Source organism: Trachypithecus francoisi, unplaced genomic scaffold, assembly GCF_009764315.1.
Source record: "Trachypithecus francoisi isolate TF-2019V2 unplaced genomic scaffold, Tfra_2.0 Lachesis_group3, whole genome shotgun sequence".
In the NCBI taxonomy this organism is placed as follows: domain Eukaryota; kingdom Metazoa; phylum Chordata; class Mammalia; order Primates; family Cercopithecidae; genus Trachypithecus; species Trachypithecus francoisi.
The window spans coordinates 96418061-96561556 of NW_022681468.1; the positions used below are offsets into that span (position 1 = coordinate 96418061).

Genomic DNA, 143496 nt, shown 5'->3' on the forward strand with positions numbered 1-143496 from the left:
TTTGGTACAATGTGATTTAAAAAAACATTTTATGTAAATAATTTAAAAAATATTACGGGCACATCACATTCATGTATATATTCATGGGGTACATGTGATGTTCTGATTGCATGTGTAACAATCACATCAGAGTAATTGGGGTGAAATTTCCTTTTTTATTTAAATCAGCTCAAGTTGAATTTTCTGTTTTTTTATAGCAGAAAGTATCCTAATTGGTTTGCTTGTTTGGTTTTGTTTTGTCTCCCTAAGCTTGTTCCTCTGAAGTTGGCATTTCTTAGAGAACTTTTTGGTCTCAAGAATCTTTTCCATTCTAAGAAATATTGAGGACCTCGAAGAGCTTATTTTGTTTTATATCAATATACATATTGATATTTGCTGCATTATAAATTAAAATGAAGTCTAAAATATTTTAAAATTCATTTAAAAACAAAAATAACACATTAATATGTTAACATCAATAAGATATTTTTTGGCTGGGTGCAGTGGCTCATGCCTGTAACCCCAGTGCTTTGCGGGGGGGTTTGAAGCCAAAGGATGGCTTAAGGCCAGGAATCCAAGACCAGCCTGGGCAACATAGCAAGACCCTATCTCTACCAAAAAAAAATGAGAGAGATTTTAATGAAAAATAAGTAATTTTCTAAAACAAAAATATTAGAGAGAAGCATGCCTTTCTTTAACTTTTTTTTGCAAATCTCTCTAATGTCTGGCTTAATAGAAAATAGCTGGATTCTCATACCTGCTTTTGCATTCAATCTGTTGCAGTTTGTTGTTTTGGTTGAAGAACATGAAGAAAATCCAGCCTCACCTAGATATTTAGTCAGAAAAGAGAGGAAAATTTTAGTAGCCTTTTCAGGTAGTTGTGGAGATTCTTCTTTGATACTATACCAAAATTTGCAGGTAGTAGTTTCTTAAAGATTATTTGCAATGTGGAATATGAAACCATGCAATGAATATTTTATATTTGGTTTCATCAGAATCTATTGGTCTGTCTTATACTTTGAGTGGATCATTTACTCAGAAATGATTTTGTAACACTGTGCATTGGCCATTTGGAAAAATTTATGCAGATCTTTCAAATTTTGATATGTTTCATTATATAATATAAAAAACCCATACTTTTTAATATCACCACCAAGATCATCAGAAAAATTTTGAAGCATTGGGAAGCTATCAAGTTCATAGCAAAAACATCCTAATTGACAAGTTTTCTTAAAAATTCTAATTTTCACCTGAAGGCTTGCATTTTGTCATTGGCTACAATACTGTCAGTGGGTGTCCTTGAAGTGACAGCCTCATTTTGCTCATTTTTGAGAAAATGCCTGCCAAAGACCAAGTGTAAACTTTGTCAGTCACTCTCTTAATTAAAAATGGTGTCCCATGAAAAAAGTGGCTAGTTCAGTTTGCAACTCTAGGAATTGTAAACATGCTTTTTCTTGAGTCAATCATTATGCATAAGTGTACAGCAGAAGTGATTTATTCCTATTTCCCATTTCATCATGTATAATATTAAAAGGGTCTCGAGGGTCAAGATTTAATAATTTCATAGCTCCCTCAAGGGCATTCTAAAGTGAAACTGATTTTTTTTCCTATAGTGTATAGTTGTGAAGAATACAATGACTATGAATATTGTTTACCTTGATTTGTGCTAAGGCACCATCAGTTTTCCTCACTGTTGTTTTTGCACTATTAGTGCAAATGTCAACATAGTGAAAAAGACACATAACATCTTATCATTATGGAATTAGTTTTCACTTCGAAGATTCCCTGAAAGGATCTCAGAGACCCCAGGAGTCCACAAATCCCACTGTTAGAATTTCTGCTTTAGCTTACAGTCAATTCTGGAAGCAACATGACATGCTTCCAATAATCTCCCCTTCTTTGAAATCAACCAGATTTGGTTTTGTTGCCCATTTACCATGTTAAAAATGTCATTGTTTATGATTATTTGAATTAAAATGTTTTTAAGGAACTCTAATTGAGGACAATTATTAAGTAAGCAAATGAATAGAAGGAAAGATTCTAAAGTTTCACTTTATGAAAAAAGTCTAACATTTATGCTTTCTACATTCTTGAGGTTAACATTAAACAATCAAGCATTGTTTAATGACTGATGTAGACCATCAGTCCACAAATTGTGGCAAAATAAGGAAAACAGCACTGATATTTTCTCTGTTCTGTGGAAGCTCCCAGTGGCCTTGAGCTGGGTACTATTTGTCCCTACTTTAGATTTTTTTTTTTTTTTTTTGAGATGGAGTTTTGCTTTTGTTGTCCAGATTGGAGTGCAATGGTGTGATCTCAGTTCACTGCAACCTCTGCCTCCTGGGTTCAAGCGATTCTCCTGCCTCAGCCTCCTGAATAGCTGGGAACACAGGCATGTACCACCACACCCGGCTAACTTTTTATTTTTAGTAGAGATGGGGATTTCACCATGTTGGTCAGGCTGGTCTCGAACTCCTGACCTCAGTTGATCCACCCACCTTGGCCTCCCAAAGTGCTGGGATTACAGGCATGAGCCACCGCACCCAGCCTGTTTCAGATATTAGAAACCTGGTATTCAGTGGTTAAATACTTGGCCAAGGCCATTCAGTGGTCAAACCTTTCATCCCGGCTAAGAGGCTCAAAGCTCAGGACCTCTTTGGTGTATCGTGCAGGAATTTCTGATAAGTACAAAAATAAGAGGCTGTGGTGGCTGAGGTTTATGCCCTGGAGAACAGTGCTCCAAAATCATGGACTCAGAGGTATTTCTTTAAAAATTTTCTTTTGTATCTTCTATCATACTGATATGATGATGTTGACTTTTTACTAATGCAACATTTTTAACATACCAGAAGGTACGTTTCAGAGTTAGAAGAGACCTAGGCCAGGTGTGGTGGCTCACGCCTGTAATCTCAGCACTTTGGGAGACCGAGGCGGGGGGATCACAAGGTCAGGAGATCGAGACCATCCTGGCTAACATGGTGAAACCCCATCTCTACTAAAAAAAATACAGAAAAATTAGCTGGGCGTGGTGGCAGGCACCTGTAGTCCCAGCTACTCGGGAGGCTGAGGCAGGAGAATGGCGTGAACCTGGGAGGCGGAGCTTGCAGTGAGCTGAGATCTGGCCACTGTACTCCAGCCTGGGCGACAGAGCGAGACTCGTCTTAAAAAAAAAAAAAAAAAGACCTAAATTATGTGATCTATCCATATCTCTTATCACTGGGGCATATTTAACATGAAATGCATATTTAACATGCATTTCAAAAGTACCTTCTGGATGATGGCTTCTGATAATCTGATTGTTGCCCATCCCCCCAAATCAAAATGAATTACACTGTATGTGGCAGGCAGCTTCTAGGATGGCCCCAATGATCCCTGCTTCCTGATATTCATGCCATTGTGTAATTCTTTCTGCTTGTGTGTGGATGAAACCTGTGACTTGCTTTTAACCAACAGAATATGACAAAGGTGTGAGAATGTCACTTCTGTGATGAGGTTTCATAAGACAGTGACTTCTGTCTTGCTAGGTGACTCTTTCTATTGCTATCTTCACTTGCACACTTTGATGAAGCAAGCTGCTATGTTGGAAGGGCCCCATGCCAAGGAACTGAGGGCAGCCTTTGGCCAATGCCCCAGGGGAACTGAGGCTCCAGTTTAACAGCCAGTGCAGGGCTGAATCTGGCCAAAAAATGCTGATTGAGCTTGGAAGCAGATCCTTCCCCAGCTGAGCCTTCAGAGGAGACCCCAGCCCCAGCGGACACCTTGATTCCACCTTTGGGAGAGGCCCTGAAGCAGAGGACCCAGATAACCTATGGTCAGTTTCCTGACCCACAGACTGTGAGATATTAAATGCATGTTGTTTTAAGCTGCTATGTTTTAGGGCAATTTGTTATGCTGCAATGGACAACTAATACACTGTATTATATTTGTCTCTTTTTCCAGCAGGACCGGAAATGGGCCGTTTAAGGTCCCTGGGACCTTGTCATGTGTGTTTAACTGTTTACCCACCACTGAAAAGCTTCCTGCCAGGACCCATCTGCAGTGTAAAAGGGGAACCCTGAAGCCCTGGGAACGGCTTCTAGTACTTCAGGTAGGGGGCTCTGTGCCCCCATCAATTCCCACCTTTGGACCTCCCACTAGAACCTCCTTAATTGTCTTTCTTCACCTAAGCATCATTTAGCTTTGTTACAAACCAGAGGCAGCAAGCCAACTATTCTCCGGAGAAACTTCAGCCAGGCAGGAGGGCATTAACCACACCAACTGGTGTTCCACAGCAAAGGTATGAATGCAGAGATTCACATCCCAGTCCGGTTCATAAGCAGAGGCGCAGGAAATAAGAAACTCCTTTTGAGAAAGAGGGAAATTAGGGGAGATCCTGAAATTGTGTCGCATAGGACATCAGGCAACCACTTCACTGTCAGCTTCAGTTTTTGATCTGCAAAATGGAAGTCTACTTCTAGGTCCCATAGTCTTTGATTCTTAGTCTGATACAATCGGGGTTACTGTGAGCTGGCTCTTTGGGTACTAAGTCGACTATCAAATGTGGATAACAGAATACCTGTCTTCAAAGGGGGTTGTAGAATTAAATGAAATAAATAAAACACGTGAAACGTGCAGCACAGGGCCAGCACGAGCGTCATCGTGGCAGTTGCTGCCTCACCATGGGGTCTCAAGTCCCGAGGAATTGGGGTCGCGGGCTGGCGGAGCGCAGCCGGGACCCAGGCTGGGCGGCCTGCCCCGCCCACGTGGGGCCGCGGCCCGTCGAATGACTCCTCGCAACGTGTTGGTGGTGGTGGCGGCGGCGGTGGCGCGGGCTCTTCCGGGCGCCGCAGCTTCCTGCCAAGCACCGCGCAGCCGCCTCCGCCGCAGGATACCCCGGTGCAGGCCTCCGTGCTGGTGCGGATCCTGGGGCTCAGCCGCACGCGCCCTGCCGGATCCTGTGCCGACCCACCGCACTATGCGCGCGGTGCTGCCGGCCGCTCCGCTCCTGCGGCTGCTGCTGCTCGCGCTCCTGGCAGCTCCTGCCGCCCGCGCCAGCAGAGCCGAGTCCGTCTCCGCGCCGCGGCCCGAACCCGAGCGCGAGTCGCGGCCACCTCCCGGCCCGGGGCCCGGGAACACCACCCGGATTGGGTCTGGGGCGGTGGGCGGCAGCGGCAGCTCCAACAGCAGCGGCGACGCCTTGGTGACCCGCATTTCCACCCTCCTCCGCGACCTACCCACCCTCAAGGCGGCCGTGATCGTGGCGTTCGCCTTCACCACCCTCCTCATCGCCTGCCTGCTGCTGCGCGTCTTCAGGTGGGCCTCCCGCCCTCTTCCTTCCCCCGCCGGCCGACAGGGCGGCATCGCCAACCTGCTGTTGCCGCGCGCCCGCCCCACCTGCACGCACAGGTGCCCTGGTGCGCCCCAGCCAGACCTGTGCCTCCTGCCCTGCCCGGGAGGGTGGGTGGGGGGCCGGGGTGTGCTCGTCTGGATTTTCCTGGTACACGTTTTAGGAATTTTCTTTCCTCTCTTTAACTATATATATAAAATAAATATTTGATTCCATTTGTTGGCTTTCTGCTAATGCTGAACACTATCAATAGTGCTCCGAATTCTGACAGCTTTTTCCATAATTTATTTTTATAATCATTTCACAGATGAGGAAAACATTTTCAGAGAGGCAAAATGGCTTATCTAAGTAAACTCAGTGGTGGAGGTAGAATATGAACCCGGACCTGTGTAACTTTAATCTCGCTACTCCTTCTCCCTTCTACCATCTGCAGCTCCCTCACGCCGCGCCTACCTTTTCTTTCTCTTTCTTCTTTCTTCTTCTCCTTCTCCTTCTCCTTTCTTCTTCTTCTTTTTTTGCTACTGAAAGCAGCAGTTTCTAGCGTGGGGGGTGGGAGAATTGCCTCCAGGATTACACTGGAGGGGTGTTTTGCACCAGGGGTTGGAGCTGGGCTTCAGGATTCTTGGTGACCCTTGGTGGCCTCCCTTTCTGTTAGTGGGGTACGCAGACGACTTTCCTAGGCTCCTGCCTAAGTTGCATTAGATGAACATTCACAGGGGCACGAGGGATCTTGGAGAGCCTTTTGTAGGTTGCTCACGTTCAGGGATAAAATGTCTGGTAAATTAGGAAGGATGTCCCAGGTCCTTGATCCCTGTCCATCCTGGTGGACAGGGGTAAGAGGAATGCAAGGACATTTCCTTTAATGCCTGGGAAATCCTGTTTTTGCAGGAAATGAACCAAACCTGTCCTGTTACTGAGGCCCGCCCGCTTGGAAGTCTGGGTGTGTGTGTCAGCTGTTCAATGCTGCCTCCCTCTGCTTCCAAGCCTACACACTGTGCTTTGGTGTTTGATCAGCTGTGGAAGTTGGGCTTCAGGGCTTGCTCTCCTGGGAAGCATTTTCAATGCAGGAGCAGAAACCAGACCAGGAAAGGGCAGAGTTGGGAGCTGTCTATGTATTGAGCTTTGCTGTCAGTTGTGTGTGACTTTGGGTCCAGGTGTTTCCTTCTATGTAGAATTAGATGCCAGTGGTCTGAGAAAATGGAGAAAGGGGAAGTACGGTCCCACGCTCACCTCACCGTTCCCTGCCTTGTCTCAGGCCACATCGTTCCTCACTCTGCTGGTCTCCTTGATGTACTCTGGGTTGAAATACTCCTGTCTTCTTCCCACTCTACCCCCTGGCCTCAATCCTCTGTTTACAAACTCTAGCAGCTCCCTGTGGTACCTACCTAGGTATGACAATACCTGGGTGTGGCATTCGGGGCCCTTGCAAGCTGGCCCCAGTCCACAATGCAGACATCAACTAGCGCTTCTGAGCCTAGTCCCTTGTCACTTGCTCCTTATGCTCTGTGGTTTCCCACTTTTAGCCTAACTATATTCTACAAGTGCATGCAGCCACCAAGGCCCAGCTCCCATCTCCTTCCTCTGTATAGTTTTCCCGGACATTTGAATGAGGTCACTATTTTCTGACCTCCTCATCCCTAATCTGTGCATCCTTCAGTCCAACCGTGCCATACTGGCTTCTGCACTCAGCAGAGAGCCCTGGAGGTTGGGAAGTCCAGTTCATCTTTGTGTCTCCATGCCTGATGCGGGCCTGCCATCCAGCAGAGGTGCCATTGTCATTTACGTACTTCCTGATTGTTCAGTTGGAGTGAAGGTTAATGCCTAGAGCAGCTCTGAGTCTGGAGATTTGAAACATTTAGCTCAAAATAGGCCATGGAGTCCACAAGGCTGTGTATTTTTTTTTAGAAGGTATTTGAACTATTTTGCTAGTCTGCTGTTTATTACTCAGGAGTAGGGGAGAAAAGAAGGCAGCATGCACCCAGATGTGAGGGGTGTGAACCTCATGTTGGAGTGGATAAGCCAGCACTCTGGCCTGGAAGAGATGGATCTTTAGTGGCTTGGGTGTGGAGTGTTGAAAGAAGTTTACGACTTCATAGGAGAAGCTGGTTATGGACGTGATCTGTGTCTTCCCAGGAAGGCAATCTTATTAGGGTGAGTTTTCAGGTGGACAGCTGCCACCCTGGATTCTGATCTAGAGGAGACTTTGTAACATTTTACAGCTTGGAAGGGCCCTGATGTTGCACAGTGCCCATGTGTTTCTTTGCAGATGAGAAAGTTGTATCCCAGGAAGTGGAATAAGTCATTGCTAGATTCTAGAACACTCTGCAAGTCTGTGTAGCCAAGGCAGGGCCAGCACCTCATCTGTGTTATTCGATCTGTACTGTGGCCTTTCCCTTGTCCCAAGCTCCCCTGTAACCTTGGTTAGTCAGTTCACCAAATGCCTCCTGTGCTAGCTGGGGGCCCTCCTTCCTTTCTCCCTCTGCAACTCCTTAGCATGCAGGCACTGAGTCCTGGAAATTCCACCACCTGAATCTCCTAGAGACTGTCTCACCTCTACCCACACCAACTTCCCTGGTGAAGCTTCTCCATCTGCCACTGTTTCTACCTGAATTGCAATAATATCTCTTCAGCTGGGGTTCCTGCCTCCAACCTTGTCTCTCTCCAGTCCATCCTCTCTCGTCTGCAGGAATGCCTGTCTCATCCTTCTTCCACCCCTCCCTGCCAATTCTCCCTGCATACAAACTCCTTAATGTGTGGGCAAGGCTGACTCTTTAGACCAGGGTGCTGCTTCACTCTTGAGCCCCCATCTCAGCTCTGCTCAGTGCGCCTCCTGCTTTGCTGGACTTCCGGGGATTCTCCGGAGGCATTGCGTGGCCTGAGCATCTTGTCCCACTCTAACCCTCTGCCTGGAGTCCCCTCTGTCACTAAGACTGTATGGTCAGTTCGGTGCCGTTTGACCTCATTGCCATCGCCTCCTCTGAGAAGCCTCCGCAGCTAGGGCCCCTCTGTGCTTCCAAAGCACACTCGATTTTTGAATTCCATCTCTTCAGAGTCAAGTGTCACTGAACTTCTTCTGAGCAGGACTAGGCATTAATCTTCTGTGTTTCCCTAATACCTAGTGTGGTTCCAGGCACAAGCTGGCATTTAATAAAGATATTTTTAGCAAAAGAATGTTGAGCTCTCAAGGATTTTACATTGCTGATGTCTCTCAAAATGTGCCAGACTAGCTGCATGATTGATGCTGGATACCTGCGAGGTAGGAATTTGTACGGTGTAGACAAAAGGGAGTGTAGTAAGTATGATTGGTTATAAAATGGCAGTCCTAGCCTATTTGTCTGTTTTCGCTGAAGGAGTCACCTTACCAGACAACAGAAAAAATTTGGATCCAAGGAAATTAGAAGCAAAGAATATGTATTTTAATGAAAAAGATGTATACTTTTAATCAAGTGATTCCATTCTTAAAGTATGTACATTTTCCACTGCACTGTATATTCTTTGCTTCTAATGTTAATGATTAGAAGAGAAAGCCAAGATGCAACTGCAATGATATTCAGAGAAGTTCTGTTTGACAGTGAAAAGGTTTAAATAATCTAAGTATCCAACAATGGGGCGTTGGTTAAGCAAATTATGATAATCTTTATGGCAGGATATTATGCAGCTGTTAAAAATGATGACATTGAGATAATACTTGCTATATATTTTTGAGTGTGAAACAGGTCACAAAGTGACATGTATAGTATCAGCTCATTTAAATAAATTATAAACATGTATAGATGAATGTGCAAATAAATCTGTGTGATTGTGGATGATTATAATTTTTTTATTATTCATGATACGTTTCTGCATAGTTTGAATTCTTTTACAATCCAGAAGCATGTAGTTATGATGTGTGTATGCTGAGTATCCCTATGTGTATACTCACCTCCTGGCTGCATTCTTGGATGTGTCTTTCTAAGGATCAGTATGAGAGCATCTGGGGTGTACACCTGGGAGTGGGGCTTCTGGATCCTGGGGGGTGCTCATTCTTGATTTCCTTGAGTAGGCACCAGTGTAGGTTTCCATCTGCAGAGCCTGAGGGTTCTCAGATTCTCACATCATATCCAACACTTAGTATTGTCTGACTTTCTAATGCTTTCCAATCTGATGGGTATAATTTGGTATTAATTGTTTTGTATTTCTTCATTTTCTACCAAAGTTGAGCCTCTGTCTCTTCCAAATGTTCTCCTTAATCAATCCGATTTCCGCATCTGTAGAATCATGTCCACCTTTTAAAATGTATTTCATCATTAAGGCAAACCGTTTTTAGACAGGAGACAAAATCGGAAGGAGGGAAAGCTGGTTGGAGACTGAGTGCCCTCTGCCAGGTACCTTCACATGTGTGAGAGCAGTCCTGTAGGCACCTGGTGTGGTGGACCCCCTGGGTCTGCTACTTGGCAGGTTTATGGGAGCTGAAAGGGAATCAGCAAAGAGGCTGTCTCTAGGAAGTAGAAAGCTGTGTTTCTCCTAATTTTTTGATATTGGGAAACATCTGGTGATGTTGCATGGATTCAGGACAACACACATAAGCCAAGGACTGCTCGTATCAGTATCTTTTGGCACCTACATTCACTCAGAACACTTTATTGTCTGAGTTCTGGAAGGAATCTGACTTTACGCTCTGGTGTCTAATGAGCAGAGTGGGGGCAAGTCAGGAAAACCCTGCCACCTTGAAACCACAATGTTCCTTTCATTCTGGGGATCCTTTCCCAGTCTTGGAGAGTCTTCCATCTCCACAATGCAGGCTCCACTTCTCCCAGATCTCTGTTGGCTGCGTGCCCAGCCACTTCTTATTTCAAAATCTCTGTAAAATCCTCTTATCTGAAAGGAGGGTTCTTTTTGGTGCTTCCCGAGGGATTGGGAGGTTGAATTCTAAACGGTCTGACATTGCCCAGCTGTCAGTGGAAAAGGTGCACACTGCCATGCCCTGAAGACATTGGAACCACAGATGCTTAGTTAATTTTACTAAGCCTGGTCTTTGAAAAGGACGAGAACTGTCCTACTTATCTTGTATTTCCTAAATTTTTTGTTGTGTGTGTATTTACATTTGTAATAACAGTTATTTAAAAGAAAATATAAAAGCTTAATACTTTTAGCATTTAGGGAAATTTACCATTAAAAATTTTTTTTGTCATTGCTTATTACTTAAGAGTACATCAATGTTATTTTAATAAATTGGAATTTTGGGTGGAGCCATGGTTAGAAGGTCCGGCCCCATTTTCAGATTTGAGAAAGGATGTGGGACTTGTTTAGCATCAGTCAGTCATTTCTCATTGCTTGCCCAAGGCTTTGAATTGAAGGAAAAAAACTATAGAAGTGACAAATGTTCATCTTCTTTCATGTTTGATATTATATGCCACAGTGAAGAAGTGTTAAGCAAATTGGATACAGCCAAAATCCAGATTCTTTCAATAAGAGTAGAGAGCAAGCCCTTGATTCAATTCTCCAAAACATCATGGTATGGGGAGAGAACAAGATCGCTCAAATGGTTCTTAACTGGGGAGGATTTTGCCCCCTGGTGTTATTTGGTCATATCTGGAGACATTTTTGGTTGTCAGGGTGGGGAGCGGCTGTAGGGATAGGGAGAATTTACTACTGGCATTACTAGTGGGTAGAGGCCAAGATGCTGCTAAACATACTACAGTACACAGAACAGCACCTCCACCCCCACCCAAAGAATTATCCAGCCCCGAATTTCAAGGGTGCCAGGGTTGAGAGATGCCGAGAATCTCAGCTTCAAGGCCTGCTGGTTGTCTGATATGGGCAGTTTATTGAACCTTTCTGGGCGCCATTTCTCATCATTAATTAGAGTACATGCTTCCAAGGGCTATTGGATGTTTAGAATGAGAGTGTGTCAACTAAGTCTGTGGCTCTCCTTTAAGCAGCCAAGTGTCCTGTTGTATTGAAAAATGCGATTCTGAAAACAGATGTAATTTACACCCAAACTTTTGGTCTTGCTTCTGTCCATAAATGAGGATGCAGCCATATGACCACAATTATCAGGCAGGTGCATCTGTTTCTGAGGCTCTTTCAAATGAAATTGCTGACTCTTTAGCCTAAGTGAGCCTCCTTGACTACTCAATTCCCTGATGAAGGAGCTGCCTCATGGCTGCCCCCATTAACAGGCCTGTGAGGACCTGGCACCTGACGTGGATTCCTTCTATCAAATTGGAAAGGGAAGAAAATCCCTCTTTAATTTAAGCCTGAGCCTTCTGACTTATTTGGCATTACCCATAGACTTTCATGACCATGTAGGCTTTGCGTATGGGTGTCTTTGCAAATGCAGGTTCTTCTTGAGACACCAGGCACATCTAGGGGTAAGCAGTGGGGATTAGGGGAACTCCAATGTCAGTATCTGTAGAGCATCCTGTAGAGCGAGTGTCAAGAGAGGGAAACGCCCCTGGATTTAAGCAAAGAAGGCTTCATGGGTTGTGTTAGTACTTTAGTTTTATGGCTGAGGTTTTGGGTCTAACCATTTGCAAAGGGAAATCCTGGAACCGTGAATTTAAGATCATGTTATTATGGTTTCACTTAAAAAATAAACTATAATTAATCTAAGGGCAATCTGCCAGGAATCTAGACTTGCTATTTATTTTCCTGAGGGTGCAGGGAGGAGGAAACTCTTTCTCATGGGCAGGTGTGGCACAGAGGAGGGGCCATGGCAAAGTGCTTGGGCAGGGCTCTTGCAGACCTGGCAGAGCCCTTCCAGAGGCAGGGGTTTCTTTGCATTCAGAGCTCCTTCTACCTATTGCTCTACACTCATTGTATAGATGAGAAAACTGAGGCCCAGAGTGGGGAGGGTTGCTTGAGGTCACTGAGTGAGTTTGTAGGAAAAACAGGACTTAAGTCTAGGGGCTTAGATGCTCAGCTTGGCCCTTTCTGGGCCTCCAAGATGTGGTAGGCTGAGTTTGGCCCTGTCCAGCCAGGTCTCCCCAACACCGAACCCAGCACCTAGGAGAAAACATGGCTGAGTAGACAGTGTTCTTCCCAGGGTGTTTAATTAGCACCCACTGTGAACATAGGGGTACCATGGGGCACATCAGAGGTCAAGGACCATCCAGCTCAATCTAGGGGATAGGATAATGCCCTTTGTTGACAAAAACCCCAAACTCTATATGAGTGACCATATTGGCTTGGGGAACGATATCAAGAGGTCCTGAGAACGTGGGCCTGAGGTGGTCAGGTTTCAGCCTGGCTTTATACATTTTAGGGAGATAGAAGTTACAGGCAAAGACATGAATCAATATATGGACGATTTACTTTGGTTCAGCCTGGAAAGGTAGGGCATCTTGAAGTGGGGCCTATAAGCCTACAGGCCATAGGCAGATTCAAAGAGGTTTTGATTGGCAGTTGGTTGAAAGAGTTAAGCTTTGTCTAAAGACTTGAAGTCAATAGAAAGAAATGCTTGAGTTCAGATAAGGGGGGTTGTGGAGACCAAGGTTCTTGTTATGTAGATGAAGCCTCTAGGTAGCAGGCTTCAGAGAGAATAGATGGTAAATGTCTCTTTTCAGACCTTAAAAGGTGTCAGATTTTTAGTTAATCTCTCCTAGATCCACCAAAGGCCTAGCTGCATTAATGAAGATTCTCTACAGATGCAAAATTTTCCCCATAAAAGATGGCTTTGCAGGGCCATTTCAAACTATGTCACAGATATTTTTGGATAAAATTTCATTTCCTTCAGGGCCTGCTATCTGTCATGTGATGCTACACAGAATCAGGTTGGAATTTGGTATCTTATTGCCACAAAGAGCCTTGTTTTGCCAGTCTTATGATCTCTATTTCATTATTGATGCTGGTCATTTGTGCCTAAACTCCAAAAGGGAGGGGTATAATGCAGCATGTGTGACCTTCTTTCTTGTCTAGGCCTGGAATTTAGTTTTTCAGGTTTGAACAGCCAGGTCTGTTCAACTGGCTGGGGGGCTTAGAATTTTATTTTTGACTTATGCCTTGAATGATTCTACTTGGCAGATAAGGAGTCTTCCAGTCCCACAGGGGAGCCATGTATTAAAAGCAGTGCTAGGTAAACTGAGAAAGGATGGGTACAGTGGCTTTGGTCAGGGACCAGAATGGTCTGGGAAGGCATGGTGGGGGAGGAGGACTATTAGCACTTGGCAGGATGGGAGGAAGAAGAGGTTCTTCCAGGACCAGATGGGTGAAGCAAGCTTTGCCGAGGGTAGGGTTTGTGAAAAATGATCACTTGGAAATATGTGATGATGATGACAATAATGGCAACTAATATTTATTAAGCCCTTACTGTGTAATGGACTCTGTAATTTTATATGTTTTCCTCGTGCCTATGAGTGGTGCATAGGTCAGTCCTGTCAACAAAAAGAGTCAAGCTCTGTAAAATATTTAAAGAGATTTATTCTGAGCCAAATATGAGTGGCCACTGGCCCATGACTCAGCCCTCAGGAGATCCTGAGAACATGTGCCCAAGGTGGTTGGGGTACAGCTTAGTTTTATACATATTAGGGAGACATGAGACATCAAATACATGTAAGATGTACATTGGTTTGGTCCAGAAAAGGCAGGACAACTGGAAGTGGGGACGGCTTCCAAGCCATAGGTGGATTCAAAGATTTTCTGATTGGCAATTGGTTGGAAGAGTTAAGTTATTGTCTAAAGACTTAGAAATGTCTGGGTTAAGATAAGTGGTTGTGGAGACCAAGGTTTTATTATGCAGGTGAAGCCTCCAGGTAGCAGGTTTTGGAGAAAATAGATTATAAATGTTTCTTGTCAGACTTAAAGGGTCTATCAATAATTCCAAAGGGGAGGAGGGTAGAATCAGGTATGTCCAGCCCCCTACCCTTCCCATCATGGCCAGAATTAGTTTTTCAGGTTAACTTTGGCACTGCTGAGATTCCAAATTGCCATCAGTAGCCTTCCTGAGAGGACGGGTTCATTCAGGTGGTCGGGGGGCTTAGGATTTTAATTTTGGTTTATCATCCCCATTTCACAGATGAGAAAACTTCACCACCAAGGCTCAAGTGGTGAAGTGTCTTGCCTGAGGATGAGCAGCTAGGGAAGGGGAGGAGTCTGGTTCACCCTTCCCATTGCAGCTGGATTTTGGAAGTCAATTCTAGCTGGAGGATTTGGGGATTTGTAGTGGGTGAGAGGAGCAAATGGAGGATTTGAACACAGGAGTGAAGTAATCACAGGGTTTCTGTAGAAATGTTGGTCCAGATTAGATTGTATCAAGGATTTACCAAGAATGCATGAATAGTTATGTGGCTGGTGTGGGGGGTGCAGGATGGCTGAGGAGACCTGTGGAAGGTGCTGGAAGGACCACGTGGGAGGACTGGAGGCCTGAGTGGATGAAGAGGAGAAAGAGGAACGTGTTAGACTGTCCTGAAGGGCCCAGAGAAGAGGGGCATTGTGAAGGACGTGGCCAGAAAGGGAAGGGTGTAGGTTTGGTGAGGAAGAAGAGGACTCACAGGTGAAACTTACTCATGAAAACTCCAGCCATGCAACTGGGTCTTGGGGCTGGATGGAGGGGGCATTGGGAGCATCTGCCTAGAAGGAGTGGGTGGTGAGGACTGACATTCCCATGCCTCCCCTACCTAGGCTGCAGGGATAAGTGGTACTGAAAGGGCCCCTTATGACATGTGTCCCAAAGTACTGTGACCTCGGAGTTTCCAGGCGGTGGTCAGGTCCCCTGGGTCCACCAAGGGCCCCTCTGAGTCATCTTGCCACTGTCCTTGACTCCATGGAGCTGCCCCTAGAGGCTACCTTCTCTGCTTTAAACCTCACTTCCCCCCCCGGCACCTTATATAAAAGCAAAGCAGAACCAACCCTTTGCAAACACACCTGAGAGCTGGAGGAACAGGTCTTGGGGCATTTGCTGTTGCCAGATTTAATGCGTACTGCTTTTGTCTTGGAAGAGTAAGCATTGGATCTGTCGCTCAGGGACTGAGAGAGGAAAAGAGAAACAAGGTGGGGAGCAGATGGAGGGTAAACACTTTACTGTAATGAAGAAAACCTGAAGACTTGTCATTGAGCTCTTCAGGCTTGTCTGGACCATGCTGGATGATCCTCTATGAAGCATAAGCCCCCAGGGGCACAATCTGTGCAGTGTGCTGCATGCCCATCCTGGGGTCAATCAACAGTGCTAACACTTGGTTAACCCCAATGGGATGGTGCCCAGGAGGGAGAGGAAGCAGCTAGGTTATATAAATAATGGTCAACACTCCTTAGTCATGGTTGAACTGTTGGTGAACAGAGATGAGGAAGGATTTGGTGGAACGTGCATATCATTACATCTCTCTGGACTCATGATTTTGAGCCAAATTACTAAATATCACTCATGCTTGGCACATAGGACCTAATGAACCATGGTCAGGGAACCAAGTCAGAGATGGTAAACTGATGGCCTGGGGCCGAAAAATCTGGCCCACAGACATTTGTTTTGTTTTTTGGTCTGCACGGTGTTTTAAAAACTAAGATAGTTGAGAACACTTACAAGTTAGGAGCCTTTATATAAAAATCTAGATTTCTTGCTTCTTTTGGCAGAAGGGGATACGTGGAAATGCAAGACCTCTGTTCCAGGGGCAGCCGGACAGGAACTGGGTGGCTGCCACTCCACCTAGGCCGGGCAGGATGCCCCTATTTGTGCCTTTTTGACTTGAAGACAGAGCATTGTCCACCACTTGTCACTGTTGTTTGTTCCCTTGTTTAGGTCTCAGCCATCCTGCTGCTCTGGTTTCTTTTGTCTACAAGGCCTTGGGGCATTTGAGTTATTGACCTGGTATGTTGAGCCATGGTGCTTGACTGGGTGACTGGGTGCTGGGTGCTGGAACAGAGGGGCTACAGTGTGGTGGGAGGGGGTGCCCCAGGACAGGGGTGAGGTGAGGGTGCATCCAAGGTCTCCCCAGCCTCTGTGTTGGGGAGGGATCTGCCGGAGCTGGATTGTGTTGGAGCTTGGCTGCTGGAGATCTGGAGGCTCTTGCTGCACTATAGGAAAATACTTTTGCCTCGTGTGACTTATTGTTTGTCTGAAGTGGCCCATCTGCAGTGGAATAAGATGAGATTTCTATCACACTGGTGTTTGGCTCTTAGTGGCTTGTCAAAAATGCTCTAGGTGGAAGGTGTCGGGTGGCACTCAGAGGGCTGTGCCCAGGGCAGAAAGGGAGGTAGGCTGGTTATTGGGAATGTGTTTTGGTGGCAGGCCATGGTGGCAAGACCCTGGCTAGCCTGTTGATTGTCCAGGGGCCTCCAACACCTGCTTCCTTAGAGGGTGGGGCAGAGGCTAGGGCTGAAGAGTGGGTTCTGAGTCATGTTCTTTATTTCTTCAAGTGTAGCTGATTTTCTAAGGGAAGCTCTGTTACTTCTTGTGTCCTGAGGAGGAGGTACAGCGTAGAGCTCAGAGGGTAAAAGCGAGGCAGGTCTGTGTCCTCAGAGCATCAGAGGGACTGCCTGGCTCAGGGTCGCCTGCTAGTCCTCCTGTCTACACTGGCAGCACCTATGTGCTTCAGTCTTCCTCTCCCACGATCCATTTTTATTTTCTTGATTGCTTTTTCCAAATGTCAGAGTTCACATTTGCTGTTTGTTGACAAGTAATATAGTTTTGGGATGCTGGTCCTTGGGCTACAGAACTACTTCAGTGGGCTTAAAAATGGAAACAGCCAAGGTGGAGGAAAGGTTTGAGTCACTGAGTTTGGGTTCTGAAGTCACCAGTAGAGCCGGGTAAAGCCACACGGAGGTGGCCATGGGTGGGCTCTGGGGAAAGGGTTGCCTGCCAGAGGGGCAGCTGACATAGACTTAGTCCATTTTAAATTTATTTTAATCATTTATATTGAATTTTATTTATTTACTTGGTTTTAAAATAGGTCATATGTTCACATGGTTCAAAATACACAAAGAACAAAAGAGGATATAGCAAAAAGCATTCTACTCTTTAGCCACACAATTTTCTTCACTTTATGTTGTCAATTTCTTGTCAAATCTTTCCAGGGAGATTTTATAAATGTAGAAGCAAGTGAATGTAATATATACATACACACACACACACACACACACACACACACACACACACATTCCTTCCCTATTTCTTATAATGACTTTAGTGAGATATAACTTATACACCATATTCACTCATTTAAAGTGTCCAACCCGGCCAGGCATGGTGGTTCATGCCTATAATCCTAGCACTTTGGGGGCCAAGATGGGAGGATTGCTTGATGCCAGGAGTTTGGACCAGCCTGGTCAGCATAGCCAGACCCCATCTCCCTAAAAAAAATAAAGTGTCCAACTCAATGGTTTTTAGTATATTTACAAAGTTGTGCATCTATCACTGAAATCAATTTTAGAATACATTCATCACTCCAGACTGAAACCGTGAATCCATAGTAGTTACTCCCTATGCATCTCTGAATTTTCTTTATGTGTATAGATTTCCCTATTCTGGTCTTTCATATACATGGGGCCATACAATGTGTGGTCTTTTGTGAATAGCTTCTTTTATTTAGTATGATGTTTTCAGGGTTCATCTATGTGTAGCATGTATCATTTCTTTTTATTGCCATATAGTATTCCATCAAATGGGTATACCATCTTTTATTTACCCATCCATCAATAAATAGATATTGTACTAGCCTGTTCTCAGGAGCTGCTATAAAGAACTGCCTGAGACTGGGTAATTTAAGAAGGAAAGAGGTTTGATTGCCTCACAGTTCTGCATGGCAGGGGAGGCCTCAGGAAACTTATAATCATGGCAGAAGGGGAAGCAAACATGTCCTCTCATGGTGGCAGGAGAGAGGTGTAGAGCGGAGTGGGGAAAATCCCCTTATAAAAACCATCAAATCTCATGTGAACTCACTATCATGGGAACAGCATGGGGGAACCACCCCCATAATCTAATCACCTCCCACAAGGTCCCTCTCATAACACATGGGGATTATGGAAACTATAATTCAAGATGAGCTTTGGGTGGGGACACAGCCAAACCATATCAGATATTTAAGTTATTTCCTTTTTGGGGCTATTGTGAATAATGCTGCTCTGAACAAGTGTATGAGTTTTTGTGTGGACATATATTTTGATGGCTCTTGGGAATATACCTAGGAGTGGAATTTCTGGGTCGTGTGATAACTCCATGTTTAACCTTTTGACAAACTGCCAAATGGTTTTCCAAATTACTGTACTAGTTTACATCTCACTAGAAGTGTATAAGGGTTATGATTTCTTATATCCTCACCAACATTTGTTATTGTCTGTCTTTTTGCTTATAGCCATCCTAGGGGGTGTAAAGTGGTATCTTTTTTTTTTTTTTTTATTATACTTTAAGTTCTAGGGTACATGTGCATGACGTTTATATCATGTATAACTCCCCAATGCAATCCCTCCCTCCTCCCCCCTCCCCATGATAGGCCCCAGTGTGTGATGTTCCCCTTCCCGAGTCCAAGTGATCTCATTGTTCAGTTCCCACCTATGAGTGAGAACATGCGGTGTTTGGTTTTCTCTTCTTGTGATAGTTTGCTAAGAATGATGGTTTCCAGCTGCATCCATGTCCCTACAAAGGACGCAAACTCATCCTTTTTGATGGCTACATAGTATTCCATGGTGTATATGTGCCACATTTTCTTAATCCAGTCTGTCACAGATGGACATTGGGTTGATTCCAAGTCTTTGCTATTGTGAATAGTGCCGCAATAAACATACGTGTGCATGTGTCTTTGTAGTAGAGTAATTTATAATCCTTTGGGTATATACCCAGTAGTGGGATGGCTGGGTCATATGGTACATCTAGTTCTAGATCCTTGAGGAATCGCCATACTGTTTTCCATAATGGTTGAACTAGTTTACAATCCCACCAACAGTGTAAGTGTTCCTATTTCTCCACATCCTCTCCAACACCTGTTGTTTCCTGACTTCTTAATGATTGCCATTCTAACTGGTGTGAGATGGTATCTCATTGTGGTTTTGATTTGCATTTCTCTGATGGCGAGTGATGATGAGCATTTTTTCATGTGTCTGTTGGCTGTATGGATGTCTTCTTTTGAGAAATGTCTGTTCATATCCTTTCCCCACTTTTTGATAGGGTTGTTTGTTTTTTTCTTGTATATTTGTTTGAGTTCTTTGTAGATTCTGGATATTAGCCCTTTGTCAGATGAGTAGATTGCAAAAATTTTTTCCCATTCTGTAGGTTGCCTGTTCACTCTGATGGTAGTTTCTTTAGCTGTGCAAAAGCTCTTTAGTTTAATTAGATCCCATGTGTCAATTTTTGCTTTTGCTGCCGTTGCTTTTGGTGTTTTAGACATGAAGTCCTTGCCCATGCCTATGTCCTGAATGGTACTACCTAGATTTTCTTCTAGGGTTTTTATGGTATTAGGTCTAACATTTAAGTCTCTAATCCATCTTGAATTAATTTTCGTATAAGGGGTAAGGAAAGGATCCAGTTTCAGCTTTCTACTTATGGCTAGCCAATTTTCCCAGCACCATTTATTAAATAGGGAATCCTTTCCCCATTTCTTGTTTCTCTCAGGTTTGTCACAGATCAGATGGCTGTAGATGTGTGGTATTATTTCTGAGGACTCTGTTCTGTTCCATTGGTCTATATCTCTGTTGTGGTACCAGTACCATGCTGTTTTGGTTACTGTAGCCTTGTAGTATAGTTTGAAGTCAGGTAGCGTGACGCCTCCAGCTTTGTCCTTTTGACTTAGGATTGTCTTGGCAATGCGGGCTCTTTTTTGGTTCCATATGAACTTTAAAGCCGTTTTTTCCAATTCTGTGAAGAAAGTCATTGGTAGCTTGATGGGGATGGCATTGAATCTATAAATAACCTTGGGCAGTATGGCCATTTTCACGATATTGATTCTTCCTATCCATGAGCATGGTATGTTCTTCCATTTGTTTTTTTTTTTTTTTTTTTTTTTTTTTTATTATACTTTAAGTTCTAGGGTACATGTGCATGACGTTTATATCATGTATAACTCCCCATTGCAATCCCTCCCTCCTCCCCCCTCCCCATGATAGGCCCCAGTGTGTGATGTTCCCCTCCCGAGTCCAAGTGATCTCATTGTTCAGTTCCCACCTATGAGTGAGAACATGCGGTGTTTGGTTTTCTCTTCTTGTGATAGTTTGCTAAGAATGATGGATTCCAGCTGCATCCATGTCCCTACAAAGGACGCAAACTCATTCTTTTTTATGGCTGCATAGTATTCCATGGTGTATATGTGCCACATTTTCTTAATCCAGTCTGTCACAGATGGACATTTGGGTTGATTCCAAGTCTTTGCTATTGTGAATAGTGCCGCAATAAACATACGTGTGCATGTGTCTTTGTAGTAGAGTAATTTAAAATCCTTTGGGTATATACCCAGTAGTGGGATGGCTGGGTCATATGGTACATCTAGTTCTAGATCCTTGAGGAATCGCCATACTGTTTTCCATAATGGTTGAACTAGTTTACAATCCCACCAACAGTGTAAAAGTGTTCCTATTTCTCCACATCCTCTCCAACACCTGTTGTTTCCTGACTTCTTAATGATTGCCATTCTAACTGGTGTGAGATGGTATCTCATTGTGGTTTTAATTTGCATTTCTCTGATGGCGAGTGATGATGAGCATTTTTTCATGTGTCTGTTGGCTGTATGGATGTCTTCTTTTGAGAAATGTCTGTTCATATCCTTTCCCCACTTTTTGATGGGGTTGTTTGTTTTTTTCTTGTATATTTGTTTGAGTTCTTTGTAGATTCTGGATATTAGCCCTTTGTCAGATGAGTAGGTTGCAAAAATTTTCTCCCATTCTGTAGGTTGCCTGTTCACTCTGATGGTAGTTTCTTTTGCTGTGCAAAAGCTCTTTAGTTTAATTAGATCCCAAGTGTCATTTTTGCTTTTGCTGCCGTTGCTTTTGGTGTTTTAGACATGAAGTCCTTGCCCATGCCTATGTCCTGAATGGTACTACCTAGATTTTCTTCTAGGGTTTTTATGGTATTAGGTCTAACATTTAAGTCTCTGATCCATCTTGAATTAATTTTCGTATAAGGGGTAAGGAAAGGATCCAGTTTCAGCTTTCTACTTATGGCTAGCCAATTTTCCCAGCACCATTTATTAAATAGGGAATCCTTTCCCCATTTCTTGTTTTTGTCAGGTTTGTCAAAGATCAGATGGCTGTAGATGTGTGGTATTATTTCTGAGGACTCTGTTCTGTTCCATTGGTCTATATCTCTGTTGTGGTACCAGTACCATGCTGTTTTGGTTACTGTAGCCTTGTAGTATAGTTTGAAGTCAGGTAGCGTGACGCCTCCAGCTTTGTCCTTTTGACTTAGGATTGTCTTGGCAATGCGGGCTCTTTTTTGGTTCCATATGAACTTTAAAGCCGTTTTTTCCAATTCTGTGAAGAAAGTCATTGGTAGCTTGATGGGGATGGCATTGAATCTATAAATCACCTTGGGCAGTATGGCCATTTTCACGATATTGATTCTTCCTATCCATGAGCATGGTATGTTCTTCCATTTGTTTGTGTCCTCTTTGATTTCACTGAGCAGTGGTTTGTAGTTCTCCTTGAAGAGGTCCTTTACATCCCTTGTAAGCTGGATTCCTAGGTATTTTATTCTCTTTGAAGCAATTGTGAATGGAAGTTCATTCCTGATTTGGCTCTCTGCTTGTCTGTTACTGGTGTATAAGAATGCTTGTGATTTTTGCACATTAATTTTGTATCCTGAGACTTTGCTGAAGTTGCTTATCAGCTTAAGGAGATTTTGGGCTGAGACAATGGGGTTTTCTAAATATACAATCATGTCATCTGCAAACAGGGACAATTTGACTTCTTCTTTTCCTAACTGGATACCCTTGATTTCTTTCTCTTGCCTGATTGCCCTAGCCAGAACTTCCAACACGATGTTGAATAGGAGTGGTGAGAGAGGGCATCCCTGTCTTGTGCCAGTTTTCAAAGGGAATTTTTCCACTTTTTGCCCATTCAGTATGATATTAGCTGTGGGTTTGTCATAAATAGCTCTTATTATTTTGAGGTACGTTCCATCAATACCGAATTTATTGAGCGTTTTTAGCATAAAGGGCTGTTGAATTTTGTCAGAAGCCTTTTCTGCATCTATTGAGATAATTATGTGGTTCTTGTCTTTGGTTCTGTTTTTATGCTGGATTATGTTTATTGATTTGCGAATGTTGAACCAGCCTTGCATCCCAGGGATGAAGCCCACTTGATCATGGTGGATAAGCTTTTTGATGTGCTGCTGAATCCGGTTTGCCAGTATTTTATTGAGGATTTTTGCATCAATGTTCATCAGGGATATTGGTCTAAAATTCTCTTTTTTTGTTGTGTCTCTGCCAGGCTTTGGTATCAGGATGATGTTGGCCTCATAAAAAGAGTTAGGGAGGATTCCCTCTTTTTCTATTGATTGGAATAGTTTCAGAAGGAATGGTACCAGCTCCTCCTTGTACCTCTGGTAGAATTCAGCTGTGAATCCATCTGGTCCTGGACTTTTTTGATGGGTAGGCTATTAATTGTTGCCTCAATTTCAGAGCCTGCTATTGGTCTATTCAGGGATTCAACTTCTTCCTGGTTTAGTCTTGGAAGAGTGTAAGTGTCCAGGAAATTATCCATTTCTTCTAGATTTTCTAGTTGATTTGCGTAGAGGCATTTATAGTATTCTCTGATGGTGTTTGTATTTCTGTGGGGTCGGTGGTGATATCCCCTTTATCATTTTTTATTGCGTCTATTTGATTCCTCTCTCTTTTCTTCTTTATTAGTCTAGCTAGCGGTCTGTCAATTTTGTTGATCTTTTCAAAAAACCAACTCCTGGATTCATTGATTTTTTGGAGGGTTTTTTGTGTCTCTCTCTCCTTCAGTTCTGCTCTGATCTTAGTTATTTCTTGCCTTCTGCTAGCTTTTGAATGTGTTTGCTCTTGCCTCTCTAGTTCTTTTAATTGTGATGTTAGAGTGTCAATTTTAGATCTCTCCTGCTTTCTCTTGTGGGCATTTAGTGCTATAAATTTCCCTCTACACACTGCTTTAAATGTGTCCCAGAGATTCTGGTATGTTGTATCTTTGTTCTCATTGGTTTCAAAGAACATCTTTATTTCTGCTTTCATTTCGTTATGTACCCAGTAGTCATTCAGGAGCAGGTTGTTCAGTTTCCATGTAGTTGAGCGGTTTTGATTGAGTTTCTTAGTCCTGAGTTCTAGTTTGATTGCACTGTGGTCTGAGAGACAGTTTGTTATAATTTCTGTTCTTGTACATTTGCTGAGGAGTGCTTTACTTCCAATTATGTGGTCAATTTTGGAATAAGTGCGATGTGGTGCTGAGAAGAATGTATATTCGGTTGATTTGGGGTGGAGAGTTCTATAGATGTCTATTAGGTCCGCTTGGTGCAGAGATGAGTTCAATTCCTGGATATCCTTGTTAACTTTCTGTCTCGTTGATCTGTCTAATGTTGACAGTGGAGTGTTGAAGTCTCCCATTATTATTGTATGGGAGTCTAAGTCTCTTTGTAGGTCTCTAAGGACTTGCTTTATGAATGTGGGTGTTCCTGTATTGGGTGCATATATATTTAGGAGAGTTAGCTCTTCCTGTTGAATTGATCCCTTTACCATTATGTAATGGCCTTCTTTGTCTCTTTTGATCTTTGATGGTTTAAAGTCTGTTTTATCAGAGACTAGGATTGCAACCCCTGCTTTTTTTTGTTCTCCATTTGCTTGGTAGATCTTCCTCCATCCCTTTATTTTGAGCCTATGTATGTCTCTGCATGTGAGATGGGTCTCCTGAATACAGCAGACTGATGGGTCTTGACTCTTTATCCAGTTTGCCAGTCTGTGTCTTTTAATTGGAGCATTTAGTCCATTTACATTTAAGGTTAATATTGTTATGTGTGAACTTGATCCTGTCATTATGATATTAACTGGTTATTTTGCTCGTTAGTTGATGCAGTTTCTTCCTAGCCTCGATGGTCTTTACATTTTGGCATGTTTTTGCAATGGCTGGTACCGGTTGTTCCTTTCCATGTTTAGGGCTTCCTTCAGGGTCTCTTGTAAGGCAGGCCTGGTGGTGACAAAATCTCTAAGCATTTGCTTATCTGTAAAGGATTTTATTTCTCCTTCACTGATGAAACTTAGTTTGGCTGGATATGAAATTCTGGGTTGAAAATTCTTTTCTTTAAGAACGTTGAATATTGGCCCCCACTCTTTTCTGGCTTGTAGAGTTTCTGCCGAGAGGTCTGCTGTTATTCTGATGGGCTTCCCTTGTGGGTAACCCGACCTTTCTCTCTGGCTGCCCTTAAGATTTTTTCCTTCATTTCCACTTTGGTGAATCTGGCAATTATGTGTCTTGGAGTTGCTCTTCTGGAGGAGTATCTTTGTGGCGTTCTCTGTATTTCCTGAATTTGAATGTTGGCCTGCCCTACTAGGTTGGGGAAGTTCTCCTGGATGATATCCTGAAGAGTGTTTTCCAACTTGGTTCCATTTTCCCCCTCACTTTCAGGCACCCCAATCAGACGTAGATTTGGTCTTTTTACATAATCCCATACTTCTTGCAGGCTTTGTTCATTTCTTTTTCTTCTTTTTTCTTTTGGTTTCTCTTCTCGCTTCATTTCATTCATTTGATCCTCAATCGCTGATACTCTTTCTTCCAGTTGATCGAGTCGGTTACTGAAGCTTGTGCATTTGTCACGTATTTCTCGTGTCATGGTTTTCATCTCTGTCATTTCGTTTATGATCTTCTCTGCATTAATTAGTCTAGCTGTCAATTCTTCCACTTTTTTTTCAAGATTTTTAGTTTCTTTGCGCTGGGTACGTAATTCCTTCTTTAGCTCTGAGAGTTTGATGGACTGAAGCCTTCTTCTCTCATCTTGTCAAAGTCATTCTCTGACCAGCTTTGATCCGTTGCTGGCGATGGGCTGCGCTCCTTTGCAGGGGGGATGCGCTCTTATTTTTTGAATTTCCAGCTTTTCTGCCCTGCTTCTTCCCCATCTTTGTGGTTTTATCTGTCTCTGGACTTTGATGATGGTGACGTACTGATGGGGTTTTGGTATAGGTGTCCTTCCTGTTTGATAGTTTTCCGTCTGACAGTCAGAAGGACTGTCTGTTGGTCTGTTGGAGATTGCTTGAGGTCCACTCCAGACCCTGTTTGCCTGGGTATCAGCAGCAGAGGTTGCCAAAGATAGAATATTACTGAACAGCGAGTGTACCTGTCTGATTCTTTCTTTGGAAGTTTCCTCTCAGGGGTGACGCCACCGTGTGAGGTGTGGGGTGTCAGACTGCCCCTAGTGGGGGATGTCTCCCAGCTAGGCTACTCAGGGGTCAGGGACCCACCTGAGCAGGCAGTCTGTCCGTTCTCAGATCTCAACCTCCGCGTTAGGAGATCCACGGCTCTCCCCAAAGCTGTCAGACAGAGTCGTTCGCATCTGCACCGCCCCTGCTCTTTCCCCTAATGGACTGCAGCTGTGCGCTGTCCACAGAGGTAGAGTCTACAGAGACAGGCAGGCTTCCTTGAGCTGCTGTGAGCTCCACCCAGTTCGAGCTTCCCAGCGGCTTTGTTTACCTACTTAAGCCTCAGCAATGGCGGGCGCCCCTCCCCCAGCCTCGCTGCTGCCTTGCGGATAGATCGCCGCAGACGGCTGTGTTAGCAGTGAGGGAGGCTCCGTGGGCGTGGGACCCTCCCGGCCAGGTGTGGGATATATTCTCCTGGTGTGCCTGTTTCCTTAAAGCGCAGTATTGGGGTGGGAGTTACCCGATTTTCCAGGTGTTGTGTGTCTCAGTTCCCCTGGCTAGGAAAAGGGATTCCCTTCCCCCTTGCGCTTCCAGGTGAGGCGATGCCTCGCCCTGCTTCAGCTCACGCTGGTCAGGCTGCAGCAGCTGACCAGCACCGATTGTCCGGCACTCCCTAGAGAGATGACCCCAGTACCTCAGTTGAAAATGCAGAAATCACCGGTCTTCTGTGTCGCTCGCGCTGGGAGTTGGAGACTGGAGCTGTTCCTATTCGGCCATCTTGCTCCGCCCCCTGTAAAGTGGTATCTTGTTGTGGTTTAATTTGCAATACACTGATGGCTAGTGATGTTGACCTTGTTTGCATTTGTGTATTGTGCATTTGTAAATCTTCTTTCAAGAACTGTCTTTTCAGGTCTTTTGCCCATTTTACATTGCGTTATTTGTCTTTTTATTATTGATGGGTAAGAGTTCTTTATATATTCTACATACAAATACTTTGATCAGATGTATAGTTTGCAAGTGATTCCTCCCATTCTATGGGGGTGTCTTTTCACTTTCTTGATTATATCTTTTGAAGCACAAAAGTTTTAAATTTTGATGAGTCCAATTTATGTAGTTTTTCCTTTGTTGCTTTTGCTTCTGGTGTCATATTTAATAAGCCATTGTCTAATCCAGTGTCACAAAGGTTTATGCTATTTTTTCTTTTTTTTTTTTTTTTGAGATGGAGTCTGGCTCTGTCGCCCAGGCTGGAGTGCAGTGGCCGGATCTCAGCTCACTGCAAGCTCCGCCTCCCGGGTTTACGCCATTCTCCTGCCTCTGCCTCCCGAGTAGCTGGGACTACAGGCGCCCGCCACCTCGCCCAGCTAGTTTTTTGTATTTTTTAGTGGAGACGGGGTTTCACAGTGTTAGCCAGGATGGTCTCAATCTCCTGACCTCGTGATCCGCCCGTCTCGGCCTCCCAAAGTGCTGGGATTACAGGTTTGAGCCACCGCACCCAGCCTATGCTATTTTTTTCTATAAATTTAGCTCTTACATATAAGTCTTACGTACTTTTATGGAAACTCCATTTTGAGGTAATTTTTGTATATGGTGTGAGTTAATTTTTTTACATGATTTGTAGGGGTCCAACTTTATTCTTTTGCATGTGGATATCTTTTCTATCTCTTACACATACACTATGCTTGTCATCTTGCTTTATAAAAACATCTTGTGTGTCTGGATGGTTATTCCTTGTCAGGCTATAAAAAGCTCTTCATTCGTTTATATAGGTGCTTAGTGTTCATTATATGGATGTAACATAATTTGTTTAATCAATCTCCTGTTAATGGACATGTAGGTGTCATTTCACACATGTGGAAACATACCTGTAGGACTATCTGGGGAAACCCCACCCCCGATATTCAACGTGGGTTCTTTTCTATTTCCCTAAGCATCAGCTGGTCTGAGAAATAAAGGGAAAGAGTACAAAAGAGAGAGATTTTAAAGCTGGGTGTCTGGGGGAGACATCACATGTCAGCAGGTTCTGTGATGCTCCCTGAGCCATAAAACCAGCAAGTTTGTATTAGCGATTTTCAAAAGGGAAGGGAGTGTACAAATAGGGTGTGGGTCACAGAGATCACATGCTTCGCAAGGTAATAAAATATCACAGAGCAAATGGAGGCAGGGTGAGATCACAGGACCACAGGACGACGGGGCAAAATTAAAATTGCTAATGAAGTTTTGGGCACGCATTGTCTTTGATAACATCTTATCAGGAGACAGGGTTTGAGAGCAGACAACCAGTCTGACCAAAATTTATTAGGTGGGAATTTCCTCGTCCTAATAAGCCTGGGAGTGCTATAGGAAACCAGGGTTATTTCATCCCTTTGGCTTCGACCATAAAAGACAGCCACCCCGCAAAGTGGCCATTTCAGAGGCCTCCCCTCAGGGACGCATTCTGTTTCTCAGGGATGTCCCTTGCTGAGAAAAAGAATTCAGCGATATTTCTCCTATTTGCTTTTGAAAGAAGAGAAATACGGCTCTATGCCACCCGGCTCACCAGCAGTTAGAGTTTAAGGTTATCTCCCTTGTTCCCCGAACATTGCTGTTATCCTGTTCTTTTTTCAAGGTGCCCAGATTTCATATTGTTCAAACACACATGCTCTACAAACGATTTGTGTAGTTAACGCAATCATCACAGGGTCCTGAGGCGACGTACATCCTCCTCAGCTTACGAAGATCATGGGATTAAGAGATTAAAGTAAAGACAGGCATAGGAAATCACAAGGGTATTGATTGGGGAAGTGATAAGTGTCCATGAAATCTTCACAATTTATGTTCAGAGATTGCAGTAAAGACAGGCGTCAGAAATTATAAAAGTATTAATTTGGGGAACTAATAAATGTCCATGAAATCTTCACAATTTATGTTCTTCTGCCGTGGCTTCAGCCGTCCCTCTGTTCAGGGTCCCTGACTTCCCACCACATAGGACAAATTCCTAGAAATGGAATTGCTGGTTAAGGGCTATATCTTTTGTAACTGATGGATATTGTCACACTGCTCTCTGTATGTGTTGTAACAATTTACATGTCCACAAACAAGTAATGAGAGAGTGTTTCTCTACATCCTTGCCAACAGTGTGTTTTCAGACAGTTCTATTTTTGCTAAATTAATAGGTGAAAAACTGAATCTCTGTGAAAATCAAAATTACATTTCTCTTATTGAAAGTGAGATTGGACATTTTTTCATAGTTAAGAATGCAGAACCATTTGGGTTTGTGTGTATGTGTCTGTGTGTGTGTGTCTGTGTGTGTGTGAACTGCCTGTGTTATGTTCTTTACCAATTTTTCAATTAGATTATTGATCTTTTTTATTGGTTTGTAGGGACTATATATATATTAAGGAGATTAAATTTTAAAACATTTATAGTGAGTTAGCCAGGTGCCGTGGCTCATGCCTGTAATCCCAGCACTTTGGGAGGCTGAGGTGGGTGGATCACTTGAGGTCTGGAGTCAAAACCAGCCTGGCCAACATGGTGAAACCCCATCTCTACTAAAAATACAAAACTTAGCTGAGTGTGATGGTGCATGCCTGTAATCCCAGCTACTTGGGAGGCTGAGGCAGGAGAATCACTTTAACCTTGGTGGCAGAGGTTGCAGTGAGCCAAAATCGTGCCACTGTACTCCTGCCTGGGTAACAGAGTTAGACTCTGTCTTAAAAAAAAAAAAAAAAAACCCCACCAAAAACCAAAAAACAAAAACCAAAATTTGTAATGAGTTGAAATAGTTCTCCCAGTATATCATTTACTTTGACTTTTGTTTGTTGTTTGAGATGGAGTCTCACTGTGTCACCCAGGCTGGTGTGCAGTGGCATAGTCTCCACTCACTGCAACCTCTGCCTCCTGTGCCCAAGCAATTCTCTTGCCTCAGCCTTTGAAGTAGCTGGGATTACAGCCACCCACCACCATGCCTGGCTAATTTTTGTATTTTTAGTAGAGATGGGGTTTTACCGTGTTAGCTGGGCTGGTCTCGAACTCCTGACCTCAGGTGATCTGCCCACCTTGGCCTCCCAAAGTGCTGGGATTACAAGTGTGAGCCACTGCTCCCGGCCTATTTGCTTTGACTTTAAGACATTTTTATGTGTTTACATTTATCATCCTTTTTAAAAAACGGATTTTGGAGTTCTCCCATGTTTTCTTCTAGTACTTTTACGGTTTTATTTTCTACATTTAAGTCTGATCCATCTAATTTATTCTGATATAAAGCATGAGGTATGGGTGGTTATCAACAAAGTATTGAATGAATTACCTTTTTCTCACTCATTTGAAATGCCATCTTTATCCTATACTAGATTCCAGCGTGTATTTGGGTGTATTTCTGGACTTCCTATTCTGCTATAGCATCTGATTGTTAATGTGGGAAGCCACTGTGTATTAATCTGTTCTTGCACTGCTATAAAGAAATACTTGAGACTGGGTAATTTATAAAGAAAAGAGTTTTAATTGTCTAATAGTTCTGCATGCTGTACAGGAAGCATGGCAGCTTCTGCTTCTGGGGAGGCCTCAGGAAGCTTCCAATCATGGTGGAAGGCAAAGGGGGAGTAGACACTCACGTGGTGGGAGCAGGAGCAAGACAAAGAGCAAGGTGGGAGGTATCACCCACTTTTAAACCACCAGATCTCTCAGGCACTCACTCACTATCATAAGAACAACACGAAGAGAATGGTGCTAAACCATTAATGCCCACCCCCATGACCCAGTCACCTTCCACCAGGCCCCACTTCCAGCACTGGGGATTAGAGTTCAACATAAGATTTGGATGGGGACACAGTTTCATACCATATCACGCTGTGTTCAGTGTGTTTAGTTATTGTAGTTTTACAGCATGTTTTACTATCTAACTCCTTTACAGAATTTTCCTGGCTATTCCATTCTTGCTGCTTCTCCCATCCCCATGAATTTTGGAATCAGCTCATATAGATCCTCAGCAGAAATTCGTTGGTATCTTACTGCATTTCACTAAGCTTGCAGATTAATTTAGATGGCTTGAAATCTTCATGAGACTGAAACTTCCTAGTCGGAGGCACAGCGTGCCCTCCTTCTGTTGACTCAAGCTTGTTTTGGTTGCTTTTGGTCATCACAGGAGCTGGCTGGCAACCAAAAGAACTTGCAGGGACACCTCTGGGTCCTGAGAAGTGTCTGTTGAGTGCTGAGTCGTAGGGTTGGGGCACATCCAGAGGTCCGAGGTGAGTTCCTATCCTCTTGCTGGAGTGTGAAGGGCTCACGTTGTGGAGTGTGATGGACCTGGATTTGAGCCCTGCTTGCTCCCTGGGGCAGGTCACTCAGTGCCTTTTGGCCTTGGTTTCCTTGCTTTGATAATGGGAGCTCTCCTTGCCTCACTGGCTGGAGGCTGTGATGAGATCACATGTGCATTACCTGGCGCTCAGGGTTGCCGTCTCACAGTGCCTGCTGGTACATCCACAGTGCTATGGATGACGCAGGAGGGGCCTGCGTGCCTGGAGGTCATGTGTAGATGGTGCCCAGTGGCAGGGATGTGCCTATGAAGAGGGGCTGCAGGATTCAGAAGAAGGAGAAAACCCAGCCTGGTTGGGATGTCCTGGAATGGCCTCAGGAGAAGTGAGAAAGCCTGTGGCCTCTTGGAGTAAGTAGAACAAGAGGTGTTAGAGGCTCTGTCATCGGAATCTGGACCACACCTGCTAGGAAGTAGAAATGAAGAAATTCGGGTTCATGATGAGAGGCTTGTTCAGAAGCACACCAGCAAGGGAATTGCAGGGCTGAGCACTGAACCTCAGTCTCTGCACTTTGAGTCGGTGGCTCTGACTGTCACACTCAAAACTGAATTGAGTTTAAAGGGTTTAGTCCTGTTTTGTTTTCTTTGTGGGGAAGGGCGAGGAAGGCAGGCCTCGCCCCCTGTGGCCTGCTGGGGGCTGGTGTCCTCCCTGGGCCTCCTTGTTTGTATAAGTGGGATGTATGAGCACTCACACGAAACCTGTTTCTGAGCAGCTGGTGAACAGTCCGTTGAGTAAACAAACCCTCTGGCTTCAGGATTATATTTCAGACTAAAGTAGTTTTGAACCTCTCCTCTCTCTTGTTAGAAATGAGTTTTGGTTTGGATGGAACAGTGCTTTATCTCTTCTAGAAATTATCTGGCCTTGCCTGTTCCTGTGAAGACAGTGTGGACATTTATTTATTAATAAAATGACTTTACATCTCAACCAGGTTGAAGCCTCCTGGTTAATAATAGCCTGTCTCAGAAAAGAAAGATTCCCGCTGTGGAAGATGGGCCAGCAGTGTCTTTTCACTTCTTTATTTCCCGAAGTTCCTTTTTCGATGGGGAGTGCTAGCTGGGCTACCCTCGTAGGCTGCCGTCTCACTGGCCCCCAACACCACCCAGTACACAGCTGAGGGGACAGGCTCTGGACATGGGGGCACCAGGCTGCAAACCCAAGTCTGATTGCAAACCTGGGCTCTTTCTAGAACCAGGCGCTTTGTCCTTGAGCTGCGTGTGTCTCTGGGTAAGATGAGGGTCCTGTTCCCACGGTTGGCCCACTGCCCACAAAGGGACCCAGGGGACTTCAGCTTCATCACAGCCATGTAGTCTCTGCCTTCGCCTCAGGCTCATGGCAGTTCTGGGAGGTGCGGTCGCCGGATGTTTGTCCTCATTGAAAGCCTGCTCTTAGGTAGCCCTAAGCAAAAAAATCACTCTGCTTCTGTGTGTATGGTTCATTGTTTCTATAAGGGGCAGAGTCCTGGGGCTTAAACAGGCTTGAGGATATAGGAAAATTATACTTACATGTGGAAGGCTAACTATTAAAATATGGAAAAAGCCCCAAGAAGGTGTTGTGATTACAGTGGTGGTTTCCCTTCATGCAGTGCCTTCCCTGAGACCTCGAGGCAGTTAAAGTTTGCTAGGTTATGTGTGACAGAAAACCCGGCCCCAGCTGGCTTTGGTGAAAAAGAGAGTTTGTAGTTTTTAAGGAGAGCTGGCTTAGTAGTCAATTTAGGACTTGGTCTCTCTCCTTCCAATCTGCCTTCCACCATATTGCCTTTATTTTCTGTTTCTAGGTGGTGGCATGATGGCTTATGTCATCTGGGCCTCAAGGCTAGTGGGAGGGGCACCCACCTCCCCTGTTCCAGCCTTCACAGCAGAGGGTCATTGGCTCGGGTTGGTCGTGCCTTCCCCTCCCCACTGCCCTGCTCCCCTGCCATTGCCATGGCCTGGGGATGGCAATACCTGGATTGGCTCAGGCTCCAGGCTCACGTCCACTCCTGGAACTGGCGGTGTGGCCAGGCCCATGTGGGAGGGGGCTTCACCCAGGGCACAGAGGATATAGATGCCAAAAGGAGGGAGGAAGTGGTTGTGGGCTGGCTGCAAACCAGCACACCTCCTGCGGGAGTCACAGTTTAGAAAGGGTTTATTAGAAGTGTGTCCAGATCCGTGTGGAATATGAAAATGTGAGCTGTGCAAAGTGACATGTTCCAGAAAGTGTGATGAGGGAGGGCAAAGAGTTTTCTAGTGCTGAAGTCAAGTGGCCGCGAAGTCTGGTGTCACGTGGAGGGGGGCTCTTGTATAAGTGAGTGGGAGTGACAGAGCAGGGCATGCCAGGGATGGCTCAAGGTGACCTATTGGGGAGGTCTGAGCTGGAGCACCCCCTGGCCCTCTAAAGGGTCATATGTGCTCACTATGCCCTGTGATTTTCCTGAGTTGCTTCCATAGTCTATACTCTCAAGCCCCATGCAGCCTATCTCCGCAGCACATTTCAGACCATGGGTAGTTGTGTGGCACTTTCACTCACCCATGTGGGAAGGAGGCCCCACTGCAAATCTTCTGGTCACTGGACTGCCTGCTTCAAACCCTGGCTCTGCCACTAATTAGCTACAAGGCTATGGGTAAGTCGACTTCCCTGAGCCTCAGTCTCCTCAGTTGTAAGACAGGGATACCAGCAGCACGTGCCTTGCAGGGTGCTTTAGATGTTTTGCATTTGATCACAAATTTAAATTGCTTGGCTGGCACCCAGGAAAAATTCAACTTTTAGGGACTATCATTATTATTTTGAGTCAGGCTCTCACTCTGTCACCCAGGCTGGAGTGTGGTGGCGAGATCTCGACTTGCTGCAACCTCCGTCTACTGGGTTCAAGTGATTCTTCTGCCTCAGCCTCCCAAGTAGCAGGGACTACAGGCGTGAGCCACTGTGTCCAGCCTTATGGACTATTATTTAAAAAGACATGTTAAAGAATCTACACTTAGAAAAGAAGAGCCAGACTTGATTAGGTTTTTTAGGCTTCGAATGCACTTTATTTTCCCATTTTCTCACGTTCTCTCTCTCTGAGGCAGAACTGCACTGTTCTATGAGCCCACTGTTCAGACAGGCTTGTGGATCTCAAGGTATGTGGAAAATGCTGATTGGCTCTGTTCCTAAATTTCCCGGCTTCTGACTGGTGCACAGGTAGTAAAGGAAGAGTTCTTTTTTTTTTTTTTTTTTTTTTTTGAGACGGAGTCTTGCTCTGTCACCCGGGCTGGAGTGCAGTGGCCGGATCTCAGCTCACTGCAAGCTCCGCCTCCCGGGTTTACGCCATTCTCCTGCCTCAGCCTCCCGAGTAGCTGGGACTACAGGCGCCAGCCACCTCGCCCGGCTAGCTTTTTGTATTTTTTAGTAGAGACGGGGTTTCACCATGTTAGCCAGGATGGTCTCAAACTCCTGACCTCGTGATCCGCCCGTCTCGGCCTCCCAAAGTGCTGGGATTACAGGCTTGAGCCACCGCGCCCGGCCGGAAGAGTTCTTTTAATTTGAGAAATGTGCTGGGCATGGTGGCTCATGCCTGTAATCCCAGCACTTTGGGAGGCCGAGGCAGCAGATCACCTGAGGTCAGGAGTTTCAGACCAGTTTGGCCTACATGGCGAAATCCCATCTCTACTAAAAACCCAAACATTAGCCGGGCATGGTGTCAGGTGCCTGTAATCCCAGCTGCTCCAGAGGCTGAGGCAGGGAGAATTGCTTGAACCTCGGAGGTGGAGGTTGCAGTTAGCCAAGATTGTGCCACTGTACTCCAGCCTGTGCTACAGAGTGAGACTCTGTCTCAAAAAAAAAAAAAAAAAAGGTGTGAAGATTTCCCGCACCCCCACTCCCACTGCCCTGTCCCTGTCCCCCCAACTCCATTTATACGCTGTGAGGTTTCCTGCCCACCATCCACAGAGACCCTTGTCAACACAGCCGGTGCACCTCAGCTGGGAATGTGTCTCAATGTCTTTAAACTTCTCAGAAGTCTCAGTTTTATCCCTATTAACACACCCAGCAGTGGAAACAGCAGAAATTGCTCTTCTTTTGTAAAAAGAGTTGTGTTTCAGAGAGTTGTTTGTTTGAAATGTAATTTCTTCAGCTCATTATGTCAAAACTGGCATTTGAAGCATACATGAGGACTCTTGCTAATAGCCTTTTGTATTTGGATTCTTCAGGGAAACAGAATCAATAGGGGGTGTGTGTGTGTATGTGTGTGTGTGTGTGTGTGTGTGTGTGTGTGGAGAGATAGAGAGAGGAGGGAGGGAAAGAGAGAGAGAGAGAGACAGAGAGAGAGCGAGAGAGAGAGAGAGAGCGAGAGAGAGGCTTATTGTAAGGAATCAACTGATGTGATTATGGAGGCTGACAGGTCCCGGGATCTGCCATCTGTAAGCTGGAGACCCAGGAGGGCTGGTGGTATAAGGTCCAGCCTAAATGCAGACAAGCCGCAGAATCACAAAGAGCCGATGTTTCAGTTTGTGTCCCAAGGCAGGAAAAAACTGATGTCCGAATTGGAAGGCAGTTAGACAGGAGGTGTTCTCCTACTCCCTGAGGGAAGGCTCTGTTTTTTTATACTATTCAAGCCTTCAACTGTGTGGATGGGGCCCACCTCCACATTAGGGAGGGCCATCTGCTGTACTCAGAGCCCGTTGATTCCACTGTTAATCTCATCTAGGGCCATCCTCGCAGACAGTGTGACCAAACGTCTGGGCACCCTGTGGCCCACTCAAGTTGTCATAGAGCATTAGCCATCACACCTTTGTTATATAATCTTGGGATTTTTTATTTTCTGGGGTTGCTTGGCTGCAGAGGCTGGCATTAAAGCATCATGGGCCACAGTGATCTAGATGCTAGTGTAGTTTTCTTCCTTCTCCCATGGGTTGGTGTTCAAGGGCCTTATTTTAGCTCAGCAGGCTAATGTTCTTATTGTAAGACTCTATACATGAACAATAAGATTATAGAGAAGGAAGGTGATTTTATAGGTTCCGGGGATTCACTCCCACAAGGCAGGGCCAGGGCTGAAGTCAGAGCCTCCAGAGCCTTCTCCCAGGGTCAGCCATCAGTCCTGCCCCAGGGCCAATGACTACATGAGGCATCAAGTTCCAAGTATGCAATGAGGTTTGCAAATCCGATTTTGCATTTTCTGGGCTTTGCGATGCCTGAAAAAAGAGTCACAAACATGACTATGACTCCTTAGCCTGAAGCCATCTGGGTGTGTTCTTTTTTTTTTTTTTTTTTTTTTTTGAGGCGGAGTCTCGCTCTGTCGCCCGGGCTGGAGTGCAGTGGCCGGCTCTCAGCTCACTGCAAGCTCCGCCTCCCGGGTTCATGCCATTCTCCTGCCTCAGCCTCCCGAGTAGCTGGGACTACAGGCGCCCGCCACCTCGCCCGGCTAGTTTTTTTTTTGTGTATTTTTAGTAGAGACGGGGTTTCACTGTGTTAGCCAGGATGGTCTCGATCTCCTGACCTCGTGATCCGCCCATCTCGGCCTCCCAAAGTGCTGGGATTACAGGCTTGAGCCACCGCGCCCGGCCTAGGGTGTGTTCTTTTGGAGGTCCACAGGGGACTTTCTCATGTCCTTGGGTTTGCAGGACATTTCCTTTTCTACTGTTCCAGATGCTTGTTCAGCAGCGTGTCAGAAATGGACAGTCCAGCCTTGCCTCTTTGCAGAAGCCAAGCTTTCCTGCCAGATAGCCGCAACTTGTCTGGACAGAGATTTAGGGCTGTCTTCCTAAGAAAGGCGTGTAGATAGGGAGTTTGACCCTAGACTCAGAGGTTTGAGGATGGGTGGTTTTTCTTGTGGTTTTGTCTTGGATTGCTTGTGGCATTTGGATCCACTTCTGGGCTTAAATTTCCCCCTTCCAGTGTTGAGATGGAATTGGTCCGGGATCATAAGTCATCCAGGGCAGAATGCAGAGATTTATTTTACTCCTTTGGAGGGAGGTGGAGAGAAGAATCTCTTGGGGGAGAGAATGTGAATCCAACTGTTTATAAAGTTAGCATTTAAGTCCCACACAAAGCTTGCTTCCTAAATACTGTTGTCCCAAGGCTACTGGCAAGGTGACTGGCTGTATGCCCCTTTGGTTTATCCTCTTACCACCAGGCTTGGCATTTGCACCATGCTTTATCCTGTGTTCAGAATCCAGGTAGATTCACACCCATGCTTGTGTGTGTGTGTGTGTGTGTGTGTGTGTGTGTGTGTGCACCTGTGATGAAAGCAGAGAGGAAAAATGCTGTGTGATGAGGCTTGGGTGTCATCAGACTTTACAGCTGATTTTTCCCCCTCTTCCAAAATCCTACTCCTTTTCTTTACGTAAGGAAACATGAGAAGTGGGTGCTATGGGTTGTGTAGGTTGCTTTATGCCAAAGACATGATGTGACACTTTGGTAAACCATGTTTTTGGTAAATCGTATCAGTTAAGACAAGACCAAGTTGCTGTTGCTAAGAAATTTTTAGAAAACGTGAAAGTGAAGTTCTGTTTTCATTCATTTTGCCAACTTACTGGAGAGTTTCTCTGTGCTGAAGACAAAGAGATCTCGCATGTGTCTTTGATGTGGTCTCCACTCAGGAATAGCTTACAGTCAGCAAGAAGAATGTGTAGGGAACCTGATTCTTCAGTGCCCCGTTCATGACTTTCTGGGTTGGCTGGTTTCTCATAGACAGTATTAAATATTCTGAAAAAGGAGGGACATCAGTGAATACAAAGCAATTAGGAAAAAGTTCAAGAGAGTGGAGGAACAAACACAAAGAACGTTAGTCATCACACTAATAGTGTTATTCCCAGTGGCATCCTAGACCTTCCAGCCATGTTCTGATACATATCCCAGCCTTTGTGCAGAGAGTCTTAGGCTAGAGGCTGAAGTGGCTTGTGTCAGTGCTTTCCCTGCAGCCCACGGTGACTCTCTACCATCCTAAAGGTAAAAACATAGTGTTAGGTCTGGCCTGGTGGCCCATGCCTGTCATCCCAGCACTCTGAGAGGCTGAGGCAGGAGGATCACTTGAGTTCAGGAGTTCGAGACCAGCCTGGGCAACATAACAAGACCTCATTTCTGCTACAGATAGAAACAAAAATCCAGCCAGGTTTGGAGACATGCACCTGTAGTCCCAGCTTCTCAGGAAGCTGAGGTGAAAGGATTGCTTAAGCCTGGGAGGTTGAGGCTGTAGTGAACTATGATTGCACCACTGCACTCCAGCCTAGGTGATAGAATACGACCTTGTCTTTATTTTACTTTATTTTATTTTGAGACGGAGTCTCATTCTGTCGCCGACTGCAGTGCAGTGGTGCGATCTCAGCTCACTGCAACCTCTGCCTCCCGGCTCAAGCGATTCTCCTGCCGTGCCTCCTGAGTAGCTGGGACTGCAGGCGCTTGCCACCATGACCAGCTAATTTTTGTATTTTTAGTAGAGACGGGGTTTCACCATATTAGCCAGGATGGTCTCAATCTCCTGACCTCGTGATCCGCCTCCCAAAGTGCTAGGATTACAGGTGTGAGCCACCCCACCCAGCCGAGAGCCTGTCTTTAAAACACAAAACAAAACAAGGAAGCAAAACCCGAACACTGTAGTGTTGTAACCATTTTCCTTATGAATCCTCATGATGGAAACAAAATTGCCTCATTTTCACAAGCGCTTGACCTAGGAGAAATGATGTAGTGTATTTAACTCCTCTTTATCATCCCTAATAGTGACTTTTGCCAGGAGCCTGCTGTGTGCAGGCATAACTGCATCATCTCATGCAGTTCTCCCTCACCTGTGAGGAAGACTTTTCCTATCCAATGTGGTTTGTGAGGGAATGGAAGCTCAGGGAGGTGAACTGACTTGCCCCTGATCACACAAGCACAGAGCAGCCCGTTTCTGACCCAGCTCTCCCCTGGCTGGCCTGTAGGGCGGCACCCTCAAGCATCAGGCTGTGACAAACCTGGTCCTCATTGGACATCTTGATCTTTGGGGTTTTTTTTAAAAGCATGAATTTTGCCTTCTTAAAATACTGCGTTTGTGGCTGGGCACCGTGGCTCACGCCTGTAATCCTAGCACTTTGGGAGGGCGAGGCGGGTGGATCACGAGGTCAGGAGATCGAGACCATCCTGGCTAACACAGCGAAACTCCTTCTCTATGAAAAATACAAAAAAAAAATTAGCTGGGTATGGTGGCGGGTGCCTGGGACTTGGGACGCCGAGGAAGGAGAATGGCGTGAACCTGGGAGGCGGAACTTGCAGTGAGCCGAGATCGTGCCACTGCACTCAAGCCTGGGAGACAGAGTGAGACTCCGTCTCAAAAAAAAAAAAAAAAAAAAATATATATATATAATTTGTGTATTCTTTATCTTGCTTACTGAGTTTTTAGTGCTCAGGCCAGGGACCTCTGCTTTAAGGGTTAGCAAGGCCAGTCACTCACTTGAGGTCCCATGATCGTAAGTGGGTTAGCAGGGCGTTCACCGAATCTGCTGGGAGTGGTCTCAGCAGCCAGGCTGGAGGCAGCAGCGTGGTTTGCCTTCTGTCAGATCTTCATGCTCTCAGACAGAGGAAGGAAACCTGACTTAACACCAGCTGCAAAGTTGCTGTCAGGTCCTCTGGGGCTTGGGCCCAGTGACTCTTTCTCTCCCAGCTGTGTTCTCATGAATGTGCTGCTTCTCCTGCAGGTCAGGAAAGAGGTTAAAGAAGACCCGCAAGTATGATATCATCACCACTCCAGCTGAGCGAGTGGAAATGGCGCCACTAAATGAAGAGGATGATGAGGATGAAGACTCCACAGTATTCGACATCAAATACAGGTACAGGGTGGAGACAGAGGCTTCCTCCTGGGATTGGGGCAGTGGGTTGGTGGGACCTCAAGGTCAGGCATGATGTCCATGTGTTCTTGTTTTTTGGTTAAGTGTTGGGTCCTGGGGTGTTCTGCACATGGAGAGACCTGCTCTGATCTTGTATTAGTCCATTTTCGTGCTGCTAATAAAGACATACCTGGGACTAGGTAATTTATAAGGAGAAGTTTAATTGACTCAGATTTCCACATGGCTGCAGAGGCCTCACAATCATGGTGGAAGGCAAGGAGTAGCAAAGTCGCATCTTACATGGATGATGGCAGGCAAGAGAGCTTGTGAAGGGGAATTCCCCCTTATAAAACCATCAGATCTTTTGAGACTTATGCACTGTCAGGACTAGAGCAGCACGGGAAGACCCACCCCCATGATTCAATTACCTACCAGGTCCCTCCCACAACACGTGGGAGTTGTGGGAGCTACAATTCCAGATGAGATTTGGGTGGAGACACAGCCAAACCATATCAGATCCCTTCCTAGAACACACTGCACCTGGAAACCCAGCAGAGAATTGCTTATTTATTGCTTTTCCCAAATGAGAACACAAAGTCACCTTTAAAGAAGGAAAAGGAGGATTGTGCTTCAGACAACAAGCTAGATGTCCACTGGCTGTGGGGGTCCGGCCCAAGCAGCCATGTGTGCCACACACCAGGCACCCAAACAGAAACTTATCTTTCAGCCTCACTTACGTCAGTAGCTGAGGATGTGGGTGACTGGGTGGGTGGCATTCCTGCTTGGATGGAGTTTACTGATGAGCTCCAAAGGCAGGTGACTTTGTGACTTTAGGATTGTAGTGTGGGTTTTCAGATCATTTTGAGGTGTACTTTGAATATGTGAGCTTCTTAATGGAAGAGGTGAGGATGAGCATAGTTTTGAGACGAGGGCTTGAAGATCCAGAGAAGGGGCACTGCTTGACCAAAGTCCCAATTAGTAGTAAAAGTGGAATAGAAATGCAGGCTGGTCCCTGTCTGGGCTCCCCAGATTCCGTGGCTTCTGCATGTCCGGGAAGGCGAGCCTTCCACACCTGTGTGCCTCAGCACAGCCTTGGCAGTCCTTGGCCCTTCTGCATAAATCAGTTGTCAGATTCAACAAGACAAATGTTTGGGATTTTGATTGGAACTGCATTGCCTGTAGATCAATTTAGGGAGAATCAGCACTTTTACGTTGACTTTTCCAATCCATGAATAGGGAATGGATTTTCCATTTATTAGGTATTTAAAAAAATGTTATTCAGTACTTTCAAAAATTTATGTATAAATGTTTTATACATTTTTATTAGATATATTCTTACAGGTGTTTTACATTTTGATATGTAAAGTTTTACTTTAAAGTACTATTTTATTTATACTCATATCTGGAAAAAAGACTATTATCATGTTTACATACATACTGGGTTTGGAAGCTGAGTTTGTTAGTGAATCACACCTAAATCTTATGAAGAACTTGAAAACATTAAAACGGATTGGTTATGGATAGCAGAATGGGAGAAAAATCCCCTTAGCTGTAATTTGCATGTTAGGTAAAGGGCAGCACCCTTTGAAAATAATCAAATCAGTTGGTAATATTTATCCATACCACAAAATAATGCACAGTTAGCCCTCTGTACCTGAGGGTTCCACATCTGCAGGCTCAACCAACCACAAATTGAAAATACTTGGCATCGGGCATGGTGGCTCATGCTTGTAGTCTCAGTACTTTGAGAGGCCGAGGAGTGCAGATCTCTTGAGCTCTGGAGTTTGAGACCAGCCTGGACCACATAGTGAAACCCCACCTCTACACAAAAAAAATAATGCAAAAATTAGCCAGGCATCGTGGTGCATGCCTGTAGTCCCAGCTACTTGGGAGACTGAGGTGGGAGGATCACTGGAGCCTGGGAGGTCAAGGCTGCAGTGAGCCGTGAGCATGCCACTGCACTCCAGCCTGGGCAACAGAGCAAGAAGACCCTGTCTTAAAAAAAAAAGAAAAAAGAAAATTTTGGGAAAAAAACAATACAACAGTGAAAATAATGCAAATCCAAAAAACAATATAGTAACAACTATTTACCTTGTGTTTACATTGTATTAGGTATTAGGAATAATCTAGAGATGATTTAAAGTATACTAGAGAATGTGCATAGGATACATGCAAATACTATACCATTTTATATAAAAGACTTGAGCATCTGTGGATTTTGGTCTTTGCAGGAGGTCTTGGAACCAATTCTCTTGAGGATACCAAGGGATGACTGTGTACATAGGAAAGTTAGTGACTCTATTGATTTTATTGCTAAGCCATTTTATCTGTCTCACACTCAATACAAAGAAGTAAAATATAATGTGAAGAAAACCATGTCCTCATCACTATTCACAGTCAAGAGTACACTTCCTCCTGCAGGGCTGGGAATATTGTACAATAGGGAGCATTTAATGGTTCAAGTGGATCAATGTAGTGTTTTGATTCTGAGCCACTGAACAGCATCTCATCAATCTTTGGTGACTGAGCTAACTCCATGGGAACCATGATAGACGGAACGATTTTTGTGGTATCTCCACATCCCACTAAATAAGAGAAGACCCTAAACAAAGAAATATAACAATCAATCTGCTCAGAAATTCTCTTTATAGACTGTTTCCTAGAAGGTGGGAAGAGGGGCCTTTCCCTGAGGGCATAGACATCTGTATTATTGTGGCCTGGTTGCTGGATTGACATTGTGTCTGGTATGATGAAGATAAGGCACACATTGAAACCAGTGTCAGATTAAGAAACTTCCACAGCTTGTCTCAGTTCTTCAAACAATGGAGCGAGTTCCTTTTCTAGGCTGACAATGAGTGCCATATGCTGGCTGTGAAACAAACTAACTACTAAAGGTAAACTACTAAAGGTAAACCACCTGGTGGGTATTAAAGTTAACAGACAAGTCCAAGCTTGTGTTTTGAAAGTCCAGGTTGGCTTGCTGGCTGGCGTGTTGCAAGGGCAAAAGTAAGTGAGACCCCTGGTCTCCAGGCATGCTCTGGGTCATTTTTGTTGGCCACTTTAAAGATGTGCATTGCATCTCTATCTGACACAGCAATAGGCGGGACCTGTCAACACTTGGTGGTTTTGTTTTTTTTTTTTTTTGAGATGGAATCTTTCTCTGTCGCCCAGGCCAGAGTGCAGTGGCACTGTCTTGGCTCACCGCAACCTCCGCCTCTTGGGTTCAAGCAATTCTCCTGCCTCAGCCTCCTGAGTAGCTGTGACTACAGGCATGTGCCACCATGCCCAGCTAATTTTTTGTATTTTTAGTGGTGATGGGGTTTTACCATGTTGGCCAAGATGGTCTCAATCTCTTCACCTCGTGATCCACCCACCTTGGCCTCTCAAAGTGCTGGGATTACAGGTGTGAGCCATGGCACCTGGCCAACACTTGGTGGTTTTCAATACAGGAAGTGTTAGCTCCCTGAAGCACCTTAGTGGTGTCTCCTCTGCCCCTATTCTAGGCAGAAACTCCGGACCCTGCAGATCCCTTTGTATTAGTTTCCCGCTCCAGACCATCAGCCTTAAAGAACCCCTTTGCCCCACTGATCAATCTCCATGCCTGGATTTCTGCTTCTGGGGCTGCCAGGTTCTCTCTGCTGTCATTCTGGGGACAGTGTCAAAAGCAGATTTCTCTGCAAGCCGCCACCTCATGATTCATGACTTTGTCTCTGACATCTCTTAAAAAATATTATCTTTAAACTTTTTGTTTATTGCAGTTATTTTTAAAAGATACTGATGTTTTAACAAAAATCCAGCAACCTTGCTAAACTTTTATTAATTCTTGTAGGATAAATGTGGAATCTTTGGGTTTTCTGTGTAGATATGTCATCTGGGACTAAGAAGAGTCCCTGTCCCTGCTCCCAAGTCCTTAAACGTTTTATCTCTTCTTTTGCCTTTTCTGCTTTCCTTCCTTGGAAAGTTTGTGCTGTTTGTGGTTGAAATAAAATCAGAATGTGAGTGAACTTGGAGGTGAGTCACTAGACACAAGCCCACTGCAGTCCTCAGGCCTAAAGATGACTGACTGTTTAGAAAGACTAAGTAGTGCTGGCTTTTCTTATTACAGAGGTAATGTTAAGCTGTAGAAAATACAGATAATAAACAGGAAAGATACAATTACCTATCATCTCACTACTTACCAGTAACCACTAGAGTGTGTGTGAGGACATATATGTGGAACTTTCTTTTTTGTAGAAATAAGACTGTATTATACACGCTGTTTTGGCATGTTTTTCTACCCAAACAATGAATCATGAGCAACTTTTCAGGTCAATAGGTGTGAAAGAACAAAGAGTTTAGGACGTTGCATGTTTGGTTTAATGTTTTTGTGAACTTCTTTGTCTCCACATTGCTAATCTGTTCACAGGTTCTTGTTTTTCCCATTTAGACATAACTCAACCAAATGTTTCAGTTCTCTCTAGGAAACAGACTACATTTAAATCAGATGAATCATGACTTTGGGTTATTTTATGATTGAGTGGAAAGAGGAAAATCATGTTTTTGGCACCAGGGCAGTAAGGCAGAATAACCTGCTTCTTATTCTTTCCCAGGTAACTCTCTGATAACATCTTGTGACCTAGAGCCTTTACCTATCAGCCAGGATTTTTTTTTTTTTTCTCGAAGTTTTCAGCCAGGTAGGAAATGAAGGAGAAATAAGAATACAGGCAGGGTAGGAGATAAGACCTCAAGTGTGTAGGGCCAGAGTTTGGGGAGGGAGGGAGGAGTTCTATAGAAATGAGTCTCTAACTCTGTACTTAAAAAGGCTAATTAGAAGGGAGAAATGATAGCTAACTGAGTATAAGAGTGCCCTGGGGTTTTGAAATGGTTCTATCTTTCAAGAGGCATTTAGGTTTCCGCTGCATGTGTTTTGAGCTTTGTTGCATAGTGTGCAGTTGTGTGGATGCTCTGGGCCTCTTTGCATTCCCGGTTTATTACAGGAGACTTTGTTATCCCCCAGGACGAGAGAGATGTGGGCTCTTCCTCCCGTGTGTATGGCAGGTGGCCCAGCAGCTGTGACAGGCGCAGCCCAAAGGCACACTGCTGGGAGAACGCGCTGCTCCTGCCAGCCCTGCCTCCCTGCCAAGAGGGAGGTCCCTGTCCCCGCTTCTTATATGTGGAAAAGGTGTGGCCCCGTGGGGTGTGTGGACGTGCATTCTAGAAATCCCTGCTTCCCACCCTCTTGTGGGTAGGGCTTCCTTCGGGAGTATAATTAGAAACCCATGAGATTTCCGCTGTAATGCTGAGGGCTTTGGCTGGTGTCTTGTCTTGGAAACCAAGGGCATTTTTGTGTGGTTTGCAGCATGAGGCCTCTGCAGGGTAGGCAGGGAGTATGGGAAAACAGACCTGGCTTGCTACCTGGGAGCTCTGAGTCCCCATGGATGCCCTCATGGCAGTTGTTAAACACACTCAAGGCAGTGACTTCCTGCAGCTGCTTCTACTTACTGAGGACCTTTGAATGGCTGGGCACCCCATGCTTCCTCGTGGTCTTCTGAGGGTGAACTGTTAGGAGCATCGACAGATGGACAGCTGCCTGGGCGGTGGGTATGGAAACAATGGGCATCATGAGCTTCTGAGGCCTGGAAGGAACCGGAGAGGAGCCAGTGACTTGCAGGGTAACTATCTGAAACAGCATCGGAAGCCATCCCCAGACCAGTTTGAATAAACCTCTGCCAGTCCTCTTCCTTGCAGAATGCAGAGCGTATGTGTTAAAAATGGCCATTGCATGGAGAATTTTTGTTTCTTTGGAAAGCACTATTGGCAGCCTGCGGGCAGTTTTCATTTAAGGTGTCTTGCTCAAAGCCAGGGCACCTTAAAAATTCTTATGTCTTATGTCTATAAGGATGGAGCCTATGTGAACAGGAATGTGATCAAACAAACAAAGAGGAAAGGGAAAGAAAGAAAAAGAAAGGAGGGAACCAAGGAAGGAAGGAACGAAGGAAGGAAGGAAGGAAGGAAGGAAGACACAAATCATCCTAAGTATCAATGCTTTTGCAAAAGCAAGCCATGTTTTTCAGATGTTCTTTTCTTGTGTGTCCCTGGATGGAAGCAGTAGAACTGCCAAAGGCGTCCCTGACACATGGTGGTGGTGTCCCTATGTCTCTCTGTCTCAGACATACTCACAGACAGGCCAGGCCTCCTCCCTCCGGCTTCTCCGTTGTTCACTCATGGGGCTGCTGCGTCCTCTTCCCAGGGTGTCCTTGCCGGCTGCACAGAGAGGTTAGCTGGACCACTGCCGGACACCACTGACAGGTGCTGCAACAAGTGCTCCTGTGTTGACAGCTATTTCACCTGTCAGACAAGCTTCTTATAAAACATGGGCCAGATGCAAGTTGGGACATGTCAGTCTCCTTGTGTGGGATGGTTGTAACCCAGTGTCATCCTATAGCACAGTGGGAAATCTGAACAAGCCTGGGCCGTGGCAGCTAAATATACCTTCACTTCCTAGAGATTTTGGTGGGGGTGGTGGTCGGCATTGACTCTTTCTGACTTACCTTAATGATGAAATGTCACTAGCAGTTTGGCAGTTCTGGGGAATGAGAAGTGGGGCTGAGAGAGGCCTTTTGGAATCTCTGCTTGTCATCTAGAGCGTGTCTAGTTGGTGAGCCTAATAATTCCCTTCACCATGAGTACAGGCTAGGTAAGCCTGGCCTTGCCCTCAAAGGGCCTGTGTTGAGAGTGGGAGACAGCAGGAGCATGGCCACTTTTTTTTTTTTTTTTTTGAGACTGAGTCTCACTCTTGTTGCCCAGGCTGGAGTGCAGTGGCACGATCTTGGCTCATTGCAACCTCTGCCTCCCGGGCTCAAGCGATTCTCCTGCCTCAGCCTCCTGAATAGCTGGGATTATAGGCTCCCGCTACCACGCCCAGCTAATTTTTGTATTTTTAATAGAAATGGGGTATCACCATGTTGGTCAGGCTGGTCTCGAACTCCTAACATCAAGTGATCTACCCGCCTTGGCCTCCTGAAATGCTGGGATTACAGGTGTGAGCCACTGCGCCTGGCTGAGCATGGCCACTTCTAAGACCACCTGGCTCTCACAGAGGAAGGAACAGGTGCTGTGGGCAGCCAGGAAGGGGGCAATAAGTTCTTCCCAGAGGAGGTGAAACTTACGAGTTTGAGAGGACCAGGAAGTGAGCCCAAGGTGGCTCAACATGCAGGGAGTAGTGAAGGCATTCCAGGGAGAAGTAACAGCAGGTGCAGGCACAGGGACGTTTGAGCCAGCATAGGGATGTTGGGTGAGTGGCAGCTTTGAGCCTCTGCCCCCCAAGCCACTCCTCGGGGGAGCCCCAAAGCTTCTGGTCCATAGATGGCCACAGGGAAACAGCTAGATGACATTGAGAGAGCCAGGACTACAACCAGCCTCCTCTGGAGACAGCTTGTTCCCTCCACTATCCCTGGAGTATTGTTCCTGAGTCCTAGTCACCCCAGAGAGCCTGAAGGCCCAGCCAACTACATGGCTGAAACTTGGGGTATGGCTCTACCATCTCCTGGAGAGACCCAGAGAGCCAGTGGCCAGGCCTGACCTGGGCAGGCGTTGCATGTGCGGGTGGACTTCTCCCCATGGAGGAGCGTGAAGGATTCTGCGATGAGCAGTGTGGCTCCCTACCTTGTGTACGTGTGGGCGTTTCTTAAGTACATGGATAGAGACAGCAACCTGAGGGTGAGGCGAGGGCAAACAGCCTGATAGGGGATCCCCATAAGATTCAGAGCAGTTCCGTGGGATGCCCAGACACTCACGGAGGTGAATTTCACAATGGCAGTGGTACAGAGTTTGCATCTGCGTTGATTGTGCCGGCTGCTTTCTCCAGAGCCCATAGGCCTGCTGTGGCCAGATCTGCTCTGGCACAGCTATGGTGATCAGGTCCCTGCCCTCTGCTCTGATTCTTGGTCTTTAAAATCTTCACTGCTCCTCCTCAGTTCCTGTGCCCCCACCCCTCATCCTCGACTTTGACCTTGCAGCAAGAGGCAGTGGAAGGCCTGATGGTGGAGTCAGACCTGGTAGGAGCCTTAACATTGGGGGTCCTTAGTCCCTTCCTCTTTGCAGTGGGGGGTATGAGTGCTTGGGCTTCAAGTTGTTGATTTGAGAGGATAGCTCCCCCGACTCCCCAACCTACAGAAGGGGCCAGGGGATCAGTGTAAGAAAGCCAGCCTCCTGTACAACTTGGACATGGCTTGCTGGAGATTTCTCTCTTTCTCTAGTATGTTGAGTAGGGTATTTTTTAAAGATGATCTTGCTCTGTCACCCAGGCTGGAGTGCAGTGGCAAGATATTGGCTCACTGTAGCCTCAACCTCCTGGGTTCAAGTGATCGTCCCACTCAACCTCTTGGGTGGCTAGGACTACAGACACACGCCACCATGTCCAGCTAATTTTTGTAGTTTTTGTAGAGACAAGCTCTCATTATGTTGCCCAGTCTGGTCTTTAATTACTGGGTTCAAGTGATTCTCCTAACTGGACCTCCCCAAGTGCTGGGATTACGGGCATGACCCACCGTGCCTGGCTTATGTTTTTTCTTTAAACAACTTATGTGGAAAAAAAATTAAATTTCACGCAAAAATAAAAATAGTGTAGGGAACTCCCTTGTACTTTTAACTCATATTTTCCTGTTAACATTTTTTGCCTGTTTGCTTTCTGATTCATCCATGTATATATGTGTGTGTGTGCACATAAACGGTTTTTACTAAACCATTGGAGGGTAAGTTATATATATCATGGCCCTTTCCTACAAATAATTATGTATTTCCTAAAATAGGATGTTTACATCTTCTAGTAAATAGCTACCTGATATGGTAATATATTTGGCATTATGTAATATTATGACAGGCAGTTCATTATTTTGTAAATTCTGTTAAATCCTTGTTATTTTTGCTCATGTAATTATAAAATGCCCATAATCAAACATCAAGAGGTGATGGTGGCAGCTTTAACTGGTCAAATTTTCCCTCCTTTTCTAAAGTCCCTTTAGATGATGTCTTGAGCAGATTCAGTTTTTTTTTTTTTTGAGACAGTCTTTCTCTGTCACCCAGGCTGGAGTACAGTGGTGCCATCTCAGCTCACTGCAACCTCTGCCTCCCGGGTTCAAGTGAGTCTCATGCCTTAGCCTCCTAAGTAGCTGGGATTACAGGCGTGTGGCACCACACCTGGCTAATTTTTGTATTTTTAGTAGAGACAGGGTTTCACCATGTTGGCCAGGCTGGTCTCAAACCCCTGACCTCAAGTGATCCACCCGCTGTGGCCTCTCAAAGTGCTAGAATCGATTACAGGCCTGAGACACCACGCCTGGCCGCAGATTCAGTTTTTAAACTTATTTTTTGAGACGGAGTCTCGCTCTGTCGCCCAGGCTGGAGTGCAGTGGCGCAATCTCGGCCCACTGCAAGCTCTGCCTCCCGGGTTCACACCATTCTCCTGCCTCAGCCTCCTGAGTAGCTGGGACTACAGGTGCCCACCATCACGCCTGGCTAATTTTTTGTATTTTTAGTAGAGACGCGGTTTCACTGTGTTAGCCAGAATGTGATCCACCCGCCTCAGCCTCGCAAAGTGCTAGGATTACAGGCTTGAGCCACCATGTCTGGCCTAAACTTATTTATTGTACTTCTTATGTTGTCTGACACTGTGGTGTGGGCCTGGGGTTTAAAGGTAAGGAAGCTTAGACGCGGCTTTTGTCTCAAGCTCCCAGTCTAAGCAATAAGCAAACTATGGCCCAGGGGCCAAATCCAGCACGCTGTCTGTTTTTGTACAGCTCAGGAGCCATGAATGATTTTCACATTTTAATGGTTGAAAAAGAACCAAAGGAAAAATACTATTTTATGACAAGAGAAAGTAATATGCAATTCAAATTTCAGTGTCTATAAATAAGATTTTACTGGAACACAGTCATGGCCAAGCATTTCTTGCTGTGGCTGCTGTTCCACCACCACAGCAGGGTTGAGGAGTTATCACCGTGATTGCGGGACTTGCAGAGTTTACAGTATTTCCTCTCTGGATTGTTACAGAAGAAGTTTTCCAACCCCTAGTGTAAACACCCTGGAAGTGCTGGCAAGGAGGGATAGATATAAGGAGAAAGAGGTTATGTTCTAGGGAGTCTGTGTGGGGAGCTGGGGGAGGGATCCTTAGTTGGGAGCTGAGGGGAGGGAGGGGGTTTGCTGGAAGAGTGGATTGTGCCTTCCAGACAGCACCCTCAAAGGTCCTGTGGCTGGAGACTGTGACCTTTTCAATGGCTGAGAGGGTGAGGGATAGAGATGTTCAGGAGGGGTCAGAATGGGTGTGGGGCTCTGCCGTAAGGGGCTGACTCTTGTCCTTCCCTTTCTTTTAGGTAAAACCTGTTTCCCAGTCTGTTGGCATCCTGTGGAAAGTTGGTCAGCTGCAACCTGGGGTGTGAAGACCTGGAAGCCCTCTCGCGTCAGAGGTGTTGAAACCAAAACGAATGTTATGTATAAAACTCCAGCTCCATCGTGGGTGTCAGGCGTCTGCTCAGAGTGTCACTGGCAAGCTCGTTTCCACATCACCACAACGGAGTTGCTTCTGCCACCCTTTGGGCGCCCCTTTAAAGTATCCCCCATTTCTACTCCCCGTGTAAGAGGCTTTGTGCCTTGCTACGGAGCAAAGGGTAGAAACATGTTGATTTTAAAAAAGTGTTTTTAAGACAATTGTTGACAATAGTAAAAGAGATCAGGAGGATCAAGAATCTAAAACAAGCCTGAAGGATGTCCAACTGTGTATTTAGAATTTCTGACATTCTTCTCTACTGGATCTACACATTGGACCCCATCTGATCCTTTGCTGTTTTTTTGGCTTGATCAGGTCCTGGCCTCATTTTGGCATTACCTGTGTCAGAGTTCAAGGTGGATGTGCTTAGAGCTGGTCAGCCCCTTCCAGACCTGGACATGTCTGTGGTTCCTTTCCCTCCCTCCCTCCCTCCCTCCCTCCCTTCTCTCTCTCTCTCTCTCTCCCCTTCCTTCCCTCCCTCCCTCCTCCTTCCTTCCTTCCTTCCTTCCTCCTTCCTTCCTTCCTTCCTCTTTCTTTCTTAAAAAAAGAGGTTCAGCAGAAATCAGCATGGCTACTTCACAAAGAATTTCTAGTATCAGGGAGAAACTGTGTCTGTGTGCACTTGTGCTCACATGCACATGTGTGATAAAAGTTTCTCCTTCTCTGAAGGGAAAGGAAAGTGCTAGGCAGCTTGTGATTAGCAGCATTCTTTGTGTTTTGTTGTCCCTCTGCTCTGTCACAGTTCTACATTGTTTGCATTAGAAATGTAATTTTTAAAAACCATTTTAAAAATGAACGGTGATTCAGCTGGCTGGAAAAAAGCACACTGTCAGGGGACTATATTTGAAGTCAGTCTAGACTGGGCTGGACTAGAAACCCACCTGGACCCAGGAGACCCAACAGGACCCAGGAGGTCCCTGCAGGAAGGCAGAGGTTCAGGTGAGAGTGGCTCACCTCTGAACGGGTGAAGTGAGGACTCGCTGGTGATGTGACCCAGAGATCTGCTGCTGGCTTCTGAAGACAGGGCCTTGGGCTGACTTCTCAGGTTGATTGAGGCCTCCCGACTAGCGGTGTTCCCAGGCTAGAGGTGATTGGCTGCAACAAAGATGCTTCTATTAGTCTATTAGCAGTGCCTTTGGGACCCTGGGATTTTGCTGTCTCTAGAAATGTGTTTTTAATTTTTTTATTTTTTATTTCCCCCTCTTTTCCTGGCATTGCTCCAGGGTTTGTGTATTTGCCTGTTTGTTGTCCTACTCTCTTTTTTTGGATGAAAACTCCAGCCTTTCCTGACTCACCTCCATCTTCAGGTTCTTCAGTTTTCTGAGAAGAGTGGGGATATGTGGGAAGGGGCATGGGAGCTCGGCAGCCTCCACCTGCCAGGAAGGCAGTCTGGCCTCTGCAGGAAAGAGCAGAGCCCGTGGGAAGCCCTGTGTGAGGATGGCGCAGCCGGCCCACCACGCATGGCATTGCCAGCCACGGGGGGCCTGTGTGTAGTCTCTGCTCCCTGCATTTCACCTTCTTTGTTGACTTTCCTTCTCTATTTTCCCCCATCTGTTTGCCAGAGGGGTGGAACTGGCAACAGAACAGCCGTGGCTGCTTTATCTCTCCTGTCCACGGTATACTCAGGCCTGAGTGGTGACTCACAGGAGCCCAGCCACCTCGCAGCTGTTCGCCCCCTCAACCTTTGAACTGGAACTGCTGGCTCATACAGGGTTTTCGACAACTGCAGCTGAATCTCATGGAAAAGCCGGATTCCTCTGCCTTACGCGGAAATACCTGGGCTCCATCTGCCAGGGGCTTGCCACTGGTCCTGGTAGAAGTGGCAGCTGCTGAGAGTGACCTTCCAAATCCTTGGTGGCACTTCAGCACTACAGGCTCTCCAATAAAAACCCTTTAGACACAAACCATGTGTACCTTGGGCTTGGATGTTTTCTGTGGTGCAGGCCAGTGAGGCGCCTTTTGTGAAGACAGATGTGGGCCCAAGGCTGAGGAGGAGGGCAGGGATGGGAGCTGGGTGGGAGGTATTTGGATCCTGGTGATTTAGAGAAAAGCTTGGAAATGAAAAAGGCTTGGGGGTGGAGGGGCGTGCATGCTGTTTTTACATCTACGTACACAATTTACATTTACATATACAATTGGAGGCTCACTTGCTCATTTCCTGGAAGTTTACTCCTTGGCTAGGAAATACTGAGCCCTAATTGTTTCCAGAGAATCCTGGGGCATCTCCAGAGAAGATAGAATCAATCACATAAAAAATTGCTAGCTTGTAACTGCCTCATACCCAGCTTGCTTTACTCTTTCTATGAGTAAGTGTGGAATGTATCTGGGCTGGGTGCACAGCGAGGTGAGCAAAAGCCAGAGGAAAAGCCCATTTGCTGCCGTTCCAACTGGTTCCCTTGGAGGTCACCAAGAAGCTGGGGTGTGGTCTGTGTCCCTCCTCTGCGAGGAGCTACTCCTGTGCTCGGTCTTCTCTCTAACTACAGCGGTGACTAAGGTTCTCCAGGGTAGCTCTTTCTCCAAACAGCTGCGTGGGAAGCCAGCCCTGGAGAGTGGGTTTCCCCACCATCTCAGTCTTCTCAGAGAGTGTCCTCCACTGAGTACCCATCCTGTCAGGCTGGCTTGTTCAGACGCCCGGGGACAAGCCAGCCTGACAGGGAGGAGGGTGTTTCAGCGTCCGCAGCGGTCTCTGCGTGGCGGAGGGTCAGCGGGTACTGCAACTTGCCTTTTGGTTTTGAAGATTCTGTTGAGGCTTCATCCTCACCTTGACCTCTTCTACAAAATCTGTTTCCCCTGCTGTGCCGTGGAACACCTGCGGGAAGCCAGTAAGTTAAAGTCCTAACATCAAAGCCTCTCCCTCTACTGCTTGCATCTCCTGTTAGGAAAGCCTGAATTGTATGGTTATTCTTACACCATGTGGGGATGGGGGATGCTTTATAAGGACATGCCACATTAGCCTCAAAGGGCCCTTGATGCAGTAGTAAGTTTGTGTCCCATGCTTGCCCCATTTGGTGAAATTCTTGGGTGTTGGTATCATTTTAAGGGAATCAGGGGAAATTACCCAGAAGAGCAGAGTCTATAGGAGAAGAGGGGTAGGCATCAGCGACCCAAACTTGCTGGTGAGATTTGGCAGCTGAAGCTATTTAAAGAGATTGGCGGCTGGGTGTGGTGGCTTATGCCTGTAATCCAGCACTTTGGGAAGCGGGTGGATCACCTGAGGTCAGGATTCGAGACCAGCCTGGCCAACATGGTGAAACCCCGTCTCTACTAAAAATATAAAAATTAGCCTGGTGCGGTGGCAGGTGCCTGTAATCTCAGCTGCTCGGGGAACTGAGGCAGAAGAATCACTTGAACCTGGGAGGCAAAGGTTGCAGTGAGCTGAGATAACGCCACTGCATTCCACCCTGGGCAACAAGAGCGAAACTCTGTCTCAAAAAAAAAAAAAAAAAAAGAGATTGGCACCTTGATGTTGCCAGTTGCTGAAGAGGGGAGAGGAGGGTTATGTTACAAGCATCACCAACAAAGAGCATTGTGACTCATCAGAGGGGAGAGCAGTAGTAAAGACTTTGGGGATGATGCTGGGCTGCCTCCCCAGCCACCCACCTTCCCTGCACGCACTTCTTGTAGCAGCATCATGAGTTTGCAGGTCCAGATGTTGCTTGTATTGTAACCACAGCTCCCTGTGTCCGCCTGTGCCTCCTGTATTTGGGTTAGATATTTTCTTATGCAAATAAATGATTTAATCTTTTCAGGGTGAGGGGCGAGCCCTGGGGACCTGGAAGGTGTTCACTCCAGCACCACTAGTTCAGGAAAAGGGTCTGCCCCATAAGGCCCCCAGGCTGCTCCTAATGACAGGTGCGAGCCAGTGCTTCCCTCCAGCCTGGTGGTGCCACAATTGCTTGTGGTTTTTATTTATCAGAGAATTCAAGAACACCTGATGTGGACTCAGTGTACACAGCATACCACTTGTGAAAACCGAGTTTGTTTTCCATTATTTTCGAGAACCAAATAGAAGTGACTGTTCGGGTGGCTGTCGTGAGCCACTCCCTGCCTTGCTACATGAGTCTTCTTGGGTCCAACAAGTACTTGGGTGTGACTTTCCTTGTAAAGTGCCTCAAAGTTTGCTGGTATTTCTTGTTACGCTTAGTTGGTTTATCAGCAAGCTCATTTTCCCTGGGATGGGTTTTTTGATGAGCCGAGTTGATGTGGACGGGAACACAAGGAGCTCTTGTGTGTCTGTTGGCAAAGCAGGTGGCCCACCGTCTCTAGTATAAATGTCTCAATGCTGATCTGGCCTGGGGTGCTGTGAACAGGCTTCCTATTGTGAGCAGGTAAGAGTGTTGTGAATGAATTATCCCCAGAGTCTGCAAGACAGCCAATCAGGTGGTGCTGAGTGTGGTGGGAAGAGGAATCGGATGCAGAAGAGGAATCGGATGCAGAAGAGGAATCGGATGCAGGCATGTGTTTCTGGCCTCACTCTTCACTCACGAACCCTGTGATCTTGGCCCCACTTTTTCCATCTGCACTATAGGAACACACCTCTTTGGTTATTGTGATCATTAAAATATGTAATTGAGCCAAATATCTGCAGGTGCCTGGCACCACCAGCACCACCAGCAATGGTCGTCACCAGCACCACCACCTCCACCATGAATAGTTTTTGAGTTCTTCCTGTGTGCCAGGTGCCTTTGCACACACACGTATTCAGTCCTAACAGCATCCTTTAGGTAGGTATTATTCCTGGAGCAGACTGATCATTTCCATAGGCCCAGGGCTGTTTCCCCTGAATCATATTCACCTCCCTGGCTATCCATAAGAAAACATTGATTTGCTTGGCACTTTGTCATTCTTTGAGTCCTGCCAACACGGTGGTGAGGTAGGTGTTTGTCTTCATTTTGTACACACAGGGCTGGGTCTAGGAAGGTCAGTCACGGCACAGGGTCACATGGTTTCTAAGGGGTAGATCTCAAACCACCAGTGTCCTGCCCTCTTCAGCACTTTTCCCTGAAGGGAAGAGGAGGGGACTTTTCTTTTGAGACCAAAACCGCTTACACTTGGGATAGCATAAGACGTCAGCTCTGGGCCAAAGAGACAAGGTCATATGTTCCAAGAGGCTCCCACTCTGGCTGCAGCTCCCCAATGGGGAAAGAGGTCTGCAGGGCAAAAGGGACATTTTGGGACATCCCCTGGACCCCCAGATCCTTCCTTTTCTGTAATTCTCTGCTCAAATGCCCCTTTGCTAGCTCCCAGGGCCTGCACTGGGTTTATCTTCCCTAGGGCCACTTGTATGCCCATGCGTTGGCTGAGAATGGCCAGCTGTGACTGAGACGTGGACATGGCTGGAGCTCACACATGCAGCCCGGGGTGTCCACATTCATGTGCAAGGCCCCTTGCTACAATGCCTGGATGGGGATGGCAGGAGAAGGGGAATGGGCTGCAGACCAGGGGCCTCCACTGATATCCTGGCCTGAGCCTAGCAGACCTTAGGAGCAGGTCAGCTAACCTGGGACCTGACTTAGGCTGTGTGTTTGATTTCCATTTCCATTTTCAGTTCTGCTCTCATCACCAAAGAGCCCACTCTGGTGCCTGTGATGTTATGACAGACCACAGGCCAAATTGGAGTCTGGTTCTGGTGGATTTTCTATGTCTCCTCTGTTTTCTTATCAAGATGTAGAGATGTGCTTTGAGGTCGCCACTGTTCCAAGATCACATTGTTTTTCTTTGTGATGATTCTGTTTCCTACATTGTAAGGTTTTGAGACCGTTTCTTGATTCGGCCAGCCTTTACATCAGCTCTCATTATGTGATGCTGTCACTTTCCCTCTTAGTCCCCTCAAGGTCTTGGTCAGCGTCAGCGCACTTTTCTCTCTTTCCTTTAGTTGGAATCACCATCCATGGAAAATAAATACTGGAAATGTTTTGGAATAGAAAGTGAAGAAGAGCAGAGTTGTGTAAGCACTACATAAAGTAACCAATGACATGGAATAAATAATCTCTGTTTCATTTGAAGTCTACTCCAGGGCAGTCTACTGCCTGGCAAATCAATCGCTTTCTATCCACTGTTCACCCCACACTGGTGGAGGGGTGGTGTCCCTTTGCCAAGATGCTGCAATGCCCAGCTTGCCCATGAGGCAGTGGGAGGGTTGAATGAGATAAGGCACACACAGTGGGTGCTTGATAAATGGGTGTCATCTTATGCATCCAGCAGGTCTTCAGAGAGCCACAGGCATGATGCTGGGGCCTGCTGGAATGCAAAGGTGGACAAGACAGGCACACTCCTGACTCATAAGGCTGTTGGTGTAGGAGGGAGATGAGGTTTGTACACAGAGCACAGGGTGGCCGCCATCTGCTTTACTGAGGCATCCCAGCAGCCAAGAGCATCAGTTACTATTTATTTAGCTTTTTTTTTTTCATGGTTCAGGCTTTACTGGGCATCACACAGAGCTAGGGACCTAGCAAAGGAAGCAGGGCATGCAGATGGTCTTTGAGGAGAGTGTTAGGGAGCTCAGAGATCAGTCTGGCTTCTCAAAGAAGAGACAAGCACTGACAGGAAAAGCAGTCAGGTTGGCGTTAGTGCAGGAAAAGAAAGATGTTAGGAGGGGGACTTTGATGGAAGACAGTGGGGAGCTGAAGCTTTAAAGAGCCTTGATGCAGGGAGGGATGATGTTAGAAGAAAGGAAGCCAATGAGGCCTTGGGGAAGAGAAGAGAGTAGAAAGAAGGAGAAAGAAAAAAGGTGGGTCCAGGGAGTCGGGCTGTTCTCCAGGGTCACAGGCAGCAGGGCCGGCTCTTCCCTCCCATCTTCCGGCATCACGGGGCCCTATGTGCTGTTCCACGTGGCTGTCGTTCCGAACAAAAGACCTCGGTGGAATCGGCTGGACTTCATGTAGGCAGAGATCTTCTTCAAACCCTCAAAGCGGGAGATGAAGTTCTTCAGGTTTGGAAAGGCATCCAGGCAGCTGGGCTCAAATATACGCTTCATGTCAAGGACATCATAGGCGAGGAAATCCACAAAGGTGATCTTGTCTCCTGCAAACCATGGCCGCTTCCCCAGAAACTGTGAGTAGAGCTTTAGCTTTTCAGGGAGTTGCTCTAAGTACTTTGGCTTCAGTTTCTCAAAATTTGGGTCAAAGCAGAGTCTGGCCAGCTCCATGCGGTTGTCCATAAGCTGGTTCTCCAAAATGTCCACACGAATCTTCTCCTCTTCTGTCTCCCCACACAGGTTGTGCTTACGGGCAATGTAGCGCATGATGGCGTTGCTCTGGGTGATCTTGTGAGTCCCATCAATCAAGTAGGGCAGATTGGGAAAGTCCAGGCCCAGCTTGAATTTTTCATTCAGCCACTGGCTTCTGTCATAGTCAGGAGCATGTCCCATGAGGTACTTCTTTTCCTCGTAGTTTGAGTCTGTGTATTCCAGGAGCAGGCGGATGGCGTGGGCCAGCCTGCGGATGTCCCAGTACCCCAGGATCATGGGCATGGTGCCTGTTGGTGCGGATTCTGCAGACAGGCCTATTTATTGAGCTTTTAATATGTTCCTGGCATTGCATTGAAGACTTTACATGCATTGTAAAGACACTCATTTGCATAGTAAGACTAGCTTGGACTCTGGAGCCAGACTTCCTGGGCTGGAATCCTGGTTCTAACATTTGCCACAAAAGGCCTTAGGCACATCTCTTAACCTCTCTTCGATACCCTCTCTTTGTCTGTAAGAGGGAAACAACAGCAGTACCTACTTCATCTGGATATTATGAATTGGATATTTTGATGTCTTTAAAGCACTACCAGGCACATAGCACTAATTCATTAATGTGTCCAGCAACACTACAAAGTAGTTTCTCTGTTGGGATGTTTACTTGTCAAGCTAGGAAACCAAGGCTTTGGTAATAAACGCACCCAGATCCCTTGCTAGCAGTGGTGTGTCTGCTGCTTGGAGGCCTGGATGCTACCCACAGTGCTACATTGCCACCCAGTGCTGGGACTTGGCCTAAGGTCAGGGTCAGCCCTGCAGAAGGGTGGGCCCTGATCCCAATCAGGTCCCTCGGCTCTCCGCCTTGCGAAAGCTACGGAGTTGTGTGAGACCGCAGAGGCCCAGAGAGAGTGCTGAGGTGGTGGTGGGGGGGGTCCCCTGAGGCTGTTCTCTTTCTTGGAGGTAAGAAGTTGGTGGTGACTGGTGCTTGGGGGATTGGGGCCCATGGATGTATCTCTGGCTAGAGGAGGAGGATGAAGGTGGAGAGGAGGCCACAGAAGGGCTTGTTTGTTCACCTGCATAATCCAGCCCCTCCATTTCTTTTCTTTTCTTTTTCTTTTTCTTTTTTAATTTGGAGAAAAGGTCTTGCTCTGTCACCCAGTGGCATAATCATGGCTCACTACAGCCTCAACCTGCCAGGCTCAAGTGATCCTCCCACCTCAGCCTCCCAAGTAGCTGGGGCTACAGTCTCGTGTCACTACACCCAGCTAGTTTTTAATTTTTTGTAGAGACAGGATCTTACTGTTACCCAGGCAGGCCTCACAGTCCTGGGCTCAAGTGATCCTCTCTCTTGCCTCGGCCTCCCAAAGTGTTGGGGTTATAGGTGTGAGCCCCCGGGCTGGCGACAATATCCATTTCTTAAAAGCAGAGTGAATTCAGCTTCAGGGAAGCAAAGTCGGGCAGGATGGAATATTATACCCAGTAGAATGAGATCTCCCTCTTGTCACCTTTATTATGGGCATTTCAGAGGTGGCAACTTTGGGTGACACAGGCCCACCATCTTAAGGGTTACTGTCCATGTCCCCAATTGCTGTTATCTTCCCTAAGGGGAGCACCTGTGCTCCCCTTTATCCTTAGATGTGGGGTTCTTATTTAGATTTGTGGGGCACCTTGATTCCAAATAGTCCCATTTCTTTTTTTTTTTTTTTTTTGAGACGGAGTCTCACTCTGTCGCCCGGGCTGGAGTGCAGTGGCCGGATCTCAGCTCACTGCAAGCTCCGCCTCCCGGGTTCATGCCATTCTCCTGCCTCAGCCTCCCGAGTAGCTGGGACTACAGGCGCCCGCCACCTCGCCCGGCTAGTTTTTTGTATTTTTTAGTAGAGACGGGGTTTCACAGTGTTAGCCAGGATGGTCTCGATCTCCTGACCTCGTGATCTGCCCGTCTCAGCCTCCCAAAGTGCTGGGATTACAGGCTTGAGCCACCGCGCCCGGCCCAGTCCCATTTCTTTAATGAGCATTTAGGAAACTGTCAGATCATGTGTCCTAATGTTGGTTCAAGACTTGACCACTTTGATAGACATGAACTAATTCCAGTGTCTTCTAGATTCATTAGTTAAAAATAGGACTTGGAGTTATAAGAAACCATTTCAGATGGATTTAAATCAAATAGCTGAGTTTTGATAAAAAGTATATTTATTATAAGTGATCTTTGGTGAAAATTTGGAAGACTGGTAATTATAAAGAAGATAAAATAAGGTATCTAGATCATAACCCTGATCAGCATTTTGGTAGATTTCTTTCCGAACTTTTCCCCTCCCTGCCTCCCTCCCTTCCTCCCTCCCTCTGTCTCTTCCTCTCTTCCTTCCCTCCCTGCCTTCCTCCCCTTCCCTCCTTTCTTCCTTCTCCCCTTTCCCCACTTCCCTCCCTCACTCTCTCCCTCCCCCTTCCCTCCCTCCCTTCCTTCCTTCTTCCCTCTCCTCACCTTCCCTCCCTCTTTCCCTTCCTCCCTCCTTCCTTCCTTCTCCCCTCTTTCTCTTTCTCTCCCTCCCTCTCCTCTCCCTCCCTCCCTCCTTCCCACCCATCCATCCATCCTTCACTCACTCATTTGCAAACATGTATTGAACTCCTACTTGTGCTAGGCACTGTGCTAATTGGAAGGCTCAATAAAGTGAATCTGGGGAGGACCAGGACACATCACTGCCAGAGATGACAGAGAATAAAGTGCTGTGACAGGGACATGGGGCATCCGATGCCTGACAAGAGAGGGACCGACTACCTGGACAAAGAGTGACCTCTGGCGTTGTGTGTGCCTTGCCATTGTTTCCTCTACAAAAGTGGGTCATCTGACCCGATTTTTTCAGTTAATTTTATGAGCATTGCCCCATGACCATTAATATTTGAAACGGCCTTTTAAGAGACAACCTTCCCATTGTCTTTTGTGGGATTGCACTACTGAGCGACCCATCTCCAACCTGTATTGGCAAAAGCTATGAACGAGAGAGGCCTCATGGAAAAGTACAAAGGGAGAGGCCTTGGGGTCTGACCTGGTTCCCAAGAGCTCAGATTCTGGGTAGTCTCCTTTCCTCCCCCTTGTTCCTCCCCTTGGACCCCCTTTCAGTCTTTCAGTCTGAACCTTAGAAAAGGATGCAGCCCACCTAAGTGCTGAGCCCCACTTGCTGTGACCGTCACTGTTTCTGCACGGCGACCAGGGAACATCTGCTCCCTGCCAGGCCCAGCGATTAGGACCAGAGTATGTGCAGTTCTGATCCTGTGTTCTCCCCTCCCCTGGCAGAGAGAAGCCCAGCGACTGTCCTTGTGTCATTTGAGCAGAGCCCACAAAAGGCAGCTGCTGCCCACGGGAAGCCTGTCAGAGGGCTCAGTGGGCAATGTGAGCTGAAGCTCCTTGACCATGACAAGCCTATCAAACCCCACTGGCTTTCCCCCAACCAATGCAGGCTACAAGTACCCCAGTGACCCTGATGTGCAGTGAGTCTCCCTGAACACTGTCCCTGAAGCAGCCATCGTGTAAGGGTATGGATTCAATTTTATTTTCTCGCAGGTGTCTATCTAATTGTCCCAGCACCACTGCCTTTGGATGCCACTTGTGTCTGAGTCTACATCATTGGTCAGAGTTTTATGTATCGCTTTTCTGAGGTAGTGATAGTCATCCTCTGGACGAGGTCCTAGAACCTGGAAAGTTCCAACCTGAAAGTCTGTACCCAGGGACAGGACCCTGTTGGGCAGGATGACAACGACGAAGTTTCTAGAGCGGGCGTTCACCCTGAAGGGGCCCTTGGAGATCAAGGAGTTCAGAGTCCTCGTTCCATACCCAAGGACACGTGGGCTTGGAGAGTTCATATAAATTCCAACCATTTTCTCCATGGGAGGGAACGCTCTGTCTGAGCCTGGACATCTGTCCTGGAGCCCTAAGCAAGTCTCTGTGGGAGGCCAATGGCTTCCTCTCCCTGCAGTTCTTCCTTCTATACCTGTGCCTTGTGGCTTTCCTGCTCGCCTCAAAGGAGGATATCCAGGGCGTATCAGGTATATACAGTCATCCACATCCAGACTGTGAAGGGCGTGGCCACTGCACGCAGGACCAGAGAGAGGATTTGGACACGTCTATAAATAAGCCTCAGGTTCACAGCATGGTGCCTTTCAAGGGAGGCACTGTAAGTTCACTGAGCAAGGGACCCAAGAGTCTGAAACCCTCGAACGTCACCCTGTGGGGGACCAGGACACATTGTGTAGGGCTGTGACCCCAACTGGATGGTCTGACCCAGTGTGGCCTCTGCCGTGGGGGCTTCAGCTGCGTGTTTCTCGGTCTGGAGACCCCAGCAACAGAGCCTACCCAAGCTGTGGGGAGGAGGCTCCACTGCTGGGGGTTCTTTGACAGGGTGTTTGGTGTTAGAGGCCAGGGCCAGAGCACCAGGGGCCCCAGTGGGAGGAACCAGGTGTAGGAATGTCACCAACCAGCCCAGCAGCGACTGCGGGAGGCCCGTGGAGGCTAAGTTAAGGTGGTGTGGAAACGTCTGGGAAGTCACCTCGGGAGCCTGGATGGAACGCGCCGTGTTCTGATTCACTGGATCTGCTGTCTGAGATGCTGCATTTCCAACAAGCTCCCAGGAGTTGCTGGTGCTGCTAGGCTAGGAAGCACATCTTAAAGAGTGAGACTTTTAGGCTGCTTTATTTTTTCTACATCCTGCTTACAGCTTCTGATTTCTAGCCCTGGAGGTGTAGGCCACAGCCCCGAGTAACCCAAGCCCCACCTGCTTCTCTCCAGGGTTCCCCAGCCCTCCACTCTTCTCCCAGCGTCATTCACATCATCTTTGATTCTGGGTTTTGTCTGTCCCCTGATCCCCCTCTCTTCTGCAGCACTTCTCAGATAACCCCTGTATTAAAATCACAGAGACCAGACACAGATGCCCCAGCTGGGGGATCACACATGTGAGCCTGCAGACAATTCCAGATACCCAAGGCCAGGAAGGCCCACGTGAGGATGTCATCCACCCTGGAGGAGACTTGGATGGGGTGGCAAATTTCTGTTTGGAGGAAGAGGGTTTCCAGGATGGCAGATGCCAGAAGATGGTCCTAATGTCTGAGGAAGGGCCACGTAGTCTGATAGGATGGTGGGTCGTGAGCACACTCAGATATTTGGCTAGGTCTTTCTGATGAGTGGAAGAGACTTCAAAGAGTACTACAGGTGTCCTTTCCTTCTCAGTAGCCAACAGGTTTAAAAAAAACCAAAAAACGCTTGATTCAGAAAGAGAGGGTCTAGCCGTTGAGGAGGACAGAGTATATCCTGCAGGGCCTGCCTCGTCTTGCAGGACAGATTGGCAGAGAGGAAGTCTTGCCATGATGTCCTGCCTACCAAGTGTGATGGGCAGGTCCCAGGGAAAACAGGCACTGCTGGGCTCCCCAGGAGCCAGTGCATCGAGGAAAGACCAGGGCCCAGGGGGAAGTTAACACACATAAAAAGATGCTGCATGTACTCATGTGTGTGATTGGTGTTCACTCTGGGCTATAGAAAGATGAGCTTTAGGCCAAATAATCATTATCTATACAGGGGAATGATGGCAGTGGGACATATGAATACAGCAAAGGACTGTATCTGGAAATTAGCTGGGCAGGACACAAATTGGCCCAAGAAGATATAGATGCAGAGGAGAGAAAGAAAAGTATTCTGAAACTCTTGAGTGTAATGTCCACAAAGCAACAAGTTCAAACTTTGCAAGTTGATGCAAAGAATCCTGAGACAGGTGTGTGAGGACAGTAGACCTGCAGGTGGGGGATTGCAGATGCCATGAGGAATTGCAGACTTTTGTCCATAGGATTCTTCAGATTTGTAAGGGTTCCTTTTGTATGTGGGGGTCTACATGGTATACGAGAAAAGGCAAATGGGTATATGGGCAGCTGAGTGGATTCTGAGCAGGTCGGGAGGAGGACAGCAGGATGGTCCTTAGTCTGACCCCCAGGAAGAGCCAGCAAAGAGGACAGGTGGCAGGTAGGAGCTGCCTGGCTCAGGTCCCCTTGTAAGTGCTCTAAGTCAGGGGGTATAGGGATGGCTGCCGAGGGAGTCTTTTCATGTGCCCCATATCACTGTCCAACAAGACACACAGAGACCTCTCTTAGCCCAAAGCAAGATGGTATGGGGCCTCTGTACACTTGAGAGGACAGAGGAAATTGGCACTCTAGAAAAGCAGCGTGAAACTCAAGAGATCCTCCTGTCTCTCTTCCCAAAGAGCTTTTCTGGCAGATTTCCCTGCCAGCTGACGTACCCCAAGCCCCACCTGCTTCTCTCCAGGGTTCCCCAGCCCTTGAGTCTCCTCCCAGCATCATTTGCATCATCTTTGATTCAGGATTTTGCCTGTCCTCTTCTCTCCTCTCCTTTCCCAGCGAGAGGCTCACTGGTTCCCATCATTTCTCCAGCCATTCCAAGTCTCAGTCCTTCCTTTCCCCCTGGCAGCCCCTGTTTCTGTCCAGACCCTGAGCTCCCGCAGAGTTTCCTAACTGGTCTCTTGGCCTCTAGGCACTCTCTGCTCTGCCCTAGGGCCCCTCAGACACCTCTCTTTGGGGCATTTTTCTCAAGCACTATTTGGCCCAGGTCAAACAAACCTTCGGTGGTTCCCCATTGCCAACAGGTTAAAAGTCCAAACAACTTAGCTTTGAGGTTCTCTGAACCCTGCTCCCAGCTCTTCTTGCCTCTTCTTGCACTGGCTTCCGGCATAACCATTGCATTTCTGCCTAGCTAACTTCTTCAATTCATCCTGAATGTGCCACGCCTACCCCCCCAATCTCCCAATGCATGGACCTCTCCAGCCAAGGTCCATTTCAACTTCCAAATCAAGTTCCACTTTTAAGTGATGACATTGCCTACTAGGAGGCCAGGCTCCCTTGGGATTTAAGGTCTAGGGAACTCAGATGAAATTCCACTTTGCATGATTTCTTCAGAAGTTTGTGACTGCGTGGCTGTCACAGCCTCCTGGTTTCTGCCTTCTGTACATCTCTCTGCTCTGTTTACCCCATCATCTGGGTGTAAGATGTGGTCACAATTCAACTGCACAAAATACTTAGGGGTCGTGTTTTGATATTGTGGCGAACTGGGCATGTTCTGGAGAAAACCAGCCTTGTATATGGCAAACATACATGCACACACAAGTATTTTTAAAAAATTCTTCCTGCCCCCTTGCCACTGGAATGTTCTCTCAGCCCCAGGTTGGCATCCGGCCTCAAAATTTTACTGCTGTGGCTCTTTCTGCTCACACTCTTTGACCTCTCACTCAATGACTCCTCCCACCCCTTCCCCCAAGCCAGCCCTCTGCACCCCTCTCCTGTCAAAAAGAAAAATCAAAATCCTTCTGCTTGTCTCATGCAGTTTGGTTCACCCTCTCCTCTGAGCCTTGGAATAGGCTGCATTAGACCTATGGGACCTCACCTTCTGCCATAAGCACCGGTCAAACTCTCCCACTGCCACCCAAGCAAATAGCGTTCTTTCTCTAAGAAGGCGCCAGCTATTCAGACATACCCCATGTACTTGGTTATGCCTGTGCAACATCACTCCATGGCTCCCTGGTTCAGCCTTTCCTGGGTGGTCCAGTTTCATTATGGGCCCAGACCAGACTGTCAATTCTCTTTGTGCCAGCCTTAGGTCTTGCACTTGGGCAGTGGGGCAGTGACCACTTTTGATAGTGACAATGATGGTAGTATGAGAGCCCACTGCTAAGTCACTCTGGGAGCTTTTTTTGAGAGGAAGATAGAGTCCACCAGCACTTTAAGAGTACTCTGAAAGTGCCAGACAGCCCAGGTGCCTGAAAAGTCTCCTACAAAAGGAGGACACACAAGAAGAGGAAAACACAGCCAGATAAAGAGAGGGGTTCCCAAGATCGCTGGAGGAAAGGGAAGTCCATCCCTGCAGATGTAGTAGGGGGAAGCCTTGGGGCTGCCTGTCCCAAGTTTCATTCATTCATTCAAAAATATGTATCTGAGTCCTACTCTGTGTCAGGAACAGTTGCAGAAACTGAGAACACACTAGTGGACAAGACAAACTTGGTTTCTGCTTCTGTGGCAGTTATACTAAGGGAGGAGACCACCCCTTGTATTGTCTTATGCCCAATTTCTGCCTCCAAAGAAAGAATAAGTAAAAACTAAAAGGCAGAAATGAAATCCACAAGCAGACAGCCTGGCTCCACACCCTGGGCCTGGTAGTCAAAGATTGACCCCTGACCTTATTGGTTATTTGCTTAAAAAAGCACTGTGAAGATCCCTGTCCTGTTGTGTTCTAATTACTGGTGTATGCATCCCCCAGTCGCGTACCCCCTGCTTGATCATGACCCTCTCACACGGACCACCTTAGAGTTGTGAGCCCTTAAAAGGGACAGGAATTGCTCACTCCGGGAGCTTGGTCCTTGAGACAGGAGTCTTGCTGATGCTCCCAGCCAAATAAACCTCTTCCTTCTTTAACTAGGTGTCTGAGGGGTTTTGTCTGTGGCTCTTCCTGCTACAATACTACGCAAAAGACAGACATTAAGCAAATAAAAATCTCGTGGTTGTGCCGAGAGCTCTAAGGGATGATGGAGGGATTGCCCAGTGTAACCCACAAGCTCAGGCTGTAGTCAGTCCTGAATCGAATTCACAGGGACAGGAAGGGACGTGGGCGGGGCCAGGGAGGACCAGGAGGGAGGCTCAGGAGAAATGGCCAAGAGGTGAAACGTGTCCCAAGTCCAACATGAGGGAAAACTTCCTAACGAAGAGCCTGGAGCCTATTCCCCAGGGCTGGATACCCTCTCTGGGACTGGACTAAATGATTGCTGAGAGGTTCTTACAGCTTCTTGCAAAGAAATGCGGGAAGGAAAGTTGATGAGTTTTAATGGTTCTAATTTGTATTTTTTGCTTATTTCACTTAGCAGGAAGAGGCTTCCGGCATGGAAACAACTGATTTCACAGAGAACCTGCAGCTGGATTCAAGTTCGACCCAGAAAAACTGACAGTGAGGGCTACCTAAAGTTTGAGGAGAGATTGCATTTGTTCCAGCCTCATGAGTCACACAATATTACACCATCCTTGTGGAACAACTTCCATAAGTCTTTTTGAGGGAGTGACCTGCCAGAGTTTCTCGTGGGGAAGGCTTAGAGTATGGCTCTTTCTTCGCAGGAATAATTTGAAGCCTGGGATGCCGCTATCATTCTTACAGAGAGTGTTTTCTTCTTCTGACAGATGCTGCTGGCAGTACCAGCCTGGGACACCATAATCCAAGTTCACAGCCTGAGTTTCCCTGGATCAACCCGACAACACGAAGTTAAGTTCCAAGTCCATGGAGGGTTGGTTTACTTCGGGCTCACCCTTATTCTGAGAGTATAGCCCTTCAGAATTAGCGTAAAGGAGATGAGGGGGACCTATTTGGGCCCCCAACTTTGGTGGCACTGGGCTGCGACTTTTGTCTGTGAGCCATCAGACGGGCAGTGTATTTATGAGCACATTCTTTGGATCCACCAGTGGCCTCAAGGCAAAAGCAGCTTTGAGCACTGGGCTTACTGTCTGCATTCTCTTCTCTATGACTGACTCTGCCCCGTCATTCTTCACTGTCTTATTACTCTTGTTATCTCTTTGATGTCTTTAAGAAAACTATTCTTTTTTTTTCTTTTTTTCTTTTGAGAAACGTGGCCTTGCTTTGTTGCCCAGGCTCCTGTACTCAAGCGATCTTCCTATCTCAGCCTCCCAAAATGCTGGGATTACAGGCATGAGCCTCCACGCCTAGTATGTATGTATGTATGTGTGTATGTATGTATGTATTTTCAGTGTCCCACCCTGCTTTCATAACTGTCCTCAGAGGATAGTTCCAATGGCCCTGTGGGCTGTTTCGAGAAGGGGAAATCTTAGCTACTTTTCTCCACCTTTCCTTGTGGTGGGGCTTCTTGCCAGCTTCAGAGATGTATAGGCTGGGGAAACTGGAGTGCAGCAGAGCCTGGAGGAGGGGAAAGGGCAGAGAGGAATGTGGCTGTGCCCTAGGGTGAGAGCGGAGGAGGCTGGTGCTTCTGGTCTATCCAGAAGAGCCTCCAGAACTGGCATCTACATTCATCTGCCATGGAGTCCATATTTCTTGAGGGGCTTGGCAGATAGGGACAGCCCAGAAAGAGAGAGGAAGACTCACGAATGCCGGAGTGACCTGCAGAACTCAGAGGATCAGAGAGGTGTGGGGGGGTCAAGCACCAGGGAGGCCCCTCTGCAGACCATGCTGATGGCCTGTGGGACAGATGTCTTTCTTTCTTTCCTAACGATTACCTTGGCCTTAGACTTTTACCATTTTTGGATGCCAAGGAAAATCAGGCTTCTGAGCTTGCAAAGGCTGAGTAGAGTTCCACGTGTCTCCTCTGACCTTCATATGGCTTCCAGGAAGAAGCATCTCCTTTAACTTCATAACTGCACAGGTCTTCTTTCAGTTTGTAAGAAATCTATCTATTCACTTATTCATTCATTTCACAAATATTTACTGAGCACCTCGTATGTGCCGAGTCCTATTCTGGGCACTGAGGACATACCAGCCTCCAAAACAGATGGACAGATAAAGCCCGCCCATGTAGATTTCACATCTCAGGAATGTTTCCCTGCATGAGGGTTTGTTTAGAGATCTTTCACCCGCCTAAGTCATCAGGGTAAGAGTTTGCTCTGCTAGTAGTACAGATTCCACAACTGCCTACCAGGTATATTTGCTTTTGTGCAAGGACGATTTTCTCTCCAGTACTCGTATTTTTTTTAAGGAAGATTTTCTCTCCAGGACACATATTTTCCAACAGCCCAAGATGCATGGAGTCTCTTTAGCTTCTATCACTAGCTTTCTGGGAGTGGGCAGATCCCTCTGCCAAATTTACACCTGCAGGTTGAGGCGGGTTGCATAGCAAACCAGAGCTCAGTGTTGAGGCCCACAAGGCTTCCATCAAGGGAAGAATGCTGGTGGAGGATAACGGGTGGGTCTCTCTAGATATTCAGAGGGGGCCTGTGGCTTATTGCCTGGGTGGGCCAAAATGTCAGCTAAGGGAACTACAGCAGAAGCTCATTTAGTTGGAATGTTAGGATCTGAGACCAGGTAATGACTTTGCTGGCTGGGGTTTAGATGTCTGTCTAACTTCACAGGAGTACAGAGATTGAAAACACTTGATCCAGTCACAATATCTTCTGGATACATTCGTTTGCATTCTCTTTCTGTTACACAGATTAAGAAATGGGCCTGCCTCAGTTCTAGTGAAGCTCTTGTGCCCCAGCATTAGAGGTAGACGGGTGAGGCAAGGGTGATTTCATGCCTGCCTTCGAGACAAGAGGGCAGCCTGTGTGTCTTGAGGGCCATGCTTCTCCACCTACCTCCATGAATAAAGCAGTTAGTGGGGGTCCCCCAGGTGTGGCTATATTTGGGGATATTTTAACAGGAATGCAGAGAGGCTATAGATCAGGTTCGACAATTTGCTGCCTGCCAACACACACTTTACTTGTGTTTTAAAATGTAAGCTCTGGAAACATCCTACAAGGTTCACAAGGACGCCTTAGTAGCTGACTGAAGGAAGCGTCTTTCTCCAGCCCAGGTAGCATTTCTGCCAGTCATGGCTGGTGCTGGGCTGACAACAGCAGTTTTCTTTCTAAGACCCAGTTCTCTTCTGGAAGGAGAATTCTAAAGGTGGAGGAAAAGCGTCATCTCTTCTAGAACCTCTTTGTTTTTATCTTTCTTATACCATATTAGCATGGTGGTATTCTCCAAGGATCTTGGCAGGCAAGAACTGGTTTGGTTACTGTATTGGATTGCTTTTGTGGAGTCCAATAAAGAAAACTATTGTCTCTAGAAGGTCACTGGAAACAGGCATATGGCTCTCTGGTAAGCACAATATTAAGACCAGTGTGAGGCTGAGGGTGTCCTGAAGCCCTGCTCTGAGGTAAGAAGACTTCTCTTCACGATTTCAGTCAGAATCAAACAAGGTATGCCCAGAGCTGAGATGCAGCTGAGCCAAGCAAGAGAGGGCAGTGTCCTACAATAAACTGATGATATGTATCTCGCTACCATGTGCTGAATTCATTAGGGCCAAGGGCATTGGTATCCAGTTCCTTTCCAGCAGCTGGACTACTTACGAAACTCTCAGTAGGCTTTTATGAATTAAATTGTATCCTAACATACCTCCTTAGAATTTCCAAATCTGTCTTCAAATTCAAATGGAGATACACATAGCAGAGGCTGACACATCCAAAAGAGTTTGGAGGCAGTTTACCAATATGTTACCCTTTGTTCACATTTCTACCTTATTCTCTCTTTCCCTCAGTTATTAGTACTCAGAATTCTAAGTAGTTGAGTGTCTAGTCACTCAGTTGACTGATAGAAGAAAACTCAGTTCTTTGAGATTATGTCAGGGTGGACCAAACTGCATTAACAAATAGACCCAAAATATAATGGTTCAAACACAAGAGATGTTTATTTCTTTCTTTCATAATATTCCAAGGCAGACATTCCAGACTGTTGGAGTAGGGGAAGGGGAGAAAGTTTGGCTCTAATGTGTCCCCTCAGGAAATAGGCTGATAGTGGCATGGCCATATTCCAATATTAGCTGGCTTCCAAAATTTCTATTACCATTGTCATTATCAGTATAGCTCATGGGACCTGGGGAGGAACAAAGAGGAGAACATCTGGGAGGTCTTATGGCCACTTGGAAGTGGTGTGCATCTCTTCTGCTCACATGGGAAAGAACATAATTAGACACACCCAAACATTCTGACTGAGATGTAGGGAGTGTACCTAGCCACCTTGGAAATGGAGGAAAATTTGGGTGGGAATAGAGAGACTCAGGATCTTGGATCTGGAAGAGGTCTTAAGTGTGAACACATCCAATGGCCAACCCAGAATAAGCACTGGCCTTCCCACTGGATTGCTCCCTGCCCCCATCATGCATCTCAGCTGACTTTCTGATCTAGGAATACTAAGCAGCAATCAGTGGAAGGAAAGCAGGAAGGGTCTCTTCTTTCAATACATTCTTTGCCACTTGACAAAAAATGGTGATACAGAAGAGGGAGAAAATAAATCCAGAGAAGCTGCCTGCATGGGGAAAACTCATTCTTTGTGGCCCTGTGAGGCTGAGATTGTACCTCACAGAAGGGGCCACATCACTGATGATGTTACAGGATCCATAAACACCACAGTTACTGCTTGAATCATAACTGCTGCTTCCAGTTGGCTGTGGTTACATTTCTAGAAGGATAACTACTTTTTGTCATTTTGGAGATAAGCCAACATCAGCCCATATGTGACTTTAGAAGGCTTTTCTGAGTCCTAATTGCCTACCTCCTGAATAGGCTTTCTTTTAAGCTTGGTTGGCCTAACTTCTCCCATTCATCCCATTTCTACACACCCTCCCCATGCCCCCACCATAACTTGCTTAGGCAAACCCTGCAGTCCTGGCCTGCTGGTATCTGTTGATTGCATTTAGACTCTCATGTTCCTGCCACTGCCCTTGAGCTCCTATTTCACCTTGTGCAGACCACCCCAGTCAACTCACCCTCTCTCTAGGTCACTTATGGGCACTTATCCATTGCCTGGATCATTGCATATGTTTGTTCAATGTTAATCATGTTTTTCTGTGACGTTGTATACTCCTTGAGCATTTGGGACTTTCTCAGGCTTAAGCGTGGTGCAGTGAGTATTCTGTACACATTTCTGGACAATGGCAGTCTGGTGAGAATCTGGGAGACTGCAGTGACTTGAGCCGGTGATGTAGATGAATGTAATTGTTGGATGGTGGGGATTGGTAAAACCCCTCTACTTTGGCTAGGAGCAGAAGAGGAGACTCAGCAGCAGGAGAGAACAACAGGAGGAAGGGCTCCCAACTATACTCGGCATCAGTGAACCGTAGCTGGATCAGTTCTGAATTGGCCACACCCTGGGGCCTTAGACTGTCTAGGCAATGGCAGGATGCTGGGAATTGGAGGGATGCTGCTAGAGGCTGACAGTGTTCTTACTGGAAACACTTAGCTCAATGGATAGGACAGCAGCTTCCCGAGGAGATTGGGGAGCAAGGCCAAGCAAGGAAAGCAGGATTTGCAGAGGGCTTTGGGCCACCTCACCTACTTTCCCTGCCTCTTCCTCCAAGGGGCCTTGCAAACAATGCTTCTTGCCCAGAGAGAGTAAAGGGTGGGATGGGGAGAGGGCATCATTCATTTCTTGTGTCTGAGGTGAATGGGTGTGGATGAGCTCCGGCTCACTCTCTTCAAGCTGGACCTTAAAGGACTCCCAGCTGCTCCCACACTCCAGTCATTCATGGAGTGGGTGCCAAGTTCATCTCTATTTGAATCTCAGGGTCTGTCTGGGAGCCCAGAATTCCTGAGCAATTGTTTTATGGGGTATAAAGTGTTTCTTCAGCAGGGAAGATGATGTGGTGCAAGGTGCACATATACCCTAGAACTTAAATAAAAGAAAAAAAGAAAAAACAGTTCTACTGTGCAGATTGACTTCAGACCTGGAGAGCAAACAGGAAAACAAGCCACATGCCTCGTAGCAGGTTCCCTGGGAAATCCCTTGCTCTCCTAATGTCTTTCCCATAGGCAGCCCCCACCAAAGTGGGCTATGAGATTTTGCCCCCTCAACCTGAGAACCAACAGGGGTTAATCAGAGTGAGCACTGGAGAAGCACAAGTGAGATTCTGAAGAAGCACAAGTGAGACTCTGAAGACCTCTGTAGTGTGAACTCTGCTGAGACCATTCAAAGTGTGCCTTTCTTATGGCCCAAGTTCCAGCAGCACATTTTCCAGTGTGGGATCCCTCTTCCCTGGCAGCAGCTCTGCTAGAGCCCTGGGTGTTTACTGTGACATACCATAGAGAAACAGGGAAGGAAGTCAAGTCTGTCATGACATGTCTTAGTTCTGGCCTTCCTAATACCTAAGAAGAGGCTGACAGGGTGGCCCCAGGGACACCACCCATCTCCCAAGGGAGTGCTTTTTAGACTTCTACTTGCCACTTAGCTGTGAGGTATGAAATACGTTAGTGGGCCTTGCACAATTTAGAATAAAAGGAGAATAGAAAATTTCAGTGTGCCTGGCACATAGCAGGGTATTGTTTTGTGAAACTTACATTTCCTCTTTAGGTACACCAATAGGTGCAATGTGTACCCATATAAGATGTATTTCTTATGTGGTCCTGGTTAAAAATGCAAAACAAAACATCTAAGTGGTTCTATTACAGCATCTCAGCTGCTTTCAAGTATTCAGGGAGTGAGGGTGGAGGGCAGAATGGGAATCGGGAGGAAGGTCTCAATCTCAAAGAGCAGGTTGAACTTTTCTATCTGCCTCCTGAGCCAAACATAGATAGTCTCCCCACCCCCTTGAGGATCTAAGGGCCTTTGGCTCAGCCTTTTGGGGCCTGAGAGACCACCACGAGCCTTGTGCTTTGAATACTTCTTGCAGCAGGCCCTGCCAAAAGTACCTGGGTGGGAAGGGCTGCTCTTTAAGAACTTGAATTAAGGACTTCAGTGGTTAGTTGTAAAAGTAAATGATGTACCGAGGGCTTTTATTTATCCCTAGAACCCTTGTAATTTCCAAGATGCATAGACTGGAAGAAGATAGCCCTGCTACTTATGGCTTGAAAGAAAGGAGGAGAGGAGAGGTTGGCCCACCTCCCTCCTGCTCTCCCTCCCTTTCCCAGGCCTTCTTCTCTTTCCCCTGTCCCTAGCAGGGAAGGAGATTGGAACAGGCAGCCTTTGGGGATTGCAGGACCCTCTTCCTGATGGGTCAGATCCATAGTGGCTCAGGAAGACCCTACCGGGGCAGCGAATAGTGTCTCTGCGGGGAGGGAAGAGTCCTCCAGGTGGGACCTTTGGTCATATGGCCTCACATGCTTTATGTCTCAGAGTGGCAGGTGTTGCTTATTATAAGACACAAGAGTAAAAAGCAAAGAGCAGACAAAGGCAGGTCCTCAAGGGAGATGGGCTCTGCAGGACTCCCTAAGAGCCAAAAAGGTGCACACGGGAGCCCAGTGGCACTGGTAGGCTTCTGAGCATAGGCACTCCAGGGCTTTGTTATTTTTTCCAAATGGAAACATCTTTAGAAGATCAACTGTTATAATTTGCCCAAGCTACAAGCTCAAACATGGCTAAGAAACATTGCTCGAGGTCATTTGCGAAAGTACGTTCTTCCAACTTTTCAAGGTCAAGGGTGGGGATTTGTGTTCTGTTCTCATTTTTGCTTGTGTCTTTGCTCGTGGTTGAACTGAAGAGGTCTCTCCAGGCCCAGTGTTTACCGGAAGATAGGGAGATTGGAACTATCCCCAGCCACTGTTCTCTCAAGGAGAACTGATGGGGAGTGATGCCCTGCCCCACTTGTCCACGTGAGAGGGAGGCAGGTGTGCTTGTACCAGAAAGAGTTCTCGAGGGGTTAGCACCCCAGGAATGCATCTATGCCGACTCTGCTTATCATGACTCCCCACCTTCAAAATACATCTTGGGGTCACTGCATATCCCAGAAAGTGGCAACACAGGGGCACCCCTCGATGTGCTGAGTATCCAGAGTCACGTTCTTGGAATGTGTGACCAGTGCGTAATTTAAGCAAATGAAATCTTTCCCTAATGTCTCCTTTTACACTGAAAAAACAAATTAAGCAACAGAAGAAAAACAAATCCAGAGAAATAGTTTCTTCCAGGGAAGTCTGACCTCCCTGTCGAGAAGGTGAGGATGGTGCTGCGGCTGTGTTTCTGCTGGCCGCGGCCCAGGGCTGTCTCCCAGACAGCTGCTGTCCCACTGAGTTCGGTTCAAGTGAACATGGCCATTGAGATCCAAAGTATTTCTGGCTGGTTCGGGCTTGGGTCCTTTCTCTAGATGAATATTTTAATGTGGGAATTCAGAGGAAAGCTACGGGGAAAGCAGCATTGGTCAACTGGCAATGCTAAAGAAAAATCTCCAATGGTTTTCACGGCTAGTTTGGCACTGAAGTTTCTTTGCTGTTCTGACCTGAAGCTCTCCATTAGGACTTCCTATTATTTTTCTCACAAGCCCTCATCCTCACTGACAGTTCCGATCATGCCCTGTGCATATCCAGTTCCCCCTGGTAGGCACAGCTCCTCCTGTCACCTCAATGCCCCCCTTTCAGCTCGGCCCAGGTGGGGACCCTCTTTCCCCTCCCCGTCCATTGTAGTCATTTCTGTCTACACTGGACTCTTGCTACCTCTTGTTTTGGCTTATGTTTAATCTTACTTTTTTAAAGCAACACCTTCTGATTATGAAACAATTTATACTTTTTTTTTGCAGAGAATGTGGAAAATACAGAAAAGTATAAGGAGAAGCATAAAAATTATTCACAGCTGCATCCTTGGAGGGAGCTATTCTATACATCTTGATGAAATTGCTGCCCTTTTTTCTGTGTATCTATCTATTACATGTGATAATTTTTAAAACTGATGTCATGTCATTGATGTATTTTTGTTTCTTGCTTTATCCATTTAAGATTACAACATAAGAAATTTCCAGTCTCCAACTCCCAGCGCGAGCAACACAGAAGACCGGTGATTTCTGCATTTTCAACTGAGGTACTGGGATCATCTCTCTAGGGAGTGCCGGACAATTGGTGCTGGTCAGCTGCTGCAGCCTGACCAGCGAGAGCTGAAGCAGGGCGAGGCATCGCCTCACCTGGAAGCGCAAGGGGGAAGGAAATCCGTTTTCCTAGCCAGGGGAACTGAGACACACAACACCTGGAAAATCGGGTAACTCCCACCCCAATACTGCGCTTAAGGAAGGAAACAGGCACACCAGGAGAATATATCCCACACCTGGCTGGGAGGGTCCCACGCCCACGGAGCCTCCCTCACTGCTAACACAGCAGTCTGCGGCGATCGATCCGCAAGGCAGCAGCGAGGCTGGGGGAGGGGCGCCCGCCATTGCTGAGGCTTAAGTAGGTAAACAAAGCCGCTGGGAAGCTCGAACTGGGTGGAGCTCACAGCAGCTCAAGGAAGCCTGCCTGTCTCTGTAGACTCTACCTCTGCGGACAGCACACAGCTGCAGTCAATAGGGGTAAGAGCGGGGGCCGGTGCAGATGCGAACGACTGTCTGACAGCTTTGGGGAGAGCCGTGGATCTCCTAACGCGGAGGCTGAGATCTGAGAACGGACAGACTGCCTGCTCAGGTGGGTCCCTGACCCTGAGTAGCCTAGCTGGGAGACATCCCCCACTAGGGGCAGTCTGACACCCCACACCTCACACGGTGGAGTCACCCCTGAGAGGAAACTTCAAAAGAAAGAATCAGACAGGTACACTCGCTGTTCAGCAATATTCTATCTTCGGCAACCTCTGCTGCTGATACCCAGGCAAACAGGGTCTGGAGTGGACCTCAAGCAATCTCCAACAGACCAACAGACAGTCCTTCTGACTGTCAGATGGAAAACTATCAAACAGGAAGGACACCTATACCAAAACCCCATCAGTACGTCACCATCATCAAAGACCAGAGACAGATAAAACCACAAAGATGGGGAAGAAGCAGGGCAGAAAAGCTGGAAATTCAAAAAATAAGAGCATCTCCCCCTGCAAAGGAGCGCAGCCCATCGCCAGCAACGGATCAAAGCTGGTCAGAGAATGACTTTGACGAGATGAGAGAAGAAGGCTTCAGTCCATCAAACCTCTCAGAGCTAAAGGAGGAATTACGTACCCAGCGCAAAGAAACGAAAAATCTTGAAAAAAAAGTGGAAGAATTGATAGCTAGACTAATTAATGCAGAGAAGATCATAGATGAAATGACAGAGATGAAAACCATGACACGAAAATACATGACAAATGCACAAGCTTCAGTAACCGACTCGATCAACTGGAAGAAGAAAGAGTATCAGCGATTGAGGATCAAATGAATGAAATGAAGCGAGAAGAGAAACCAAAAGAAAAAAGAAGAAAAAAAGAAATGAACAAAGCCTGCAAGAAGTATGGGATTATGTAAAAAGACCAAATCTACGTCTGATTGGGTGCCTGAAAGTGAGGGGGAAAATGGAACCAAGTTGAAAACACTCTTCAGGACATCATCCAGGAGAACTTCCCCAACCTAGTAGGGCAGGCCAACATTCAAATTCAGGAAATACAGAGAACGCCACAAAGATACTCCTCGAGAAGAGCAACTCCAAGACACATAATTGCCAGATTCACCAAAGTTGAAATGAAGGAAAAAATCTTAAGGGCAGCCAGAGAGAAAGGTCGGGTTACCCACAAAGGGAAGCCCATCAGAATAACAGCAGACCTCTCGGCAGAAACTCTACAAGCCAGAAGAGAGTGGGGGCCAATATTCAACGTTCTTAAAGAAAAGAATTTTCAACCCAGAATTTCATATCCAGCCAAACTAAGTTTCATCAGTGAAGGAGAAATAAATCCTTTACAGATAAGCAAATGCTTAGAGATTTTGTCACCACCAGGCCTGCCTTACAAGAGACCCTGAAGGAAGCCCTAAACATGGAAAGGAACAACCGGTACCAGCCATTGCAAAAACATGCCAAAATGTAAAGACCATCGAGGCTAGGAAGAAACTGCATCAACTAATGAGCAAAATAACCAGTTAATATCATAATGACAGGATCAAGTTCACACATAACAATATTAACCTTAAATGTAATGGACTAAATGCTCCAATTAAAAGACACAGACTGGCAAACTGGATAAAGAGTCAAGACCCATCAGTCTGCTGTATTCAGGAGACCCATCTCACATGCAGAGACATACATAGGCTCAAAATAAAGGGATGGAGGAAGATCTACCAAGCAAATGGAGAACAAAAAAAGCAGGGGTTGCAATCCTAGTCTCTGATAAAACAGACTTTAAACCATCAAAGATCAAAAGAGACAAGGCCATTACATAATGGTAAAGGGATCAATTCAACAGGAAGAGCTAACTCTCCTAAATATATATGCACCCAATACAGGAGCACCCAGATTCATAAAGCAAGTCCTTAGAGACCTACAAAGAGACTTAGACTCCCATACAATAATAATGGGAGACTTCAACACTCCACTGTCAACATTAGACAGATCAACGAGACAGAAAGTTAACAAGGATATCCAGGAATTGAACTCATCTCTGCAGCAAGCGGACCTAATAGACATCTATAGAACTCTCCACCCCAAATCAACAGAATATACATTCTTCTCAGCACCACATCACACTTATTCCAAAATTGACCACATAATGGAAGTAAAGCAGCACTCCTCAGCAAATGTACAAGAACAGAAATTATAACAAACTGTCTCTCAGACCACAGTGCAATCAAACTAGAACTCAGGACTAAGAAACTCATTCAAAACCGCTCAACTACATGGAAACTGAACAACCTGCTCCTGAATGACTACTGGGTACATAACGAATGAAAGCAGAAATAAAGATGTTCTTTGAAACCAATGAGAACAAAGATACAACATACCAGAATCTCTGGGACACATTTAAAGCAGTGTGTAGAGGGAAATTTATAGCACTTAATGCCCACAAGAGAAAGCAGGAAAGATCTAAAATTGACACTCTAACATCACAATTAAAAGAACTAGAGAGGCAAGAGCAAACACATTCAAAAGCTAGCAGAAGGCAAGAAATAACTAAGATCAGAGCAGAACTGAAGGAGATAGAGACACAAAAACCCTCCAAAAAATCAATGAATCCAGGAGTTGGTTTTTTGAAAAGATCAACAAAATTGACAGACCGCTAGCTAGACTAATAAAGAAGAAAAGAGAGAGGAATCAAATAGACGCAATAAAAAATGATAAAGGGGATCACACCGACCCCACAGAAATACAAACAACCATCAGAGAATACTATAATGCCTCTACGCAAATCAACTAGAAAATCTAGAAGAAATGGATAATTTCCTGGACATTACACTCTTCAAGACTAAACCAGGAAGAAGTTGAACCTGAATAGACCAATAGCAGGCTCTGAAATTGAGGCAACAATTAATAGCCTACCCACCAAAAAAAGTCCAGGACCAGATGGATTCACAGCTGAATTCTACCAGAGGTACAAGGAGGAGCTGGTACCATTCCTTCTGAAACTATTCCAATCAATAGAAAAAGAGGGAATCCTCCCTAACTCATTTTATGAGGCCAACATCATCCTGTACCAAAGCCTGGCAGAGACACAACAAAAAAAGAGAATTTAGACCAATATCCCTGATGAACATCGACAAAAATCCTCAATAAAATACTGGCAAACCGGATTCAGCAGCACATCAAAAAGCTTATCCATGATCAAGTGGGCTTCATCCCTGGGATGCAAGGCTGGTTCAACATTCGCAAATCAATAAACGTAATCCAGCATATAAACAGAACCAAAGACAAGAACCACATGATTATCTCAATAGATGCAGAAAAGGCTTTTGACAAAATTCAACAGCCCTTTATGCTAAAAACGCTCAATAAATTTGGTATTGATGGAACATACCTCAAAATAATAAGAGCTATTTATGACAAACCCACAGCTATATCATACTGAATGGGCAAAAACTGGAAAAATTCCCTTTGAAAACTGGCAGAAGACAGGGATGCCCTCTCTCACCACTCCTATTCAACATAGTGTTGGAAGTTCTGGCTAGGGCAATCAGGCAAGAGAAAGAAATGAAGGGTATCCAGTTAGGAAAAGAAGAAGTCAAATTGTCCCTGTTTGCAGATGACATGATTGTATATTTGGAAAACCCCATTGTCTCAGCCCAAAATCTCCTTCAGCTGATAAGCAACTTCAGCAAGTCTCAGGATACAAAATTAATGTGCAAAAATCACAAGCATTCTTATACACCAGTAACAGACAAGCAGAGAGCCAAATCAGGAATGAACTTCCATTCACAATTGCTTCAAAGAGAATAAAATACCTAGGAATCCAACTTACAAGGGATGTGAAGGACCTCTTCAAGGAGAACTACAAACCACTGCTCAGTGAAATAAAAGAGGACACAAACAAATGGAAGAACATACCATGCTCATGGATAGGAAGAATCAATATCGTGAAAATGGCCATACTGCCCAAGGTTATTTATAGATTCAATGCCATCCCCATCAAGCTACCAATGACTTTCTTCACAGAATTGGAAAAAACGGCTTTAAAGTTCATATGGAACCAAAAAAGAGCCCGCATTGCCAAAACAATCCTAAGTCAAAAGGACAAAGCTGGAGGCGTCACGCTACCTGACTTCAAACTATACTACAAGGCTACAGTAACCAAAACAGCATGGTACTGGTACCACAACAGAGATATAGACCAATGGAACAGAACAGAGTCCTCAGAAATAATACCACACATCTACAGCCATCTGATCTTTGACAAACCTGAGAGAAACAAGAAATGGGGAAAGGATCCCCTATTTAATAAATGGTGCTGGGAAAATTGGCTAGCCATATGTAGAAAGCTGAAACTGGATCCTTTCCTTACCCCTTATACGAAAATTAATTCAAGATGGATTAGAGACTTAAATGTTAGACCTAATATCATAAAAACCCTAGAAGAAAATCTAGGTAGTACCATTCAGGAAATAGGCATGGGCAAGGACTTCATGTCTAAAACACCAAAAGCAACGGCAGTAAAAGCAAAAATTGACACATGGGATCTAATTAAACTAAAGAGCTTTTGCACAGCTAAAGAAACTACATCAGAGTGAACAGGCAACCTACAGAATGGGAGAAAATTTTTGCAACCTACTCATCTGACAAAGGGCTAATATCCAGAATCTACAAAGAACTCAAACAAATATACAAGAAAAAAACAAACAACCCCATCAAAAAGTGGGCAAAGGGTATGAACAGACATTTCTCAAAAGAAGACATCCATACAGCCAACAGACACATGAAAAAATGCTCATCATCACTCGCCATCAGAGAAATGCAAATCAAAACCACAATGAGATACCATCTCACACCAGTTAGAATGGCAATCATTAAGAAGTCAGGAAACAACAGGTGTTGGAGAGGACGTGGAGAAATAGGAACACTTTTACACTGTTGGTGGGATTGTAAACTAGTTCAACCATTATGGAAAACAGTATGGCGATTCCTCAAGGATCTAGAACTAGATGTACCATATGACCCAGCCATCCCACTATTGGGTATATACCAAAGGATTATAAATTACTCTACTACAAAGACACATGCACACGTATGTTTATTGCGGCACTATTCACAATAGCAAAGACTTGGAATCAACCCAAATGTCCATCTGTGACAGACTGGATTAAGAAAATGTGGCACATATACACCATGGAATACTATGCAGCCATCAAAAAGGATGAGTTTGCGTCCTTTGTAGGGACATGGATGCAGCTGGAAACCATCATTCTTAGCAAACTATCACAAGAAGAGAAAACCAAACACCGCATGTTCTCACTCATAGGTGGGAACTGAACAATGAGATCACTTGGACTCGGGAAGGGGAACATCACACACTGGGGCCTATCATGGGGAGGGGGGAGGAGGGAGGGATTGCATTGGGGAGTTATACATGATATAAACGTCATGCACATGTACCCTAGAACTTAAAGTATAATAAAATAAAAATTAAAAAAAAAAAAGAAATTTCCTCACTGGGGTGCTTCCCAAACCTGATATTTACTGACCATACCTATATTCTATTGAATGAGGGAGTGTCATAATTCAATTACTTATAGTTTCCAGAAACGTTGTGCTCACTTATACTTTCCTTAATAGCATATGAGGGTGCATGAATTCCTTCATCACAACGCAATGGAATTAGGGGGAAATGCCAGTGAAAGATGAAGAGAGAGGGGGCAGGACTAGCAGGCGTGCCTCAGACACGCATTTCGGCAGGCAAGAGAGGAAAGGATCCTGTGGAAAGGTCTCCCACTGCTGTGGGATTCTAAAAGCTTTGGGCAGGGGATAGCGAGTCCCCAAACCAAAACCCAGTGGCCATTCTGTGACAGGCAGGAACGGGCTGCTATGGGACCCTGGTCATATTGAAGCTTTGGCTGGGGGTCACCAAGACGTGGATAGCTGGAGCTGTCAGTCAACTCTGCTTCCCAGGGGCAGATTCTCTCAAAGGAGACCAGAACTACATACCCCCTGCTCCCCCATGCCTACCCCATTTCACCTGATAAACAGGGAATATAATTAAAACATACAATTATGAACTGTGAAATGGTCTCATTTTGCTGGTTTGCGTTCTTCTGATTGACCTCGATGTCAAACGTTTCTCATGAATTTTGTTACTTACATACTTGTACTTCTAAGAATTGTGTGCCTGGGTTCTCTGTTTGCCTGTGATTGTTTTCCTTATTGATGTTTTAAGAGGATCTGCGGCTTTAAGCCTGTTAACTCTTTGTCCATTCTCTTCAATATTTTAACCAATTTATCACTTCTCTTTATATTTTATGTAGGATGTTTGGATGTTTTAAAATAACTCACTCTTCTGTTAAGATCACTTTTATTTACTTCATGTTCTGAAAATTCTTGCTCATTCAAAGTTTAGTTAAATATATGCCAGTATTTTATTCTAGACACTTTTGATTTTTTTTTTTTTTACATTTAATACACTGGGGTTTTATTTCAGTGTATGGTATTAGGGAGGGATCAAACTTGATTATTTTCCCCCCTTTTAGCCACATTTTCCAATTTTACTTTAAGATAATCTAACCATTAACCATTTCTTCCTGGCGATTCCTTTCTCAGATTTAAATTTTTAAAATATGTATAATAGATCTCAGGACTATCTGGTTCTACTTCATTGGATGATCTAAGGAATCTTGTACCACCAGCATCACACTATTTTAATTACTGTATCAATAATAATACATTAGAGATCTCTTAGAGACAGTGTCTCCTTGATATTCTTTAAGCAGTTCTTAACTCTTCTCATCCTTTTTTTTCCCCTTCCAGATGGGCTTTCATCAAATTCAAGAAAAAAAAAGATTCCCCTGGGATTTAATTCAGATTGCATTTCACCTAAAAATTGCAAGGATTAACAACAAGGATTAATAGCATTGCTGCATTCAATATTGCAACCCAAGGTTACGTCTATTAACTATTCTCTTTAATCAATCTCTGTAAAAAGTTTGCATTTTTAATATAGGTCTGGGATATTTCTTATTAGTGTTCTTTATATTTTTTTCCCAATACTCTTATGAATGCATTTTCTCCCTATATTTTCTGCTTGTTGTTAGAATAGAAACAGTATTTATTTTGGAGATTTTTGTATTTTTATCTTGCATCTGACCCCTTCCCTAACTTTTATTAATCCTAAGGATTTTGCAGTCAGTACTTTTATATTATCTTGGTGCATAATCATACTATAGTCTGTAAGTAACAAACATTTTGTTTCCTTCTTTCTATTGTAGAGTTTGAAAAGTCGTCAGTGTGTAGTCCTGTTGCCTTACTTGTTTGAGTTATGGGTTGAATTTATTTTGAAATTTCAAAAAACTTCAAAGGATGGTATGTTGTTTTTGTGTTAATCAAAATGAAAATGGGTTTAAAAAGCTTGAACAATGTCATCTTGGAGTGCCAAATGAATAGGATGGCCTGTATGTCAGGAGCATGCCCACACTTTTCCTGATGGAGTGAGTTTATTGTCCTTGATGAATCCCAGGAGTACAGTTATTCCATGACGCTGTTATTCCCTGGTGCTTTAGTGTGCAGTGCAGCCGGAGTCAGCCTGAACTTTAGGAAATGAGGTCATAAGTTGAAAGAACATGGAATTGAGAAAGCACACAGAAGCAGCCACGGCCAACATTTCCCCCTAAACAAGCCAATCAACAAAAAGCAATGCCAAACAAGCCCCTTTGAAACTTTCAAAGGTCTCATCCTAGCACCTTCCTAGCACTGTAGGAGACATCTTTCAGCTGTTGATTTATGAACCCTGAGAGGCATGTGGAGCAATTAATGGAGGTAAATGTCTAACTTAAAAAATCTTCAGTAGGCATTTTTAGACAATCCACCTTTAAAGAAAAGTGTGGATGATCTGTGCATATATTGACTGCACCTGTAGGGGTATAGCTGGAAAACACCCAGTGAGCGTCTTCAGGAACCAAGTCATGCAGGGGCTGAGCTCTCAGTCCATCGCGACAGCTGCCATGATGCCTTCTGACCTTTAAACACTTTAAACTCTTTTCTCTCATCCTCTGCTATTTGCTTTAGACCCATAACAGGCTCGTTAGTTAAAAATAGGAAGCAAAGGTAATCCTGATGTTGAATTGCAAGTTAATGCAGAGCACAGACATGAAAATAATTCTATGGATTTGCTGCAGCATATACCTTGCCAGATCTCCAAGTTCCATTGATCTAATGAAAAGCCTTAGTTTGAAGAAAATTTTGGAGAACCCTTGCATCAAGAGGTGTCCAGTACCTCAAAAACCAGTGTTCAAAAGGAAAATGCACATGCATTTCAGGGAGGTGGGAACAAAAGCCTTCCTTTGCACAGTGTGTTACATGTGGAAATGTGGAATGCACACGATCATTCTTACTGTTAAAAAAAACCCACAAAGATTATAAAACTATGTCATTTTTTTTTTGGTTCAAAAACTCACACAATTAAAAAGATTATACTATGAAATCAGCTTTGATCTATTCTTGAGTCATTTCTGTGACGTGTGGTTAAATTTTAATCTGTTTAAATTTTTTATTTGATTCTTCCAAACCAAACACAGTATCTCATTTTAAAACATATCTGCTGACAGAGATTTTTCTTCTAGCCTGAATCATGCTGAAAACAGGTGTAACCAGATGTCCTCTTAGCCTACAAACACATTTCAGAAAATCATTGTAAGACGCTCAATTAACTTTGAGCAAAGTAGTTTCCTGTATCCTTCAAAGAAAGACATGTTTTCAAAATGTCACCTCAGCAAATAAAAGTGTTGACATGCTGTGTAAGGCTATTAGTTATGGGGCCAGAATTCAAACTAGCTGATTGGAAGTAGGGCCAGTTGTCTATCAAAGTATTTCTAATTTATGGCAATGAAATCATGTTATCTGCATAGAAGAGAACTCAGCTCTCCCTACTTCTCTATGGTGGGGGATCTATACTGTATCTGGCTCATCTAAAAGTAAGTCCAAATCACTAACACATAGGAATGAGTGTTAGACTATGCTCCTATTCACCCCCACTGGAAAATCTTATCTGACAAAAGACAGTTTTGATGTCCTTTGCTTTGATGTTAAAGTATGGTCTTCCTGAATACATCAATACAGGGATCTGAACTGATCTTAGCACATTTCAAAGCATTGATTGTCAATGGGAGTCAAAACTCAATGCAAGCTACAGCCTCATGCTATTCCTTAAAGATTTATCTTTGGGGTAATAAACAGTAAGCCAATTGTCCTTAGACTACTGCACTTAAATCCTTGGTTCTTATATAAAACATTAGCTCAAGACAGCTATAATTGGACATAATCAAGAAAGAAATGGCATTAAAAATTAAAAAAATTTAGAATTATAAAGGCATGAAAATAGCTGCTTACTATAAAAATGTTAAATATGAGACTCTACATAATAAAAAGTGAAAGCTGTAATTTACCTGCTTCCCATCTCTCCCTCTCCCCAGTGCAACTCTCCTCACTGGGTCTGCAGGACAAACTCTGGTCTTCCAGCAGGGATTTATTTTATCTGAAGTTTATTTATGGCAAAGAGATTTTTATAATTAATACTGTGATAAGACATGGTACCCTTTGACCAGGAATATTTTTGGGGGGGGCGGAGGTGGGGGTTAGGATTCGAGTTCTTATGAAACAGAAGGAGTTTAATTAGAAGGCACAATCACTTGCTAGGTAGCAAGAGAAAAAATCCTGCCCCTCATTGTTTCTTGGAGATTGCTGCTGAGGGTATGTGACAAATCAACACATGGCCACTATGGCTTGGCATACTTACTTTCCTAATCATCCAAATCAAGTATTGCAAACACCTGAAAAAGAGAAATGGAGCCAAATGTGATATAATCTATGATCTCGGCCCCAGAGTAGAAATGAGGTTGGGTTTTTCAGATTTATACCATGTACCACATTGAATGTTATCAATACTGTGCATGAATACAAGGGTTGAGGGATTTTGTTTCCATTAAGAATCTGTTTCCAGGAGAACAGCCCATGGGAAAGTATTGTTGTTTTCAACTACAGATATGGAGGGCCCCATTGCCTATGTTAAAAAAGAATCTTAGAATTTTGGCTTAGGCAATAAACTCTTTAACGGAACATACAGAGTAAATAAAAGATCGCTAAAGGGAGACCATAGGCCCCAAGCAGACAGAATGGACCAAACATACAGAAGGAATGTAAATATAGCTGACTTCGATTTTTTTTTTTTTTTTTTAATGGAGAGGAGCTAATTTCTTCCTTGAAAAACCCACTTGAGCATACCTCTTAGTTATGCAGAAACAGAGTAAGCACTTGTTATATTTTATGGATTTAAAGTGTTTCTGGGACTTGCCCTGAATCTCCTGAATGCAAAGCTAGTTATATGAGGAGGTGGGCCTACTTACATAGGAGCTAGTGTCTTCTGGAAAAGACTCCAGCCCCAAGGTCCTGGTGTCCAATGGTCCAAAGTCTTTTGGAATGGATAAGAGTGGACCAGATTAAGGCACAAAATAACAGCTTGAGAAAAGACTGGTGACCCAGGCTTACTGTACAAGGAAGGTGTAAGTTGGAGGAAAGGGTGGGATTCTAGTACAAAATGTGGTAGAGGTGGATGTGACTCCCTAACCCAGTGACACAGACATACTGGATGTGCTTTGGAAATAGTGACTGTGTGTGTGTGCTCAAGGGAGCACCATGTATTGAGTTTAATGCCATGGAAGTCAAAATGCCATCTTCCTTTGAAGAAGCCTGCAGCCTGCACAGGGCCATGCAAAATCGTCTCTGCTGTATGAGCAGAAGTCTAGGCGAGTGCACAGGGTCGTGTGTGTTCAACAGCGACACCATGTGGCAGCGAGACCCAACAGCCAGAGAGAAGCTGTTGGAATGCAGGTCTCTTTCCCTGTGACATTTGAAAGCATCAACGACATTTGAAAGCATCAACACAGTCTTCGCAGGGGAGTCCAATCAGCCACAAAAGGGCAAAGCAAATCGGCCTTGTATTAAATTCCTGGAAGTCAAACTTCTTAGTCCAATGAGGAACTTCTCAAGGACCCTCGCTGGAGAAAGGGTGTTCAGCAAGAACGAAGGACAGCGTCCAGATGGATGAGCTTAGTATGTTCTGAGCGGTGAGCTTACTGGGGCCCAGGTAAGCTGCACAACAGATTCTTCTGGGGGATATCAGGGCAAATACCCACTTAGATCCACCCCAGGGAGCATTGCCTTCCTGTTCTAAATTAACCTTAGATTAGGTAGGACTAATTCTAGTTGTACAGTCACAGGGGTATGCAAGCTGTAAATTGGACACCATTTTGGACCTCAACTCTCTGGAGAGATTTCTGAGCACCTTCCTACTTAGAGAGGAAGGCCTGGGAAGAAGACTAAAGCCAGCTTAGTAAAGGGTCAGGGGCAGGTAAAATGTGAGTAAAATTTTTAGAATTAGGGTCAAAGTCAGCTAGGCCTTTTCAAAAATAAGCCATAGAAATGTAGGGCAGAGAAGGGCCAAAAATGGAATAAAAATCAAGGGACCCAAGCTTTCTGCATTTGCAAGGTTGTTGGATGTCCTTGTCATGTGGTTGCTCCGTTTCCAGTAGCCTGGAGGCCACAGATGTGGGACCTTGAAGTGGTCTTGGGACACAGGACCATCCCAACCCTAAAGGCTGCTTTTAGATGGAGTAAACCTGAATGTTACTTGCAGGAGAGCTCCATTATCTCACGTTTTGGAAGGCAGCTGGAAAGAAACCATCATTCACCAATCAGCATAGCTGTTGAGGAATCACATTCAGCTGGAAAAGAGAGAACTAGAATTTTCTGGAGCCCCTTTCTCTAGTTTCTTCTAGAGATCTGGAATACCTCAGATCACCATGGGCATTTTCCTCCCAGCACTTATCATTATTAATACTGCTTTGGGTTATTACTTGATTAATGTCTGTCTCATCCCTCCAGACTATTAGTGTCCTGAGGACAGGGATCCTGTCTGTTTGCTCATCAGTTTATCCTCACTAATGCACAAGAGATTGAAGTGTGTGTCAACGTGTGTAAGATTTCGGGGAAGGAACTACCTGTCAGCCTTTTAGGTTGCAAAGTTGGGAGGGATATGGAATCAAAGGTTGGGACCAGGCAGGAAGAGGGGCTGGTTCACCTCACAGTGGAAGGACAGAGATCCTGACCACAGTAGCTGGTGAGGTGCTGTCTGGGAGCTGTGAGAGGCCGTTATATTTCAGGTCATTGGGTTGCTCAGGGTGGCACATGCTCAAAGTTCAAAGCCCATCTGTGGGAAGAACTCCCACACTGGTCCTCCAGCTGACACATATCATGTTCATTTTAGACTCCAGTATTTCTATGCCTTCTTTGTCAAGATTGACTGGGGCAGGTGGATAGACGGGAAGAAAGGTGGGGGTCTCCCAGGCTACAGAAAGGTTAGGGTGAGTGGGATGAGCAGTTGCTGTGGCTTAAAAATGTCACCCAAAAAGTTGGGTTGGTATTCTGTTGGGAGGGAAGCTGGCTGCAGAGGAGGAGGGCAAATAGAAAAGGAGAAATGAACACTCTCTTAGGAGAGCCTGGAGTGCACGCTGGCCCCAATGGGTGGACATTTCTGCCACTGTCTCTCAGGTCTCCCCCCAGTTTCCACAGTGCAGAGAACCCCGTCATCTCTACCCCCAGGAAAGGGCTGCTCAGACAAGGCGGCCCCTTTCATCTGGAGCTGGGACCCCACGTGCCCATCAGGAAATGGACTGGGGCGGCTAATCCCCTGAACTCAGTTCCAGGAAGGAAGAATAAGCGTACCTCAGCCAAAGTTTTAAAAGTTTCATAAAATCAAAAGATTCCATTCACCTCCAAACCAAAAAGCGAAACAAACAAACAAAAACCCTCAAACAGTAGCAACAACAAAAACAGAGAAAGCTCCAACGCATAAAATAAAAGCAAACGGAGTGTAGACACTATCAAATTGAACAAGGAGGAACATCATAACCTTCCTCGCCCCACGGTGGATTTTAAAATCCTTCATCCCATGCTACTACTGTGGGAGAGTGTGGGGGCTTGTGTCTGGCCCCAGTTCTTCAGTAAAGTCTACCTAATTTGGAGCCTGTTCCTTCTATGGAGCTGTCAGCCTCTGGGGATGGGTGTGTTCATGTTGCATCCGCTGGGCTGGTACCAGGTACCCACCAGATGCATTCAGTTGAAGTTTAGGGAATGAAAAGTTCTCTCAGAGTGGGAGGCCTTCTAGGGCCACCGCTTAGTCTCTATTCTGGCAAACGTGACCACAATTTTGATGCAATCATCAGGACATGGAGCTGGGCTTCTTCGTGTGGCCTCCTCCTTGCCTTCTTGACATTTAGGAGGCAGGACAAATTGAGTTGGGATGAAGAAGGAACAGCTGACAGGGCCCCGAAAAATGTGGGATTGCTAGTGCGGGAGGGTCATGTACAGCCCACTGGAGTCCAAAGACCTCATTTTAGATATGAGATGACTGTGGCCAGGGCAGGGGGTGGGGTGAGGGGGATGTGAGCTTTGTTGGTTTTTTTTTTTTTTTTTTTTTTTTTTTTTTTTTTTTTTGCCCTGCCTTCATGAGGCTAGGTCTAGTGAGCATTCACAGCCGGTGTAGCCTGGGGTGGTGATCCCTGAGACTAGTCGGGCTCAGCCTAAGGTGGCTTCTGTGGCTAGGGCTGCTGGCCCTGCCTGCCAGCCCCCGGTGGAGCAAAGGAAGATTTTAACCCTGAAGTCCTAGGCATGAAGGACTTGAGACCCAGTGTCACCAGAGGGCAGCCTACCTTTGGAGGCCCGAGGGTTGCCTTGAGGCCAAAGTATAGCAGGAAAGACACAGGAGGACTTACTACAGAATACTTTACCCTCCAAAGAACACGTACTGGGCTGTGGGGAGACCCCTCCGAGGTTGGGCTGCACTTTCCCTCTCAGATCATCTCCGGTACCAGCCCCTACCTGCTCCTACCCTTGCTGACTGCCACAAAGCCTGCTTTCCCACACAGGTGGTACTGGGGTCCAAAATGCTGGGAGAGAAGTCCCGAGTGCCTACCACAAACACTATTCCAGAGGCAGAGGCAGAGGGCGTTGAGATGGCCTGGCATCAAACACAAAACAGGAAAGAAACGCAACGACCTCCTTCCGCCGTTCACTGTGATTAGAAATGACACCTCAGAGGAAAACCTGATCACCAAGAGTGGTCCCTTGATCTCCAACCAAAAGAAGACTTGGTTTTGTGTGTTGAGAGGAACAAAAGTAGACAGAGGCTCAGACCATGGATTGGCCTCATTCCTGAGCATCACACACTTTTCTGCAGAGGTCCTTGTTGCTCTCAGCAACCTACTGATCAAGGAGGACGGCTTGAAGCACAAGGAGGTGAAGCTGCGGGGCTTCCTGCTGATGCTTACAGAGAGAAAGAGAAATGGCCCTGCTGTTTCCCAAGGACAAGTCAGCTTAGGGCCCAGTGGGGCTTCAGGCAGCACCCCTGCCCTGTGTCCTGTGAGCTACTGGACCCTGCTGCGTCAGGTGTGGCTCCACCTCTGCCTAGGCCACCAGGCATGTGGGGCGGTTGCTTGCAAATCTGTCAACTGAGAGAAATAGTAGTATTTCGCGGTGCAGAATGATGCCCAAGACCCAGAAGCAAGTCTGTGATGCCGGAAGAGAGGAGGAAAAAACAAGTAAAGAAGCAGATTTATCCCTTGGGTGGGATTTCTGTGCTAGTCCATCAAGGATGAAGCATTTTCCCATAATGCCATGGCCCAGGGCTCCAGCAAAGGACTTCGACTGTGTTCTCAAATCATGTCTGACCTTCACTGTGTCATGGGGTCCAGTTCTCCCAAACCAGAAACTTGAATGTCACTTTGACCCCAGCACACTCAACACATCCTTCTTCCAGCCTCTGCAGGGGGTTGTCCACCCACACATGCACTCTCATGTTATGGCCTTCAGATCAGTCAGATGTGGGGGGCCAGGCGCCGGGGTTTCTGCACACAGATTCCTGACTGGCCTCCCTGTTTCCAGGCTCCACCCTTTTCGTCCTTTCTATTCTCCCCTCACCATGGAGCACCTGGGGCTCCCCAGCTCACAGAACCTCCTACAGCTTCCCATTGCCCACAAGTCCTAACTCTGTGACCTGATGTGGAGGACCAGACCCTCTGAGGCCTCTGCTCCCACTTTCTTCTGCACCTCTTCTAATTCCATGCTAAAAACGGCCTCAATTGTTTCAAAACACTTCGTGTGCACCCCCACCTCCTTTGACCTGCTAGGTAAGATGCTCCCCTATTAAGAATCAGATTTCATTCAGATTCCAACTTAACTTTCCCTCCGCAGTTGGGGGTCCCTCCCCTGGACTGAGGCTGAAGATGCTCCTACCTACCCAGGCCTTCTATACAGAGCTTACAAACGGGTTAATTTCCTCTTGCTGCCTTGTATGTGTGCCTAGATTTGTGCATTTTCCCAAAGACACTGTAAATTCCTTGAGGGCATGGATTGTGTTTTGGGGTTCCCTGAGGCCTCAGCTTTGCACAAAGGGCCTGAAGACGGGGTGCTTGCTGCTAGCTTTTGGGTTTAAGATTCTCCTATGACCCCCAAGAATTATAACCTTCAACTGGAGGGCCGCAAACTCAACACAACATCAAGTTTGGATGGAAAGAAACCTGGGCTGAGATGAAGCGAGTGGGGAGAAATGGAGAGAGGAAAGAAGATGGTTGATAAGTGGCGCCTCGTATTCTTGAGGGAGAAGGGAAACTCTTCGTACTCATCCACAGGGAATAGCAACCCAGTCCTGGCCCCAGAGTGACCTGAGCGGGAATCACTATTGCTATGCAGAGTGTTGGTGGCACCAAGTCAGGCTTCGAGGACAAGTCCAGGGGCCAGATGACCTGGCTGCAGGTCAGTGAGGAAGCAGGCATGGCTGGAAATCATGTCCCAACGCAACAAATTTCATCCGTTTAAGCTGAGTGAATGCCTGAAGCCAACACAGAGCAACTTTCATCATCCAGAGAAGCGTGGAGCAAAGAACGTGGGTGCGGGTGTGCCCCTGCCTTCAGCTCCTCCTATTCTCTCCTATTTTGCTCATAGAGGGGGTGGCGAGGATGTGGGGAGAGCCAGAGGACAGCAAATTTCTTTGATCAAACTAGAAGACTCCCTCCTCAAGTGATTCCTAGGATCTCACCCTCCTCAAATGCCATCTCAGGTGTCCCCAGACCCCAGCCATTTGGAGGTGTGGGTGATTACCCAGCTTCCACTTGAATCTCAGGGCCAGGGATGGTCCCTGCTATGTAAAGGTTTTCTGAGTAGAGAAAAGAAGAATGGGATCTGAAAGACGGCGGGGCCCTCTGCCTGGCAGGGGGAAGGTGGGCAAAGACTGGTGCCCAGGTCTGTGCAGATTGCGGTGGCTGGCTGGCACTGTCCCCGGGGCAGCACCAGCGCCACACAGGAGCAGCACTCAACCTTCCCTTTCTCTCTCGTGGGCCATGTTCTCCATGCCCATTCTCTTCTCAGCTCAGCTGGCATTCACTCCTTAATCTTGTAAACCACGAGAAGAGAGAAGAAGTGGGTGGAGAGTGCTAGGAATGAGATTCAGAGTGGACAGCTGTGAAAAGGGATGTGGGCTCAGCCCTGTGCATGCCCAACCTGATCTCCCTGAGGCTTTTCTGGGAGCAAAACCTCCCTACACAGCCGAACAGCTAGCCTGCTGATGGAGAGCAGACTCTTGGATCAGTTCAAATTTGGAACTTTCCTTAGTATCCCTGGAGAATAAACTGTTTCTGGAGAGCAAGGCCAAAGAAAACACCACCTATTTCATACAGCAGAGTTTCATCCCGTCGGTCGCACACCATTAGTGGGTTGTGAAATCAACTTAGTGGTTTACTGCCAGCGTTGTAAAACAATAGATTAGAAACGAAAACCTCAGGGTATTAAAAAAGGGTATTTTTCATGATATAAATGATGAATTGATGGGTGCTGACGAGTTGATGGGTGCAGCACACCAACATGGCATAAGTATACATATGTAACAAACCTGCACGTTATGCACATGTACCCTAGAACTTAAAGTATAATAAAAAAAAAAAAAAAGAAACTTACTGGCAAAATAGAAAAAAAAAAAAGGGGTATTTTCTTCCCACTATATATACAACTATCCATACCTATGCCTATACCTATATTATATCTAAATATCTCTGTGGGGAGGCAATGCAAAGTTTGTTAAATGTATTTCTTACTATGATTTTGCACTCAAGATAGTTCAACTAACATTAGCCTGGATAAACTCATTGCTGATAGGCCCAGCTGACCCTGGAGGAGCCAGAGAGAGCAAGTTGATGTGGAGAAAAGTCAGAACTGAGGCTCTGGCTGGCCCTGCTTTGGCCTCATGGACCTGACAGCCCTTTTGGGCCCCTCCCAGAATTAGGTGAGCACCTCACTGGGCCTTGGGTGGGAAGGGCTGTTGTGGGAAATCTTCTTTAGAGGCCCCTAGGCATATTCTGGTTGTCTAAATGTCATGGCTCTTCACTGCTCTGTGCCCTCATGTTAGCGTCTGAGTCGTCGTGCAGATTGCTAAAAGACAGCCCTGCAGAACTTGGGAGAACTGGATAGGGCTAAGGTAGAATGAGAAAACAGCAATTGGTCAGCAAATGTCAGCGGTCTTCTGGGGCGTGGTGCTGTTTGAGGTCGGGGCTGAGTACTTGCCCTTGCTAAAGCATGAAATTCAAGAGCCCCTGGAAGACTGGGAGGGGCCAGGCTTGGGGACCCTCTTCCTGGAAGATCATTAGGGAAAGCACAGGGGTCTGGAGAGAGGAAGGCCCTGCTGGATGCCTTAAAGCAGTCACCTCTGACAGCTACAAGTTCTTTTCTTGTCAGAGAAAAAGAGTGCAAGGCTTTTTATCATTCATTGCCGGGATGCTCCACAAATCATCGAGGATTTGAGAATAGCATCCAGAATGCTGAGAGAGGAGAAAGAATATGAATGTGTGTGTGCACACACAGGATGCTCCCTCATGCTGCTGGGCAGCTGGGCACTGGCTACAAGGGTGTGCTGCCGAGGCCATTCCTGAGTTGGGCTGGTAGGGGTGCTACACAGGGAGATGTCATTTTTTTTTAAACTAAGAAATTACAGAGTATCTAGCACACTGTCTGGAATATACTACATATTTAATTTAGAGGAGTGATTTTCCTAAAGATTTCAGAATGATTTGTGCTTGTTAATTACTGTGGAATCCAGAAAGAGTGCTGTTCAAAGGTGTCTGTTCCTGTGGTGCGGGCAGCATGCAGAAATAACTGAAATTAGGATTTTCCTGTTAAAGGAAAGCTCCAGCTTTTAAAGCATTCATTATTCTTTGCTTCTTTCAAAATCCCTTTTATCCCCACTGATGGTCAGCCCTCTCCCTTTCCCTCCCCCATCCCTTGTTCCTTCATTCTCTTCCCTCTCCCTCCCAGGGCTACCTGCATCTATCTCTCTGGCCTTCAATACACCACCAAGAGGGAAGGAAGATTAACTGGGCAAAGAAAAGTTATGGATTCTGATGTCAGAGCTAGGGCTAAGTCAATTGTCTAGGCTACTTCTCAGACCTGGGACTCAACTGCTTTCAATTTCAGTTTACTTATTGCCATTTGGGAATAACAATAAATGATCCCAACTCAGGGATTCACTCCTGCGCTCATATGAGGGAGCAATGACCATCTATACCTTGTTATTGTCATTGCCATAATGTCTGAGCACACCCTTAAGCAGCAGTGACTGCCCAGTAGCGACCATTTCCAAACAGTGGAGGGCATTGGCTAGGGGGTGTCGTCAACGACTGTTTCTGCAAGCACTTGCTGAACACTCGTTCATTAGCTGGCACTGTGCCCAGGTGAGGGGCTCTGGGAATAATTGAGACCACAAACTTTGGCCTCTATGAGGCTTTAATCTTGTCAGGGAAAGCATGGAAACAGAGACATGGAATAGAGGACAGTGATGGCTTGGATGAGATTGAGTGAAACTATCTGAAATGCGTCTTCACTGCTATTTGTTGCTACAAAATGGGGTGCATCTTGCAGCTTTAACTTCTGTGTTTATGGGGAAAAAACGGAATCCCTTGGAAACACCCTTCGATCATTCAACTTTTTTTTTTTTTAGACGGAGTTTCACTCTTGGTGACCAGGCTGGAGTGCAATGATGTGATCTCGACTCATGGCAACCTCTGCCTCCCGGGTTCAAGCGATTCTCCTGCGTCAGCCTCCCAAGTAGCTGGGATTACAGACATGCGCCACCATGCCTGACTAATTTTTGTATTTTTAGTAGAGACAGGGTTTCGCCATGTTGGTCAGGCTGGTCTCAAACTCCCGACCTCAGGTGATCCACCTGCCATGGCCTCCCAAAGTGCTGAGATTACAGGCGTGAGCCACTGCGCCCGGCCCAGTCATTCAATTTTCATAGTGTGGACTTGAGTCAAATTATTTTTCACGGACAAAGATTTCTGAGAAGACTGGTTAGTATATAGCTGGAGAAATAAAACAACTCAGAAACCCCACTGGCTCTTTCAAACAAGTTTTACTATATTAAAATTGGAGACAAACATGTCTGCCATCTCTCACTTTGGTAGTAGGGAGTAAGGGCTGCTGTACTCAACCAGGGTTCCCAATCCACAGTTTGTGGCTCTCAAATTTTGCGCTGATGTGCCCCTAGGACACTGCAGCAAGCTCACAGGACTGCCAAAGAATGTTTAAAAATTTTCAAAGTGGCGACAGTGGCATCTGTCAGATACCATGTGTTGAGTTGTTTGGACCTAACTACGTATTAACAGAACTACTAGTTATTTCTTTTAGCTTAGGGGCACTGCAAAGCATTACTGAGATCCCAAAGGCATCCTGAACTGGGAATGTTTGGTAGGCTCTCTGGGGCTCAGTGCACCATCACCATGTCCACAATTGGATGGCCATGCGGAAGCACAGTTGTGCGCAGACATCTCTTCTATACACCCACACCTTGGTCTTATCGTTGGCCAGCTCCTTTGGACTTGGCAGTTGCTGATTTGCTTCTTTAAAAAAGGTGTGAGTTTGTCATGAATTTGATCTTGATTCACAGTGTCCAACATTCAGCACCAGAGGTAGCCATAACTCCTGCCTTTGGGGTAGGAGAGAGGTGGTTAGCTCAAAGGCTGTGAGTTTTCAACACTGGGCAGGCCTGCAAACTGACACCCAGGCTGGCAGAATTTGCCTCTGGAGCCATTGGGTAGTGGGTGGCCTCATCTTCTCCTTCCTGACTTTGTTCCCTTCTTCCTGGAAGGCCTCCAGCTCAGATCTCTGCTTACTCTTTCCCTCCCATCAGCTTTCCCCTGCAGGCCCTCATAGGGCTGATGCCACCTCTGCACCCCTCCCAGGTCTGTGTGCTCTGCTGCCTGGGGACTTTGCTGCTCCACCGTTGCTCTCAACTGCCATCGGAATTTTCTCTTCTGAAGATTCTCAGCAGTTGGTGCCTGGGTTCTGCAGCCAGGTGGACTATGAGGCTCCAAGGCTGTTGGGGTTCAGACCTTGCTATGGGGACCTGGCAGCTAGTATACCAGAAACGCACAGTGAATATGTGATGAATCAACCTAATAGCTTACTTCCCAGTAAGAGTTTCAGGACAGCAACAGCTGTGTGTGAGAGCCCCCAGTCACTGCTTCTCATTTTCCAGGGGCTGTCTCTGCCTTAACTGAAGAAAAACCTGATGGGGGAGCCCAGGCAGACCCAGCAGAGGGAGTCTGTGGCTGGGGGACATCGGCCCTCCTGTGGCCCTTCTCTTTCCTCCTGCTCTTGCTCATTCTTTGCCGTGGCTCTTGTGTCCTTCCAGGCAGGTGGCTGAGCACAGGCAGCCTACATAGATGGGGCAGGGCTGTGTGGGGATTTAGGTGCTGGATGTAATCAATGTTTTTACCTTTGCATGGCAACAGTGAGAGGAGACTAATGTCTCCAAGGCTGAGGCGCACACCTCACCCTCTCACTCTGGGGGCTGGGCCTCTGGCAGCCCCTGGCTCTACCTCCCAGGGCTGCTGGGTCCTGCTGCCCTTGCGGGGCTGGTGGGGGTATGGGAAAGGGAGCTGGAGGAAAGACTGCCCCCACCTTTGACATCCCCAGGCTCCCCACTGTTGCCGCCTCTCCTGTATCAGCTCTTGAGGCCATTTTAGAGGTGGAAAGAAGCCCTGCTTTTTTTTTTAGCACACAGAAAAATATGCTGGCCAGGTGGGACCTCACTGGATATGAGCCTATGGTTTAAGGCCTTTTAAGAATGGAGGTTCAGGACCCGGGGCCTTTCTGGCGCTCTGCTCGCCAACTCCCTGTTTTGGGTTTGGGCAGGCTTAGAGGGGCTCTCCTGCCAGAAAATCCCCAGTCCCACTCTCCTGGTAGACCAAGGCCTTGCAGATCAACTCTGTGCCCCTGGGAAGAGAAGTGGAGCCTGGCCTGGCCTCCTTGCTGAGTTTGGCTGAGCCACAGGCAGAGGGACACACAGGAGCAGCCCTGGGCACTGGGGTGTCTGGGGCCTCAGCTACTACAGGGGCAAAGGAACGTCTATGAACAGCTCTCACTGGGCCTGCTGTGCTTTCAGACACAAGAAATAGCTCCACTGCCTGGGCCAACGTTCTGCTGCCTCCTCCTTTGATGGTAGCAGTCAGGTCTTGTGGTAAGAGCTGGGCCTGCAGGGATTTACTATCTAGAATGACTGCTCAAGAGGGGCCGATAGTTGATTTGGAGAGAAAGCACACATGCATTAGTCACCTCAGTGTAACAGTGCTCTGCTCTGGCAGTGACAGGATCACAGAGGAGGGCTACCCATCCAGGGCCCGTGTCCTTGAGGTTTTGGAGCAGGGAGAGCCTGAGCATTGGAAAGCGCTGAAGTCATGCCAGGAGTGGGATGTGGGGGAATCAAGGGGTGGGGTGGGTATGGGGATCCTAGCGTGGGGAAGGCACTGACGTGTGACATAGCAAGGGTGAGGATACTGGGGGAACTGAGTATTGAGGAAACAAGTGGATGGTAGGATTGCAGAAGGAATGAGGGGCAAGGGGTGACAGGCTTGTTGGGCCTGGATTTTATTCTGTGAACTCTTCTGGGAAGAAGGACAGGCAGAGGGCCAGATGGGCATTTTGGATGGAGCTTGCTGGCTGCAGTGTGCAGGGGACAGGCAGACCCAAGTGAAGCCAGGAGTTTGGGACACAAGAGGAGGCCACTGCAGTGAATGGGGTAGGAGATGAAAAGCCCCAGTGAGGGTGGGGGGAAGGGCAGGAGGGCTAGTTGGGAGGAGGGAAGGGGTTGCAGGTTCGGGGTGGTCTTGGGTAGATGCCACCAACTAAAAAATGAGCAGAGTTGGGAGGTGAGGGTGTTCATGACATTCGGTCTCTGTGGCCTCAAGGGAGATGGCAATGCAGGTGTCTGTTGCTCCTGGCCAGGCTGGGCAGTTGGATATCAACCTTCACAGGTTTCCTAAACCACAGTCAATAGATAGTGCCAGAAGGGTGAGGGGAAAAGTGGGCAAGGACATATTCCTGAGGATAGATTATAAGAGGCAAGTGGAGAAGCAAGACAGGGGCAGAGGAGGCCGGGGCTGAAGGGCTGGAGAGCATGATGCTGCTGAAGAAGAGGGCTGTCCCTCACAAACTTTGGGGGTCTTCACCCACTCTCTCCTCTCACAGTCTATGAATGGGCTGCTGAGGGTAGTGACCAGCCTTAAGGGCTGATGTCTCCCTCAGGTGCCTAACACTATGTTTGACATATACTTGGTGCTAAATGAATGTTAGTGAAACCCACTGAACACAAACGTGGCACAGAGGCCAGTGAGAGGAAGACTGGAAGCATTGGTGGATTTGGCAATGGTCAGGGGGATGGTGTGCCATTTGGTAGATGAGTTGGGGGGACAGGAGAAGTGGGGATGGAAGCTACACTTCAGCAGGCTGAGGAGGCAGTTTTTTTTGGGTGGAGTTGGGTTGGGTGGGGGTGATGAGGAAGTGGAAGACAGTAAGTGTCTCAATTCCTCATAAGAGTTTGTCTGAGACAAGAAGGAGATAAAGTGCCGAGCTCACATTTTGTGACTAGAGCGTTTTCTAAGAATTTAAAGGAACGTTTTTTGCTCCTCTTTCTCCTCGAAACACGGCATGTTCCTTGTAGCAAAGTTAGAAAAATACATAGAAGAAAAGAAACTTCTGTAATTCTGTCCATTAGAAACATATCCTGTTCAGCCTCAGAGTAATTTCCTTCTGGACTTCTTCCAGCTTTGTGTTTTAGAAGAAATGGTATCATTTAGTGCATTATTTTGCAACGTATCTGTTTCACTTAGTAGTTCATGAATACCTTTCTCTTGTGGATGCTACTCTTCTTCCAAAACATCCTGTGAAGTTTTAATGACCTCTCTATCTCATATCTGGGATTCAAATGCTTTGAAATCCAACAGGTACAAAGGCGCGTTCGTGGGAAGGTTGTCCCTTTTATTTTCTGCCTTGGAGCTCACTCATTTTTGCTCCCTGGAGGCAACTGACACTCCTTTACAAGCAGCAAATTTAGTAGTTAGATCATATTCCATTGCATAAATGTTCCGATATTTATTTTTTAATTTTTATTCTTTTTTGAGACAAGATCTCCCTCTCCAATATTTATTACAATAGCTTTCCATCTTGAATATTTGGATGTTACTGTTTTATTTTGCTATTATACATAAGGTTATGATGAATATCCTTCTGGCTGAATCTTTGCATGCATACTTCATTTTGTTAGAATACATTTTTAGGGGTATGATCAGCTCCTTTTCCGTCGGACTCTTTGTCAACCGCTTTGGCAGGCATAATTCAACGCTGATTGTCAACCTGTTGGCTGTCACTGGTGGCTGCCTTATGGGACTGTGTAAAGTAGCGAAGTCAGTTGAAATGCTGATCCTGGGCCGCTTGGTTATTGGCCTCTTCTGTGGACTCTGCACAGGGTTTGTGCCCATGTACATTGGAGAGATCTCGCCTACTGCCCTGTGGGGTGCCTTTGGCACTCTCAACCAGCTGGGCATCGTGGTTGGAATTCTGGTGGCCCAGATCTTTGGTCTGGAATTCATCCTTGGGTCTAAAGAGCTCTGGACATTGCTATTGGGCTTCACCATCCTTCCTGCTATCCTACAAAGTGCAACCCTTCCATTTTGCCCTGAAAGTCCTAGATTTTTGCTCATTAACAGAAAAGAAGAGGAGAATGCTAAGCAGATCCTCCAGCGGTTGTGGGGCACCCAGGATGTATCCCAAGACAGCCAGGAGATGAAAGATGAGAGTGCAAGGATGTCACAAGAAAAGCAAGTCACCGTGCGAGTGTCCAGCTACTGACAGCCCATCATCATTTCCATTGTGCTCCAGCTCTCTCAGCAGCTCTCTGGCATCAATGCTGTGTTCTACTACTCAACAGGAATCTTCAAGGATGCAGGTGTTCAAGAGCCCATCTATGCCACCATCGGCGCGGGTGTGGTTAATACGATCTTCACTGTAGTTTCTCTATTTCTGGTGGAAAGGGCGGGAAGAAGGACTCTGCATATGATAGGCCTTGGAGGGATGGTCTTTTGTTCCAAGCTCATGACTGTTTCTTTGGTATTAAAGGATAACTATAATGGGATGAGCTTTGTCTGTATTGGGGCTATCCTGGTCTTTGTAGCCTTGTTTGAAATTGGACCAGTCCCCATTCCCTGGTTTATTGTGGCCCAACTCTTCAGCCAGGGCCCCCGCCCAGCTGCGATGGCAGTGGCCGGCTGCTCCAACTGGACCTCCAACTTCCTAGTCGGATTGCTCTTCCCCTCTGCTGCTCACTATTTAGGAGCCTACGTTTTTATTATCTTCACTGGCTTCCTCATTACCTTCTTGGCCTTTACCTTCTTCAAAGTCCCTGAGACCCGTGGCAGGACTTTTGAGGATATCACACGGGCCTTTGAAGGGCAGGCACACAATGCAGATAGATCTGGGAAGGACGGCGTCATGGAGATAAACAGCATCCAGCCTCCTAAGGAGACCACCACCAATGTCTAATTCATGCCCCCTTCCACCTCCCTCCCAGCATGGGAAAGCCATCTCTCCCTGAACAAGGGAGAGACCTCATCAGGATGAACCCAGGACTGCTTCTGAATGCTGCTACTTGATTCCTTTTTCATCCCACGCACTCCATGAGCACCCCAAGGCTGGGGTTTGTTGGATTTTCAATGGCTTTTTAAATATTTTATTTCCTGGACATTCTCTTCTGCTTAGGAGAGACCAAGTGAACCTATCTTCATTTCAGGAGGGATTGGCCACTTGGCATATGACAACTTTGCCAGCTTCTCCTCCCTTGGGTTCTAATATTGCCACATTAGGGGATATAGGAGAGGAAAAGTAAGGTGCGGTTCCCCCAACCTCAGACTTAACAGAAAGCAGATAGACATATGAGTGTGGAAGGCAGAGGGGGTTTATGTAAGAGCACCTTCCTCACTTCCACACAGCTTTACACAGCAAGTAAACTTGAGTTTTATTTATTTTATCCTCTGGCTTAATTACATAATTTTTTTTTTTTTACATTAAGTTCCAGGATACATGTGCAGAATGTGCAGGTTTGTTACATAGGTATATATGTGCCATGGTGGAAATATTTATTTTTTTAAGCATAATTTTACCAAATAATAAAAACAGAAGGAAATTGAGATTAGAGGGAGGTGTTTAAAGAGAGATTATAGAGTAAAAGATTTGATGCTGGAGAGGTTCAGGTGCAATAAGAAGAATTTAGGGAGAAATGTAGTTCATTATTGGAGGGTAAATGATGTGGTGCCTGAGGGCTGTATGTTACCTCTTAACAATTTTTGTCCTTCAGATGGAAACTCTTGAAGTTTAATTTTTCATAAAAGTCATATGCTTATATAATAAAGCTACTGATTTCCTTTGGAATTTTTTTCTTTAAGATAATAGTTTACATGTAGTAGTACTTGAAGTCTAGGATTATTAACTAATATGGGCATTGTAGTTAATGACGGTTGATGGGTTCTAATTTTGGATGGAGTCGAGGGAAGGGAAAGTGATTTTCTAGAAAGCCTGTTCCCCTCACTGGACGAAATAACTCCTTCTTCTTGTAGTAGTCTCATGACTTTTGAAGAAATCTGCCACCTATCTTGTGGGAACTATTCAAATGAGAAACCAAAAATAATTGATTCTTGGTAGAGAGATTCATTATTTCTCCACTTTGTTCTTTAGTAGATTTTAGGTGTTGATTTTCTGTTTTATTTTAACTCATACCTTTAAAGGAATTCCCCAAAGAATGTTTATAGCAAACTTGGAATGTGTAACCTCAGCTCTGGGAGAGGATTTTTTCTGAGCGATTATTATCTAAAGTGTGTTGTTGCTTTAGGGTTACGGCACGCTTGCGTATGTCTGTTACCAGGTCACTGTGGTCCGATGCCGAGTGCCTTAGGGGACTTGAATCTTTCCCATAAACCATGTTTGAGATAGTATGAGTCAATGTGCAGTGTAGCCACACTTGAGAGGATGAATGTATGTGCACTGTCACTTTGCTCTGGGTGGAAGTACATTATTGTTGACTTATTTTCTCTGTGTTTGTTCCCACAGCCCCTTTTTCATATGTTGCTCAATCTCCATTTCCCTTGTTGGTGCTTACACATCTCAGAACCGTTAGCGAAACCCTTGCCAGTGACAGTATTTTGGTTCTCAGTTCTCACTGTTCCTGTGGAGCCTTTGAATATAAACACACATAGCTGAGGCCAGGTGCGGTGGCTCTCGCCTGTAATCCCAGCACTTTGGGAGGCCGAGGCGGGCGGTCAGGGATTCGAGATCAATCTGGCCAACATAGTGAAACCCTGCCTCTACTAAAAATGCAAAAATTAACTGGGTATGGTGGCGGGCACCTGTAATCCCAGCTACTCGGGAGGCTGAGGCAGGAGAATCACGTGAACCCGGGAGGCAGAGGTTGCAGATCACGTCATTGCACCCTAGCCCAGGCCACAGTGCAAGACTCCGTCTCAAAAAACAAACAAACAAACAAACAAAAAACACAACATAGCTATGGAGTGGGGTTTAGCTTGAAAAGGTGACCTTGCAATTTCACGTCAACTTCTGGCTCCTCAAACAGTAGGTCGGCAGTAAGGCAGGGTCCTGTTTCTCACTGAGAAGATTGTGTATATTTCCATATGGATTTTCTATTACTAATGTTACTCTGATGCTTTGTTTTAAAATAAAAATTCTGAATGTACATAAAAAAAAAGAATACATTTTTAGAAGCAGAATTTCTGGGTCAGAAGGTAGCACAAATTAAAAAAAAAATCCGATATCAGATTTTTTACCTCCAAAACAATCTGTATCGATTGACATCCCCTAGCAATGCACAGGAATGTTCGTATCCCCGCCTAAGCCCTCTACCTGTGTTACTAAAACTCACTTCCTCAAACGGTGCCAACTTAGTGGGTGAAAGGTGCGTGCGAGGGCCTCTAATCCTCATTGTGAACTGAACTTTTAAAGGGTGTGAGTACCATCTTGGGAAAAATAGGAGACTAGGTGATGGCTCCAGGGAGGTCAGCTCTGAGTCCCCAGGGAGGGCTGACCTGTGAGAAGAGTAGAGGAGATAATCTAGTGTGGCTTGAGGTGGCTACATTGCCAGTGGGTGCAAAGTCCAGGGACAGGATTCTTCATTTTTCAGAAACCCCCAGGTGGAAGGGGGAGGGCCCCAGGCCATGAGAAGCATGAAGGCCATGAACGATTCAGAACCTGAGGTCGTGGGACAATTGGCACACAGGCATGATTTTTGTTTTTCCCCCTCAAAGAGACTATGGTATTCTTTTTCTGACAACTTACTGGTGCACTAAAAGGGGTTCCTGGAACAGGCTTGGGGGTGCTGCTGGTGAATGCTCTTGGGTGAGCAAAATGCCCCTCTCTCTAGAGTTTGCCCCGTGGACAGGCTTGGGGTAGGAGCCTGTGTCCTTGTATCCTCTGATGCTGGGCTGTGCTGCTTGGGGAAGGGAGAATAAAGACTGCTTTCATGCACCCAGCTGAGAGTGGGACAAGGGACACCAAGGGCTCCCTTATTCATAAACCCCAGATTTTAGAAAGTTTGCACTGAAGGGTGAACCTGAACATTGGGAAGAACAGGATATTCCCTCAACATTCACCTACCCTTTAGGTTTCTCTGAACAATTCCTGCTTTTACCACATCAGCCTCAAGGGCGAACTCCTTCTCTTTGGTTTTTCTACACTGCTGTAGACAGGGCAAGTCTCTAGACTACTTAGTTTCTTTAAAAATGCAGGACAAAAAGGAGAAATAAAATAATTTGACTTCCAATACGTAGTCACATGTCTTTGGGTTAGGATTGCCAGATGTCCCCCTGGGTTGTTTCCAGTCTGACTCTTAAGTTTGGGAATCCAAATTTTGTCCCTACCCCTCAGGGGCACCTACAAGGAACATAAGCCTCCTTGACGTTCACCATAGAGAGCTGGCACCAGAGTGAAACAGGCAGCTCCAGTCCACTCTCTGTGAATTTGGAGTCATACCTTGCTCTTACAGTTTTCTTGTCCCCCAGCTATTATTTCCTGTTGATTATGCCTCTCAAATATGGTTTTATCCAAGGCATAGTTTTGGGCCCAGGTGACATTACCCCATCCTGCACTCCAGCTGGATTCTTCATTAGCCTCTGCATTTGTCCCCTAGGGCTTCTGTGAAAGATGACCACAAACTAGGTGGCTTAAAACAACAAAAATTTATTCTCTCACAGTTCTGGAGGCCGTAAGTTTGAAACCAAGATGCCAGCAGGGTTGGTTCCTTCTGGAGCCTATGAAGGAGGCTTCCAGTGGCTGCCAGCAATCCCTGTTGCTCCTTGGCTTTTAGACACGTGGCTCCAATATCTGCCTCCATCATCACATAGCCTTCTTTTCTTCTTTGCATGTCTTCTCTTCTTAGGAAGATACCAACTATTGGATTCAGAGCCTACCCCAATCCAGTATGACCGCATCTTAAGTGGGAACATCAGCAAAGACTCCATTTCCAAATAAGGTTACGTTCTGAGGTGCTGGGTCGACATGAATTATTTCAGGGCAACCATTCAGCCCATTGCAGTCTCTCTGACTTCAGACTCCTCCTTCTACCTGTCCATGCTACGGACCCTGTTGGAGTCATTTTTCTTAGACCTCACGCAGTGGAAGCGCCCCACCCCTGCTCTCAAGCCCTTCAGTGACTCCCCACTGCCAACAGAATAAAGTCTTATCTCTTTAGCTCAACTTGTGAAGACTCACCATAGTCTGGCCCCTGTGATCTTTTCTACATTCCATTTCTCCATTTATCCTACACACTCCCTATCATCCCATGGGAGAAAGGTCTCCTACGTTGTTGAACATGCTGTGAACGCTCTTTTCTCCTGCCTCCTTCTGTCTGTTGCTGAGCTGCTCTTTTTCTCGAACACCCATGTTATATATCTTTCCTTGTTCATAAGGATGTTTCCAGCCAGCCCATGTCAAAGGGCTCACCTGTCTCCATAGACCAACCCTAGCCCACATGGTGCGCTGCGCCATTTCACAGTCTGTAGTGTGGCTGTCCTCTACTGGTGACATTTCTATTTTCCATTTCCATTTTACCCAGGGGCAAGCCTGTGTGCCATACTTCTTTGGGTCCTTGGTTTTGACAATGGTGTTCAGACCATGTGGCTTCATGGTCAATGATTTTGTGTGCTGCTGCTTGTGTGAGCATGCTGAATTGCTCCATGCCTGCAGCTCCCTCTAAAGCCGATGGAGAGTCCTGTGCTGAGATGAATGGGGGGAAAGGAGAAAATTGTTGCCACTTTGAGAGCCAAGGGCAGTGGTCTTTCCAAGGAAGAGTGAACTAGCAGAATCACTGCAGGAGAAGCAAATTCTGGAGGATGGATGCCAAGAGGCACCGTAGGAAAAGTTGCAAAGATATATGTGCGGGAAACCACTGCTCCCATCCTCCTTGGGAAACAACTGGCAAACAACATAGTTGGCAAAGGATAGGGACCAGGAGGGAAGTAAAAGAGGAGACAGAGTACAATGAACAGAACAGATGTCAATGGCCTTATCAGCTTTAACAGATGATCTGAAAACTTTAAAGTAACAAGGAAATTTTTATTCTCATAATTGTTAGTAGCGTCTTTTGCTAGCTCCTCCGACGTGACAGTGATTGACAATTGGCAGCTGGGTCTTCAAACTCTCTTCTAAAATGTTGCATCTCTATGGGGACACATGAGGAGCTTAGCTCTTCTATCTGGAAGTAGGTGTCCTCTAAACTTTCTTGTGTTGTGTACTCTGTTTTTTTTTTTGACTGTCTCAGCTGCATCAAAGCCCCATTGACATTGCCCTTTGGGATCAAAAGGTAGTCCACCCGAGAAGAAAGAGTAGAGTTTTAAAGAATTGGGGTGAGAATTCTGGGCAGATGGCCAAGGTGTGGGCTCCAGGCTGAGCTCACTGACACATGACATTATGTGTTTCGGGTACTGGGATAAGTTTCCAATGTTAAAATCTTTGAAGCCACCAGGGCCTTTTTTTTGGCTGCGTCTTGGCAGTACGCCTTCATAAAGTAGTAGGTTCAGAAACTCGGGCTAAAGAAAGCATCCAGAAAAGATTGTCTGCCTCTGCAACAGTTTGTGGGTAGCTTGTAATTGTAGTTCTGATCTTGCCAATCTGTCTTATAACTCTAAATGTGTGGTCTCATCTAGCTAGATACAGAAAATACCTATCTTCTTACAGAAGCAGGCAATCGTCAACTCCATTAAAAAATTATGGTTTTTGGACATTCCACCTAATAGGAATGCCAGTTTGCCTTCTGATATGTTGCCAGTCTTGCCATTTCAGCGTCACTATTCTGCACTAGAGGAGGAATTCATTTTAAGTTCCTTTGTCAGTAAGTCTTCCATGCAACATATTTGTTTCCAGGTCCTAATGGCAATTCCTCAGGAAAAAAAAAAAAAAAAGATCAGCGCTCAAGTTTGAGTTTGTCTCATTCATCTCCATAAAGAATATCCATCAGTTTGAAGTGTCTTTTTGAGAATCAGAAAGGGGAAAGGAGATAGGAGGCAAAGGTTGTATTCTTCGAGATCCTGCTCTTAAGCAGTGATTCTTCTCTAGCACTCCTTATTACTAGAATTTTCCAGCCATCTATAACAAAAGCAAAAGTACAAAGGGCATTTAACACAAACCGAAACGTGAAACAATCTTTTGATGGTTCAGTGTCATGACTGTGACTTGGAATTTTTCACTAGATTAAAAAAAAAATCGCATACGCCCAGGTAGTCTCTGCAATGTTATGAGGCTGAAGCAATTGTGGATGATTGATGTCACTCTTCTAGCCATTTCCTGTTTCCACAGAGAGAGGCCAGGTTAATCCAACTCCATTCTAACTTCGGAGGCATCAAGGATTCCAGGCAGTGTCTCCCGTGTTTCTTTTTCCAAGTGAATTCCTGGAAGGAAACAATGACGTCCATGTGTCTTCGCATCCCCAGGAACCAGTTCAGTAACTGGCACATAAGAATACACTGAAAAAAATTTTGTTTTTGAATGACAGCGATTGATAAGTAGTAAGGGCCTCATAAATATAGGACATTGTACTCGTATTTTTCTTCTGAGCATACAAGTATTTGCAATGAGGTTGCACTGCAGACTCCACAGCCATTGTGGCACCTGGGGCTCTGTGACTTGGAGGCAGAGGATATGGAATGCCGGCGAGAAGAGGGAGATTGTGGTGTGGATGTGAGGGATAAGGGTGAATTAGTTTCCTACAGCTGCTGTTACAAATTTACCACAAGATAAATGGGTTAAAACAGTACAGATTTATTATCTCACAGTTCTGGAAGACAGAAGTTCAAACTACTGGCAAAGTTCAAAGTGTTGGCAAGGCTGTGCTCCTCAGGAGGCTCTAGAGGAGAACTTTTTTCTTGTCTTTTCCTGTTTCTAGGGGCCACCTGCATCCTTTGGCTCATGGCCTCTTCCTCCATCTTAAAAGCCAGCTTCTTCAAATTCATCTCTAATTCTGACACTACTTCTCTTGCTTCCCTCTGTCATTTATAGGGGCCCCTGTGATGACAGTGAGCTCACCCTGATAATCGAGGTGAATCTCCCCATCTTAGGGTTAGCCTATTAGCAACCTAAATTCCACCTGCAACTTTAATTTCCCCCTTGCCAAGCACCGTGACATATTCACAGATTCTGGGGAGGAGGGCATGAGCATCTTTGTCGGGGCATTGTTCTGTTCATCACAGAGAAGCACTCAGATATTCTGGAGTCCAGTGTCCTCATTCTATACTTGAGGAAGCTTGGGTTCAGTGGTTTTATGTTAATTCCAACAGTTTTTGCCACAGGAGGAGGAGAATGTCTATCCAGGAGCCCTAATCAAGACTCAGCAGGAAGCTGGTGGCTTCCTTTCCTTCCTTCCAGTTCTTCCTTCTACATATGGGGCTCATCGCATTCCCACTGACTCAGATGCTGAGGGGCCAGACGGAAGGGACAGTGGTCATTGCATCAAGTCAGAGAACAGATCTGACCCATCTAGTTCTTCCTTGTACATCTGTGCCTCATCCCATTTCCACTGACTTAGATGCTGAGGGGCAGACTGAAGGTACAGGGGCCATTGCATCGAGTCAGGGAATCTGACCCATCTAGTAGAAGCTTTTGTTTTGGCAGAAGCACAGGCTTTTACAGGTGCAGCTGCAGGGTGTGACCTACTGGGGACATTGAGCTCAGTGACCATGGGCCCCGAGAGTCTGAAATCCTGGTATTTCTCCCAAAGCAAAGTCCATGTAGGGAAGCCAAAGTGTGAGTCTTACCTGGCTGGTTTACCACTGACTGACATTTGCTGCCTGGGCAGCTGCTGTAGGTGCCTGGAAACCCTGTTGGACTAGGACTGGCCCCAGCAAAAAACAAGTGTTTCAGCTGCCCAGTATCCTCTGAGTGGATGCTGGTGATTCCGGTATGGATCCCAGGTGTAAGGCAGCAGGTGGTCCAGGAGGCACCAGAAGAGGTCTCTTGTCAAGGTCAGGGCCAGAGAGGAAGGCACAGGGGACCTACTGCATGAGACTTTCACTTGCAAAGAGCAACCCATGATGAGGAGGGAGGACGCCTGGGGGCATTGAGTCTCATCCATAAGGGCACCTTTTCCAAGTTACTTCGTTTTGTATAGCTGCACAGTCCCTCACCCTCACCACTGTACCAAGAGCTGGCAGCTGACAAGAATACATCTTCCAACCAAGATCCCTTCTGGGACCAAGGACACAAGGACCCAAGACCTTCTTGCTTGGAAAGCGAATTCCTCAGAACTCCGAGATGATGCCAGTCTTGGAGGAAGATGACATGAGGACCCAAGACCTTCTTGCTTGGAAAGTGAATTCCTCAGAACTCCGTGATGATGCCAGTCTTGGAGGAAGACAAGGTGTTGCGAGATGGCTGCGATCCCTGAGGAAGGCAGCCACAGTCTCTGGTGGAGAATTACGAGGGACCCAAGCAGATGGTTGGTGGTGGAAATGTCACCTCAGTACAATACTATAGAGTTTCCTTTCACCCCCAACAGCCGATGGTTTCCAGGGGCGAAGAGTGAAAATTGAAGCAAAGTGTCTACCGTCCAGGTGAGAGCCACATCCTATGGCTGAGGCCTGGGGGCATTGGGGACCACCAAGAGTGAATACTTTTCCAATTAAGTGAAGTCTTTGGACAATATTCCTGAGCAATAGCTAATGTTCTCTGAAAGAGACAGAGCATTAGCCCCTGAAAGGGCGAGGGAACTTGTAGGAAGATGTATGTGAGTACAAACGTGAGGAGAACATGCTGAAGTAGCCCAGGGGCTCAGTTGAAGCTTAGGACTGGTGTTCTGGTGGCTGTGCTGGGGGTGAGGGTGGCAGTGTGAGATAGAGGTGAGTGAGCAGGTTGGGTGGGAAAGAGGAAGAAACCTAGGCTGTTGTGTTTCTGAAGAGACCCCGTATCAAGGAAGAATGGGGGAATTTACCAGCTGGGGGGATATTTATTTTGTGGAAATGACCCCTAAGTGGGTAGGGCTAAAATCCTGCTGGCCTGGGGGAGGAAAGAAGCCTAATGCACTTTGTCTAAACCCACAGCTGCAGGGAAGGAGGCAGGGCGCCTGCCACCCCCAAGGAAGAGTCAGTTCAGAAGCACAGCAGCTGCTGGAAACCCAGGAGGTTTCCAGTTCATTCCTGCTGGGACCTGGCGAGAGTTGCACTATCAAGGCTGCAAGAAGTGAGCCCCCTAGGGCACAGCGGAAAGGGCATTATGAAAAGGGGAGACTGCCAGCTGTTGAGTGGCTGGACAGGATGTGGCTCTGCGGTCACTTGAGGCTCTAATGCCTATTAATTCTCTCAGAGGCTGGGCAGCAGCTGCCATGCATTTTGTTGGAACCTGGGCTCTCCTGCTAGGAGTTCCTGAGGGCAGGAAGGCTGCAAGTTGAGGTTTTCTTTTAGGAATTCATTGTTCATTTGGAAAATGTACAATGACTCACTATGGCTCTTTTGGCTCCTGATGGCTTCTGATGTATACAGACTGGAATAAGAGAACCTAGCAGAAATGGAAGCAGAGGCAAGAAGTAAGACTTTGGGCCTGAAAGAAGACTGGGGGAGCAACCTCTAAGACCTTCGTCCTAGGCCGGGCGCGGTGGCTCAAGCCTGTAATCCCAGCACTTTGGGAGGCCGAGACGGGCGGATCATGAGGTCAGGAGATCGAGACCATCCTGGCTAACACAGTGAAACCCCGTCTCTACTAAAAAACATACAAAAAAACTAGCCAGGTGTGGTGGCGGGCGCCTGTAGTCCCAGCTACTCGGGAGGCTGAGGCAGGAGAATGGCGTAAACCCAGGAGGTGGAGCTTGCAATGAGCTGAGATCCGGCCACTGCACTCCAGCCTGGGCAACAGAGCGAGACTCCGTCTCAAAAAAAAAAAAAAAAAAAAAAAAGACCTTCCTCCTGGTAAATAAGAAGGGAAGTGCTCTGGGGAGCCCATCCTAGAAGCTCATGATTTGTGGGGACTCTGGGTAAGAAGAGGCCCCTGAGTGACCGATGAGCTCATCTGTATTAGGCCAGGTTTGTTCTTCTTAGAGAGACTCTGGCGACCTCTCTGCGTTATTGTGAGAGGAATGAAGATTAGACCATGAAAACAGAAAGTCCTTCAGGCTCTGGAGCAAGGAGAGTCCCTAAAAATACATGATCAGTCCAGCATTTCTTGGAGCTGGAGAGGACCTGCTTGAAAAAATCCCAGTGGTCAGCATTGCGTTATCAAGTTACTTCTGGTTTACTGGAAACCAAGAACTTACGACAAAATTGAATCCATTTGTCTTAGTCAACTGAGGCTGCTATAACATATAACATAGATCAGGTAGCTTAAAATCAACAGAAATTTCTTTCTCCCAGTTCTAGAGGCTGTGAGTCTGAGATCAGGGTGCCTGCATGATCAGATTCTGGTGAGAGCTCTCTCACAGGTTGCAGACTGCTGACTTCTTGTATCCTCACATGATGGGGAAAGGGTGAGGGAGCTCTCTGGGATCCTTCATAAAAGGGCACTAATCCCATTCATAAGGGCTCTACCTTCACGACCTAATCACCTCCCAAAGGCCCCACATCCTAATACCATAACATCAGAGACTAAGCTTCAGTGTATGAATTCTGGGAAGACACAAACATTCAGTCCATAGAACAGTTTCTGGATTTCCATCCTAAATCACCAGGTAGGTTTCTGATTTTAACCCAGTTAGCACAGGCTTTTGATAATGACTGCTAGGTAATATGTTTGTGTTTGAAAATGTGGTGTGACATTATCTTTTTTTTTTTCTGGAGATAGGGTCTGGCTCTGTTGCCCAGGTTGGAGTGCAGTGGTGTGATCGTAACTCACTGCAGCCTCAAACTCCTGGGCTCAAGTGATTCCCCTGCTTCGGCCTCCTAAGTAGCTAGGCATGTGCCTCTATGCTTGGCTAATTAAAAAAAAAATGTAAAGAGATGGTTTCACTATGTTGCCAGAGCTGGTCTCAAACTCCTGGGCTTAAGGGGCTCCTCCCATCTTGGACTCCCAAAGTGCTGGGACTACAGGCACGAGCCACCGTGCCTGGCCCATCATTATTTTAAAGTTATATGATATATCAAATCGACTATTCTTCTAGAATTTCAATATGATTTGTTAAGGTCTATAATGTAGCCTGTTACTACCTTAAACCTATGGATTCACTTAAGAAGTGAAGTCGTCATTGTTGGACCTATTCTTTTGATTAACAGAGGTATGTGTGAAGGGCAGGAGAGGTCAATGGTTAAGGACATAGATCATGGAGGCCTGCTTCTGGGGTGAGGGGTCTCTATTTTGCCTCTTAAGTGTGACTTGGGCAAGCTTCTTAGCTCTTCTGTCCCTTAGTTCCCTCATCTGCAAAATGGGGATAGAAATACTGTCATTCTCATCAGGTTATTGTGAAGATTGAATGAGTTAATAGATGTACAATATGCTGAACAGTGCTTGGTCTCAAATATTAGCTATTTTTATCTCTTATTTCACTTCTTAAAAATGTATTTCATTCATGTGGATTTTGCAATTATTTTTTGAAGAAAAATTTAGTTATTTTCCCGTTCTGATAGCATGCCCAGGAAACAAGATGGTTTCTGTTTTGGGACAGATGATTCTGGAAAGATGCTGGAAATATAGTACATTAAACAAAATCTTCCAGTATCACTAGGCTTAACCTAGTATTAAGCCCTGTCTTTTTTACAACATTGCGGTCTCAGTAAATGGTGGATAAATAACTTCAGTACATTCACCAAGTTATTTTTGGTTGTTTCTAGGTCTGGAGGCCAGGAAAATGTCAATGGAAAGCAGCCAGCATGAAGACCCCACAGTGTTCCTCCCTCTACTAGTCGGTATTAATCTGGAGCTGAGATGCTCCCAATATGGTTCGGACATTTGTCCCCTCCAAATCTCATGTGAGAATTTGATCCCCAGTTTTGGGGGTGGGGTCTAGTGGGAGGAGTTTGGGTCACGATGGAGACCCATCATGAATGGCTTGGTACCCTGCTCACCAGGAATGAATGAGCTCTCTACTAGTTCACTGGAGAGCTGGTTGTTTAAAGAGCCTGGCATCTCCCCCACTTTCTCTCTTGCTCCCCCATCTCACTGTGATAAACATGCTCCCCTTTGCCATCTATCATGAGTGGATGCTTCTTGAAGCCTTCACCTGAAGCAGATGCCGACACTATGCTTCCAGTACAGCTTGCCATACCATGAGCCAAAATAAACCTCTTTTCTTTGTAAATTACCCAGCCTCAGGTATTCATTTGTAACAATGCAAAATGGACAAACAGAAAATTGGTACTGAGGAGTGGGGCTTTGCTATAAAGATAGCTGAAGATGTGGAAGTAGCTTTGGAAATGAGTAAGTTGGCAGATATTAGAATTTGGAGGGCTTAGAAGAAGACAGGAAGATGAGGGGAAATTTGGAACTGTTAACCAAAGGATGATGAGGTTCATAAATGTGGAAAGGAGAGCTGTATTTCTCATAAATGGTTGCAGCCTGCAGGGTGGCCATTCTGAATGGCTGGGAAGCATAGCCTCTGGCCAGAAGCCAGAAACAGGCACTTGGAGTGTCAGAAAAATAAAACAAGGATTGGTGCTGAGTGAGGTGGCCAAATATATATTCAGCAAGCTATAGGAGGAGCCATGCATATTTATGAAAGAAGAAACATGCACATGTGCAGTTGACCTCTAAGCCCCTTCATGGGGTCCCATGTTCAAAAAACGGTAGTGTTAGCAAGATGTGACGGGGGAGTTTTTGGGTCTCTGACTTCGAAAGATGAAGCAGAGGACACAGAACCCCTCAGTCAGTGCACAGCCTCCCTAGACTGACCAGAAACTCTTAGTGGTTGGTGGTCTCTTATCAGGAAGGAATGCTGGTTGGTTGTTCTGTTGAAACTGCAAAAGGGAGGGCCAGTATCAGGTGGTTGGTTGAAATCAGTAGTGAGGTGACTCTTTTGAAAGGGCTGATTCCAACCTAAATGCTCATCAATGATAGACTGGATAAAGAAAATGTGGCACATATATACCATACTATGCAGCCATGAAAAAGAAGGAGTTCATGTCTTTTTCAGGGACATGGATGAAGCTGGAAACCATCATCCTCAGCAACTGACATAGGAACAGAAAACCAAACACCACATGTTGTCAAAAGTGGGAGTTGAACAATGAGAACACATGGACACAGGGAGGGGAACATCACACACTGGGGCCTGTTGGAGAGTGAGGGGAAAGGGGAGGGAGAGCATTAGGACAAATGCCTTAAAACCTAGATGTCGGGTTGATAGATGCAGCAAACCACCATGGCACATGTATACCTGTGTAACAAACCTGCACATTCAGCATATGTATCCCAGAACTTAAAAGTAAAATAGTTTTAAAAAAGAGAAAGGGCTGGTACCTGCTTAGCCTTTAGAGAAGAAAGCCTAGTGGTGGTTAGCAAGGGAGGGGCTCTAATGAGGCATGTTTGACCTCCCATTGCATCATGGCTGGGACTCAGTTTTAAGGTTTCTCTGGGGTCCCCTTGGCCAAGAGGGGATCATTCAGTAGTCTGGTTGGGGAGAAGGGACTTAGGATTTCATTTTTATTTCTCAGAACGTATTGGAGACTGGTTAAATGATTATGACCAAAATGCTGATAGAAATATGGGCAGTGAAGGCCAGGTTGATGAGGTCTCAGATGAAAATGAGGAACTTTTTTCTTTGAGACTGAGTCTCGCTCTGTCGCTCAGGCTGGAGTGCAGTGGCATGATCTCAACTCACTGCAAGCTCCACCTCCCAGGTTCACACCATTCTCCTGCCTCAACCTTCCAGTAGCTAGGATTACAGGTGCCTGCCACCACGCCTGGCTAATTTTTTGTATATTTAGTAGAGACGGGGTTTCACTGTGTTAGCCAGGATGGTCTCGATCTCCTGACCTCCTGATCCACCTGCCTTGGCCTCCCAAAATGCTGGGATTACAGGCGTGAGCCACTGCGCCCAGCCGAAAATGAGGAACTTACTGGGAGCTGGAGCATAGGTCACCCTTGTTACACCTTAGCAAATAACTTGGCTGCATTGTGCCAATGTCCTAGGGCTTTGTAGAAGGCTGAGCTTCAGAGTGATGACTTAGGGTATCTGCAAGAAAAAAAATTTCTATGCAGCAAAGCAGTCAAGAAGTGGCAAGGCTGTTTCTACCAATCTAAGATCAGATATGGGGCAAAGGAATGACTTAAAGTTGGGACTTACAATTTAAAGGGAAGTAGAGTGTAAAAATTTGGAAAATCTGCAGCCTGGCTCATGGTGGAGAAGGAAAGAACATTTTCAGGAGAGGAACCCAAAGGATAAGAATCCAAGAGGCATGTGGAACAACCACTTGCTAGAGAGATTAGCATGACTGAAAGGGAAGCAGGTGCTAACAGTCAAGACAATGGCAAAAAGGCCTCAAAGGCACTTCAGAAATCTTCCAGGCTGCTCCTCCCATCACAAGCCCAGAGGCCTAAGAGGACAGACTGGTTTCAGGGACAAGGCCAGGGGCATTGCTACTCGGTGCTGCCTTGGGGTGCTGCTTCCCTTATCCCAGCCATCCAGAGCCAGCCTCCACTCAAAGGGCCCCAGATAGGAGCTCAGGCCTCCACTTCAGAGGGTGCAAACTGCAAGCACTGGTAATTTCCACACAGCGTTAAGTCTGCAAGTATGCAGAATGCAAGAGTGGTGGAGGCTTGGCAGTTTCCCCCTAGATTTCAAATGATATATCAGAAAGCCTGGGTATCCAGGCAGAAGTCTGCTGCAGAGGCAGCATCCTCATGATGAGCCTTTTCTAGGGTAGTTCCAAGGGAAAATGTGGAGTTGGAGTCCCCACACAGAGCCAGCCCCCACCAGGGCACGATCTAGTGGAGCAGTGGGAATGAGGCCACTGCTCTCCAGACTCTAGAATGGCAGAACCACTAGCAACTTGCACCTTAGCCTAGAAAAGCCAGTTACTCAACTCCAACCTGTGAGAACAAGAACTACAGCTGATCCTTGCAAAGCAGGCACAGAGGCAGGGCTGCCTAAGCCCTTGCGAGCCCACCCCACAAACCATGTGCCCAGGATGTGGGACATGGAGTCAAGGGAGATTATATTGAAGCTTTAAGATTTAATGTCTTCCCTGCTGGGTTTCAGACTTGCATGGGGCCTGTTGCCTCTTTCTTTTGGCCAATTTCTCCCTTTTGGAATGGGAATATTCACTCAATGTCTGTGTCACCATTGTAGTAATATATTGGGAATAAATAATTTGTTCTTAATTTTACAGGCTCATAGATGGGGGGAATTTGCCTTGTCTCAGATGAGACTTTGGACTTTTGAGTTGATGCTGGAATGAGTTAGGACTTTTGGAGACTATTGGGGAGGGATGACTGTATTTTCCAATATGAGAAGGACTTTGGGGGGCAAGGAATGGAATAATATGGTTTGGATATTTGTCCCCTCCAAATTACATGTTTAAATGTGATCCCTCATGTTGGAGGTGGGGCCTGGTGGGAGGTGTTTGGGTCATGGGGGTGAATCCTCCATGAATGGCTTGGTGACCTTCTCATGGTAGTGAGTTCTCACTCCATTAGTTCATGTGATAGCTGGTTGCTTTAAAAGCCTGGACTTCCTCCCTTCCCTCTTGCTTCCTCTCTCACCATGTGACACACCTGGTCGCCCTTTACCTTCCACCACGAATGGAAGCTTCCTGAGGCCTCAGCAGAAGCAGATGCTGGCACTGCGCTTCTTATACGGTGTATAGAATGGAGACCCAAATAAACTCCTTTTCTTTATACACTGATCAGCCCCAGGTATTCCTTTATGGCAATGCAAAATGAGCTAACACACTGGTGCTTTTTTTTTTTGTTGGTTTGTTTTTTGTTTTTTGAGAGGGAGTCTCGCTCTGTTGCCAGGCTGGAGTACAGTGTTGCAATCTCGGCTCACTGCAAGCTCCGTTTCCCGGGTTCAAGCGATTCTCCTGCTTCAGCCTCCCGAGTACCTGGGACTACAGGCGCCCGCCACCATGCCCGGCTAATTTTTGTATTTTTAGTAGAGATGGGGTTTCACTACATTGGCCAGGATGGTCTCGATCTTTTGACCTCGTGATCTGCCCACCTTGACCTCCCAAAGTGCTGGGATTACAGGTGTGAGTCACTGTGCCCAGCCGGTGTATTTTAAAATCAAGATTTTAAAGCTGCAATGGACTGTTTCCTGTTTCTTTCAAAATCTTGTTCACATCCTCTCTGGTAGAGGCCCTCCCACTTCCCTGACTCCAGAGAGTCCATCCCAGCCTGTGGTTTTCGCCTTCCTAGACAGCTGCGTGATTTCAGCCAAGACATTTAATATCTGTTAAAAGGCAAAACGCATCATAGCAATCTCATTGGTTATTTCTTGCAATGAACGGGAGAGTGCATATAAACAGATTTTTGAAAGAAAAGTAGGAAAAGTGGCAAATTGATCTCCATGATAAACAAAACTTGACATTACATAATCTAAAAGTTAATATTTCAAGGAATAAAGTAATCTTTAGTGTTTTATTTCCCAGGACAAATGCTGTGCTGCATTTACACATCTTAAATGCTTTACTGGGTCAGTACTGTGATCTTAGACGGGCTGTTAAAACTAACAAGGAACCTTTAACTGATATCCAGCATTTAATATATTTGCATCTAGTGACTTCTTGTATCTCACCTTCTGAGGGTGGGGCACATAGTGGAGCAGGTGACCCTCAAGTTCCAACCCCTGGGTCTCAACCTGTTATGGCTGCCCCCACCCCCACCATTCCCGCTCCCTTACAACCCTGGGTTGCTAAGGTGCTCCTTTGAATGGGGTGTGCATATGTCAGGAGGTACAGCTCCTGAACCTTTGATGGTTGGAGGGTGGAGTGACCTCAGGGTTGTGTTCAAACACCAAAAGCCCAGTCTGGCATAGGATCTCTTTCTTTGAGGTAATGGCATGAGGGACACCCCAGCAGTGGCTGACCCCATTAATTCCCACTCCACTGCAGGACATGTGGGCTCTGCTTCTCCAGCGTCCCAGATAGAGTGTGGGCTGGCAGCTGGGAAGACACAGCAGTTGTAGCAACTCTTACCCCCAGCCCCTGGGGTTGCCTTGGACAGAAGCCAAAGGAAGGAGATGAAAATACACAGGAGGTGTGCTTTGCACATTTTTTTCCCCCTTGAGAGAGGGGGAAGATTGTGAGGGAGAGTAAGAAAGTCTGTGGAAAATGAAAGCCTTGCTTATTTATTTTAAAGGAGACTAGAGGAGGACAAAACACCATGACCTTGGGGAGAATATTGTCTGTTGTGTTTGGGTGCTCATTATCTACGTGGCACTGACTAGGTACTCCAACTCGGTATAGATTTCTCAACCCCAAGCCCCAGTGTGCATGGAATCCTTTCTGTAACTTCATTTCTATCCAGGACTCTCATTTCATCCCACAGTAGAAACTTAATTCAAGATCATTCAGCCAGTCTGAGTTTTTTGTTTTGTTTTGTTTTGTTTTTTGTTTTTTTGTTTTTGCGTGCTTGGAACTTGGCACCTTTTTTCTTTCATACCCCATCTTTCCTTCCCCAGGACTTGCCCTGAAATCTGGGGGCCTGAATATATCCCATGAAGACATTGGGGGTGGGGGCAGTGAGAGGGTGAGTGGTGGCACACAGGTCCTGGGTGCTGGTTCTTTTGGGTTCTGAGCATGAGGCCTTCTCCCAGGCACTTCTGCCTGTGCCATCTCAGCTTCACTCTCCAGAATCCCCATGAGACTGCAGGCCCACTAGCCTCACTTCAGGCCCTGGAAATTTCTGCTTTGCTGCTGCCTTCCCTGACAGGCCTATGAGCAAAAGCCCAACCCTTGCCGCTTTCCTGGGCCCCTCTGAGTAGCTCCAGCCTTGGGCTGTTCTGCCAGATCTAGCTGTCTTGCTTTCCTCCCAGCTTGGGAGCTTGCCCTGCTCTGCCTGCAGTCCAGCCCTGGCAGCATCCCCCTCTCCAGGATGTCCAAGCAGCAGGGCAGAAACAGGGAACTTTCAACAAGTCTTCTTCCAAACCCGTTTTTATGCCAAGCTTGGCCTTTCAATCCTCTCCAAAGACACTGCTTTCTTTCTCTGCATTTCATCTCTTACTGCTCACCCAGGGCAGCAAGTAGACACTTCTGGGCGAAGTGGAGTAGTTGAGACTCATAGATGTTACTGCACTTGACCAGTCTTTAAAAAAAGACTCATGGATGTGTATTTTGAAGTCTTGTTTGTTGCTTACATAGTCTCACTGCTTCAACTGTTTTGAAATGTGTGCTGAATCCCACTCTGCGGATTTCTGAAAAATTTCTCTCTGGCATATCATCTGAGAAAATGTGATATTTTGTTATTTTAGCCTGAGAATTTGGCTCCTGTAATAGTAGGTCCTACTGAAAAAATATAGGCATAGGATTTCTATAACAGGACAGTAAAAACAAGCAGATTACCAGGAAAGGACCCCCAGCACTGGGTTTCTTCAATTTATGATATTCATGTTTATTTCCTTTTTGTAAGGTTTATCTTCATCTGCGGTTATTTGCATATGTGTCATAAGAAAGACCAAAAGGATTGAATGAATCTAGGCCCCTTAATGGTAGGTAAGGTAACTACTAATCTACTAATGGTGGATAAGATACTACTTTCAGCAAGTAGACAGGCCAGGCTTCAGGCCATTGTGTCTCTGAAGCCTTTGAGGCGATTATGGCTGATGTCTGAGGTGTCTGAGATGGCAGGAAGGACTGGAAGCAGGCTCTGTGGAGGTGACATGACCCGAAGACAGTCTGCATTTTCCCCCCAAGACTGGGGAATGAGACCAGGGTTATATGGCAAGACAAGTGCCCTACTGGTTGGGCACCAGTGTCTGTCCACATGTGGAAAATTCAGGCTAGTTTGGGATTTCACAGACTTCTCCAAAATTGCAAGGGCACTGAATACACTTGATGGGTATATGTTACCAAATTCTTTCTTCCCCCATATCCCGAATTGGTTGTAGTAGACACTCTCAGTGCTCTGTCTTATATGCTGGGATGCTTTTGACCCTTTCTCTGCCTCTTCCACATGTCTTGTGGCTTTGATGTGTCTGGGAGTTTGCATTCCCCTCCCAGCCGAGGTCTGGCCTGATCTCTCAGTTCCCCGCCCCTACTTTTTTTTTTTAAAAAGCACCAGCTAGGGATTTACAGAAATACAACTAGCATCTAAAAAATTCAAAACTTTACATAAACGCTAACCAGGATGCCAAGTGGTTGAGGCCAAGGGCAGAATGTTTGACTCTTCCACTTAGCAAGCTGCCAAGTGAAAACCAACAAAGATGATGAATCAAGAAAATGAGAAACAAAGATTCGTGGAAAGCTGCAGGAGTGCAGTTGGAGAAAGTATGTCCGTGTTACACTGGGAATAGCCAATGGAGACCATGGGGGCAGATCCGACCTGGGGCTGGGAGGGCTTCACCCAATGTAAGAGCCCAGCTCCTTTGCCTGCTGTTGGGACACCTCTATGTGGAACTTATACTCCAGAATGGCCCTGCTGAAAGCTACCGTCTGTGAGCTTGGCTTCTTCCCAATCTTTGTTCTGCTTACCTCATTCTCTTAGGTGTTTTTTGGGGAGCTCTTTTTAAATACATCATCTTCACACAGATCTTTGTCTTAGGGTCTGCTCTGGGGAACTGGACCTCAGTCATTGGTTCTTCATGGATCTGAGCCACCATAGAGGGTGTGCTAGTAGTTAGATCCTGCCTGCCTCCAGGTCCACAGATACAAAGCTGGAAGATCCACTTCCAAGATGGCTCACTCACATGGCTGTCAAGTTGGCATGACATCTTGACTCCTCTCCACATGGACCTCCATAGGGCAGCTTGGGCTTCCTCACAGCGTGGCAGCTGGGTTCCAAGAGTAAATATTCCAAGAGTCAGCAAGTGGAAGCTGACAGTTTTGTAAGGCCTGAGCCTGGAAACTGACACAACATAACTTCTGTTATATTTTACTGCTCAAACAGTCACAAAGCCCAGATGCTAGTGGAGAGGTCGAAGATGTTGCCTATACATGAAAGAATATCAATATGTTTTGGAGCCATGTTTTAAAACCCCCACAAGCATTTTCTATCAAGTTCAGGCAGCTGGAAACCTGAGAGCATGTTCATTCATTCCATCTTGTTTCTTCCCCCAATCCTTCCTCACCAGCCCCTCACAATGACAAATCTGCCTTCTTTCTCTATGGATTTTCCTATTCTAGATATTTCAAAGGAATGAAATCATGTAATATATGGCCTTTCGGGTATGCCTTCTTTCACTTTGCATAATGTTTTCAAGGCTTACTCATGTTGTAATGTGTATTAGTACTTCAGTTTTTATGGCTGAATAATAGTCTATTGTGGGACATACCACATTTTGTTTACCCATTTATCAGTTGATGAACATCGGAGTTCTTTCCATCCTTTGGCTATTGCAAATAGTGCTGCTAAAAAATTTGTAAACAAGTTTTTGTCTGAACTCCTGATTTTAATTCCTTTCGTGATATCCCCAAGAGTGAAATTGCTGGGTGGTATGGTAAATCTATATGTAACTTATTAAAGAGCCACAATACTATTTTCCACAGTGGCTGTGCCATTTCAAATTACCACCAGTAATGCTTGAGGATTCCAATTTCTCCACATTTTCACCAATAATTGTTATTTTCCATAGTGGTTGTAAAGTGGCAAGTCTTTGTGATTTTAGTTTTCATTTTTCCATCAACTCATGATGTCAAGCCTCTTTTCATGTGCTTCATGGCCATTTGTATATCTTATTTGGAGAATTGTCTATTCAAGTTTTTTGCCAATTTGTTTTTATTTTTAGAGATAGAGTCTTGTTGACTTGCCCAGGCTAGAGTGCAGTGGCACGATCAGAGCTCACTGTAATTTCAAACTCCTGTGCTCAAGTGATCCTCCAATCCTCCTGCCTCAGGCTCACAAGTAGCTGGAACTATAGGTGTACCACTAGACCTAGGCTTTTTTTTTTTGGTGTGGGGGGGCGCAGTATAAATGAGATCTTGCTATGTTGACCAGGCTGGTCTCAAACTCCTGGCCTCAAATTATCCTCCTGCCTTGACCTTCCAAAGTTTTGCAATTGCAGGTGTGAACCACTGCACTCAGCTCTGTTTGCCCATTTTTAAATTGGGCTGTTGTCTTTTTGTTGTTGAACTTTAAGTGTTGATTATGTATTCTGGACACTAGATACTTATCAGATATGTATATAATTTAAAAATATTTTCTCCTATTCTGTGGTTATCTTTTTATTCTCATTGTAGTGTTCTTTGATTCACAAAAGTTTTTATTTTTGATAAAGTCTAATTTATTTTTTCTTTTGTTAATTATGCTTTTAGCATCATATCTAAGAATTGATTGCCAAATCTAAGATGATGAAGATTTACTACTTCTAAGAGTTTTATAATTTCAGCTCTTATTTTTAAGTCTTTGATGTTTTTTGAGTTAATTTTTGTATATGGTGTGAGGCAGGGGTCCAACTTCATTCTTTCACATGTGCATATCCAGTTGTTCCAGCACTACTTGCTGAAAAGATGATTCTCTCCTCATAAATTGGTCTTGGCACCCTTGTCAGAAATTAATAGGCAATAGATGTATGGGTTTATTTCTGGACTCTTAATTCTATTCCATTGATCTTTATGGCTATGCTTTTTTTTTTTTTTTTTTTTTTTGAGACAGAGTCTCGTTCTGTCACCCAGGCTGGAGTGCAGTGGCCGGATCTCTCAGCTCACTGCAAGCTCTGCCTCCCGGGTTCCCGCCATTCTCCTGCCTCAGCCTCCTGAGTAGCTGGGACTACAGGCGCCCGCCACCTCACCTGGCTAGTTTTTTTTTTGTATTTTTTAGTAGAGATGGAGTTTCACCATGTTAGCCAGGATGGTCTCGATCTCCTGACCTCGTGATCTGCCCATCTTGGCCTCCCAAAGTGCTGGGATTACAGGCTTGAGCCACTGTGCCTGCTTTATGGCTATTCTTATTCCAGTACCACACTGGGGTTTTTTGTTCTGTTACCTCAAATATTTATTATTTCTTTATGGTAAGAACATTTAAAATCCTCCCTTTTAGCTATTTAGAAATATATAATGCATTATAATTAACTATAGTCAACTTGTTGTGCAATAGAACACCAGAAATTGTTCCTTCTAACTGTAACTTTGCATTCATTTACCAACATCTCCCCTTTGCCCACCTCTTCCCTACTTCTACCATTCTACTCTCTACTTCTATGAATTGGACTTTTCTAAATTCCACATATAGCTGAGAACATACTGCATTTATCTCTCTGTGCCTAGCTTATTTGACTTAACACAATGTCCTCTAGGTTCATCCATGTTGTTGCAAATGACAGAATTTCCTGCTTTTTTAAAGGTTGAATAGTATTCTGTTGTGTATATATACCTCATTTTTGAAATCCCTTCATCCATTGATGGACACTTCATTTGTTTTCATATCTTGGATATTGTGAATAATGCTGCAGTGAACATGGGAGTGCAGACATCTCTTTGACACACTGATTTCAATTTTTTTTTGTGGCAAATATCCAATAGTAGGATTGATGGATCATATGGTAATTCTAATTTTAGTTTTTTGGGGAAATTTTGTTCTGTTTCTAAAATGGTTGTACTAATTTACAATATTATGCATAGTGTATAACAGTTCCCTTTTCTCCACGTTCTTGTCAACATTTGTTATCTTTTATCTTTTTGATAATAGCCAATCTAACATATGTAAAATGATCTCATTGTAGTTTTAAATTTGCATTTCTCTGATGATCAGAGATATAGGACTTTTTTTCATATATATGTTGACCATTTTCATGTCTTCTTCGGAGAAATGTCTACTCAAGCCTTTTGCCCAATTTGTTTTTTTGAGACGGAGTCTTGCTCTGTTGCCCAGGCTGGAGTGCAGCAGTGCAATCTCAGCTCACTGCAAGCTCCGCCTCTCAGGTTCATGCCATTCTCCTGCTTCAGCCTCCTGAGTAGCTGGAACTACAGATGCCCGCCACCACGCCTGGCTAATTGGTAGAGACGGGGTTTCACCTTGTTAGCTAGGATAGTGTCTCTCGATCTCCTGATCTTGTGATCCACCCACCTCAGCCTACCAAAGTGCTGGGATTACAGGCGTGAGCCACCGAGTCTGGCCCCCTTTGCCCACTTTTAAATTATGTTTTCTTGTTATTGAGTATTTTGAATTCCTTGCATATTTTGTATATTAGCCTCTTATCTGATGTATGATTTGTAAATATTTTCTCCCAATCTGTGGGGCTGTCTGTTCATTCTAATGTTTCCTTTGCTCTGCAGAAGCTTTTTGGTTTGTTATAGCCCCATTCTTTTTATTTTTGCTTTTGTTGCCTAGGCTTTTGGAGTTGTATCCAAAAAAATTTCTCCTCAGACCAGTGTCATGGAGATCCTCCCCTATGTTTGTTTTCTAGTAGTTTTATAGTTTCAGGTCTTACATTTAAGTCATTTAATCATTTTTTCAGTTGATTCTTTTATAAAGGGTGACGTAAGTGTCCATTTTTATTATTCCATATGTGGATATATAGTTTTCCCAACACCATTTATTGCAGAGACTGCCCTTTACCCATTGTGTGTTCTTGGCATCTTTGTCAAAACTGAATTGACTGTAGAGGTGTGGGTTTATTTCTGGGCTCTGTATCCTATTTCGCTGGTCAACATGCCTGTTTTTATGCCAGTGCTTGCTGTTTTGATTACAATAGCTTTGTAACCAAACCTTTGTATATTTTGAAATTCCATAGTTTTATGCTCCAACTTCATTCTTTTTGGTCAAGATTGCTTTGTTTATTTGGGATCTTTGTGGTTTTATATAAATTTTAGTTTTTAAAAAATTTCTCAGAAGAATGATGCTGGAATTTTGATAGAAATTGCACTGAATCTGTAGATCACTTTGGGTAGTATGAACATTTAAACAATAATAATTCTTCCAATCAATGAATATGAGATATTGTTCCATTTATTTGTGTCATCTTCAATTTCCTTTATTAATGCTTTATAGTTTTCATAATATAGCTCTTTTATTTGGTTAAATTTACTTCTATATGCTTTTTTGTAGCTATTGTAAATTGAATTGTTTTGTTAATATATTTTTCAGACATTTCATTGTTATTATATTGAAATGCTACTGATTTTTGTATATTGATTTTTTATCCTGCAAATTTACTAAATGTTTTAATGAGTTCTATCCATTTCTTTGTGGAGTCTTTGGGATTTTCTCTATATAAAATCATGTTGTCAATAAACAGAGAAAACTTTATTTCATTCTTTCCTATTTGGATGCCTTTTATTTCTTTCTCTTGCCTAATTGCTTTGGCTAGGACTTCCAGGACTGTGTTGAACAGAAGTGGTGAGAGTGGGCATTTCTGCCTTGATTCTAATCTTAGAGGAAATGTGCTCAACTTTTCATTAATAAATATGGTATTAACTGTGGACTTGTCACGTATGGCCTTTATCGTGTTCAGGAATAGTTCTTCCATTCCTCAGGTGTTGAGAGTTTTTAATCATGAAAGGTTATTGAATTTTGTCAAATGCTTTTACTGCATCAATTGAAATGATCATGTGATTTCTGTTCTTTATTTTGTTAATACGGCGAATCACATTTATTAACTTACACATCTTGAACCAACTTTGAACCAAAGGAATAAGTCTCACTTGATCATGGTGGATATCCTTAAAATGTACTATTGAATATAGATTGCTGGTATTTTGTTGAAGATTTTTACATCTATGTTCATCAGTGGTATTGGCCTGTAGTTTTCTTTTCTTGTAGTATCTGTGTCTGGATTTGGTATCTGGGTAAAGCTGGCTTTGAAAAATGAACGTGGAAGTATTTCCTCTTCTTCAGTTTTTTGGAAGACTTTGAAAAGGATTTGGTATAACTTATTCTTTAAATGAATATAAAGAATTCATCCACAAAGCCATCTGGTCTTGGGTTTTCCTTTGATGGAAGACAATTACTGATTCAGTCTCCTTACTCATTACTGATCTGTTCAGATTTCCAATTTCTTCATGACTGAGTCTTGGTAGGTTATATGTTTCTATGAATGTATCTATTTCTTCCAGGTTGTCCAATTTGTTGGCATATCATTGTTCATAGTAGTTTCTTATGTTTGTATTTTTTTGTTATCAATTGTACTATCTCCTCTTTCATTTCTGATTTTATTTAATTGAATCTTCCCCCCTTTTTTAGTTTAGCTAGTGTTTATCAGTTTTAATTTCCTAAAAAAACAACTCTTAGTTTCGTTTATCTTTTCTATTGTTTTTCCAGTCACCATTTCATTTATTTCTGCTCAAATCTGTTATTTTCTTCTTTTTGCTAACTTTAGGCTTGGTTTGTTCTTCTTTTTCTAGTTCATTGAAGTGTAATGTTAAATTGCTTATTTGAGATCTTTCTTCTTTTGTGATATAGGTATTTTCTGCCCTTGTACAACTTCTTTTGCTGTGTCCCATACGTTTTGGTAGTTGAGTCTTCTAAAAAAATACATTCAGCCACTGTATTCCTTTTGATTGGAGAATTTAATCTATTATATTTGAAGTAATGATTGATGGGTAAGGATGTACTAGTGCCATGTTATTGTTTTCTGGTTGTTTTGTAGATCCTATGTTCCTTTCTTTCCCTGTTGCTTGCTTCTTTTGTGGTTTGATGGCTTTCTGTAGTGGTGTGTTTTGAATTTTGTCTTTATATCTTTTGTGTATCTATTATAGGCTTTTGCTTTATGGTTAGCCTGAGGGCTTACATACAAATCTTATACTTGTAACCAATACCAAAATGTTTTGATTAGCATTGCACTAAGCATTGTACTAAGTTTTAAAATAGGGAAGTGTGTGTTCTCCAATTTTGTTTTTCTTTTTCAACACTGTTTCGGCTATTTGGGGCCCCTTGTAATTTCATATATTTCATTTACCAGTGAAACCATCCAGTCCTAGGCTTTTATTGTTGCTGTTGTTGAGAGGTTTCTGAATACTGATTTAATTTCCCTACTTGTTATAGATCTACTCAGATTTTCGATTTCTTCTTAAGTCAGTTTTGGTAGTTTGCGTGTTTCTAGGAATTTGTCCATTTAATCTAGGTTATCTAAGTTGTCTGTAATAAAATTTTTCATAGTATTCTCATAATTTTTATATTTCTGTAAAGTCAGTAGTAATGTCAGTACTTTAGTTTCTGATTTTAGTAGTTAGAGTATTTCTCTCTCTTTCCTGGTCAGTATAGCTGTAGGTTTGTCAAATTTGTTGACTTTTTCAAAGAATCAAATTTTGATTTTGTTAATTCTCTACTGTTTTCATACTTCTGCTGGTTTTGGGTTTAGTTGCTCTTTTTTTCTCATTCTTGAAGGTGTAAAATTAGATTATCAATTTGAGATCTTGTTTTTTAATGTAAACTTTTAATTAAGAGTTATAAATGTCTCTCTCAGACTGCTTTCAGTGAATCCCATAAGTATTGGTAGCTTGTGTTTTCATCTTAATTTGTATAAAAGTATTTTCTAATTTTGCTTGTGATTTCTTCATTGGCCCATTGATTGTTTAAGAGTGTATTATTTCATTTCTTCATTTTTTTTTAATTTTCCAGCTTTCCTTTGGTTATTGATTGCTAGTTTCAGCCGATTGTTGTCAGAGAAGATATTTTATGTGATTTCAATCTTTCAAAATGTATTGAGACTTATTTTGTGGCTTAACATATGATCTATTCTTGAGAATGTTCCAGGTCACTTGAGAAGAATATACATTACGCTGTTGTTGGGTAAAGTGTTCTGTATATGTTAGTTAGGTCTAGTTGGCTTATGGTATTTTTCAAATCCTCTATTTTCTTATTGTTCTTCTTTGTCTAGTTCCATTTATTATTGAAAGTGGGGCACTGACGTATCTAACTATTATTGTAGAACTGTACATTTCTCTGTTCAATTCTGTTAGTTTTATCTTCATGTATTTTGGGACATTGCTGTAGATGCATATATGTTTATACTTTTTATATCTTTTTGATGATTTGACCATTTTATTATTATAAAATGTTCTTCCTTGCCTCTAGTAAAAATTTTTGATATATATTAATATGGCCACTTGGGTCTTTTGTGGTCACTATTTGCATTTTAAAATTCTTTTATTTTCAATCTCTGTGTTTGGGGGTCTGAAAGGGTCTCTTTTAGATAGCATATAATTGGAGTATTTTAAAAAATCAATTCTGCCAATCTCTGCCTTTTAATTTTAGAGTGTATTAATCACGGATTTCAGAAAAAAACAAATAGGATTTGTGTGTGTGTGTGTGTGTGTGTGTGTGTGCGTGTTCCTGTGTATATGTGTGTAAATATTATTGTCTTAAGGAATTTTCCTATGTGATTGTAGAGGTTTGGCAAGTCCAAAATTTGATGGGATAAGCCAGCAGACTGGGGATTCAGGGAAGAGTTGCAACTTGAGACCAAAGGCAGTCTGCTGGCAGAATTTCTTCTTGCTTAGCGGAGGTCAGTCTTTGTTCTAGTAAAGCCTTCAGATGATTTGGTGAGACCCACACACGTTATAAATGACAATCTGCTTTACTAAAACTCTACTGATTTAAATGTTAATCTTTTCCAAAAACACCATCTCAGAAACATCCAGAATAATATTAGACCATATATCTGGGCACCATGGTCCAGTCAATTTGACATAAAATTAACCAGAATAAATCTACCCTTTGTCAGCCTGGCACCAATATGCATTTCTTTAAATCATACTTAATCTGCAAATAAAGACAAAACAATATTATGCTTCTACCTAACATGATATGACTATTTTGTGTACAACCAAAACCACACTAACTCTTCACCAGAAAAGAATGCAAAGTCCTTTGGTGATGTCTACTCCTCTCCTTGATATTCTGTAACTAAAATGCTATGATATAAAGTCAATACTTCTTATTGCATAATAAAAGGATGAGAGAAAAAACAAAGATTTTGCATATTATACACACAAACATATTGACAATGAAAATAAATAAGTACTCATGACAATTATAATAATCCTTTTCTATAATTGGTCACATGATTGTTGCTGGTATTTATAACTACCTTCTTCCTGTACCCATTCCATATTTTCTTGCTCTCAGCAAGCACCTTTTGTTGTGGTTCTTTATCTGGGGGGTGCCCAAACCTTTATTCCTGAATAATCTTAGACAGTAGTAGTCATGCCTGGATTGGGTTGTTGTGGTTTTCCATGGACCTTAATCACAGGGCATGGTAATACTAAGAGATACTCTAAGGGAGCTTCTGTATTATGAATATATTCTTCCTTACTTCCATTATGGAATAGCAGTCAAATTCCTCTTTAGTAGTCAGGATTAAGCACATTTATGCCTAATGGTCCATTATTGGAACACTAATCTTGTGGGAGTTATTTATTTCTTACTGCTCAAGGTCATCACGAAGGTCTGATTTTTCTTTTTCTTTTTTTTTTTTTTTTGAGACGGAGTCTCGCTCTGTCACCCAGGCTGGAGTGCAGTGGCTGGATCTCAGCTCACTGCAAGCTCCGCCTCCCGGGTTTACGCCATTCTCCTGCCTCAGCCTCCCAAGTAGGTGGGACTACAGGCGCCTGCCACCTCGCCTGGCTAGTTTTTTGTATTTTTTAGTAGAGATGGGGTTTCACCATGTTAGCCAGGATGGTCTCGATCTCCTGACCTCGTGATCCGCCCATCTCGGCCTCCCAAAGTGCTGGGATTACAGGCTTGAGCCGCTGCGCCTGGCTGAAGGTCTGATTTTTCACACGTCTGGAATTCAAAAAATTGTAGCCTCTGACATAAATGGGTTAATAAACCCAGCCAGAATAGTAACTCCTTCTTTGCCTGTTGATTAGAGGCATGAAGATCACAGAGTGGATGGATAGCATTATTAACTTCTGGTTTAATGAAATCATTGTGTCTCCTGGTGGAAGTATTCCTCCCTTGGGAATTAAGGCCTCTAGGTCAGCAAAGCATAAAGTCACAGGAAAAGGAAGAAAAAATTCTGCTAGTGGGCCACTAGGAGCAATAGTGAATGGTGCCATTTCTACTTCCACCCCTTGATTCCTGGACCTGTGAATCCTGGCTGTGGGAGAAACAGCACCACATATTATATGTTGATTCAGAACATATGCAGCCTCCTGGAGAACTTTGACTCTGCCATGTTGATGCATAAAATTAACTGTCACAGATAGCATAATTCATTTACATTAAAAGTAATTACTTCTAAGAAATAATTTTGTCATTTTGCTATTTTTTATACATCATATCTTTTTCTGTTCCTCATTTTCTCCATTACTACCTTCTTTTGTGTTTGATTTTTTTCTAGTGTCTTGTTTTGATTCCCTTCTAATTTTCTCTTTATATTTTTTAGTTACTTTCTTATTGGTTACCATGGGGATGACAATGAACATCTCACATTTGTAACTTTCCACTTGGAATTAGTATCAACTTAGCTTCTATTGTATACAAAATGCTGCCCCGATATTGCTCCTTCCACCTCACATATACTTGTTATCACAAATTTCATCTTTTTACATTGCATATCCATTAACATATCTCTGTAATTACTATTCTGAAAATGTGTCTTTGAAATAGCATTTTAAAAACAGGAGTTATAATCTCAAAATGAAATAATATTAGCTTTTATATGTGCTTTTGTAGAAATAATTACCCTTCTTGGTGTTCTTTTATTTTTTGATTTGGTTTTGAGTTTCTGTATAATTTCCTTTCATTTTGATCTGAAGAATGCCCTTTAGCATTTCTTGTAGGTCTACTAGTGATAAATTTCCTTAGATTTTGTTTACTTGGGAATGTCTTAATTTGTCCTTAATTATCAAGGATAACTTTTCTAGATATATATTTCGTTGTTGATAGCTTTCTCCCCTCCCCATAACTTTGTGTCATTCTACTGCTTTCTGTCATACCTGGTTTCTGATGAGTAACAGGCTGTTAATCTTACTGAGAATCTCTTGTATGTGATGTTTTTTCTCTTTTGCTACTTCACAACTTCCTCTTTGTCTTTTGACAGTATAATTATGTGTCTTCATGTGGATCTCTGAGTTTATTTTACTTGAAGTTGTTGAATTTCTTGGATATGTAGATTCATGTTGCTCATAAAATTTGGGAACGTCTCAAGCCATTATTTCCTCAAGTAGTCTTTCTGCCTTTTTCTGGTTTTTTCCTCTACCTCTGGGACTCCCATTATACATATGTTGGCGTGCTTTATGGTGTCCCAGAGGTCTTACAGGCTCTATTCATTTTTTATTTTTACACTCCCCTCATGAGGCCAGATCTGTTCATTTTTCTTCATTGGTTTTCTTTTCTACTCCTCAGATGGGATAACCTCGATTGGCCTATTTTCTAGTTTACTGTTTTTTTTTTCCCCCCTGCCTGCTGAAATCTACCATTGAATCCATCTAATAAGGTTTTTGGTATTTTATTATAATTTTCAACATCAAACTTTCTATTTTGTTCTTTTTTATACTTTATATCTCTTTATGAACATTTTTTATTTGTTTAGACATTGTTCTCTTGGTTTCCTTTATTTACTTGTACATGATTTCCATTAGCTCCTTGAGCACATTTAAGATAATTTATTTAAATTATCTGTCCAGTAAATCTAATATTTGGCCTTTCTCAGGGATGATTTCTCTGAATTTCTTTTTTCTTGTGAATGAGTCATATTCTCTTGTTACTTTACATGCCTTTTTTTTTGGGTTGAAAACTGGACATTATTAATATTATAATGTGGTAACTCTGGAAATCAGCTTCTGCTCCATCTCCATAATTTGTTGTTGTTATTTAATGTGGGATATTTGTTTACTTGTTTAGTGACTTCTCTAAATTGTTTTTGTAAAAACAGTATTCTTTGTTGTGTGTGATCACTTAAGTCTCTATGTGTTCTAATCTCCTTTCTTTATAAGAACAGCAGTTATATTGGATTAGGGCCCAGCCTAATGGCCTCATTTTACCTTAATTACCTCTTTAGAGATCCTATCTCCAAATACAATCGTGTTCTGAGATACTGGGAGTTAGGGATTCAACATATGAATTTTTTGGGGGGTGGTGTCAGGTACAGTTTAGCCCATCATAACCACCCTAGTGGGGAGGAGGAAGCCTAGGATTCCCCTGTCTAGAATCTAGGATCCTAAGTCTAGGATCTCCACTGACACTGCAGGGAAACTAGGGTTTTTTTGTTTTGTTTTGTGTGTGTGTGTGTGTGTTTTCTTTTCCTGGAGGGTCTAAAAGTTCTAGATTTTCATTCAGTCTTCTCTGACACTACCCTGGTTGGAGGGAAATAGTGGTTGGGGTACCTCATTTACAGTCTTTCAAGGGTGGATATTTAGACTTCTCATATGTCCTTTGCTGGCATGGGTTGGGTAGAATTAAGTTTTTTTATTTTCTGTGATGCTTGACTGAGTGGACAGGTTATTGTCTAAAAGTTTTCTGTCTTGCTAAGCTGCCCTTTCCTGGTCTTTTGGCTACAGAGAGCAGGCTTTTGTTTGGGCATTTTTTTTTTTTTTTGTCTGTGCCTGTTAGCATATGTGTGTGTGTATATATATAAATATGTATAAATATAAAAATATATATATATGTGTGTATATATATACTGACAGCAGGAGGAGATCAACCACAAAACAGCTTTCCTTTACCAAATGCCACAGCTTAGCTGGGGTAGCCTTCTTCGGCTGCAACTCTGATTCTTTCTAGGTTCTGGTAATCATCCCTATCATGCCCCTCAAGGTCTACAGTTATAAAGGTTCCTTACTATTGCTAGCCCTGGCATGCACACCATTCCTTGTTTATTTTCCTTAAACGTACCCACTCCTTTGAACATGTTTCTTTACTAAATTCTTTTGTTGAAGTGCTCCATCAGTATCTTGCCAGCAAACTGACGAATCATCATGTAACCACATTACGGCCAAAAAAGATGTTGGCTAAGTGTCACATGCCATCTTCCATGATCTTTCTTTAGGTGTTAGTCTCTCACATTTGTTACTTATTCCTTCCTCCTGCCTGGAACATGATGCTGGCATCCATCTTGAATAATGAGGACAAGAGCCACCTCCTAAGATGGGAATGCCACGAGCTATAAAAAGCCTGCATCTTTGAGGATTTTGTGACAAAGAGGTGGCAGTGTTCAGTCCAGAACTGATGACAACACTTACTGGCTGTGTGATATTGGGCAAATTACTTAATCTTTTTGGATGTTATCTGGAATTCTTTATCAGTTTCCATATCTGTGAAGTGATTTTTAATGTTATACTGTATGGGCTTACTATGAAGTAAAAAAGGTAATTTATATACAAGTGCTTAGCAAATGCATGCAAACAAAAGAAGTTTAATAAATATTCGTGAATTTACCTTTAATGAAAACTCCAAACCTTTATACTCCTGCAGAGAAGATGCATGGCCTGTACTTACTTTCACCGAGGGAATCATAACACCTTAGATTTGCAGTTTGCAAAGAGCTTTGATGTTCATTATCATATTTAACCACAGAACACTTCTGTAAGGAAGGAAGCAGCTCTGCATGACCATTCTTTGTTGTTGTTGTTTAATTGGAAAATGAAGAGCCACAGAGAAGGAAATAACTTGCAGGATACTTACCTAACTAGTTAACTAGTTACTAGTAACAAAACCAGGCTTAGGATTTTGTTACCATACCTCCATGGGAGAGAGACATAGGCAACTGAATATCCTTATTGGAAAATCTTGTTATGTTTTCTGCCTAACTTATCAAAAACTGTCCTGTGGTAAAATAATCAGGCCTCAGATGGCAGATTATAAGGGGCAAATTTGCTAATTTTTCACCAAGGTAACTTATTGTTGCACAATCAGTATCAGGGCAGCTGGAATACTTTTGGGAATGTGATAATGATGGGTGACATCCCTAAACAATTAGGAAGAAACTTTCAGAGTCTGTCATGCTTGATATAAAGATGTCCAGGTGGTTGTAATCAGTTTTTTCACCAGTTGGGAACTTTGGAGAAAAGAAGTAGAGAAACTAGAGTGTTGTAATTGGTAGCTACAAAGGGAAGTTCAAGTCTGTTACTTACAGCATAAGCCAGGCAATGCCTGCTTTTCAGACCACAGAGAGAAGCTAGCTTGTGAGCTGGGCAGCCTAGGAGGTCTCCACGTGCCAGTCCGACAAGCAAACCAAAGGTCAATATCCTAGAGCTGTGTACTGTTGGATAAATAGTTACCAATTAATTTTGGATGAAAGATTGTAATTAAACCATGACCAATTAGCAGTTAAGATTTAGAAGGGGAAGGTTTTAGGTGCTATCTAGCTAACAGTCCCTAAAGTAGTCTTACCTTACTAAAATACCAAGAAGCTATGGAAATAGATGAAAACTCACTGTGGTGGAGGCTGGGACAGCAATCAGTCCAATTACTGAGTTGGGAGAGCTTGTTGCTAATGATAGGGCTGGTAGAACTGGCTGGAGAACCAACCGCTAACCTCTTGCAGCTGAGTCTCCATCACGCTACTGGGCAGATGGAGCCACTAACTCAGGATCATCCATCTGGCCTCCAGTTATGTTCCTCTGCCCCACCTCCCTCCTACTCTATTCAGTGACTGGGGCTCACCATCTCTATACCCCTCACATTTCAGGCTTAACTCCCCTTCCTCTTTACCCACAGCACAATTACCCCTACTCCCACTCCCAAACATGAACTTGATTTCTATCTCACAGAGGAAAAAGAAGCCATGACATGGTAACTCCCTCAACTTCATGTATCAAACCCACAAACTCATCCTTCCTCCATTCCTTCTTGTTATGAGTGGGTGCTCTATCTCCTGCGTAAGAGGGTACCCTGTCTCCTGTATAAGCTGAAGGCATTTAACATTAACACAGACAAATTAATCAACCTTTTATATTACAAAGAGTGTTTTTACCTTCTTTAAAAAAATCCGTTCCTGCCAACATTCTCCTAAATTGTCTTGTAATAGTCCTAATATTTACTTTTTGATATTTAAGTCCTTGATCCATGTTGCAATGATTTTTATGTATGTTATTAGGTAAATTCCAATTTCATATTTTGCTGGATGAAGTCCAGTTTTTTAACCCAGCTCTTTTTCCTGAATGGTCTCTGTCATCACTGGTCTGCTGTGCCACCTCTGTCACGGACCAGCATTACCCATAAGAATGGCAGAACTCTGGCCTCTCCATTTATTCCACTGGTAATTTTATCTGTCTCTGAACCAGTTCCATATAATAGTTATTTTAATAAATCCTTCCTCTCTGTTTTTCTTCGTAAATGCTTTGGTAATTTTTTTCCCTTTGCTTTTCAGAATTGTGATCATTAAAAAATGTTTTCATGAGAACAAAAATCTGTCGGAATTTTGAGTGGAATTAAGATGATCAATTTGGGGAGAACTGATACTTTTATAACATTGTCTTACTATTCAAAACCATAATACATTTCTCCATTAATTCAGCTCTTTAAAAATGTTTCTTAATAAATTTGTCCAGTTTTTCTCATAGGGGAAGCTATCCAAGTTTTCTAAGGTGAAGGCAAATAAATATTATCAGAAATATTTAGTATCAATTGAGATACTAAAGAAAGCTGAACCTAAGTCTCCTCCAGTAAAGCATTTGGCTTCAGGTGGGCATGAAGATAGTGTGGTATTTGGGTTAGGCCCTGCTGGGAAGCAAGCCTATTTTAATTGCTTATAGATCTTAGACGCATCTATATCCTCAGTTGTTAGACTTTTCAACAGGTATTGTGGTAACTAGTACAGAGAGAATTAATCCTTTTTCTATTAAGCCTTTTGTAATTGTCTTAAGACCTTTCTTGGCTTCAATTTTAGTGGGAATACTCATGAAGTTTAAGAAAAGGTTTAGAAGAATCCATCTGAACTCACACGGCTCTGCTCCAATTAGTTTGTTTATGTTCATAGATCTTTGGCCTTCAGGAATCCAGAGATCATGGCTAATTCTTCGCTTGTTTCTTGAATCATACCTAGTGTAGGTATTTTAATATGCTTACCAGCTGTAACTTCTAGGACTTCAAAAAATAATCCGGCAGTGTATTTAGTTGAATGTTTCAAACTTGATCCTTTCCTGTTAAATGTGCAGGAGTTGTGTCACAGAGAAGAAAGAAATATTCTGCCAGGTGGGCAGCAGTCATAGGTTGAGACATGAGAAAGAGCTTAAGGTGTTAGAAATTCCCACCATTTCAGTGGTTTTGGTACCCTGAGGGAATCTGATGTTCTATGGTGGTGAGATTAATTGGAGATACAGTAACAACCATATAAACAAAAAAAGTTAAAATTTTTTTACATATATATGTACATATATATGTATATATGTGTCTGTCTAGATCTATCTATCTATCTATCTATCTATCTATCATTTCCCTTGGCAGTTTAGATGAAGGAGAGGGAATTGTTGGGTTCCAGTGTTTTTCTTAGCTTCAACACCACTGGACAGTCTTTGAACAGTAGTTTTGTATCTTAACAAATGTGTGACACTGGTTTTCCCAGTAACCCTCCTGCCTGCAATATCTACAGGTGTCTTTATCTTATAGGCTGTTGATTCTCAGAGAAAAAAAAAATAACAGAGAACTTTTTGGTTTTGTTTTTATTTTGAGGACCAGTTATTTAATTGGGATAGCCAGGAGTTGTTTTCATTTCTAGCTTGTTTACTTTCTAGGGCTTTTTGAAAATGTTAAGCCACATGTTGGAGATCTTCTAAATTGGCAATTTCCCATTCCAATTTATTTTTCTAAGTTTCAGATGTGAGTCTACTTACAAAAAGAGAGAACAAGTCTCCTTTTACTTCAGCTGCTGGGTCTATCACAGATATTATTTAAAAGTTTCCTGAAGTGTAGTTTTCATGTCTCCCATTTAGTCATCTTCATTTTATTTGCAATTTTGATTTGCTGTCCAATATTCTCTTAAGGGAAAGACTTCAAGAATAGCCATACGTAGTTCATTTCTTATTTTTCGTGTCCTCTTAAGGCCAATATCTGAATTGTGCACAGTTTAATTATTTCAGTTCTCCCTGGCCTTTCTCATCCTATTACTTTAAACTATTTCCCCCATACAAGGGGCTTGCAGTTAAGGAAACTAGTTTGTAAGGATCTGGTAATCTAGGCTAGTAAGCAGCTAATAAAATCCTTAATTCACAGGACATTTTTGTTTGTCTTCCTGAGGTTTTGGAATTCTTAACTACAGCCTTTAACACAACTTAAATTTGACTTCTAGATAAGCCTCTTATGCTAGCAATTTTGAGGAGATATTGGGAAATGTGACTTTTCCTCAGAAAAATCCCATGAAAAGGTTAGGAGGTCAGGAGCAGGCGCTAAAGGAATAGCAGATGTATACTTGGGTACCTGTGTGCAGGTAATTTGAGATAGAGAGAAAAAGAGGTGTGAGGAGGTAGATTTCAGAAGGTTTAAGTGAAAGTGACCTCTTTCTGTTGGCTTTGCCAGAGTCCTTTAGAAAGGTGATCTTAAAGTCAACGTTTAATTTTGAAGTTTTAACTGACTATTAAATATCTGTCTTTGTTAGAGCTCTTCTCAAATGTATTGTTATTTTAACATTTTTGTAGACTTTATTTTTTAGAGCAGTTTAGGCTCACAGCAAAACTGAGAGGAAGGTACATAAATTTCCTGCATACCTCCTTCCCTCTCTAATGAATAGTCCACTCCATTATCAATATCCATCACCAGAGTGGTATATTTGTTACAACTGGTGGGCATCATGGACATATCACTGTCACCCAAAGACAGTTTAGGGTTCACTCTTGGGCTTGTACATTCTATGATTTTGTAAAATGCATCATAACACATATGCATCATTATAGTATCATACAAGTAGTTTCACTGCCCTAAAAATTCTGTGTTCCACCTTGATATGGTTTGGCTCTGTGTTTTCACCCAAATCTCACTTTGAATTGTAATAATCCCCATGTGTCAAGTGCCAGACCAGGTGGAGATAATTGAATAATGGGGACAGTTTTCCCCATACTATTCTTGTGATAGTGAGTGAGTTCTCATGAGAACTGATGGTTTTATAAGGGGTTTCCCCCTTTGCTCAGCTCTCATTCTTCTTCTCCCTGCCACTATGTGAAGAAGGACATGTTGGGTTCCCCTTCTGCCATGACTGTAGGTTTCCTGAGGCCTCCCAAGCAATGCTGAACTGTGAGTCAATCAAACCTCTTTCCTTTATAAATTACCCAGTCTTGGGTATGTCCTTATAGCAGCATGAAGATGGACTAATTCACACATATTCATCCATTCTTCTTCCCAATCCTTGGTCAACACTGATCTTGATAATGTATTATTTTTAACATGTCAGAAGTTCCCATAATTGAGTTGGGTAGAGCATGTGGTTTTGACATTGCCTCTCCCAAGCTCATTTGGGTGGTGGGAAAGGGGAATGAGCCTGAATCTCAGGTGGGGATGGGGGTGAGTGGGTATACAGGACAAGGAGAGAAATAGCAGGGAAACGGTTCCAGCTTCTTGACAGGGTGTTCACCAAGATGCTGGACCAGTGGGTCAAGTAGCAGAATGAATTTTTATGATGCTTCAAGCACAAAAAGGCTAAGGAAACTATAACAAAAGACTTGTGTTTCATTGTCTTGTTAATGTCTGTAGAGGGGTCCATGGTCACTGTTATGATCTTATGGAACTCTTATGGAAAATCACCAAATACAGATTATCTGTTCTTGGGATTGCTTTGGGTTGAAGGGAAAAGCTCAGAAAAGCACCATTTGTTTCCCTCTGCCTTAACCTGTTCTCTTCTATTAGGTTTATCTGTGACAGATTTGCCAGAAGTTAGGAAATAAAAAGGTGAGATGGGGGTCCAAAATTTGTTAAAACAGAGGTGTATTAAATGAATTAATAAATTCACATTCACTAGAATGAAGAATGTAATAAAGCTCAAGTCTGCCCATCAACACTGATCATTCAGTAAATGTGAACATGCAATCTCTTTTGATGACCTAGTCAGTCCATGGTTAGAAGGCATTATTTAGGAGAAGAGAGTGGTGTTACTTTTTTTTAGTATAAAAACTCCTCTACTACCCAGATGCCCTTTAAAGCTTCCACAAAGAAACACCCAGAGTTCCTCACCAATCTGAATGTCCCTCTGTGTCACTGAAAAGGCATAGGTAGGTGAGGAAGTTCCCAGAGGACACCACCTGTCTGCAGTTCTCCACCTTGGCTGCACAGTAGAATTACCTGGGGAGGGCTAAAAAATCCCTCTGCCCAGGCCACCAATGCAGATCAATCAAATTAGAATCTCTGGGACAGGGTCTGGACATCAGTTTTATTTTTCAATTTTAATTAAGAAACAGTGTCTGGATTTTTGGCATTCAAAGTATGGCCCTCAAACCAGCAGTACCAGCATCACTTGGGCATTTGTTATAAATGTAGATTCTTAGATGTCAATCCAGACCCACTGAATCAGAAATCAGAAACTGGTGGTGGGCGCAGGGGGGGTCCCAGCAACCTGTCGCTTAAAAAATTTTACTTTTTAAGTGATTGTGAAATACACATAATATTCATCATTTCTGCTATTCATAAATATATCATTCAGTGGCATTAAAGACATTCACAGTGTTGTGTAACCATCACTGCTATCCATACCCCAAACTTTTTCATCATCTGTGACAAAATCTCTGTGCTCATTAAACAATACCTGCCCCCATTCCTCCTTGCCCCTCTTCCTCATCCCTGGTAAGCCCTAGTCTACATTCTTTTTCTACAGATTTGCCTATTCTAGGTACCCCATATAAGTGGAATAATACAATATTTGCCCTTCTGTGTCTGTCTTATTTCACCAAGCATAATGTTCTCAAGGTTCACTCATATTTTATTGTAGCATATACCAAAATTTCATTCCTTTTTTATGACTGGATAAAAAGCAACCTATGTTTTAACAACCACTCCAGGTGATTCTGATGCATGCTCAAGTCTGAGAATCACTGACCTAGGAGTAATGCTGCTCACACGTTACTTGTATAAGCAGGAATGGTGGTGCGTGCCTGTGATCCCAGCTAGGTGGGAGGATCACTTGAGCCCAGGAAGTCAAGGCTACAGTGAGCTATGATCATACCACTGCACTCCAGCCTGGAGGATAGAGCAAGACCTTGTTTCTAGAAAAATTTACTGTACATAGGAATCTCTTAAGGCTCTTGTTAAAATGCAGGCTCTGATTAATTAGCTGACTTATTAGCTGATTCATTTGTGGAGCCCAGGATTCTGCATTCCTGACAACCTATGCACGGATAGAGTTGAGAGCCATCTCTTAAGGCATCACAGATGTGCCCAGCTCACCCTAAAATGACACAAGTGAGGTTCGATCTCATCACAGGATGGAATGAGGTCTAGGCTGGTGTCTGTTTCTGCCTTATGGACCAGAAGACAAAGACCTTGGGCCCTCGTGTTCTCTGACTCAGCCTCCTGGGCTGGGAGACAGCCACAAGCCTTGCTGGGTTGGGAAAGGCTGGAATCTGGGAACTTTGTAGGAAGCTCAGGGTTAATTACTACACTGTAAATGACAATCTGATGGATCTGCAGTCACTGCCTTGAGACCTCCTGCCAGCTTCTGAAACGTGTGGCTGGGAAAGAGCCCAGCAGTGCTAAAAGGAAGAGAGGAGAAGTGAGGCTGGCTGAGTCCTGGGAAATGAGGTGTCAGGGTTGGAGTGGGTCTCAGGAGGCTCTGGGGACAGGCTTGGGCAAGCTTGTGGTGTCACAACAGGGGTCCCTGAGCTGGGCGGCAGGACGAGCTCTTCTGGCTTCTTTCCTGGTTGATTGACTCTGATGTGGTACTGGGAGCAGGGAGTGAGGGGAGCAGGATGGGCTCCAGGAGCACTGGATTGAAATGATGCCAGATTTGTATTTTCAAAGCAACAGTAATTGCCTCTGCATGAATCCAACCACAGAATATCCTCTACTCATGACTCTTCAACCTAGAGATATTCCCACAGAAGAAATCACTACCGACCACCACCAGCTGTTCCAGTTGGACCTGCCCATCTTGGATGACACAAACCATCAATTTTGTGTGGTCTTTGATTTAGAAACAGAATAATTGGGCTTAATCCTTTAGAATTTTGTCAGTTTTGTGAGTAGAGCTGCTGCTGCATAGGAGAGCAAAGGACTGAGGTGTACGATATGGAAATTATGGTTCATTTATGTGATGAAACCCATTGGAACCACTGAAAATGTGGTTTAAAAGAATTTTTAATGACATTGCAAATATGTTCATGATTATGAAGGAAAAGTCTCAAATAACATACAGTTGTCTTTCAGTATCCTCAGGGAATTGGATCCAGGACTGCTGCAGATACCAAAATCCACAGGTGCTCAAGTCCCTGATATAAAATGGTGTAGTATTTGCTTATAACTTATGCAATCCTCCTGTATACTTTTAATCATCTCTAGATTACTTATAATACCTAATACAATGTAAATGCAATGGAAATAGTTGTTAGACTATATTGTTTTAAAATTTTTGTTTTTTTTTGTTTTCCCTAAATATTTTCTATTTTGAGGTTGGTTGAATCCATGGAAGTGGAACCTATGGATCTGGAGGGCTGACTGTATATGAGTATATATAGATATATGTATGGATGTGTATATATAATATTCTTTGGATAAATTTTAGGCAATACACATGATATGGTTTGGCTGTGTCCCCACCGAATCTCAACTTGAATTGTGTCTCCCAGAATTCCCAAGTGTTGTGGGAGTGACCCAGGGGAAGATAATTAAATCATGGGGGGCCAGTGTTTCCCATGGTATTCTCATGATAATGAGTAAGTCTCATGAGATCTGATGGGTTTATCAGGGGTTTCTGCTTTTGCTTATTCCTCATTTTTCTCTTGCCACCACCATGTAAGAAGTGCCTTTCACCTCCCATCATGATTCTGAGGCCTCCCCAGCCACGTGGAACTGTAAGTCCAATTAAACCTCTTTTTGTTCCCAGTTTTGGGTATGTCTTTATCAGCAGTGTGAAAACGAATTAATACAACACATATATGTAAAGATAGAAAATATGCTAAAAATAACAATGGCTACCATTGACTGGTAAGAAAGCAATTGGTTTTTATTTTCCTATTTATTGTGTTTGTATTTTCTATATCTTTTATAATGATCATATTATATTTACTAACCAAAAAAAGTTTATAAAATCGCTATATTGTAGGGAATGACCAACAATAGAAAGATATGCATTTTTACTTGTTTTTTATCCTAGAAAACATCAGACTGTTTTAGCGTGTGATATTATTTCCAATATTCAATTGTCACCCAAACTCTCAGAAGGCTCTCCATCTCATATAGAAATCCACAGAGCCTTGAAGGCCCTTCTGACTTCTCCATGCCTCCCCTTTCCCTTGCCCTAGCCAGATCTTGATCTGCATAAAGCACACTGGACACTTGCCTGCCTCAGGGCCTTGGCACTGGCTGTGGCCTTGGCCAGCAGTGCCACCCCAAGACGTTGGCTTCACTTCCTTCACTGGAAACCTTCACTTCCTTCAAGCCTTTCCTCTGAATGACCTTCTCAGTGTAGCCTTTTCTAGAGATGCTACTTGAAATTCCCCAACCCCTGTAATTTTTTTTTTGTTTGTTTTTTTGAGCCAGAGTCTTGCTCTGTCACCCAGGCTGGAGTGCAGTGGCACGATCTTGGCTTACTGTAACCTCCACCATTTGGGCTCAAGGGATTCTCCTGCCTCAACCTCCCGAGTAACTGGAATTACAGTCATGTGCCACCATGCCCAGCTAATTTTCATATTTTGAGTAGAGACGAAGTTTCACCATGTTGGCCAGGCTAGTCTCAAACTGCTGACCTCAGGTGATTGGCCCACCTCAGCCTCCCAAAGTGCTAGGATTACAGGCGTGAGCCATTGCGCCCACCCCCCTATAACATTTTATATTTTCCTCCTGCTTTTGTTTTCCTGATTAGCATGTGTCACTATTTAAAATCAGTGTGTTTTATTTCTCTATTTTCTTATTGCTTGTCCTGTGCATTATCATGTGGACCTCACTGGATCAGATATTTTTGTCTCTGATTTCACCCCTAATGCTCCAGAACATTCTACCATAATGCCTGGCACTGTCTTTTGAAAATTAGTTCCCGAATGAATGAATGACAAAACAGAGGATGCTATTTTTGACCTACAAAATCGTAAGGAATAGAAAGTTTGTAAATATATCCCAACTCTACTAACAAATCAAATTGAAACCATTCACAGCCAAGGCACTTACTGCCACTTAAGGATAGTATCCCATAGTCACTTCTGCTATTTCAGTGGTTTATAGATTTAATTTTCAGGAAAGCTGAATATACACAGCAGTGCCAGGAATATCACATTATCTGGCGGGTATGCACAAAAGAAAAGGCAGCTTAGTTTTGGAATGACATTATGGCGTGATAGCTGGGAGTAGATAATTACTTCCTGGAAACCGGTCTAGAGAAAGCTATCAATATCAATGAAGCATTGATTCATTTAACATGTATTCATTAAGCATCTATTATGTGATGGAACCTGGCTACACCTAGTGAACAAGACATCACTTCTTCCCTGCTGCAGTTGTCAGTCTAGCAGGGGATCCAGGTAAGTAAACCAAAATAATGAGAAGAGATTGTGAAAGCAGAGGAAGGACAGCTAACCCAGACTTGGGATGGGAGGGCTGAGAATGTTTCCTGGTGGAGGTAACATTTGAGAAGGAGGAAAATGAATATGTCAGGTAGAAAAGGGTTGGGTGGTTGTGTGGGTAAAGAAAGGGCTGAACAACACTGCTCCAGGAAGGGCCTGGAGGGAGCAAGGTCCTTCTGAGGAGCTGAAAAGCCAATATAGTTTGAGTGAGAACTATAACCATCCATGTGTCCTGACTCCAATCACTTCTCATCACCTGCAGTCACCCTAATGCAGGCCACCATCGTCTCTAACAGGATTACTGCAGCATCCTCCTAACAGCGTCTATGCTTTATCTTATTAGCACTGAGACAGACAAACGCAGCCCCTGACAGCTGGGAGCCGTTCTGGCACTGCCAGAGGGCCGTGGTGTCTTTACGACCTGGCCAGGTGCTCACAGCTGGGCCTCTGGCATTCTTTCATCCAACATAAAATGTCATAAAACCCCAACATCAAGCAAGGCCACTCTGTGACCCTGATAGATCAAGACAAAAACAGGACCACTATGTAATCATGTCTGGAGAGAGACAAAAATGTAAACATTGTCCAAACCACAAGATGAGCAAACAGACTTCCATTCTATCATGAGTTACTGTTTGACCAATCACAGTTTTAGCCTCATTCTTTTCCTCTC

At 44.7% G+C, this 143496-nt stretch overlaps 3 protein-coding genes and 2 long non-coding RNA genes across 7 annotated transcripts; 3 read left to right on the forward strand and 2 right to left on the reverse strand.

Annotated features, from left to right (window-relative positions):
* Window positions 1-4743: 4743 nt before the first annotated feature.
* Window positions 4744-51961, forward strand: FAM174B (family with sequence similarity 174 member B). The gene is made up of 3 exons (XM_033188911.1): window positions 4744-5271; window positions 39407-39538; window positions 49885-51961. Exons 1-3 carry the CDS (start codon window positions 4934-4936, stop codon window positions 49886-49888), a joined length of 474 nt encoding a protein of 157 aa, XP_033044802.1. The 5' UTR covers window positions 4744-4933; the 3' UTR covers window positions 49889-51961.
* Window positions 37356-51103, reverse strand: LOC117070176. Of its 2 annotated transcripts, none has more exons than XR_004431815.1 (4): window positions 51012-51103; window positions 45695-45826; window positions 45017-45150; window positions 37356-37442 (listed from the first exon to the last, which is right to left on the reverse strand). It is a non-coding gene; the product is annotated as an uncharacterized LOC117070176 (long non-coding RNA). The 2 variants fall into 2 exon arrangements; XR_004431816.1 differs by having other exon boundaries at window positions 45695-45778; window positions 51012-51102.
* A 4898-nt stretch (window positions 51962-56859) lies between the features above and the next one.
* LOC117070174 (glutathione S-transferase Mu 5-like) lies at window positions 56860-57581 on the reverse strand. Its single transcript, XM_033188912.1, has one exon. The coding sequence runs from the start codon at window positions 57526-57528 to the stop codon at window positions 56872-56874; it is 657 nt and encodes a 218-aa protein (XP_033044803.1). The 5' UTR covers window positions 57529-57581; the 3' UTR covers window positions 56860-56871.
* A 38146-nt stretch (window positions 57582-95727) lies between these two features.
* LOC117070178 lies at window positions 95728-112576 on the forward strand. Of its 2 annotated transcripts, XR_004431818.1 has the most exons (5): window positions 95728-96877; window positions 108740-108794; window positions 109281-109419; window positions 109641-109762; window positions 111993-112576. It is a non-coding gene; the product is annotated as an uncharacterized LOC117070178 (long non-coding RNA). The 2 variants fall into 2 exon arrangements; XR_004431817.1 differs by lacking the exon at window positions 95728-96877 and having other exon boundaries at window positions 108545-108794.
* LOC117070177 (solute carrier family 2, facilitated glucose transporter member 3-like) lies at window positions 98962-101118 on the forward strand. Its single transcript, XM_033188913.1, has one exon. It carries the CDS (start codon window positions 98977-98979, stop codon window positions 99541-99543), a length of 567 nt encoding a protein of 188 aa, XP_033044804.1. The 5' UTR covers window positions 98962-98976; the 3' UTR covers window positions 99544-101118.
* Window positions 112577-143496: the final 30920 nt, after the last annotated feature.

Bases quoted from the DNA above. Each gene is read 5' to 3' on its own strand.
- LOC117070177 (XM_033188913.1), top strand. From the start codon at position 98,977: ATGATCAGCTCCTTTTCCGTCGGACTCTTTGTCAACCGCTTTGGCAGG.
- LOC117070174 (XM_033188912.1), bottom strand. From the start codon at position 57,528: ATGCCCATGATCCTGGGGTACTGGGACATCCGCAGGCTGGCCCACGCC.
- FAM174B (XM_033188911.1), top strand. From the start codon at position 4,934: ATGCGCGCGGTGCTGCCGGCCGCTCCGCTCCTGCGGCTGCTGCTGCTC. The intron at 5,272-39,406 runs GTGGGCCTCCCG...CTTCTCCTGCAG, and splicing joins CTGCTGCTGCGCGTCTTCAG to GTCAGGAAAGAGGTTAAAGA.